Source organism: Amblyomma americanum, chromosome 2, assembly GCF_052857255.1.
Source record: "Amblyomma americanum isolate KBUSLIRL-KWMA chromosome 2, ASM5285725v1, whole genome shotgun sequence".
Taxonomy (NCBI): domain Eukaryota; kingdom Metazoa; phylum Arthropoda; class Arachnida; order Ixodida; family Ixodidae; genus Amblyomma; species Amblyomma americanum.
The window spans coordinates 131,955,513-132,061,127 of NC_135498.1; the positions used below are offsets into that span (position 1 = coordinate 131,955,513).

Below are 105,615 nucleotides of genomic sequence, written 5' to 3' on the forward strand. Positions count from 1 at the left end.
GCTCAAAATTTGGTGCTTAGCTGATTATTGCGACGCCTGTAGGGAGTAAATTAAACTGTGCACACGTACTAACTTCGAGATGATTTATAACCGCAGTGGTGTATGGCAAGAAAACCAGTGAAACAGATGGAGTAAAAAAAAAACGCACAAATGTAATGTCGGACAGGAAAATAAAAACAACATGTATCTGCGGTTTTGACGAAAAGCGTGATTGTTTTTGCAGCGTCAGGCGCCTCCCTCTATTAACCTGCTCCCAGTGGCCACACGGAATAACCAGAATCTGTAGTGGAATTCTTTAAGATGTATTATCAAAGACTTGTGGGCTGTATATCTGTTAAAGTTCGAGCTGAATGTCAAACCCTGCCCATGCACCTAAAGTGCGTGGCATTAGGTGAGGAATAGTTTATGGTTTAGTTTATGGGGGCTTAACGTCCCAAAGCGAGTCAGGCTATAAGGGACGCCGTAGTGAACGGCTCCTGAAATTTCGACCAGCTGGGGTTCTTTAACGTGCAACTGACCTCGCACGATACACGGGCCTCTAGAATTTCGCCTCCATCGAAATTCGGCCGCCGTGGCCGGGATCGAACCCACGTCTTTCGGGTCAGCAGCCGAGTGCCATAACCACTGAGCCACCACGGCGGCATATGGTGACGAATGTCGCAAACAAAAAAATAAAAAACTCGCTGTAGGCCAATGATTGCAGTTATGTTATTCCTGTCCTTTTGGTTTGTCGTTGATATATGTGTAGGTGCCTGCCAGCACACGGAGGTCTAGTCAAGGTCCCTGAACAATACAGTTTCTTCAACCTAGTGGCGCGACGAGTAGCTGTCGAAGGCCACCCGTTCTGGCGTGTCAACTCCATCGTCATGAGCCCAGCTGCGTCCACGGCAGAATACTGGCCTGTCCCAATAGCCTCTAAATAACCCTGCGCTCTGACAGCTGCGGCCATCTCCTCACCGCAGACTTCCTAATCGCATCAGCTCACTCGACTCCAGGCCACCGCCTGCTACTTTTGCTGCTGTTACTGCGTGCACTAGTTTCAGTTCTGGATGCCTGCGCCTGAACCCCTTATCTCTACTTAAGTGTGTTTCTGCATCGAGGGCCGTTTGAAGTCTCCGTTCATACGCCGCTGAAAACGGAGTGGCTCCTGGAGCCACTCTCTGAATGTTCGCGGTGCACTGTACATCCGCACCTGCAGCGACATCAGCGCCGTGGCGAAGATGGCGCCTAGGCGTCCCGACGCGTACGACACCGTGAGGCCCGTACTCCGCACGGAGATGGGGAATGCCTCAGCAGTGTACACGTAGTTTGCGCTGGTGGCCGCCGCCGTGACTGCGCGTGCCGCCACTTTGAACAGCAAGGTGGGCGCCCAGGCGCTGTCCTGCGGCACCACCATGAGCACGGCCGTAGCCTCGAAGAGCAGGGCCAGGAGGACAGTGAAGGTGCGCCGGTGCCCGAAGAACTGCATGTCTGCTCGGAGAAGAGAAGAAGCGACGGCTTTCGATTCAGTTTTGCTGCATGGGCATTGCTACTGGTGCATACAGTCGTGATAAAAAAAAATCAGGGGACACTTAAGACTGCTTACGGGCTGTGAAGGCGAAAGCGTCAGTGTTTCATCGTGAGCGTTCGACGCCGGTTGCGCACTAAGAAATGGAACGAAGATGCACCTCCGACCAGCGATACCACAAACGTTGAATCCACGAAGGTCCGAATGAAACACTCGGACACTCGATTTGAATACCTGTCATCAGCTAGCCTCCAACCTAAGGGACGTATGCTACATGCAATGATAACTAGTATGACACCACAGGGAACGGGGTACGGCGCATGGTGGCGCCACAACTTTGATAAAAAATTTTTTTTAGACTGTCTCGCATCTCGGTGGACACCACAACGGAGCTTAAGGAAAGAGGTAAAGAGTCTGCAGAGGCATACAATTAAAGGTGCATATGTCGTCGGTTCGAATCCCTTTCGCAAGCTAGCCTCGAAATTCACTAGCACATGTAAGCTGTACGCACCGGGAATTCGTATGACACCACACGGACTGCTGTACGACAAAGAATTGCGTCAAAATTTTGTACGAATGTTGTCGGCAAAACTGGCAGCACATTGATGTTGGCCAGTGGAGAGGATATATAGATGATGAAATCTTTATATTTGCATGAAATTGCTGTGTTTGGCCATCTGTGTACGGCCGTAGTTGATGCCATCCTATATTTCTCGCCTTCGCTGCGAATTTGTGCACTATTTGCTAGTACACACACTAACACAGGCCGTCGGCTTTTCTCGTGCGGGGACTAGTAATGCTTTCGCATTAAAACTAAAGTACACAATGAGCATGAGAAGTTACAAACAAAATAACAAAAGAGTACAACTGGAAAGGAATCGAAGTTTGAAGTACTTCCAGGCACCTGTGAAGGACCCACCAGCCGAAAACAAGTAAGCTCGCCTATCGTTTACACAGTTACCTAGTACTTGCATCCTATGCATGGGAGGGCCTTTTAGGCTTGGGTGCAAAAGGAGCGACTGGAGTGCGTGCCGGAGGCGAAGTACATGTAAACAGGAAGAATTGGCTCGCATATGGAAGAGCGATAGTGAGCGCTACAAATTGGAACTCGTGAAATTTGATTGTCTATTACGTTCCAGAGCTTTCTTTTGTTTCCCGAGAAGAGGTCGAATGACAGTCTTGTCATGAGCAAGATCTCTTTCTTTGAGTTCGGTATTGACTTCATTTGAATTTATTTCGCGTTTATCCTCGTCTTGTTACGTCTTCAAACTGAAGTACCAGTGCAGTCGTACCTGTGTGTCCAATTAAGTGCATGTTTTGGAATAATTCTTTGAAAAGATTTCAAGTATTTCAGTCTAGGTGAATGAAAGAAGGCGTGCCAGTAGCCTCCAGCATTACTTGTTGCAGCACCTGGGGTTTTAGTTTGTACGCTGGCCACGCGGACTACACTTAGTAGGCATTACTGTGGGCTCAGCGAAATAGTTTTGGCAAAAAAAAATGGTGAGTTTTCAGCTTCCCATTAGCTGATGCGCTTTTGAAAAATGATGAATCATAAGTCATCTTTGGATGCCATTTTTCAGCGTACATTACAATGTCTACTGTCCTGCCATCCATCTCACTGTCTTACCGGGCACATTCTGCTGTTGATCTTCGCTGGAGTTGCGCCAATCGCATAGTGTGAGGCGGTCAGTAACGGCACCAAATCGTTCTTTTCATTACACTTGCATACCGCCACAATTGGGGCTGAAGGCTATTTGGCACGCTCTTCTGTGCTTGCTTTCAATGTGATCGCGATAGAGAGCATGGAACTCGCATTGGCAGTTGAATTATATCCGTAGACTTGTCACGTGGCGATTAGTTGGGCAGTTAATGGTATTCAAAAAAGCTCTTTGCGTATCCTTGTGGCTCTACATAAGCAAAATCTTCATCAACTCTTAAGAGCAGAAAGCGTTAAGAAACATGAATAGGCAAGTTTTATCAACCCAAGCGAACAAAAACACGTGATGGACATAAAGGAATGCCACCCTGTATGCTTGTGCCACTAGTGCGGCTCCGGGTCTATGAGCCAGCCATCGGACCCTCACAGTTGTTATCTCTGCTGGCTCTTCATTTCCTTATATAGACCGGCTAATAAGATGCGTGTTGCCTTCGGAATAATAAGTAGAGTATAAAGTGTATGATAAAGATGGTCCAGAAGCCATTTTGAACACGTTTTTCGGCACAGGAATCCCACCCAGTGCTCACGCAATACCTTGTAAATATACTTGTTATTCCAGATGGCCCATTTACGGTGTTTCAACACGGTCCATGTCGGCGGAAAAGCAACTGTCAAAATAGGCCTCAAAGTTGTTGAAAATATCTACAACTTTGTCTCGAAGTTGCAACCTTGAGTTGAGGTCTCTAGCTGTTTACATATCCAAGTGTTCTGGCGTTATAAATAATATTCTGCACTAGGAGCTACAACACAGTTCCGGTTTTTATGAGAGTCGTAATTTTGCAAGTGTGACATTGCCGCCTGATTCTCGTGTCATCTCTGCACACTTTATGCTGGCTGCATCCATCTCTTTACTATTGCCCCTTTTCTTTCTTTGCTTTCCCCAACTGCAAGATGGTGAATCGGAATTCTGTCCTCCCTTACGAAAATTTCTTTAGACAGTCTATAGACTTTCCACATACTTTTGTCTACAAAGCCGATATATTTTCTGTAGAGAACTCCTATGGACTAGTCTGTAGGGGAATACATATCATATAGACAGTAAATAAACAACATACAGATTTATGGTGGCAAACTTCTAGAGGACGTTTTCTACAGAGTGCCTATCGACTATTAATAGCCAAAAGGTAATATTTATAGGAAGGCAATAGAGTCTATACGAAGTCTACAGGCAGTCTATAGGTCATTTTGTTAATGGCTGGCTGACCAACCTACCTGCTTTTCATGGCTCTCTCTTGCTCTTAATGGGGAAAAGAAATCAAGGCATTCAATTTTCTTGCGACTTTTTTCGCTTTCGAGGCTGAGTGATGTGAACGTTCCTGGGCGACTGCCCTATGCCTGTTGTACTGAAGCTACGGATGTCTCTGCGGCCGTGTGCGGTAATGTACACTAAGATTTGCACACACACATGTTCCAAGCTTTCTGGCAATATTTTCGCACTTGAATTTGTATATAAATGCATATTCGAGCCAGTGGCTTCATTGAAGGCAATGAATTGCCTTGTGCTTTTGAAACGGTCACGATTCCACGGCCGGAACGCTGTGCTGAGCTGTGCTGTGCTGAGAGTATGGCTGGTTTTTGACTACACTGCTTTACTGGATTGTAGACGTGTATACCTTAAAACGAACGATGTTTATGCTTAATTAACTGTTGGGCCGAATTCGTTTCACAAAAGTCGTTCACTATAAGCGTTTAAGCGAGACACTGACTAACAATTTATGCTGGAATTTGCATATCGACGGCGTCTATTAATTTGTCTGACGTAACGATTGATTCCCCAGGCATAAACTTACGGAACAAATACCGAGCAGGGCTACAAGGTATAAGCTTACATTTCAATAATTATTACGATGTTCCAGTATGCATATCTTCCACGGAGTCCGTATAATAAAATTAATATTGCCCACCTTTAGAGAATTCATTGGAATATGGCAAACATTATTTCGGTAAAAAAGAATAACAAAAAAATCATGATCGAAGTATGCAGGAAGAAACGTATTGTGCTGGACATCTACATCGAATTTCAAATGTTTATCTGTCAGTTATACTATCCTCATTTCAAAATTAAGCAGGTATTGCGTTCGTGGAATACCCCATGCGTTATATAATTCATACCTCAGCAACAGAACACAATGTCGAAATAAATGACATTAAATCTTCTTTGCAATCCGTCAATACCAGCGTGCTACAGGGAAGTATACATCTAATATTGCCGATTTATATTAATGGTACGGAACACTGTGCACATGACGTGCGGATGTTACACAATTCTGGTAACACCGAGCGTCGAATCGGATTAAAGAGAACGAGCTAATACGGCGCAGTCCTAGACTTGGACGTTTAGGTCAAAGGGAAGCGCTCAAAAAGAAACACAAGCAAAAGAAAAATTGCGCTGTACACGCCAAATGGAAGAAATTATCGGATGCCATGATTGCACTCTTCAGAACTGAAAAGCTGAAATTATTCTCTGTCAGTGTATACGGAATGGTCTCTTCAAGACTCCTTAAATACAACGACCGCCACATATATTCTCCGCATTCAAAAGTTGCGTCAGCCGTTTGTGCCATCGCCTGGAGAAGATATTTGCTGCCTCTAAAGATAAAACTTTTTATGTATAACATGCTTGTGCTGTCGCTTTAACTTTACCAAAACTTAGTCTCGTACACCGCAGGGGTAACCAACTTATCCAGATTACGCTTACTGAATAAAAGAGCATCACGGTAAGTTGCGGGCATATAATAATGCCATCCAACCAGACTGCTTTTTTAGGTATAATACGCTGCCTGTGTATTCATTAGATTACAAGATCATCGCAGCTTATCGTACCCTTCAGTCGGTAATAGAGAACTCCGTAAAAAGTAGTTATAGTATATTTGGAGAGTGTGGCGCACCTAGCAATGATTTCGTTGCTTCAGGTGGCTAACACGATGGTCTTTTATCCATGTAGCGAACGCGTTAGATAATATTTCGCAAAACAATGAGCGCCATTTTAATGGAGAGATATGTTGCATTACTAATAAAATGAAATTTTTTCGCAGTTTTAAGCATAAAGTGTGTCTTCAAAAACGAAAGTGATCCTTGATGTTTTTTCATGTATTTCCCTGACAATCCTGGCACCTACATGTTGGTATTTTTATCGCTTATGATGCTTTGTAGAAAGTATTTCACATTTCTCTAAATATTCACTCTTGGCCCCTTGGGCTGCAAAACTAACAAGTTGTCTTTATCGAGGGCTAAATATGCTATTAAGGTCAAAAAGTATTTGTTCTCTATGCAAAGAAAAACGGCGCCTGAAGGGGATATAAATATTTCCTCAAATATATTGACAGCCTTATCATAGGTCTTGAAAAATTACAAGAAAATATCTGAGGGCCGACGAACGCGACACAAAGAAAAATATCTTGTTTCAATGCCTTGCACTTATTCATACACTCAATCGTTATGGTACACTGTACCAAAGCTATTAATCGAGTTGCGTGTTGTTGGATTCGATCCAGTTAACCAATCTAATGATTTAATTGGTCTTTTTTGCCGTGAACCTCTGCTATGAATCAAGCATTGCTTTGTGTTTGCAGTGTTTTCATCTCGATGTATTCTTTAATTCATGATGATTTTTAGAGTTTCAATTTTGCTGTCTATGAGCTGTACTGTTTCTCATATTTTCATTCGCACAAATGTAATAGTGCAATAGTTTTCCAAGTATAGTGTTGTACACGTTACAAGATGATCTGCCTCGAACCTGTAGTTCTGCCAAATCTTATGAGAGGGCAAGGGCCTTGTCAAGCTAATTTTCACTACTTTTAGTCCTGGCGCACCATTTTGACGAAATTTAAGTTCAACTAGACTTGCCTATTGGAAATGCTCATCGAAGCTGATTCTCCAGTTACACTGGTGAAAGGTAATGAAAGTGAACCGAATGAAACAGGAAGAAAAGATAGCCTCGTATTTTTTTACAAGGAATGAAAAAGCAATTTACCCTGCTTCGTATATCACACACTGAACAGTTTCGCACCCATAAGGGTGCAAATCAGCCTGTCGCCTGACGAACACCCTTTATCACCTTGTGGGTGCTGCAAAAGAATGCAGAGACCAGCGCCCATAAGGAAGGGTGCACCGCATCAAAGTTTTGAGGGTGCACATCATTCAAGGCTTTTGCTTTATGGTAAATCAATGTGTAACACCCTTCCAACATGCATTCGTAGAGGTGTTTTGAAAAAAAAGTAGGGTGATACCATTACGCCCTCCAAAGTATCATGAAGTGCAGCCTTCCTTAAGAACAGCACCCTTCTTTACACACAATAGGTGGCAATGGGTGTTCGTCTGGGGATAAACTGATTCGCACCCTTATGGGTATATTATTGTTAGTGTGCAGTCACCATCTGTAACGTGGTTTACTCGGCACCGCCGTCCTAAGTAATAAAATATATTTGTCTTACTTTAAGGGGGGGGAGGCTTGTTTTTTATCTATTTTTTACCTTAAAAGAACGCAATATGCTCTAAAAATTATGAGCACAGCCTTGAGACGAGAGGACGTGGTGGCATAACCACACACCACGTCCCCTATGCAGCGCCACGACTCTACGAAAGCAGCTGCAGTATGTCTTAGCACCCCAGTACTTAAACGGCCAGCATAAAATATAACGCGCATAAATGAGTGGCTGGCATCCACGTAAGCCTTCGTGCTGACGGCTTACTAAGATGCCAGCGGCTAGCACGATGGTAGTGAAGCAGGGAGTGTTCGGACGTGCCTACGTATGTGCATGTGACGACGGGCACCAGCGCGAGCACGTAGACGATGTCTGCCCCGCTCAGCCGGACTCGGGCGCCCTCTCGCTCCTCGTCCGCCTACATGAGGCCGTAGTAGCAGAACATGACGGTGAACCACGCGAGGAACACGGACATGGCCCTCCAGCCGGATAGGAATTCCGCGGCCAGGCTATTGGGCACCGCGGTCTTCTTGGCCGCCAGGGCGGCGCCGGCCGCAGCGCTAGCTTCCACGAGGAAGGCATGTGCGTGCCGCCTCATCTCGGCCTTAAGCTTCCTGAAGAAGCGCACTGCCTTCTCGACCACGAGGCCGTTGCGCCGAGCGGCGACGAGGAGCACCTCTTCGGCACGCTTCAGCTTCCACGTGGCCAGGAGCCAGGACGGAGACTCCTGCGGAGTGTGTTAGCGCGCAGTTCGAGTATAGGAGAGCGAAAGTGCAGCCCTACTACTGTCGTCGACATTATCATCATTATCATGGGCTGGTTACTTGTATTGCTCGACAAATGCCTGTGCCATTCACTTATAATTATTCCTGCGCTTTGCTACGAAGCATGGCCATGTTGCCGGCAAAGGCACCCCAAAGAGAGCGGCCATGTGCTCGCGTGTTCACCTAACAGTACGTGCTGCAAAGCCGCCGTGCTCAGTGAATTTTGGGGTGGTTTTATTTGGTACAGGTAGTGGTGTCGTCTAGAGATAAGGGCATCATTTTTAAGGCGCGAATAAAGTATAACACACCTTTAGCATACCGTGTACCATTTACCATTACCGCTGCCGGAGTAGCAGGAGCCCGTGCGCCAGAAGTGGGCATGCGCAGACAGTAAGTAAGTGAGTATTTGAGAGGCCTAAATACCTTTTTAATAGAGAAGACGTTTGAGGGGGCCAGTTCGCGCCATGTACCCGGCAGCCGGACACCCGCTTGCCGCATTGGGACCAATCAGCGAGTGCGCACTGGCGGTAACGGTAACACGGTACGTAGACTGTTAGAGGTGTCTGTTAACAATAAGCGACTGGAAGTCAGAAAGAAAGCAAACAGACCTGACCGAGACACACAATGCAAAAAATAAGTAACTGAAAGCTTGGCAAGGTGGCACAAAGTATTGCCACCAAGGAATACTTAGCATGGGATGGAATAGTGTCAGATGGGCAGATCAGGTCAATATATTTGGCGGCAGCAGCTTGGTTTATTAAAACAGGCCATTTTAGAGTTCTGGGCGAAATTAAGACAGGAAGGGAATGAAAATCGTGCCGCTTATTGCATATGACGCGGAGAAATTTCTTCTAAAAACAAACAGCTTATGAATGTTGTTATTTGAAGTTGCCCCTTATAAAAGAGAGCAGTAACTAAGGTGACTTAGGGGAAGTGCATTATAAACGAGGAGTTTTACAGATTGAGATACCTACCTGAGCGAATGAACAACACCTAGCTCCTGTGGCTGGCCATTTTCGAGAGCCCGCTGATGTTAATTTAGGAAGCACTCTGTTAGCACGTAGGACCAAATCAACTGGGAATTGGATGAAAAAAGAAGTGTGGTGTCATCGGCATACATAATGTACGCGTTCGAGATCCATGGTAATAAGATCGTTGAAGAAAATGTTAAACAAAAGAGGGCTCAAAATGCTTCCTTGGTGAACACCTACATGAAAAGGAAGTACATTAGATGATAAGTCGTTTACATGCGCAAATTGCTTTCCCGTTTGCGTACCCACCCTATGAGCGCTAGACCCTGCACGAACGTGCGGCAGAGCTTTAGAATAGTTTCTGGCCGCATCATGAATTCGTTAGCCTCTCGTAACACCATTATCGCGAAAAACGTGAAACGCATTATAGGTCTCGCAAATTTAATTTCATTTACGCTGTCGTTAAGACAAAAAAAAACAACAAGAAAACGCGACGTACTGTGACATGGAATTGTATATATGTAAGGCTCGACATGCCTAAGCTGGGCGTGGGCTAGCGCAGACGCCGTAGGAGTGGCTCCGGAATAATTTCGGCCCTCCAGTGGTTCTTTAGCGCCCACTGATATAGCGCAGCATACGGGCGTGCTTACATTTCGTCACCATTTAAATGTGGCTATACCGGGGGCGGGATTTCTACCCATGTCGTTAAGTTCAGTAATGAAACTTAATAAACACTGAACCACCACGGCAGGTGCCACGTATCAAGGGAAATTCAATGATCGGTGAACCTTGCAGGCGCCGTAATCATTACCCTGTCGAACATTCCGCGCTATCAGTAAACTCTACAATTCCTACTAGCTAAGCCTCTAAGCTGCCCAAGTACAAAAGTATGCCTAAATCGGCGGCGCCTAATCGCAAGAACTTTTCTTGGCGAGAACTTAACATAAAGCGAAAGCTTAGTGGGCTTTTCGAGAAACGAGTACGAACATATGTAAGTACAAGTAAGTGATACTAATAAGCCGTGAAGGTGGCACGTTCATTAATAATCAAAAATCACAAGCTGTGGCTGTCGTGACGCTTTTTGAAATATTTGAAGGCGCAGAGTACATTAAGAACAGCAGTGGTGTCTGGCTAAGAGACTCGAATTCCAGTATTTCTAAATACTATACATTATGCCTGTATTTGGCGGGAAGAACCAAGATTCATCACCACGCAATCTCCATAACTGTGATGCAGACACAACGCCGTGGAGGCAGGAAAGCTAAGGTACTTCTTCCTTGGACCCAATTTCTCCACCATCAAGTGGACCTGTTCGTATCAAAGCAGGGAGAGGGAACATATATGTTGGATTGATAGCCGGCGTAAGTACTTCACTATTACTAGGTGCTTAATGCACTTGTAGAGAACACGTTTACGGACCTGGAACACACAGTATACAGACGAAGTGCTTAAGGTGTGTCAGAGGGCCGCATCTAACCGCAGGCTAGTGTTTTACCTTCAAAGTGACATTCAATAAATCAGCTACGAAAGGAAAAGTTGACAGGCAAAACATGAGGCTGTCGTGTCCAGTGTCATAGATTACTTGTTGGCGCACACTTTCAGTTGAAACGTACCATGTCTAACTAAGCAAGAGACCCGTGTGGAGTGCTATGCAGTTGAAATACTACAGGAGACGAGACGATACGATGGATTTCAAACTGGCTTGAACAGCCACTCTACATCGATTTTTTTTTTCTGGAGCGTCGCGCAATTTAAGACCAGCGAGTACAGATAAACGTGTTCCGTTCGTGCGCCTACCGCCACGTGCTGCATGGTGCCGAATATACAAAATCAATAAAGTCACTGCAACGGCAAAGTAGCGCGACCGCTGGCGAGGTGCGCCGGCTTGGCCGGCATATTTGGTCCAGCGCATTGAGAGCGGCAGCCGCTGAAGTAGTTGGATGCGGAATTTAAAAGAAATACCTCACGTTAAACGATTTTGGTGTTCTTTTAGGGCTGTAAATGAAGCACGCCGTTGTTCTGTACGTAACTAAATAACAGTGCGCAGTAGTTTACTTCATCGAGGTCACGAATTCGATCTCGGCAGCGTGTCGAGGGGTGTCTAACGCAGAACGTTTTTTTTCTCTACTTTGGAACGCGCATTTCTTACCACCAATCATACGTTTACTCTTCGTAACATACAGGCAGCATAAAAGAAAGAGACGTTGTATTTCGGCGATGCAAAGACAGGTGCCAGTTGGTTCTGCATCTCTGATTACTGCACGCTTAAGACACACGACACACCTGACAAAAAGACACTCGCACAAATAAAGCGTTTTGTGTGCGCAGTTTTTGTCTTGCCTTGTGTGTTGTAGGTGCCTGAGTTGCTCAGTAATAAGAGATGCAATTCTTCTTAACTGTAAACGAGTTATCACCCCTTTTATATGAATCGCAAACCAATAGCTCGCGAAAAATTCGTCCTACAAATCGTATGGCAAATGCCGACAATTAGGGGGAAAAAGTCACTGCTATGAGCAAGTCGTTCCAGGCTACAACTGAAGTAATGCAGTGACGACTCTGCGTTGTTGGTTCCTCTTTCTGAACAGAACGCAAAGTCGTTGCTAGAAACGACTTCTTTTGTAACCTTACGGCTGACCCGCGCAGTGCTTGGAGCTTCAAGGGACGCTTTGAAAGGACAGCATTGCTGACATGCCAGTAGAGTTCGTTTTCTTTCCGCCTTTGCGACTAGCCCCCCCCCCCCCCCCCCCCTTTTCTCCAGTAAGTGTCTTGAACCCAAGGATGAGCAGAACCGACGTCCTGGCTCTGCGATTCAGATCCTGTATTCAGCGAGCTTACGTAACGATGCAAATGAGAGTTTGTGCCTGGCCAAGCCTAGGGAATTTTTGCAGGCGTTCTAACTGCTTCTGAAAATTTCAACCAGACAATGTTTTCTTTTTCGTACCACTGTGCAAAAAACCTAAGGGATGAATATACTTTATACAACCCTGTCGCACTGCACTTAGGGTGGCGAATGAGCCTGCATAAAATATTCGTAAATTGCGACATCAGTCTAAGTTTAAGAGGTGTCTTAAGCGAAGTGAAAGATCTGTTGCACATAAGATTGCCTGTAAGAAAAGGAAGGCCAGCAATAACGGTCAACAGGGATGCGACCTGCTTAGGTAGGACGAAAAAGACATTTACTTGGCGTCATAGCCGCGTATTAACTCTATCGCGAATTTTATTTTCAAACTACGGGAAGGCAGTCAGAACTTTAGATGATTGATGAGTTTTGATGAGTTTTGACGATTTTGACAAGCGGAACTCTGGAAAAAAGGGCTCTCAATTTCAGCCAAGACCTTCACCTAAACGCTCTACCTCAAGCATCATTCGATAGTTTCTTAGACCTAGGGCGCCCACGAATTTTGCAACACGTCGTCCAAATGCAGAAAGTAAACATGAGTAGCGACGCGCGGTTAGAAGCAGCTTCAGCCAGCGCATGGGATGCCAGGCGCGTGCCAGCTTGGGCCATTTATATACCAGACTGACCACGTAACAAAGGACAACTAATGGACGTCGCTGCTTCGAAAAGAAGACGAACGCGGTACTTACCCTGTATAAGTGACCGAAAATCACCGAGGGAAAGCTGATAGTTTGGTACACCAGACTGATCTCCTAGAGGCCTGACAACAAGCAGGACCGAGCGCAGGCACCATTTTACAAGTCAATTTCTGCAGCGCACAGAAAGCGTAAGCCATGAGGGCCAACATGCTCGCGCAGCATCTCATCGCACGCACATTTAAAATCGAAAATACTTCCCTCTGAGTTACGTGATGGTCGCTATACTGGCCATCGACGGATGGCGTTAATTGCTGATGTCCGGTAGGATCTCTAGATCTATTGACTGTAACGTCCTGAAAAGCTGGGCTTGTCTGTGCTAGTTGTGAACCATGAACGAGCATCCACGTTTGTTTTCGCTCTTCTACACTGTGCATCGGCGGAGACGTGGTCGGACGTCTCACCTCGAGCAGGTAATGCGAGTAGACGAGCGACACCGTGGGCACCAGCAGGAGCAGCTGAGTGGCCGGCCAGCTTAGCTCGGCGGCGGCCACCAGCTGCAGCACCACCGGCATCAGCATGATGCCCGTGGCGGTGGCCAGCAGGGCGTAGACGGAGCGCATCTCCGGGATCGTCACCTCGTAGAGCAGGATGAAGCTCAGCACCTGGGAACGACTCTGTAGCTTCTGAGTTCGGAGGGATGATGCGTTACTCGATCCTGTCCCAGTAACTTTTATGTTCGTTACTGTCCTTCCGTAGCCAGAGAAACTCACTATCGGGGATAAATACGACCGACGGAGAAAATGAATAAGAGCCGCTAGTCTTGCATGAAACACATCAAGATTTGAACAAAAAACAAGGAATAGTACCGCTTATGGTCAGGTACTATGCAGTTTTTGAGCCAAACTGTGCTGAGAAAAGAGATATGAAATACGAGCGGATGATAGATGGGATCATTGTAAATCCCGGAAATAAGGTCAGTAAAATAGTGAAAGATTCACTCCTTTCTCGTATTTACATTTTGTTACGCACTATTCATCTCTTCGAGGTGAATGGCTTCGTCAGTACAATCCGGCATGCGCGGCAAACATTGATCGATGAAATCAGGGCAATACGATCACGAATAGAAATTCAGGGCATCAGCATCCTTCATTCAGTGACGACGAAGTCAGCGCGTGTTGCGCTGCAAACAGAATGGAGTAAAAAGGGAGCAAGCTATCCTCTAGCGCTCATAAAAGGGAGTGTGCTAAAAGATAGCTGACTCCCTTTTTACTTCCATATAGGCGTATTGGTGTTAGGAGTGCCGCTTAACCGCACCCAACTTTTTTTTTTGCCGTTTTACGGGATGAAGTCCGGGGCCAACAAACAACACTACGGTCGATTCGCTTGCTTCAAGTCGCTCTCTTCCGCAGGTCGAACCCGAACAAAAACTATAGCGCTGTGTTAGGCCGCATGCATTGTTTTGCTCCCAAAGTGCGCGAAGGAGGATACTTCTTTTTACTGGTTAGAGCCGAGTATAGAAGCTTTACATCCAGAGGAGAAGTCAGGGCACGGGGCATGGACTAGGAACGCCGGCCGCTACTCTGTGATAACAATAGACACCTTTAGCATACCGTCTACCCTAATTATTACTATTACCAGGCGTACCAGGAGCACGGCCCGCCCGTGCCCACGCGCTGATTCGTGCCGATGCAGCAGGTTTGCGCACACCTCCCTCACCTGCCGAGTACGTGGCGCCATCTGGCCCCCTCATGGAGGTCTGCGCATGCGCACTGAAGCGTGGGCCCTAGGTACTCCAATAACAGAGACGGCAACACGGTACACGGTCTGCTGAAGGTGTCTAATAAAATCAGGATGAAAGAGCGCGCTCAAGTCAAACAAGGCGAACCCCCCGCTCGTGTTGAAGGAACATGATGCTGAGAATACCTGCAGCGAAGCGTGTTCTCTTACTGAAAGGGGAACATTAGTTTAGGCGCAAATGTGCGGAGGCTGGTGGTAGCACACCGTGCGAGATCAACAGACGGAAAACTGCCTTTTTTTGTCCAAACACTCGCCACTTGTCATCACCTGTGACTTTAATCACAGCACAGAGTTAGTATTTTTTCATCACAGAGCTTGTACGACGTCAGTTCCCTCCGTGTAGTGGACTAACAACGAGGGCGCGGTATTGTATACACATGATTCTCATAATGGACGCAGGGGCGCCCGTGGTGTAGATTGCATTTATTGCTACAGATCGTCAGTAAACGCTACGCGCCGCTGAATAAGTAAATGAATGGCCGACGTATTCCGCACTGCAACAAAGAGTCACATTAGTCTTCCAGAATGCGCCTTACAATATGTTACGTCGGACGCATGCATAAATAGTAAGGAAACTTGGAAAAAAAGCAATATTTAACGCACTATAGCAGGCCTTTGCCAGTGCGGTCAGAGACAAAAGTGTCTGGACCAAGTACTTCACGCACGAAGCCCACAGCTCTATTATTAGCCGCCGGCTGGAGACCGCACTTGTGGATGTGAAACAACAGGATTTTGACTTTCGACTCCACAGGTGTGGCCTCCAACCGCATGCTAATTATAGAGCTATGGGATTAGTTAGCGGAACACGTGGTCCAGGGAATTTTGTCCCCGATTGCGCATGCATTGCTATCAGTAGGCGGAGGAATCGTTATTGTTTTATTTTACTTACTTTTTACAGCCGTTTGCTTTCTCGAGTTCAAAAATCTGGTAACAATAACCTTTGACTTTGAGAGCGCACTATGTTGTGCCTTTTAATTGCTCGTATGTCAGTTACGAAGGCAATGGGGAGACCTTAAGCTACCTGCGTCGCGCTGCTCATGGCCGACACGACCATCCTGGCGATGACGAAGACGACGAAGCTGCGTGTCACGCTGCACCCGACGGAGGCGAAGACGAGCGCCGTCACGCATCCAGTGATGACCGGCTTGCGGCCAGCGCGGTCCGACAGCAGGCCGGCGAAGGGCACGCCCAGCATGGCGCCCGCCACGTACATGGCGGAGGAGAGCTGCAGGCGGCGACTCTGGTGGCACACCATGTCCCACTCGCTTACGATGCTGCGGTTGCGGAACTTGGTGGCGTACTCCCACTCGGTGCAACTCACCACCCGCTGCGTGTCGTCGCCGCCCGATGCCTTCCCGAACAATGAGCAATGACAACTTTAGCCGTGGTCGTTGGGCGCCCATGAATGTTTCCAACCCGAATACTCTTAGTGTAGGTTCATCTTAATGGCATTGATTTCTATAAAAATGGATCGACACGGAACGATTTCCCAATTTCTTACGTTTCGAATTAAGCATGAATTACGGCGAACGCAGAGCGTTACTGCTCATGGCTGCAACAGAGCAGGAAGCGAGGCAAAATGAACAGTTAAGACAGCACGGGGCTATCTTATATCCATGGGCCAATAGTGAATTTTACGGTCAAAGCTAACTTGAAGTGAAACGCAGCATTGATTGAATAGTTTCGAGCGGAATAAATCGAATACTTAAACTATCACTTGCCAAGCAGACAAATAGATACTCCTTACGGAGTGCTCTGCAGCTGCACAACATGTCAAATTTTGAAGGTTGTTTTTAAAGAGAAAATAAGTACAGGTAACTTTAAATTAGGAATACATAGCGCATTTTGTTATTTCTCGCTTCTCTGTTCGTGCTTTTGCGCATGCTTTGTTGTTGGTCTTTCAGTCTTCGTGCCTTGACCATGCTTTCTGATGATGTGCTGTCAGAGCCTGAAATTCATTATTTACTCCATTCCTCTCTTGAAACAGCCCTCCAATGCGGAGCACAGTAACCATATTTTAAAATAATGTGTACTAGGAGTTGTTTAGTAAGATACCCTTGCTCGGCTTGAGCCCAGTAATTAACTGATAGACTTCCGTAATGCTTCATTCCTGAGAAATTTTGAAATATTCTTTTTCCCAGGACGAAAATTACTTCCACACCTCGCAGCCCCCCCCCCCCCCCCTTCTCTCCGACCCCCGTCCCCAAAACCAATGATGCACTTCGAGCCGTGACAAGCAACTGAGCCACTTTCAGCGACTGAAGCACTGAATTTCACAGAACGCATGCTCTCAGTATCTTGCAGTGAACTAACCGTCGACCCTGCTGTTCTCCTATATTTACTAGTATGCTCATCGGGACAGGCTAACAACAGAACTGCAAAATTGTTTTTTTCAGATTGTTCAGTAGGGACACGCAGACATTGCTTTTCAATGAACACGATGAGCAGTAACTAGACATAAATGTTGCAAGTGCTCGCCCGAAGAACAAACAAATCGCTTTGCCATACCGGCATGGGCGGGTCGTAGACGTCGCAGCGGCTGAGGCTGCCGTCCGGTTCGACGGGTATGGCCATGTTCTTCCAGGTCTGGACGGTCACGACCCGTTGCAGGTTCGGGGGCCGGGCGCACCAGTGGTCGACGGGGCTGGCAATGGCGCGGTAGGCGAGCGAGTGGCACAGAAGCACCACCATGGAGAGGAGGCTGCACGCCAAGATTCGGCGCTGGAAGGCTCCGTGGCCTAATATGGCATAGACGGCCTTCTCCACGGCAGCCCTAGTGTCCTCGAGACGGTGGACGTTGGGTAGGAGGGGCCCGGACTCGGTCAGCCCTTCTGGAATCACTAAGTTAAGAGCGCTGTCCCAGGACATCATGCCGGAGGCCGTCTTGATGCTTCTTCTTTTTTTTTTGTTACCGCGTGTACGGAAGAAGAGAATATTTCCTCGCAGCCTGGATGCGACGTGAGAGCGCCCAACAAAATGGAGAATGTAAGAATCGAATGGCGAATGTTAGAATGTAAGGTAAGAATCGTGCTATAATTTTATACCTTTTCTTGGCCACAATGCTTTCAAACGGCAATGCGGAGGAAAGCTATAAATACAAAGACAAAACTGGAAACTGAAACTCGGTCAATCGGCCGAAGGTGGTGCTTTCTGCCGCGCAGGATGTCCAGGTGAACAACAATCTATTTTTCCGATTCAGGGACGATCGCCAACGTTGCTGCATGATACCTGTAGTTAGGCCAACAGCAACAACAAGAGCGACGGAGTAGCAGACTTTACAGTAAGATCAGCGTGTGCTCGTTGAATTTTTCAAACACCAGCTGCAAGCAAGTGATTCCGTTTGGAAAATGATTAAACAGATTTAGGAGCAAAATAACATTTTGATTTGGACATGTAGGACTTAAAGAATGCCGTGGTTGTCCTCTCGCTTGGATGGCGTGTCGTGGAGAACGAAGGGAGAAGTTTTCATTCTTTTCGATGAACGATCATCAAAAGACCCGCTCGAGAGTTCTGCGCCTTCATCTTTCCGCAGAAAGAGCACTGCCTCCGAGTGTTGCAAAAGGACTAGCAAACTAAACATTAAATATGCAGAACTCTACTATATTGCACCTATCCATCCACCTCAAGCCTGTAATAAGTGGTGTCAAGGCGGGTGTACCCCCAGGCACAGCAGAAGCGGGAGCTGAGAGGAGGAGGAAACGGCTGAACACTTGATACTTTTCTTTAAAGGGCTTCACTCTACAGTGGAAAGCAGCGGGGCTGATTTATCCAAGGCATTGGAGTTTAAGGACAGTGAAGGGAAAGTAGATTTTAAGCGGGTAGAAGTAAGCAAGCGATGGTTATCTGATTGGTGGCTAAAATCAAGACAAGAGTAATATTTCACAAGTCATGGCTGGGTGGCTTGAACCACCGCCCGATTTAAAGGGTTCGGCCTTATCCATCCATCCATCCATCCATCCATCCATCCATCCATCCATCCATCCATCCATCCATCCATCCATCCATCCATCCATCCATCCATCCATCCATCCATCCATCCATCCATCCATCCATCCATCCATCCATCCATCCATCCATCCATCCATCCATCCATCCATCCATCCATCCATCCATCCATCCATCCATCCATCCATCCACCCGTCCGTCCGTCCGTCCGTCCGTCCATCCATCCATCCATCCATCCATCCATCCATCCATCCATCCATCCATCCATCCATCCATCCATCCATCCATCCATCCATCCATCCATCCATCCATCCATCCATCCATCCATCCATCCATCCATCCATCCATCCATCCATCCATCCATCCATCCATCCATCCACCCGTCCGTCCGTCCGTCCGTCCGTCCATCCATCCATCCATCCATCCATCCATCCATCCATCCATCCATCCATCCATCCATCCATCCATCCATCCATCCATCCATCCATCCATCCATCCATCCATCCATCCATCCAATGGCCGAAAGAAACGATGGGCAAGTCCACCGAAATTGATGGGGACCGACAGTGGACGGAGAGATGAGAACAAGCCATGAAAGGACCTCTGCTTACAGGGATAGGTTTCCATCAATTGATCTGACCCCCATTGCTCTGTGCGCGTGTGCAGCGATGATATAGCCACGGATACGCCGCTAGGCGAGTCGCCTGCTTCCCATGGCACCGCGACCGTAAGCGTGCGCTGCAAGTTCAAATAACGTGCTTGAACATTCGCGGTAAATTTGCTGGCGACGCTATACGGCTATGACGCAGTGCTGGTAACAGGCGAGGCTTGAAGCCATGCTTGCAACGCTATAAGGCTAAAGCGTTGCAAGCATCGCTGCAAGCTTCGCCTGCTAACAGCACTGCGTATAGCCATAGCAGGCTTCATGTCAATGGCACCTGAAAAAGAAATTTTTAAGCGACATTTTTCGGATTCAATGAAGCGAAGAAACATGCGGACAGGATATATACTATCTCGCTAGGCATGTGCGGACCTTAAACGGGACTGCGCCTCCATCAAGATTACTTCCCAACTGAGCACTCTTACTGTCCAAAGCTTCTTGTATCCGAATTATCACGACTTCATGTGATGATGATGACGATGATGTCCTCAGGTTTAATGGCACAACACACGGCGGGGAATTGGCCAGGGTGCATTGCTGACCGATCCCCCGTCGTGGGTATGCGCCATTAAAATTATTAATATTGTCACGGACTAGAAGACAACAAAGAGGGCAGTGGTGTGGCGCGGATTGCACGGTGGCCCACTGCCATTAAACTATACCATTGCCATCTATCAACACGTCAAGTTCTTCGAATTGCCGTCACGTAACAATATGTCTTATGACATCGTGCTTACATTATCGAGTCACTTTGTAAAGCACAGGCTCAAGTAAGGATACGGCTTGCAATTGACTGTGATGCAAGGATCGTGATGTATATGCCAAGATGAAGGTCGTGACTTGCGGAAAAATCGGCGTGACTTCCAACTGCTAGTCCGAGGTTCGTGGCACTGCTTTTATGATTAGCTTAGCGACGACTAAAGCAAACCGAGATTCCACATGAATCATCAGCTAACACATGAATGCATTTTCCGTTTCACCGGCATTGAAACGCGGCCGCTAAGAACTAAGGTTTGTGACATAGATGTCCGCACTGTTATAACAGCGCATAGGAAGGTCTGCAAAGAGTACCGATTATTTATTTTCCAACGGTTTTGCTTTGCAGCGCGCGGTGCGCGAGTGGAGCGGTGGAGTGCTTTCCCCTCGTGATGAAATGCCTATAAAAATAAATAATTGCGCCCACCGAGGCCTACAGAATCAGACAGGACCCTGCGTAAGCCTTCGACGCTGCTTTTTTGTATACAAATTTATCTTCACTTTCAGGCAGCGCTCAACATATTAGTGGTTTTGAGGAAACGAAATGGCGCAAAAACCGCCTCTCATCGCAATGGGCACCTCAAGCGCGCCGTAAGGGAAGTTACAAAAAGGAGGAAATAAAAGAAGAAAGGAAGAAAGATGTGCCGTAGTGGGGGCTCCGGAATAATTTCGACCACCTGGGGATCATTAACGCAAACTGATAGTGCACAGCACACGGGCGCCTTTTGCATTTCGCCGCCTTCGAAAAGCGGCCGCCACGGTCGGATTCGAACGCGACTACTCCGGCCCAGTAGCCGAGTATCTACATATTCAGTTAACAACACTCGGAAGCAGAGGGTTCCAACCTTCTCCCCCATCACTGTACAAGCGGAACGCTCAAGCACGTGACTAGAACTTGCAACGCACGCTAGCAACGCGAACGGCTTTGGGGCGGTGCGTCGTGGGAAGCAGACAACGCATGTAGCCGCGTCTCCGCCGCTATAGCAACGCTGCGCATGCACAGAGAGTGGGGGGGGGGGGGGGGGGGGGGTTGGCTGCGATCAAGTGATGAAAACCTCTCTCTTGCTTGCATGTCTTGTGGTCGCCATCTTGCCGGCAAGCTGCCAGACTAACCCTAAAGGCGTAGTGTCGTCCAAAACCTCCTCAGCCAGTGGTCTTCGGGAAAACACAATAAACACCTGGCCCCTGTTGAAGCGTCCTACTCTGTGTCGTGTCTTGATGGAGGACACAACCACGCCGGCGATGGAGCTGCATCTTGCGATTTGTCACATCTTGTTTCACGTACCTATGGAGGATAAAAAGATTAACGCTGACTGCTATCGGATTTCGCCGGTGACCAAGTCTTCCCGCTTTCCGACACATTTGGAGCACGAACGGCGAGAAATTTGCATGGATTGAAGTCGTTCGCTGTCAGAAGTAAGCTCTTGTTGAAATCTTTCTGTGTGATTATTTTCATCTCACATGCTTTTTTTCTTGCCTTAAAAGATAGGTAAAAGGCTGCTTTCTTGTAGCATATATGCTCTTTGGAGTGAAACAGTACGGTAAGCTAATAATTTCGTCTTTGTTTCCTTTGCCGCAGTTCCTTTACCATTGCGCTATGGCAGACGGAATTGCTACTTCACTCCCATTTTTAGTCATTGTTTACCTCACATCGCGGACATTGCCAAATTCAAAAAGCGAAACAACTGTATTCAATTTTACACCTGAAAAGAAACCTGTTAGGCTAATGACCGGCCGAAAGAACGCTTGCCGCCGAGGCGGCTCAGTAGTTATGGCACTCGGCTGCTGACCCGAAAGACGCGGGTTCGATCCCCGGTCGTGGTGGTCCAGTTTCGATGGAGGCGAAATTCTAGATGCCTGTGTACTGTGCGTTGTCAGTGTACGTCAAAGAGCCCCAGGTGGTCGAAATTTCCGGAGCCCTCCACTACGGTGTCCCTCATAGCCTCAGTCGCTTTGGGACGTTAAAACCCCAAATACCTACCCAAACCAAACCACGCTTCTTTTACAAACTTGCTAGCGGACGCCGGAGGTGGCCGGGGGTATCTTCTGCGCCGCCATCTGCTGGGCTGCGCGTTTTATTTCGTTCGCTTCTCGTTCGCTTCTCAGAGCTGTCTAGGCTGTCCAGTTTGAACGACTGTATAAGTGATCCACCGTATTAAAAACCAGCGCTAAAACACAGACAGAGGACTAGACTAGACACGCAGAAGGCGCTGAACTTGCAACTGAATATTATTCGATAGTAAGAAGTTAATTAACACGGTACACACACTCGCGTGAGGACGTCTTGTCAAACACAGATATTCTGCAATCACCCACATGCGATAAAACAAAAAAAAGAAGAACATGAATCATATTTCCAAGGCAGGCGCGCTATCGTCAACCCCGCTACTCAGAATGAAGCAAGCTCATTTCCGTGCTTGACAAGTTTTTTTTTCTTCTTGAAGCGATGTTTATTGCCTCACGGCACAAAAACTATGAAGTGAGAGATGAGTAAGATGCTTAAATAAATGAATAAAGTTGACTTGATCTGATGAAATCAAGAACTGAACGATGGTATAGACTCTGTGTCCATGCAATATACGAATCCGGGTTGTCCGGTGAGAGTCCCACTGACGCCAGGTGACGAATTCTCGTCGGCTTCAGCGCCGGGCAGTCCCACAACAGGTGGTGGATATCCGCCTCACAGTCTCTGTTCTTGCCGACTGGACACCCGGGGCGGGGATAAAAATCTTTGAAATGCGGCCGCTCGCGTGTCAAAGCTGGAGTTAGTGCAACCCCGTCCCGTATCCTCCGAAGCGCAACCTCCTCTGCACGGGTAAGAGCACGGAGGGAGGGTTACCACAGATGGAAAGATGAGAGCACGTGTGTGGCGCCGGAGGTGTTCCTTTTTGTTAAAAGGAGGGTGGTGTCATCGAGAGTGAGGACTCGAGGCAAAGACGATGTTGGTGTCATCCAGAGTGAGCACTCGAGGCAAAGACGATGTTGGGGTCGAAAGGCGGGCCGCAGAATCAGCGCGGCTTTGTGCGCTCAGGAGGTCAAGCGGGATCCACTAAATACGTATTTTCTGCTGGATGCATGCCGCTAGACGATGGATATTTTGGCAGATTTCTGGGGTGCGACTGACTCGTCGTAGTAAGCGTGTGACGAGAAGGGCGTCGGTGCGAATGAGAATGCGGGCCATACGCAGCATGGGAAGGGCGGCCACACAGCAACGTGCCTCTTGAACCACAAGCATCTCCGCACTGAAGGAGGAAGGAGGTTCTGAGAGGCGAAACCTTGACGTTTTGTTCAGGGCAGGCTTGCAAGGACAGTAAACTGCCGTTGTTTCGCAGGCCTGGATGCTTGCGTCAACGTACATAACGATGGAGCCATGCGGCAGATTGGCGTCTTCCTCTGTAATTCGGTCGCGAAACGACGATGCCGCGCGGGTAGATGATGGCCGACGTAGATCAGTTGGCTTGTTGTCGCTTAGCTGCACAAAACGCCAGGGAGGAAGAACTGGCGGGTGCGGCTGTATATTGGAGTGCGATGAAGCATACACGCTGAGTGCACAAGTTGTGTGTGTAAGGCTTGACTTTAGGCGGTGAGCATCGCGTCGTTGCTGCACCAGCTCATCAAGTGTATCCAGCTGCGCATGTTCTTGGAGCGCCACGATCGGGGTAATGCGGGGAAGGCAAGTGATGATCCTCATTGCCTCTCGATTAACAGCTTTTAGACGATCCCATTGAGCCCTCGTCAAATGCTGGAATTGGGCTTGGTAAACGAGGCGCAGTTGCACAACCGCCCGCACCAACTTTCGTGCAACATGAGAGCGGGCTCAGCCTGTTTTAAGCAATGTGTCTAATCAGACCCAACGCCTGAATTGCTTGCTTTTTAGCCCGAGAAAGCCAAGCAGTACCTGTTCCTGACTCGTGTATTGTCAAGCCCAAGATTTTTATGGTCGAACTTTTTTGAATAGGAGTTCCGGATAGATGGAGACGAATTGGTGTTGCAGCCAGTTTACGGCGCCCCCAGCGGTTGGCGACTTACACGAACGCGGTTTTGCTCACTGAAAGCTGCAGACCAACTAAAAAAGCAAAAGTCGACGTAATATCTATGGCTGATTGTAGGCCTGCTGCTTGAGTCATCAGGTCGTTGTGAGTGCTCCACACCGTTATGTCATCAGCATACGATAAGAACTTAATCTCAGAGACATCATTTAAGCGGCAAGGAAGGGAGATAAAATCAATATTAAATAATGTTGGCGATAACACCGATCCGTGGGGAACGCCTCGAAGAGGCACAAATGATCCGACGGCCTCACCACTCAGGCGTATGGCAAAGGGTCGGCCTTCAAGGAAGGATTTAACTAAATTGCGCACTCTAGCTGTGAAATGCAGCATTTCAAGCGATTCCAGGATGCAGCATGACGGATATTATCGAACGCCTTTTCAACGTCCATGATCAGTACATTTATAATAAACTGCAATCTCCAACCAAAAATTTTAACTTTAACGCAACGTTTCGAAGCCCACTCGGCTCCTTCATCAGGGGTGACTGAGGGCAGTAGCTAGCGTCTTTTAAGTATGGAGGGGCTTCGAAACGTTGGGTTAAAGTTAAAATTTTTGGTTGGAGATTGCAGTTTATTATAAGTCTTCAAACCCAACCAGACAGGCAAATCAGTCAAAATGTTTAGTTTTCAATGGTCAGTACAGTACGTACATTGTGGTTGCGATTTGAGGCCATAACTGCTGACGCCATGACATCCAGTCCATCTTCTGTACCTATGGACGTATGAAAGCCAATTTGGGCGGGATGGCAGAAACCATGGTGCTGAAGCCACCACGAAAGTCGTGTGGCGAGCACTTTTTCGGTAAGATTGCATAATGTTGGCGTAAGCGATATAGGCCGGAAATTTCCGGGGTCTGACGGCAGCTTCCCCGGCTTGGTATGGGAATCACAATAGCCGACTTCCTCGTTTCTGGTACAACGCCTTCTATCCATACCTTGTTAATGGTAGCGAGGAGTTGAGGCAGTACAGCGGAACTTAAGTTCTTGTAAACCTCGTAAGGAATAGAGTCCGGACCGGGCGCAGTTTTCCGACGGGCCTCGTCTACTGCTGCAGGCAACTCGTGCATTGAAAATAGGCTTGCAATTTCCTCGGCGTCGGCTGTAGGTGAGAGCTTATCGACATATCCTGTAATGACAGCCAAAGGGGCTCCTATGACCCTTGGAGGCAACACATCACACTTGGGGAAAAACTTCCGCGCTGCCTCTCTGGCGAAATCATCCGGAGCTAAGTTAGCTGCGAAGCATGCTGTGCGCTTGACAAGTTAATCGAGGTTTAGCTCTCGCATCCATCGCCCTTTCTGAGAGTGTGGAATGCCTCAGCGATATTTCTTGTGCGCCGGTCATCATGTACAAACAGCACTGCAGTGTCAACAAAAAACGAAGAACAATTACACGCAAGGCAGTGTTGTGCTACATTTATATTTTCTTTGCTGCTGACAGAATTGGCATGCTCTTCGAGGCGAACATCGATACAGCGCCCAGTCTGGCTGACGTATATACGCCAAGAAGACAAAGGGATAAGATACACCACGCCTTTCTTACAGATAACATATTTGTTCACATGCTTAATATTGCATTGTTTCTTACTAATCTTCCCCTCACGTTTCCTGTGTACTGCAGCCCCTACTTTTCCCAGTTTATTGGGAGCAGAAAAAACCAAGCGTAAACCGTATCAGGCTTCTACTCTTTTAAGCCGGTGATACAGGGCGTGAATGTACGGAAAATTCGCCAACTTCCTTTCTTTTGAAGCAGAGGTATCGTGTCCTTTGCGGAAAAAGTGTCTAAAACGCTGAAGACACCCGGGCTCCCCTCAGAACTCATCTCTTGTCCAAAAGAAAGGAAGTTGGCGGCAATGCCGTACATTCACGCCGTGCCTCATCGGCAAAGAAGAGTAGGGGCCCAATAGGGCGTAAGCGTGGTTTTTTTCTGCTCCCAATAAACTGGGAAAAGTAGCGGCTGCCGTACAGAGCAAGCGCGTGGGGGTGGGGGAGATTAGGGAGAAACAATGCAATATTAAGCATGGGAACAAATATGTTAAATGTAAGAAAGGCGTAGTGTATCTTGTCCCTTTGTCTCGTGGGCGTATATACATCTTCCAGACCGGGCGGTGTATTAGCGTTCCCCTCGCAGAGCATGCCAATTCCGTCAGCAGCAAAGAAAATAGAAATGTAGCACAACACTGCCTTGCGTGTAATTGTTCTCCGTTTTTTGTTGACACGACAGTGCTGTTTGTACATGATGACCAGCGCACAAGAGAGATCGCTGAGGCATTCCACATTCTCAGAAAGGGCAATGGATGCGTGAGGGAAATGAGCTCGCTTCATTGTGTGTAGCGGGGTTGTCGATAGCGCACGTGCCTTGGAAATATGTTTCATGTTCTTTTTTTGTTTTATCGCACGTGGGTGATCGCAGTACATCTGTGTTTGACAAGACGTCCTCACACGTGTGTGTGCACTGTATAAAATGGCTTCTTACTATCGAATGAAATTTAGTTGTAAATTCAGCGCCTTCTGTGCGTCTAGTGTCGTCCTCTGTGTTTCTAAGCTCGGTTGTTAATACGATGGATCACCGCCAACTCGCCCAACCCTCAGTTCTACTCTATAAGTGAGGACATGTAGCCCACGCGGCAGCATGTGGAACTGCAAGAGAAGCCTTCGTGATTTGGGGAAGCATCCAGCGCTAATAGCTCCTTTAGGGGGTATGTCGGGCTTCACAACACATATTTATTGCGGTGTTCTAAAAACGAATTGCCTTCGAAATGACTTTGTACACTTTGTCAGAGCCTTCTTCAAAGCAATCGCAACCTGCTAACGAACGGCTGCTTCCACGAGTGGGATGTAAAACAAACAAAAATGTTCCGAAAGTTCTATATTGTAGTTTTCATTCCCGCCTGGTATCCGCAGCCGAAGGTGGCAGAAGAGCTCGTGTCGCGTTGCTTTAAAAATACATCGCCCTTGAAAGATATTACAGACTTTCAGAATCTGTTCTTGAGTGTATTCGGCTTTCTTTAATGAAGAAAGGACATCATATAGGTGCACTGCGAATTCATAAAACTGCTCTGACTCGCCCTCGGGCTGCAAAAGTGGCCACGGGTGGCGCTGAGCGTAGCGCCGACGGTGGAGGCGCCTGGAGGGCGCGGGGCACCTATAGGCGCACGTTACTATGGGGGAGAGCAGTGCGTAAAAAAAACGGTTTTCATTTACTGCCGCAGTAAAGGAAAAAAAATGCTCTGTAATATCCATTATCGGGTAATATCAAAGACCACATTTTAAAACAAATAAACAGAAAAATGCACACTATGGCCCAAAACTCTAAAATTGTCAATCCCAAGGAATAATAGAGTTGCAGTGTCCACGCAGTACTTCACGATTCGGTCTAACCTCATCACTTCGGACTGTGATTGCACAGCGACCGTCACGATGGCCGATATCACTGGCTCGCCGCCCCGAACAGGTGAGCAGAGCGTGGTGCGTGATTTTCACCGCCAAGGACTGTAAGGATTGTGTTTCTGTGTAAGGCTGACTGCATGTGGGCGCGAAACTGTCTCACAGTGTGCAGAGTTAAGCAGCGATGTGGAGAGAGAGGGAGAGAAAATTTTATTACCGTGGGTTTTCACCTTCAAGTGCAGGTGTTTTCTTTGAAAAGCCCAGCTGCTGTCCTCCGCATACGGTGGGCCACTCCGTGGAAGGGGATGGACAGCCAGTGTTCCAACGAGGCTCTTGTATGGGGTGCCTGATGGGCGGTTCAGCGGTGTTCGCGCATTCGCTGGCCGCGTTGTTAGGGGTTTCTAAGCAAAAGCTGCTAGTTGGAGGTGTGCAGAAGGAGTGACTTGCATGTCGGGTTTGGGGCGAGGGGAAATGTGTGTGTTTGCAGCTGCCTCTACAGGACAGCTTCCTCTAGAGATAGCGTGCGATGAAGTGGAGATGACATGCGGCAGTGCTCATTGCGCATGCGTCAATGCTCTCCGTGGTATAAATGCACGCTCAGTACCTGCCCCGCATTCGGGGCAGAACTCTAACCGTCTCCGAGTGCCCTGACACCCAGCGGCTGAGAAAAATGCGGAAAATCGGTCCAGCTCTGTCTGCATGCCCTATGCAGTTGTCTTAAGGACAGGTTTTGCTCTGAAATTTCCGCTGGGCAATAGGACGACAAAAACACGGAAAAAGTCTGTAATGTTGAATCACTAAGAAAAAGAAAAGCGGAATTAAGTTGTTATAATTTGGTAGGAAAAAGTTCTTTACTGGGTTTTAGTTAAACCGGGAATTTCAACGAGAGCTAGTGAAAATATTGGTTGCTTAAATCTTTGCCCCTTCGCGCTCTTTGTGGTTCTTTCCTTCATGGTAAGGCCCAAATGTGAACCCGACGTTAGACTGTTACACCGAGCATTTCCTTATAAGGGCTAGAAACCCGCCGGAACATGATCACTGTTTTAGGTTTCTGTAGACTGAGGACACTCGGGCCTTGAGTTTTAAATGCGACAGCATTATAGCCCCCTCTTGCCAAAGTCGCGGTGGCTAGACTTGCGTGTAAACCACCCCAGCGCTCCTGTAGGGGTGAAACTGAACTAGTGCTCGTGCCAACGTTCCGCTATTTCTTTATTGTATAATATAAGAGGACCAGTAACTACCTTCCCGGTTGAAACTAAAACCACGCCGTGAGGGAAGAGATAAAGGAAGGGAGAAAGTGAGGTAGAGGCAGCGTAGTCAGGGGATCCGGAAGAGTATCGTCTAGCTAGGGTTATTCAACGTGCGTGACATCTCACTGTACAGGGGAGCCCTTTGTGTTTCACATCTATCGAAATGTACCCGCCGCGGTGGCTCTGTGGTTAAGACGCTGGGCTACTGAGCCGCAGTACTCGGGTGCGATCCCGGCAGCGGTAGTCGCGTTTCGATGGAGGTTTAACGCAAAATGCATCTGTGTGCTGTGAGATGTCATGCACGTTGAAGAACCCCAGGTGGGCGACACCGATCAGGAATCCTCCACAACGGCAACTTTTTCTCTCTTTCATCTTTCATTCACACTTTCGTCCTTGCTGTCACGACGCAGTTGAAATGTCGCATTATGATACATCGTTCTGGCGCACGAAAAACACGGACGAAGGAAGAACAGACACACAATGACTGAAGGAGACCCACCGGAGCGGTGGGAAGATGTTGGGAGGGGTGAGTGAACCGCTTTAGTTAGTTGAAACACAACATCGGCGTCATGCTAGCTCAGTGCTTCGTTCGACGTGCTGCGCTTAGTCATGTTCGAGCTTGCTTCTGCGATGGACTCTCCGAGTCCCTCTACATGCCAAGACGCTGCGACAGCCAGGCGTGCCGAACTGCGGAGGCTACGGCGACGGCAGAGAGAAGAGCAATACGCCAGGTCTCGGCAGTGCTAGCGGCCAAAGCGCAAGCGAAGCCGAGAAGACACGATGATGTAGCTTTGCGAGCAGCCGAATTAGAAGCAATGCATAAAAACGCGATGCGCAAACGGAGGCTGGTTGTTTGACACCCTACGGTCGCAGATTTGCCGCGTCACATTAGATTACCGCGAAACAATTTTTGAGATTTTCTCGCTAGCCGCAATGCTCCTTTGTTTCCCTTGAGAAAGAGTTCAAATATCATGACAACCATTGGTGGTTTATTTGTGTCTCCGGCGCATCTACCGACACGTCCAACTGAAGGCGGGGCTATTTAGGAAGGTATACTATAAAGTCACCAGACTGGCTGGCGCCTCGTCCTGGCGCCATCAATCAAACGACCTCAAAAAGGACGGTGGGGGTCAATGGGTCATTTTCCGGTTTACAATTGAACCTCTTAATGAGCCTACGGCAGCACTTGCTTCGTGGTTGGAGAGCGGTTGACTCCAATTTTAGTGCGAAAGCAGTACTTCACAAGCTCAAACACGTGCACCGAGTTTGCATGAAGCTTGACCTTGAGCCTTACCTTGGCCAAACAAGAAATAAATGAAAAAGAAATATATTGACGCGATTGGGATTCGATCCGGCGGCGGCGCGAACAGATCAGCTGCGCTGGCCTCTGTACGAGAGCGCTATGCTATACACTCCGTTTTTTTTAAACATGTTCTATGTACATGAACTATGTATAGACCATGAAGAAAACAATCGCAAATCAACGCAATGGTAATACTACAGATCCAAACAACCACAGCCGATCGCGGCTCGGGTTAAACTGGAACATATTCCCGCACTGTTCAATGCAAATCGTCGTCTTCATCAACTAAATTACAATAAAATAATATCGTCAAAGACGTGCCGACCCCTCAAGCAAAGCAAAACCATGAGCCAACCAGGCTAAATGCATGATTTCGCACGTCTACTATGGTTTGGCAACGATAACGCTGTAGCACATTTTCCAGTCCACTTTATAACTACCCTCCGTGATTGGTCCAGAAAGGGCAGTGTTTGATTGGTGAAGGAAAGTGTCACGAGAATGCTGCCCCAACGTTATTGAAGCGCGGAATCTGAGTCGTTTCGGCCGCCAGCAAGACAACGACCATCCTGCTGCTGTGAGTGACCTCTGGTCCGGGGATATTGCGTGGCATTATTACGACTACCTGTTTTGTTGTCATACTTTGTCTCGTGATCTAGCTTAAATAAGTCCTACAGTAATAAACCAAGGTATCCGAGGCTACAGACGCCTGCTGAACCCCTTCTTTGATCCAGCTGAGCCAGAAGTCAAACCGGAACATTCCCTTGGCCGCAGTATACGAGTGACTGTCAAATGTTATATGCATTTTCGTCTATTAAACGCGTGAGCGCAGTCTGGCGGACTCTTGGGCAATGCATTAGTGGGCAGTGGCCGTAGCGCGTGCTCTGCGTGTTCAACGCGCTGCACGCCTGCAGGCCTGTCAACTTCCATTTATGCGCAGCTATTGCGACTCTGCAATCACCACGGCTGCCTTGGTGCCCAAATCCTCAACTGTCCTATTAGCCAACGTCTTGCAAGTCACGAGGAAAGCCGCCTACAAAGAGATCCCCTTGCGATCAGCGCAGGAGAGGTCACTGCCCCTGTGGAATAAAATAAAGGCACTACGAGAGTGACTTCCCAGACAAGGCGGTCCCCCCCCCTCCAACCGAGTACGGAAGTCCGTCGACGCCTGATCTTCTACAGTTGTGGCTGCGCCTGAACACATGCCTTTGTTACGACACTCTTCGTGCTGGCGTTCTTGGAGGCTCAAGACTGCTCTAAGCACCGGCCTGTGTTCGCGAGGGATTGAAGCCAGATGCTCGCGCGGGACACTTTGCTCGCCCACTGGGCGTCTGTTGCTTGATGTAAATAAATATATAAAAAGGAAAAAGAAAGTCCCCCAGCAACAAGCCTTGGGATCAGTCGGATTCAGTGAGGCTACCCGAAGGCAGTGCTCGAAGAGCCCTGCTCACTGGCGGAAGGAGGCGGGAACTGGAATGCAAACTGTACTGTGTATTGGGCTAGTTGGTTAGTATACGTCTTGCTCATTTATCGCAACAAAAACTAAGAAGTTGAGCACTCATTATTGAAGACCTCCTGACTGCTTTGTCCGTCATACTTTCCTCACTGCCTTTGCTCCATGCTGTAAAAAAATTGGCGGTGGTTTAGCACTGTTAAACCTGGAATGGGCGCAATAGCCCCAGGTGGCCGATTGGAACTTGCCCAGTTGAATTTTTAAGTCAGTCTTTCGCCGCTAAGTTTCGCTGGGTGTTCCTTCTTCATCTTCGCCCCACTTCACACGGCGCATGCGCACAGCTGAGGCAGCTCGGTTTCGCCAGTGCGCCGGCAGCAGCAGCTTCTCCGCATCACGTGGCTGGTCATGTGGCCAACCCCGTGACAAACCACTTTATCAGTCACGGCACCGCGCCGCCAGCAGCTGCTCCGCACCACGCGACCAACCACGCGACAGCGTGGCAACGCAGCCAAAGGGTGGCGGCGGCGCCACCGCCACGGCGGCGCTTTCTGAAGGCTCGAAATGCTACCCTAATGTAGGTATCGCTACAAAAGTGTGAATGGATAGTTCTTGTTCATTTTGCCTACCCCTCTATGTCTCGTCGTCCTTACTCCTGCGTAGAAACCATTACAGACCCGTGCCACATCACAGCGTGGCAGAGGCGGTCCGTAGCGTTTCCCGGCGTCTTGCGACTTCGGGTATCATTAAGACAAAGGTCGCACGAGAGGTGTGGCTCAATAGTGGGTGGAGAGGGTGATGACGCAATCATAGGTGAGTGGACGCCCCACCCAGAGGTGAGAAAGGTATAGCGAGACACGTGCGGGTGTTGGACACATGATCGCAGAACGGGATTGCCTGCTTTCTCAGTGGTGAAAGATGTCCCTTCTGCAGCTGTCTATGCTATCAGTTTTTAAAAGTAGTAGCTTTCTTTCGATATCATTGTCCGGAGTGGTGAGGATCAGAGTACAGGTGACGTGTCAACTTGCAAGCTGGTGAACTAATATAGAGTAGACAACTTTTCCAACACTTACTGTCGGGCTCTTAATTTATTAATAGGTTTGTAGCCCACCGAAACTAATATCTATGTATTTTTCGATTTTTGAAATGCCATTCCTGACGCCGGTGCAGCGCCGAATTTGGGGCCGCGCGCGAGCAAAACCGAACCGCGAGAGGTCAAGAAAAGCTCTAGCCACGCCTACGAACGCCCGTTACTCTGCGGCGTGGGTGTCACGTGCTCTCTGCATAGCGTCTGGATGAGGTTGGCGAGCGGGCAGAACAAAGAACAGATTGGGGTGAACTGTCGATATTGTGCGGGAAACACGATGATTTGCTTCTGGCAAGTTTTCTGGGGTCCTTCCTTTAGAAACATGAAGTGTAAAAACAATGGACTAGAATTTAAGCAAATGTAGTTGCTGATTTCTTTTAGTTCAGTCAGAGCGTTTAGCCTGCAAGATACAGTAATGTACGCGCTGTAGTCTGCACCTTTATATGAAGTGGTTTATATGAAGATTAATTCCGTGTAGGTGATCGTTAGGTGGATTGGAATAAGTGTCAACCGCAGTTCGGTCCTCTGATTGAGCTGCTGACATAGATATCTATTCATTCAACGAAGTGGATATCGCAGAAACGCGCTGAAGAGATGAGATTGCGGAAGTTAAAAAACATTCATGCGTGGCGGCCTTGACGCCGTCAATGATGACTGCGACGAAGATAAAGAACCATATGGCAATGCAACAGCGCCGAAAGTTGAAAGCTATCCAAACATGTACTGTCACGTACAATTGCTTGTGTAGACGCAGTGTGACAAACTGCCAATAACATCCACTTTAAGAAGTAGGGTGTGGTATGAGGGGTTTAACGGCAGAAAGTGGCATGGGCTGTTAGGGACGCTGTTTTAGAGGGCTTCGGGGTAATTTCGAACATAATGCAAAAAAACAGCGCGAACAAACGGGGACTAGACGAAGAATACACAGGAACAAGCGCTGACTCTCAACTAAAGTTTAATCACAGGAAGCACACTTATAAAAGGAAACAGAAAACGAAAAAAACACAAATTCAGAACGCATGTGTTACTATGTGATGTCCAGATATGCAACCTCACAGTTTCTTTGTCATGTTATACGCCTCGATAATTTCCCTGGTCAACTGGTCGGGGTGTTTGTACAAAATGTCAGTAAAATGCAAGGACGGAAAACATGATTGACACTCTCGGCAATGATCAACTAGATTAGTGGAGCGATTAGATTCTAATGAATTGAGATGTTCTCCGAGTCGTGTGTTAATACAACGTCCCGTTTGCCCAATGTATATCTGACCACAGGATAGGGGGATTTTATAAACTACCCCTTTGGAGCACGGCACAAAACTTTTAGCGTGCTTAACACCACAGGACGCCACAGATTTCTTGGGGTTGCGGGACTTATTTTATACTGCTGAACAAATTTTACTGAGCTTATTCAGCAGTAGAAAATAAGTCCCGCAACCCCAAGAAATCTGTAGCGTCCTGTGGTGTTAAGCACGCTAAAAGTTTTGTGCCGTGCTCCAAAGGGGTAGTTTATAAAATCCCCCTATCCTGTGGTCAGATATACATTGGGCAAACGGGACGTTGTATTAACACACGACTCGGAGAACATCTCAATTCATTAGAATCTAATCGCTCCACTAATCTAGTTGATCATTGCCGAGAGTGTCAATCATGTTTTCCGTCCTTGCATTTTACTGACATTTTGTACAAACACCCCGACCAGTTGACCAGGGAAATTATCGAGGCGTATAACATGACAAAGAAACTGTGAGGTTGCATATCTGGACATCACATAGTAACACATGCGTTCTGAATTTGTGTTTTTTTCGTTTTCTGTTTCCTTTTATAAGTGTGCTTCCTGTGATTAAACTTTAGTTGAGAGTCAGCGCTTGTTCCTGTGTATTCTTCGTCTAGTCCCCGTTTGTTCGCGCTGTTTTTTTGCATTATGTATCACCAACTCGCCCGCTTATCTATCCTGTTTAATTTCGAACGCATGGGTTCTTTAACAGGTGCAGTGATATCTCACTGTACACGGATGCCTTACGTACCGAAACGCGGCTGCTACTGCCGGGAGAAAACTAGCGTCCCTAAACTTAGCATTCGACTGCCCTAACCACTGAGCCACGGCGGCGGGGGCAAGAAGTACTCTCACTTTACGGGTACTTTAAAGTCTGTAACTTGGTTTTTGTGGAAAGGAAATTGCGAAGTAACTGTCTCACATCTCGGTGGACACCCGAACCGCGCCATAAGGGAAGGAGGAAGGTGGGAGTGAAAAAGAAAGGGAGCAAAGAGGTACCGTAGTAGAGGGCTCCGGAATAATTTCGACCACCTTGGGATCTTAAACGTGCACTGACATCGTACAGCACACGGGCGCCTTTTGTGTTTCGCCTCCATCGATACGCGGCCGGGTTCGAACCCGGGTACTCCGACTCAGTAGCCGCGCGCCCTAACCACTGAGCCACCGCGGCGGGTTTTAAAATCCGTTCAAGAAACACATTTTGAGGATAACACCCTATATAAGGTGATGGTCTGCTCAGAGAGTTGTTCGCCGTAAGCTTCAAATGCAGATTCTTGGCTCCTCTCAAAGCAAATGCATCTAAAGAAATCCTGCTGTCCTGTCTCCCAAATGATGCTTCCCAAAATAAATAGCGCTTCCATTTCTACACACTCCGAATTTGCGCACAGAAAAGACAGCGCCCGCACTTGTACACTACCACGTACAGGAGAGCTACAATCTGTGCGGGATTGAAAACTCATATAATTCGATGTCAGAAGTGGGACACGTACACGTCAGTGCCTCACCAAGTACAAGAGCTGCTTTGAAAACTTCGTCCAAAAACTAAAATTTCATGGAATGTTTGTGGTGGTGCATTTCACACCAACAAAGTAGCACTCTTTTCATTTGGACTCATCGCATAGACTTTTAGCGGAAAGGCAGAAATGAGATTCGGTCGGCTGTCCAAACTATACTCTTCTTGAACACGCTAGTCTGTAGGCGCGAGCTTTTGGGGTAAATAGTCTTAATTTTGGAGTGAACCGGTTAAACGTACAAGGCGAGAATTCAGCATGAATCAAGACCAGAGAATTTCAACAAGGCAAGAATTCAGATATTTAACATTTCTGCTCCATGGCAAATGCATCTCCCCGACCATTCCGCCCTCCCTCTCTAATTTCTGGGACAACTCAGAGGTGACAGTAATGGAACCGACTGCACTGCTTCGGCAGCGAAGTGACGTCTTTGAGAACAGATGCTTCGATACGCTGCTGTCTTTCGCAAGAGGTCCTACGTCTGCAATCGAAACAGTCGAGTCAGGCACTCCTTTGAAGTACAGCGTCTTTTTTTGCAAGCAATTCCCGAGAAATGTGCTTCATTTTCATTGTCTGCATCACATGGGTCTGAAGATAGGCTGTTAAGGTAAAGAAAGAAAACGCCTGCAAAGATTAATGCTTATCATTAGCCCGTCCGATGAGACCTCAAAGCATTGGCGTAATTGTTATCTCTGTAAGCATGTGCGCCACTCGTTTTGCTGACGACATTGTGGAGTCATCGGCACCCATTGTTCATATGACCGTGCTATTGAACGCGCTATCGCCGCTCTTGGAGGGTTGATGGAGGAAAGGTTAAAATCTTGCGCATACAGCGAGGCCAGTAGTATCGTGTATAAAGGAGTGTAGCGGGAGTTCGTCAGGGCAAGGACGGTTAGAATTTTTGCACGTTGTGCTAGAGCCTGCTGTCAAGGCCGGTGGCACCAGGTAAGCAGAGTGCGGCTCCAAAGAGTTGTACTGGATGTCGTTGGCGAGGTCATTCTCGGCAACGAGCCTGCTATTTTTGATGAGAAAATGCACGAAAACCTGAGCATGCCACAGATGTATTCAAATACGTTACAAACGAAATAGAGATCGTTTGTTCACTCATGTTTACTGATGAAGGCCAATTTTCCTTAGAAGTCTTCCAGTCGATATGTTGATCGAAAAAGAGCCTTTTTGATCCCATGTACTCGCAAGCCTTTAAGTTGCGATATCATTTCGGCTCTTTTATGTGTTATTACTGTGACCTTTGATGTGTTTGATGCAATCTTGATGCACTGAAAAGAAATGTTTGGCGTGCACTCGTTTTCGCTTTTGCGGAGAGCAGGCAATAATGGTGAAGAGGAACTTCAAGCCTTCGTTTGCATTATGAACACTTTGAAGGCTACGCTGAGGCGCCGTTCAGCAGGGTGTCGAATGCGGGTGATGTGGGCGGGTCGAGAAAGATGATATGAATGCACTTTTATTGCTACTACAGATTGAAGTTATTGTAGCCGTAGCGGAGGTTCGTTTCGATTATGTTGCTTTCAGGAGAGATTTGTGTACTCATGCGGTTACTACAGGTGAGAGAAGACTAGTAGAAAAAAATTTAACAGTGAAGACAACCTTTACAATGAACACAAGAAGTGTGCATTCGTAGCTCGGGTTCACTGCTGCTAAATGTGGCTATTAATGAGCGTTTATTGCAAATAACGTAATTTTATTACTGCATGAAAGTAGTTTTCGCGTCGGGGGAGCGACGAGGTTGCGCGTTGATTTGACCACTAGAAATTGTCAGGCAAGGAAAAAATATGGCTACTTTTCTCAAGCTTGTCCCAGAACGTTTACCAGTGTTCGAAAATTAGAAATCATTAGAAACTATTGATTATGTGCAAAGTCAGAATGCTCGAACGGCCACTTCTGCTTTACATTACGGCAAACTATGTTATTGATGCGTTTTTTTTCAAGAATAAACGATACAAAACATGTAGTGCTTGCATTTTGTTTATTATCACGCCCCTTTTGTTTTCCTACTTTCATTAGAGCCTCAATATTTATTTTATGCACAAAAATTTTCACGAAGAAATGTGTTTAAATATATGAAGCTGTCCTCCGGAGAACATCCTGTAATGAACTCGTAAGTAATTCAAGAATGAGTCTATCGCAGGAAGCTTTGGGAAAGGTTCGACGAAAAGCATTTAGCCCAGTTCGAACCTTCGTTTGTCCTTCAGCGATTGCCACACGTTACCTATTGCCACCAAATGTGTGGTTGAATAGGCTAGACCAGAACGAAAAAATGGAGTACATCACGAATGTAGTCTATCTGTGCCCGTGAGAACATGGGTACTGCAACAAGTATCCCGCAAGTTTGCAGTATTACAGAGCTGCGCCAAGGCATAACTTCCGCGTATACTGATGCGTCACGCTATTACTAATTACCGGTCATGGTCAGATATTGGCACCGAAAGTTGGTATGTAGACAACTCCCGCTCAATGGCAATGACACATCCTTATAGTAAACAGACTGGATTCCAAGAAAAGGAAAGCGTAGAAGGCGGATGGCGGAAAGTTAGGTGAATGCATGAGATTAAGAATTTGCGGGGAGAGGCAGGCAGCAGGTGGCACAGGACAGGTTTAATTATAGAAACAGGGGCGATGCCTTTTCCCTGCAGTGGTCGTAGTCAGTTGAGGATGATGATAGATTGATTTGAGTTAATTGACAGTGCAAAACCGTTATTGGTGGTTTCAGCAGTGAAAGGAATAAAGATATGCATTGGAATATAAAGGAAAAAATGCAAAGCTTTTGAGTTGAAGCACGGAAGAGAATTGACAGGAACAAAATGCAAAACTGAGAAAATACGACATAAATACGACATAAAGAAAGGCAGAAAGTTAAAAATGAAATTTGCTGAAAGGAAGGATGTAACGTCTTATAAGATCCATAGTTGTGATTGGAGAGGTTTAGAATAGGCGAACATAACACTCGGAAATACAGAGGAAATTGCCGGCCGTTGCAGACGCGCGCACCAGTGACTTAAAAAAAAAAAACGGCTTTCGTCTACGCAGCGGCAAAAGGCTTGGATGGGGGAACGCATGTTAGGAGTGTCCGCTTTGAAGTGGGGTGCTGGGAGGGGCTATTATGTTGGCTATTTCCTTTTAGAATATGCTGCACATCTCCAACCAAAAAAACTTCTATTTTAACCCAACGTTTCGAATACGAATCCGCTTCTCCATCTGGCGTGACTGAGGGCAGTAGCTAGCGTCTTTATGTATGCAGGGGAGGAGGGGGTCAAAGGAGAGAAAGCTGTGATGCGAAAAGTGTACGGGAAGGGGGATGAAGGGGGGGGGGTAAGGCTGTTAGTCACGTTGTCGCACTGTGGGAAGGCGGTCAAAGGCGACTTTTTTTCCGTTGAGTTGAAGAGCGAAGTCCCTGGGCATATACTGGGGCAGGTTTCCTTTTGTGCGTTTCATGTTGTTCGGGGTGGCTTGGATGTGCCAGGATTCCAGAAGAAGCCTTTTGTGTTAATTTGTTTCGGTTCCGAGGATGCGGATTTCTTCGAAGTTGATTCTATGGTCGGAGTCCTCGGAATGTTTGGCTACAGGATTGCGCTCTCTTGCGAAGTTCTGGACGTCGTTTTTATGTTGCCGAATTCTTTTTTGGGGATTCTTGGTTTCGCCGATGTAGCTTGCGTCGCGCTCGGCGCAAAGAATTTTGTAGACAATTCCTTGGGCTCTTTCTCTCCGCGGCCGGTCTTTATGAACAGTTAGGCAGAGCGCAACAGTGTTTGTAGGCTTGTGCGCAACCTGGAGACCCACATTTTTAGGATTCGGGCGATGGTTTCGCTGGCACCCCCGACCTAAGGTAGAGTGACGTATTTTGGTGGTGGCGTAGGTCTTTGTGCGTTGATTTCTTGGCGCATGTTGTCGTGATTAGCGCCCCCTTAAAATATCTCATTTTAAAATATCTTTTTGAAATATCGAATTCACTATACTTGCACCCTCCTTTCAAACATGCAACTAGAACTAATCATACTAAAGTAGTTCGTCTATCAGTTGCCGTTTAAATATCCTCATGTACTCGCGGTTTTCTGCTGTCATTTTCTATTTACGGCGCGGTTCAGGTGTCCAACGATATATGAGACAGATACTGCGCCATTTCCTTTCCCCAAAAAACCAGTTATTATTATTAATTATTATTAATAAATTGCCTGAAAGTGCTGTAGAGTGTATGTCTGTTAATTCGTTTGTTAATTTTGTTCACAACGGTGACTAATGTTTAATTCTCTCTCTTCATTTGTGTGTGTCTGTGGATGAGAGAACATTCTTTTTTTGTGTGTATACAAGTTGTTTTTACCTCAGGAATGCTTTGTACACGATCCTGCATGGGCCCGAAAAGGGGCCTGCAATATGGTTAAGTAAAATAAATAAAAAATAGGAAGTCTGTCTATTCTCCACAAGTATTAGCCTCAGTCTGCAAATCTTCCTGGATATCAGTTTGTAGTACAATATCGTCCGCATACATTATACACGGTGCCTGTGGTCTAAGAATGTTACACCTAATTTCAACCTAGATTACTTTATATAACCTTAACCAAGATTACTTTCAACCATGTTTCCATATTTTTCTCAGAAATCATAAATAGTAACGGTGCTAACGGACAATCATGTCTTAGTCATTTCCGTATCTCGACTGTTGTCGCACTGCTTGTTCTTTCCATGCAATTTCAACTTCATTATCTCGGCACTTTTATTTTAGCACCTCTATTATCTCATCACCGCTACCTTCAACTCTCAGTATGCTCCACTAGAGCTCCCTATTTTTGTTGTCATACACATTACTTACCGGGAAAGGTAAATGCAGAGGCTTGATTTCTGACGTAGCTATTTCTATACACTTGGTAAGCACGAACAGGCTGTCATCTAAACACCTATCGCTTCTGAACCCGCTCTGAAGCTCTCTCAATATAATATTACTTCGTATACAGGTCTGCATTTTTAATTTCGCCGCTTGCATTGCCAGCCTGTATGCAACAGATGTCATTGTAATTCGTCTGAATCATTTTGAATTCGTCTGAAGCATTCAAGCCAGATGTTGGCTTCGTCCACTTTCCCTATTAGATCATATTGAATGTACTCCGTAACCAGTTTACCGGTGTTTGCTTATTTGGTATGAATGTTTTCAATGCTTTTAACGCACTTCCTTGCTGCTTAGGCTAAGTTGATTAGTTAGCTCGATCAGAATTTTTCCTTGTCTTTTTGCTGGAGAATTTAGCAATATTTGCTTGCGCCCTTTTCCAGTTAATATTGTGGTATTCTAAACGTCTTTCCGTTTTGCTATGCTTTTATTTCTATTTAGTGAGATTACCTTATCCTATTACTCGGATAAAACTTATTTAATCTATTTCATAGCATCGTTCCCGTCTAAACGCTCTTCCTCGACATCTTGAATAAGTTTCTGCATTCTTTAATTATCTTTGCTAGGGAACTTACGTGTACGGTTCTAAAATGTTCTTGGTCCACTTTTAGTTCCATCATCAACTTCACCTAACCAGTGATCAGTGGACTCCTTTATTTTTCTTTGGACGAGGACCTGTACTTCCAGTTACTTTTGGCGATAAGATTTTCATTTTTTATCTATTTCCACCCGAGAAGGAAGCGTCTTTTTTCTTTGCCCTCTCCGTTTTCTCGAAAGTAGTCATCGTTTTTCGATTGTCTCCATATTTCCCCCCTCCTTCCTTCTTCTCTACTTTCAAGTGGTTTGCCAGCTTTAGTTGTTTAATTTTCTTACAGTTGGCTTGGTATACTGATTATAATCCGAGTTTTCCGCAGGGCGCTTCTCTACTGCTTCCTCAACACCTGCTGCAGTTAGCGCTCATTGTTCGGCATTTAAATTCTTGTTCCTTTGTTTGTTTCCGGAATTTCCCCTTTCACCAGTTCTCCCATCTACTACGTTTATGAACACTTCTCAAACTAAACGTCCGCCTCCTCTCTATTTTCATTTTTGCTAGTTGCCATAAATAACCTGCGACCTTAGGCAGTAGCCAAATGCCTGTCCGCGTGTTCCGGAGTTCCCATGGGATTTGTTCTTCATGCTTCGGTTCTTTATAAGCAATAAATAGGTTGCGCAGCTCGCAGAGTTCTAGCATTACATTCCCGTTACTACAACTCTATCCGTACAATCTTCATGTGGCCATTCATATCCCCAATTAGAATTATAACGGCACAGTCTCCGAACTGTATAACAACGGTATTAAACATTTTACTTGATCCTTGTTCCCCTTCCTGAAATTACCTCCTGTCCATAAATAGGCCCCCACCAGCTATACCCCTTTGCCCGCGCAGTTGTTCCTGATAGCAATACATGAACTTTGAAGAATTTGTTATTTGCTAAATTCTTCCTTAGTATCAGCAAACCAACTCTCTTCCTTCTATATTGTTTTGTTGTTGTTTAATTGCACCCCTCACAGACAGTCGTCAATAAACGGTGCGTCTTCAAGATCCGTGTGGTGTGTCTCGCAGAGAATATATACGCCTATTTATTCTTCCTTTTACTGCTGCTTCATCTCTAACCATTTCGCTCACTTTATACACCCTTGCACGTTTACGTAACTGATCCTGGTGTTAAATTCATTATTAGTTTTCTTCCTGATTTTTTTAGCGGCCATTTTTGGTGCTCAGCCTTCATTTTTACGCTCTATTCTTCGCTGCTACTTACTCTTACGACCAGAGTTCCCATGAACCCCTTAAAAGAGCACCGCCCGCCTGGCGGTAGCCGATATCTGCTCCCACCGCTCCTCTAAAATGGATGCCATCTCACGCAAAACTGCCGCTGCCTGTTCCTCGCGCTTCCCTGTTTAATTCGTCTACTTCGAAGACCTTCTCTCAGCGTAACTTCCTAAACCCTCGATTAACAGCCACCAAGTTCCTCTCGACCACATTGTGCCGTCCTAGCACTTACGGTACAGTGCACACTACGATCTGTACCTGTGGTGTTACCGTCCGCATTTCCCCAACTCCCTGCCTTTACCGTTCCACTACTTGTGCTGCTTTACCGTTGAACACATCAGTTAGCCTCGTCGTTGCCGTTACCAATTTATGTTGTGGAACATTCTCCGACAATTTGCTATTTGTCTTTTGTAGCATCGCGTTTACTGTACCCGGGAAAATCCCGACTGCTACTCGCCAGCAATGGAAAGGAAAATGATAGGTTAGAAGTTAAGGGACAGGAAGAGGGCAGAGTGGGTAAGAGAACAAACGCGGGTTCATGACATCCTGGTCGAGATCAAGAAGATGAAATGAGCTTGGGCAAGACATGTAGAGTGAATGCAAGGTAACCGATGGTCGTTAGGGGTAGCGGACTGGATTCCAAAGAGAAGGCAAGCATGGCAGGGTGCAGCAGTAAGTTAGGTGGGCCTATGAGATTGAGAAGTTGCGGCATGGGAGAAGGTAGCCTCGGATTGCGCAGGGTAGGATTAGAATGAGAAATATGGGAGAGGCCTTTGTCCTGCAGCGGACACTGTCAACCTGATGACGATGATGATTCGACTATTTTCCTTTACCATTCCATAATAGTTCCAGAGCGCCTTCTCATGTTGGGGCCGCCTGCGATAAGCACCTGTGTAATCTATCCCTCTCTCCCAACTTCCCCTTTCTGCTTGCTGTTATCACTATGACGCTTTTGTCCTGACCCTGCTGGCTCTGACAGTGACCTCCTTTTGTGGGTTTACATTGTTCCCTTCCTCACTATATCTTCCATACTTCTTAAGGACCGCCTGTCATTAGCTGTTCTATGTTCAAGCATTCCTGACCTACTTCTTCCTCACGGCTTGCCACGCCCGTTCCAGTCTGATCTGCGTGACCTGCGCGAGGTTGTCCACGTTTGTCGTTTCCCTTACCGGTGTAGATGATTTTTCTTCTTTTTGATGAACGGTTAGCCCATATTTTTTGTTTTCGGCTGTTCAAACTGTATACAGCCGTTTCATGAGGGGTGTAAATGCGCGAAAGGGTCCGGACAACATGAAAGAACACGCACTACACTTAGAAGCGCAGCTTCTAATTGTTGTGCGTATTCCTTCATCTTGTCCTACTCCTCATACGCGTTGCCGGATAACATACGCAACTCTGAGCCCACACATTTCAGTGATAGCTTTAATTAGGAGAATGGTGGTGAGGTTGGCCGTCGGTGACGTGACCTTGGTCTGCCACTACAGACGACAATTGGCTGCGTTTATACTATGCTTCGAAACGCGGAAAACTCAACGGCAGCTGTGTTTCCTGTCCGCACTGATTCAGCATGTTTTGAGAAGCATCTAAAGCAGCGTAACCTGCACGGATAGGCGAGGCAACCATATCTGTATTTCGCATGTTTCGCAGCGTAGCGTAAACGATGTCGATATTTTTGTGCTCTGCTTTGATTCACCCAGTCGGAAATGGTGCGGACGGGCAGAGAAAGACTACACCAGTCACAGCATGAAGTGTGCCGTCACCAGGGGCGCACGGATGCGAAGGTTCACGGCCGAGGCAATGCGAATTTTTATTAGCACTTTCTTTCTTGAATAAGGCAGGGGTGCACGGTGCAATCGTCACGTCGTTCTAGTAACTCAGCTGTACAGTTAGGGAACTTGTGCGTACGTGGAAGCATCTCGTGATCGGCCCACGCGCATTTCCGCGCCAGTCATGGCACCGCAATGTACGACAGGTAAACGGCAGGACATTCTCGGACCGTTCTAACTTGGAACCAGCGTTTAAAGCCCTGTTCATGGTTTGGTTACTTCAATTCTAGGAATTCTAGGGTACAGAACGCAGCCCATTTTTAGCGATTAGAGTGTGCAGAACAGTGAACAATTCGAACTTTTTAAATAAATTTATTTCTAGCATCAGCTCAAATATTTTTCAATTCATTTTGCAGGCATAATTTCAGGCAAGGATGATATCATGTAAAGTGTGCTTAGGAGCGAAGGCAAAAGCTTGAGGGAGACACTTAAGCTCCACCTTAACGGTATGATCCGAAAGCTTTAATGGGCCTCTTCAGCGGCCTGGTGTCCTCTTTACGTATCACTTCTTAGACAAGGTCATTCTATGCTTAACAGTTATTTACATCGCAGCAGTCCTCACACCAATCCTGGTGCTGTGGCGCAGCGGTTAAGCAATGCGCCACTCGCCGAGGAGGTGGCTGTTTCTAACACAGCCACCGGTGAGGCTTGAAAGACCCAGCTTGCTCTAGTAGGCCAACCTCTCGCGAGCAATCATTAATTTGACTGCCGCCTGTCCCGGTAGACAGATGTGATGACGTCACAAAGTCACGTGACCTAGGAGGCAGGTGGGCCATATGCTTATTCGCTCACAGCGCCGACAACGATGACACCGAATGTTCTGCAGATCCGGAGCCTTAACGCTCATGCGTTAACAGAAGGCGAAAGGGCATGCTTCTGCCGAGCGCTTCCGCAGTGTTTTTTCCCAAATATCACACTGTGTGAGAATACTGCTGGCGCGAAAGAATTTATTCTGCGCAAAATTTACTTTTTTTCGAAGTGCCAGCATACTGTCGAATAACACGAGCGCGAAGCTGTTTGTTGCCAGCGTTAGTGTAATTCATCTGATCGTTACGGATTTTAGCTAGGACGCCAACTAATGGGATATATGTGCGGATTGTGAGCTCAGTGTTCACACCTTAAATTCAATAGGTTAAGCTGCGCTCAACCGGCTATTACACTCTGCGCTGTCTGTGCAGCACAGGACTAGATTTTTTCTTATTGGATTCCTGCAAGAAATAACTAATATGTGTCAGAGGGAAATGTTGGGAAATGGTCTATTTGCAATGTGCTACTTCATGCTTTGGATGTGCTGTAAAGCGTCGTATACAGTAAGAATGTTTTATTTGTCTTCGAAAAGTTGGTGTAAACAAGTGAAAGGCATATTTTTTACCAGCGCGGTCTGGGATGAAACTGCAATGAGTGTAGGGACTTATTTTTTTGCTAGAAACACATTTATATGCAATGTGAACATGATTCACTTATTGTACGCGCTTGGCGGTCCTGCGTCCATAAGTAATTTTTCCCTTCTTCGGGGATGCTGTGGTTCCATGGCTCGCCATTTCCAAAACTAGCTTGTATAAGTGTCATGGCGGTTTGAAGGCTCAGGGTGAGAAAACAATGGACCAATGACATGTTGCCAGGAAGTATTTTTCGGAGGTTTCGGTTTTTTGGTTGAGTGACACTTGTTAATCTTCTGAATAAATTTATAAATTAACATTTTTGATTCATCAATGCCCGTGGAGTTGCTGTAGAGCTAAGCACAAAAATACAAACAATCGTTTACACACACACACACACACACACACACACACACACACACACACACACACACACACACACACACACACACACACACACACACACACACACACACACACACACACACACACACACACACACACACACACACACACACACACACACACACACACACACACACACACACACACACACACACACACACACACACACACACACACACACACACACACACACACACACACACACACACACACACACACACACACACACACACACACACACACACACACACACACACACACACACACACACACACACACACACACACACACACACACACACACACACACACACACACACACACACACACACACACACACACACACACACACACACACACACACACACACACACACACACACACACACACACACACACACACACACGCGCACACACACACACACACACACACACACACACACACACACACACACACACACACACACACACACACACACACGCACACACACACACACACACACACACACACACACACACACACACACACACACGGACACGAGCAAGAAGTTTATTGAGGCTAAAAAAATGGTAATGCGTTACGTTGGTCGGTTACCCCGGTCGGAATCTTTCAATAAAATATCAGTTGTTAGCGCAGCGTAGTCCTTTGTACAGAAAGGGTATAAACTGCGCGAACAAGACAGGACGAGAGGCACACAAATCGACAGACAAAGTGCCTCTCGTCCCGTCTTGTTCGCGCATTTTATACCTTTTCTGTTCATCATGAACCAACTAGCCCGCCAGAACGTCCTTCTCCTTTGTACCTCAAACGTCTTGTGTTCCCATTTTTGTTGCTGGTTTCATTACGCCAGAAGAATACCAACTAGACCCCATGGTTACCTTGTGGCAATCGATTTGAATTGCGTGGAAGGAAACACGCTACGTAAAGTACAGGAGTATTCAAAAAACCACCTTTTCAAGCTATTAATACTAATAGAAAATGCAAATATATCAGGAAGAAAAAGTAATCTACTTTGTCTTCTCTATTTCGTTGGACGATGAAGTGAACAAGAAAGTGGCAAGTGTCCTCCAGTGCCATGAATTACGTGAACATAGATAACATCATCACGAAAACGCCGTATTATCGGCGCACGTACCTCATGTAACTCAGAAATGTCCCCAGACAATTACTATTGGCTAAGGGATAAATCCAATTGTTTTATTTTTCCGCGTACGAAGGCGCTGCCGTCAGCGACGCAGTTTCCCGAACAGGACAATGTTTCCCGATGAAGACATTTCTATAGACGCATGCCGCAAAATTTTTCAAGTGAGGGTTGGAAGGCTATTCCTAAGCGTCCAACCTACTGGACATTTAATTTGTTTCCTCAATAAAGTTCCTTCATACTACTACTAATTGTAAACAAAAATTAAGGTTAATTTCAGTGCGTTCATGTTTTAATGTCTAAAGTAGTGTACGAAATAAATTGCACATTTTTTGTTTAAGTTAATTTCTCTAATCATTTTCGATGAACACTACAATTTGCAGAATATTCTGGTTTTCTCAGTAGTACCATTTCTACACGTCGTATAAAAAACTAATGAAATACATCTGACACCTATAAGCGTACATCGGCGCTACGATACATGTGCTGTGACGAAATCAGTCCACCTGAAACTAATAGGGCTGTCAAAGGCTGTGGGAACAAACTCAGACATGCTCTTGAGGCGGCAAGCGCATAGCTATTCCGGTAATTAATTCGCATGCATATATACACATTTGCCAACGCTTAATTACATGCGGCATACCTTTTATAATATGAACTATGCGGCAAAGTAGGAAGAAAACTGGGCACTGACCGTTTCAGTATCTCTCGTGCCAACGGAATCAATTCTGCACATTACGAGCGCAAACAGACGACGACTGAGAAAGAAAGACCAGATACAAACAACTTTCACAACTTAAATCCTTATTGCAGGAACCCATGAATCTACACGCCAAATATGAAAGAAGGCATAAGAAAACCAGACAAGTTTTTTCGGCGCATAAATTTATTTTTTTTTCTGCAATACAGCTTTCACTTGTCAGTAGTAATGCGTGTGTCGTCTTTCTTCCTCGGTCTTCGTCTGCGCGCGCTTGAAGATGCAGAACCAATGCCAACTTGTTCAACTTTTAGTTTCATGAGATCACTTCTCTGTACGCGAGAGTCATCGTTCAAGATATAAGGAGGGTAAGGAGAAATTTCCCCCGCATACATTAGTATCTTTGATGTTGCAGGTGCAGGGAAGACACTTCTTTAGGCGGAACAACAGAAGCCCCCTGGACGTGTCTCCCAGTCGAGAGGCACAGCAGAAGAAATTGTGTAGATTTTCTGCGGAACAGAAATTTTCTAGAACAGAAGTTTTTTTTAGATTTTTGACAGAAAACTTATAGAAAGAGGAGAAATTTTTGTAGTAACAACAGAATTTTGCGTAGTTATAGTGCAGAAAAGTACTACACCACTACAGGGTACAAAAATTCACTACAGATAAAAACTACGGTACTACAGAAAAATACTACAAAACAACAGAAAATACGTTTTACCACAAAACAACACAATATTTTGCCGTATTTTGACGCAATTCTGTCGTTCTTTTCGACAGGGCTGGGAACTTTCGAACAATGATCACATGTAGTGATCAGCCGTAGGGTATCCACGAAAACCTCGCAGAGCGGCCATCACTGAACGAAGCAGTATTGAATGAAAACTCTTCGCATGGTTGAACATGGTCTCCTCTGGTTGAGTGCATGCGCATTATTGCACATGGCTGTCGCTCATGATGTGACTGCATTCGGACCACTCAGCACGCGTGTTTTAGTGAAGTCATGCGTGACGCCACTGTATTCTGACCGATGAAAGCGTCGTGTTGCGCCAACGGCGCACAATCAAGAAATGTGTCCTTAACAGCTATCACTGAAAAAAAAAAACAGAAAATAGAGACTTTAAATGCTCCCTTCTTTTCTCGGAGAGGTGTTGGCATTGATAAGGCACGTGCAGAAAGGGGGGGGGGATACAGATATTAAAGTGAGCTGGTGTGGTTAGGATGATTTAGCGTCAAGAAGTTCGCAAGGAAAGGGTCGCTGCAGGGATATTGATGATATTGCTTTTCTGTTACGCAGGATCAGCGATGGCCATGAGCAGGCAGGAGCCTTTTGGCATCCGCGCTATAATATCCGTGGTCGTTTTCCTACTGACGGCCGGCGGCACGTCTTCGTGGACCAACCCTGAGGGATGCGGCAGGACGCCCATAGCGCCCGTGCTGGAGAAGAGGGAAGACCGCATTGTGGGCGGTCAGGAGGCTGTGCCGGGAAGCTGGCCGTGGCACGCGGGCCTCCACATGAGCCCCTTCTGGGATAGCACGTATTTCTGCGGCGGCGCACTGATCTCGGACCGCCATGTGCTCACTGCTGCCCACTGCGTCGAGTGAGCCACGGGATTTCTGTTGTGTTTGTTTACTAAGTAATACTGCAACCCGAAGAGTTTGGGATTAGTGCAGTATGGGGAACGAAAACGAAGTGTGAAACATGACAACAGTAGAAGTTTAAGTTGAACCAATAATGTCATTAATGAAATACAGTGAGAACTATTATGCTGTCTTCCGTGAATTGAAGCGAAAATGTTTATGGTAGTGCAACAGTGCAAAAGTGAAACTCATGATGATTATGAATTTTTATGGCGCAAGGGCATCTACGGCCAAAGACCGCCATGGCACAAGGCATTTTCGACTTCTCAAGGTGGGGCCAATGGCCCATTTCCTATGCATTTCACCGTAAATAAGTCGAGCACCAAACCTTGCATGTTAAGTCAGCTGTCAGAATGATTCTTTTGAGACCTCGGCTACGTAGCGAAATTGGCGACAGATGGGAATATTATGTCGCTAAGAGGGAAAACATTCAAGCTCAAATGAAAAAAAAAGGCAAGAGAGGTTTGCTTTGCAAGCTAGGCCCTGAGTTGGCAGCCTTAAGCCTGGACCTCCGAGAGCTGTAGAATATAAAACTCCTGAATATTATAGAACCTGAGAATTACCCGCCGCGGTGGCTCAGTGGTTAGGCCGCTCGACTACTGATCTGGAGTTCCCGGGTTCGAACCCGACCGCGGCGGCTGCGTTTTTATGGAGGAAAAACGCTAAGGCGCCCGTGTGCTGTGCGATGTCAGTGCACGTTAAAGATCCCCAGGTGGTCGAAATTATTCCGGAGCCCTCCACTACGGCACCTCCTCTTCCTTTCTTCTTTCGCTTCTTATTCTTTCACTTCTTTCACTCCAACGATACATGAGACAGATATTGTGCCATTTCCTTTCCCCCAAAAGCAATTAATATTATTATTATTAGAACCTGAGGAGTTCGGAAGAGTTCCTGTTGAAAGAGCAGGAAGTCGTCGATCTGCTGGATATATTTCGTGGTAACAGATAACTGCTCGAAGAATTTGTTGTCGCCAAGAGTGATTCCAATAGCATGGAATCAGGACAACTATCGTCGATAAATGCGATATAGTGGGCAAGGAATTCTACTGAGTCTCATTTTGCAGCGCACAGGGAACCTAGAGTAAAATCATTGCAAAGAATCATTGCAACTACAAACTTCAGAGAACCCTGCAAATAAGAGGACATTCCTATCATCAGTAAATTTTTGTCGAAATTTGAGAAATTGAACAAGGTTTTCTATGTAAACATTTTCAGCGTTTAATGGCTTGGAAACATCACCATTTTAGAGGCCATGTACAACCACTTCATTTATGATGGTTGAGAAAGCGGCTTCAATCTAGAAATATATATTTATGGATATCTTGCCTAATTCAAATTGAATATTCAATGCGAATCTTTAATAACAGGCGGGATTAATACAAATACGGAAAAGAGCTCAAATATAGATTTAAAGCGCGCATGCTTACTGAGCTCTCGTCAGCAAGAAACATCAGGGCGTCTTTATTGGAAGGAGGCGACTTCTAATATTTCTGCAGCCGCCCATATTCTGATGTCCCGTTTATTTAATTGTCACGGATGTTACCTGCAGCTAATGTTAGGTGGCGTAAGTAGGTAAAGCTCTGCGCTTTGTTGAAAATCGATTATGAAAACATATAGAATATTAAGATTACGTTAACAAGTGTAGAGAAAGAGCAACTGCAATAAATGTTCAGCTATTATCAAAAATGACAATCTAGCTCATGTATCTAGGGGGGAAAATGACCGCTGATTTAGGTCATAATGTTAGACAGTGCATTTGGAAGTATTTTAAAGTGGCATAGAATAGGTCATCTGTACGCCTCGGAAGAAAAATATATGATTATTGTACGTTACAGAATATTTCTGAGGCGACAACAAGAACTTTAGGGAAGGCGACAATATAAATAGAGTCAGCGATAAATCAGAGCCCGCAGCCTAATATGAGGCTGCAGTACGAGATAATTTAATAAAATGAAACTGAAAGTATGGGCGTTATTAGGCAAAAAATAGACGTTTCTACTCTCCTACTCGGAAGCGATGGCACTGTATAGTCAACTTTGAAGTGTGTAGAACATTTAACCGTTGATCCATTGATGTGACAGAAAAAGCACCGTTGAGAGAAATGAGGTGTTTTGAACGAGAGCCAGCTTGAACGATGTAGTTTGAAAAATATCAGCTACACTGGCGGTAAACAGAACAATTGGATGTGTTAGAGTTTTTGCACTACCCTTAAATATTTTCGGACATTTTTTGCAAGGTATGCCGAAATGCACATTTGTGCAGTCGTCAAAGAAAGGTGTTTGTTTTTGTACTGTCTTCTCATATGACGTTTGAGCATTCTCTTCGCACGCGGTAGGTGCGGGGTTCGATCCCAAGTGCGGCAGTGTACCCATCAATAATAAAATGGGGAGAAGCGTTCTTCTAGCCGGGCGCTTGGCGTCTGAGGGGTGAAATTCTTGGATAATGGGTCTGTAAACACATTGTTTAGAAAAGATACCTTGTGCTATAACGCTCTTTGGCCAAAGTTGCCCGTGCGCCATAAAAATATTTTTTCATTATCCGATCCTCTGACGCAAGCGGGAGTGTAAGTCAGAAGTGTCCCTGTTGATATGTGGAACAACCCTTGTATTCTATAATCTGAGTCGTTAGCATCTTTTCATATCTGGCCGATACGGCGGACCGATTCATCATACGAGTCACGTGGAAGCGTAGCGACACCCGCTCTAGTAGTTGACGCACATTTCTCTCATGGGCCCACGTGATGTTTGGGTTGATTAGGATGGCTACGTCGTGTACGCATTCCATTGAGGGCCCAGCTGCGCACGGTTCAACCAATCAAAGGAGTTTAAGTGTTCACATAATTTGTCTTTTGTAGTCATACGTACCGTATTGCTTTTCGTGAAGCCGTCCATATGCTTTGTGACTTGTAGTTTGGCTCTGAAGTCCTTCCATTCGTATGAATAGAGAATAGGCCCTTAAAATTAGGACCACTGGGAAAAACTTGGTAGCTATGATATTTTCCAGCTGGAGTTTGGAGGCTATATGTCGTCATCCTTAGCGATCTCGAAAAATAGAGGTGAAATAAAGAGCTTCTCAACTACTCAGATTGAGGTGGGTGTGCGGGTAACCCCAGACTGTCCTAAACAGTCCAGAGATTTCCACTATGCGATGTGGCACTTAGGTCGAGTGCATAGAAGCTCGTAAAAGGCCTGTTATTTTTTCATCTTACCACAGCTTCTACCTAGCAATGTGTCAAAAGATCTCGTGTATAACTCTGCAAAGCCAACGTTACCCAAGGAAATCATTTCAGTAGTGTTATCCCGCATCTTTCGGGTGCGTACTTCCGTCGAGGGGCGCTCAGCGGATCTACTCTGCACGCAGGCTCTACAAGCCCGATGGGACCTATGTGCATGTGGGTTCGCACAGCCGTGTGAGCCGTGACAACGCGGAGCAATATGTGCACGCCGAACATCTCTGTATGAACAAGGACGACACGGTGAGACTAAGTAACAAAAATTGGACCGCAGGTTGCCAGTAGGTCACCAATGAATACAGTACTTGCCAATGTGGTTTACTCATTCATTTTAGGCGTGTGCAGTCACAAGGCTGTGGTGCAAGAAACTTGTCAAGACCTTGTTGCCCTTGGCATACAATAGAATTTAGTATATTAGAAGAGATAAGCGAGAAGGAACTATAAAAAGTCGGATGACAATAAAGAAGACTTGTCGATCTGACATGGAACAGCGTACAACGAGAAAGGACACAGACAGTAAAAAGTCACGGCGAGGGCTCTGTCCCGACACGTTGTACGCCATATTTCATGACGGCCTAGGAAGAAGCCCTGCGTTCCATGCTACTAGATTGTCGTGTTGGGTAGATAGTTGCCCAGGACAGCACAATCTTATGTTGGTACCTGTGTGCGCGACCTTTGTGGTCGTAAGCTAGAACAACTCATTGAAAAATTTCATGGACAGGCATAGCTGAGGTTTTGAATTTTTGACAAAACAGTTGTTCCCAGGCAGTAATACAAAATCGTGCAATACATTTATATGCCGAAATGTATTAACAGTAGTCTCAGTGGTCATGCATTCTAGCAGTGCTGCGAATTTCGGTTCATAAATCGCATCGTATTTAGGTGTCGTTAAAGAACGCACTGTTTGTGGACAGTGAGCAAAACGTTAACTTCTTCAGAAGACACTAAAGTTGCGCTGACGGTGCGAATAAAGTGCACCGGGCTATATATTTCGCAGAGTAATTCGTGCTATATTTGCGGATCGTGCACACCGCTATTTCTTTTACTGGTCTCTCCGTGGCTCTGGCGAGTAGCCTAATTGGTATATTCTCGGTTAAGATAACTGCATCCTCTCTTATTTTGGTCGTAGTATACTAATGAGATAGTGTGACCAAGTGAATATCTACTATAAAAACTAATGGAGAAGTGAAGCTCTACTTTAACGCGACAGCACTGATGTGCTAATACCATGTATGCAGAATTGATCATTATTCACTTTACATTCATAGATCGCTGGGTGTCCTCATGCCACTGTTGACGCCGTGGTGCAGCGGTTAAGCAGCCCACTGCCCCGGCCGGTGGCTGCTTCAAATACAGGCACCAGTGTGGCTTGTGAGACTCAGGTTACTCCTTCCGAGCAATCTCTCGCGACCAATCATTAAAGTACCACCTGCCACGGTGGGCAGCTTGCTTGCAATCCGGTGGACAGTCTGTGATGATGCCACAAGGTCAGGCGACCTGGGCGGCCCACTAGGTTTTCATTCTCAGGGTATTTTTCGACAACGCCGCCGACGACTGCATTGGTATTTCCGTTCAACAGGACGATTAAGTTCTACTAACCACCTTCTTGACGAAAGTTTTTTCTACCCCAGTTGTTGTCAGGCAGCGTCCCCCTAATGCTCGGCAGAAAACGTTTTTTTTTAAATACTTGTTAAAAGCAGAGTTACATCCATCGCAACTAAGTTATTTCGCCATGCTCCTCTTCCGTTGCGTCTTTGAGATTTTTCCCTCTCTTCACTCGTCGACTAGCCTCCGCAAGCGAACTCCGCCCTCCTCCTCCGATGTTAGCGGCAGGCGTGGAGTGTGGTGGAGTACATCCCATGTCTTCGTCGCGACCCCGCCTCAGAAAGCACTCTCTTCTTGCTTTTGAGGGGTACCGGTGGAGGCTCCTGGCGGTGTTTTGCAGCGACTTTTTTCTTTGCCCTTCCTCTTCCCAGTTTATATTATTTCATGTTTGTTTCCACCTCGTCCACTTCCTTTGCTGACCTTCCTGGGGAATTTTCATCGCACACTAAACAATCTAAAGACGAGATGAACTCCACTACCTCAACATTTTAGCGAGCGCTCCCGTTCATATAAGGTGTGTTGCTGTCAGTCTCATCCTTAGTTAACAAGTGTCATTTTCAGTCATATGCGTTTTTTTCCGTGACACCTTTTCAGTTTTTTGCTGACCAGGGGAGCGAGAGTTCCTTTTGCTCGAAACGCACGCCGAAGCGCGGACTCTGGAACTGTCTGGCATTTTTTAGGAACCAAGCCTGTCCACTTGTGCCTCTCTCTGTGTGTGTTTGTATGTTCTCGGCTTCTGAGTGAGTGGCTTCCAACGGTGCTGAGAAAAACCAGGATAGCGGAGTGTACACTTGCTAAACGAGCGAGATGTGTGTGTGTGCGGAGTGGGAAGGCTGTTTGGCACGGCATAGCACACTGGACGCGCTAAAGCATACATGAACAGGGGCAAGAAAGTAGAAACCTAGTTTTTGTGGGCTTGTGTGCGTGTGCGGAAAAGAAACTCGCGGTAGAAAAAGCGTGCAAAGCAAGCAGACATTACGACGCGTCGGCTACACCCGGCCATCAGCCATCATTTAGAACGACGGACCAATGTAACGCATTTCGCGATGATGACACCATCTTCAACGACTAGGCGACAACTCGTGAGAGCGAGGATGTTGGCTTTCCGAAAAGGAGAGCGAAAGACCTTTGATTTGAATTCTTAGTACTTTTTTGGGACACGCAAGGCTCTAGTATTTTGCAAAGGCTATCTTCCATGCCTCATCTGAGCACTGAGATCGTTTTTGTTTAAATTGGTCAGACCCTGGTCATTGGCCCTACAACGCATGTTAAGATAAGAAGTCGGTCCGTTTGTGGAGGGAGTGTGTGAGCATGAAATGTATTCAGGGAATGCGGGCCCCTGGAACGCGCCTTAGTCTTCCTTATCTTCGAGCGAGGCACTGCGCATGATTTACTTGCCTGGTTCGCGGCTGGAGGTGCTTCCTTCATCAGTCGCTTTTCGCTCTGTTGCATTTATCAGTTTTGTTGCGTTACGCACTACGGGGTTCAGACGCTCCTTTCTTGACCTGGGAGGTGCGCTCAGCGCCACTCTGCGCTTACCCTACTTGACACGCTGTAGCACTCGACCGCTCTTCAGCCACCTTAGTGTCCTGTTCATTTGTCCTGGTCCCTTTCGCACCTTCGTACGTGGCTACATAAAGCTGCCGTTGCCGATGCAGTCGAGTCCTTCTATCTCTTGACGTAATTCGCTTCATTCGCTAATCGCGCGTAGCATTTAAAACGCAGAAATAATGGTTGAAAGTTGCCGCAGATAGCGATTTGGAACATGTAGCGCGAGAACATATCAATTATAACAAGTTTCATCACAAATTGCGGCGATTTACGTGTGATATAGGGCATCGAAAAGCGATGCTATCGTATTAACGCGGTAGCAATAAGAATCCCGCTAAGCCGAAAATCCGGTGTCCTCGTGTGAGTTGTGGGCGAAAAAAAGGCCGCCACCGTCTGGAAGACGTTGAAGTAACGAGGGTTAGCTGTTTGGTTTACTAGATGAAGAAAGGGAAGAACACGCTGCTCGGCTGGAGAAACGGAATGTAGTAAATACCATTTGAAACGGGGTGGATTGCCACCATGCTCGGATACGCGTTCACGCACGCCGCCTAGCGGAACGATCGCCGCGGGGCGCCATCTATTAGAGAAATTACGATGCACGTCAACCCATTGTCGAGTTGCACTCCCTAAAGATACGTCCCAAACGGAATTTGCTTTGGTTGGGGGTCAAGGTGGGTCTATATTTCGGCTTGCGGTGCGATATGGTAACGCTTCAATTAATCATTGCATGTATACAATTTTTACCTATTACTTATCTGTGGTTCTATTTCTATACCACAACCCATAGGGTTTTATTTGCCTACCAAATTAGGTATACAACTGTCCCCGGATGGGTGCCTGTCGTTGTTGGAGTATATATAGCGGAACAAATGTGTACATGTATAGCGGTCCCGTAAAGGGACCATTTTCCTACCAGTTTTATAATATTTTTTTGCAAGGGAGAGGGGAAAGGATGAGAGGGCACAACCAATTTTAATGGCCGCCTTTTTGGATTGGAGAAACCGAAAGTATGCCGCCATTTCGTCCTCTAACGTCATACTCACTTAGTTCCACCTCTGTCGACCATAATGGACCCTGACGTCATCGTTGGCACGTGGCATTTGCTTCTACAATGCTATTGTAGATGGCACTACAAGTCTCATGGTGTATTGCGCTGTTTTCTAGTTGCAGCCACATATGGCTCTTTCATCTCAGGGTGATCTCAGAATTGTTGCACATAATTTATCGAAGGAGGATAGGCCGGTTATTCGAATTGCTTCACTTGATCAAAGAGAGTGCGAAAGGGCAGAGAAGAAGGTTCCTAGTGGTACGCCAACAGGACGTTATGGTATTCGGATTCTGTTAAGAAAGCTAGGACCAAAATTCAAGCAAACATCAATACAGGTAGTGAATAAAATGATAGTGGATGGCAAAGTACCCGATGAATGGCGATTAAGTAGAATGAACATGATATATAAGGGAAAGGAGGACAAAGCTGACGTAAGTAACTACCGTCCCATAATAGTGACATCTGTGGTTTACAGAGTGGCGATGCAGATTATAAAGGACAGATTGCAGGCTTGGGTGGAGAACGAGGGGGTGCTAGGGGGGCTACAAAATGGGTTCCGTAAACATGGGAGGTTGGAGGACAATCTGTTTTCATTGACGCAGTGTATAGAGATTGCTGAAAAAGAACACAGGTCCCTATATCTAGCATTTCTGGATATTAAGGGAGCCTACGACAACGTTATTCAAGAGTATCTGTAGGACTTACTGGGCACATTGGATGTGGAAGATGGAGTGATTAATCTTTTAAAAGGCATATACAACAGTAACAGAGTGCTTATAAAATGAGAAAATATGTATCGGGGCCTGTAGATATACAGCGGGGGCTTACGCAAGGATTTCCCCTGTCTTCTTTGTTGCTCATGTTTTACCTGCAAGGGTTCGAGACCAAGCTAGGGAGGAGCGGACTAGGCTTCAACCTTTCTTTTTTCAAGCAAGATGAATGGATAAGACATTCATTACCGGGACTACTATACGCGGATGATACAGTGCTGATGGCTGCCAACAAGGAAGATTTGCAGTTGATAGACATATGTGGTACAAAGGGAGATACATTAGCTTTCAAGTTTAGTAAGGAAAAATCTGCAGTCATGATGTTTAATTGATGAAGGCGGCGAGCGTAGAATACAGGAGTTCATGCTAGAAGTAGTGGATGAGTACAAGAAGCTTGGGGTGTGGATAAATAACGGTGCTGAGTATCTGACAGAGCATGAGAAATATGTATTGAATAAAGCTAGTAGGAAGGCAGCTTTCATGAAAAATAGAGCACTGTGGAATTACAATACGTATTAGGTGAAAAAAGGGATCTGGAAATGGGTGATGGTTCCTAGCCTGACCTTCGGTAATGCAGTCCTGTGCATGAGACCAGATGTTCAAGCATGGTTAGAAATCAAACAACGCGGTGCAGGGAGGCTAGCTTTGGGAACACATGGCAATACACCAAATCAGGGGGCACAGGGTGATATGGGATGGGCGTCGTTCGAGAGCAGAGGTGCTAGGAGTAAGGTAGCCTTTGAGGAGCGATTGAGAACAATGGGGGAAAAAGCATTGGGCTAGGAAAGTTTTCAGGTACCGGTACATCAGGAATGTTGACACGAAATAGAGAAAGCGAACTAGAAAACTGACACGCAAATATCTATGCAGCAGTAGGGGGTCGATTCAGCAATTATCGGTTAAGAAAAAGTTTAAATAAATAGAGAGAGCCCTGTGGAAAACAGGGATGCTGACGAAATCGGCACTGGGAACATACAGAATCTTTAAGCCGGAAATTGCCATAGAAAATATCTATGATACTTTTAGGGGAAGCTCTGTTGTTTGAGTCCAGGACGGGAGTTTTGAGGACTAAGATATATAGAGTCAGCTCCCACGAGATAGACACGTCGTGCGTTGCGTGTGGAGAGGAGGACGAAAGGGCTGAACACTGGATACTTTTCTGTAAAGGGCTTCACAATACAGTGGAAAGCAGCGGGGCTGAGTTATCCAATACATTGGGGTTTAAGGACAGTGAAGGAAAGGTAGATTGTAAGCGACTAGAAGTAACCAAACAAAGGTTATCTGATTGGTGGCTAAAATCAAAACAAGAGTAAAATTTCATAAGTCATGGCTAGGTGGCATGAGCACCGTCCGATTTAAAGGGTTCCGCCTTACCCATCCATCCATCCATCCATCCATCCATCCATCCATCCATCCATCCATCCATCCATCCATCCATCCATCCATCCATCCATCCATCCATCCATCCATCCATCCATCCATCCATCCATCCGTCCGTCCGTCCGTCCGTCCGTCCGTCCGTCCGTCCGTCCGTCCGTCCATCCATCCATCCATCCATCCATCCATCCATCCATCCATCCATCCATCCATCCATCCATCCATCCATCCATCCATCCATCCATCGGTAGGAGACCTTACGAAATCTCGAAACGTGATGAGTATTTGCTGCCACAGGTGGCGCTGTGATCAAGGGCGTAGCAGACCACACGAAATCTCGAAACGTGAAGAGTAAGAGCTAATGCTCTTAAAGTTTGCTTAGTCACGGTGGCCCAGGTGGCCCTCCTATTAACCCAGGGTGGCCGCCCTATGACCAACCTGGGGCACACGGTTCTGCTTGGCCTTGCGCAACCCGCCGTTGTCGTAAAAAGGGCCGGTCACTTGACCATGTCACGTGATCTTAGAACACGTTAACTTGGAGCGTAATCACAATCTACCCCCCGGATTGTGAGCAAACTGCTCACTGCGGCAAGTAGCAGTTAAGTTATTGATTGGTCGCGAGAGGTTGCTCGTGGAGAGCGACTTCGGTCTCACAAGCTCCACCGATGGCAGCCTCTGCAATAGCACGGCAGTGGCGCGTCGCTTAACCACGGCACCACTCTGCGAGTACTCCTAGGGATGTTATGTAGAGTAGAGAGTAAGCAATTCAACATATACGAGCATTAACCCATTAACGCTATCGTGTCATACCTTTAACGCGGAGCTTTAGTGTGTCCTCTAATTTATTTTACTTGCACTGATTGGAATCTGTATGGAGGCATTGGTATACCTAAATTTAATGTAGCGGGAGCTACACTACGCATTCGCCGAGAGGATTTCGCTGTGAGCTTGGGATGCCATTAGTGCGCATGCGTGAAAACAGAAAGGAGCAGCAGGTGCGCGGCGCATGACGTCACAGTTCCCCTCCGCCGCCGCCGCGCGAGGAGCGCGCGGGATTGACTACGCCCGCCGGTGCCTCCCGTGAATACGCATGCGCTGCAACCGGAGAAGGGCAGCAGGTGCGCGGCGCATGGCGTCAGAGCTCGGCCGCCGGCGCGGCCGCGTGTGGGGTCGTGTGGATAAACTGCGTATGTGCGGCTGTGTGTATAAAAGCTGAGGTGATGCGACTCAGTGCATCGCAATCGCTAAGTATGGATGACGAAAAGGAGACTCCAGCCGCCGCTATGCAGCACTACCGTCAGGAGAAGATCAATTCCTCGGACCCAGAAGTCGTCGCCTGGAACTTAGCCGCTCTGCAGAGAAAGAGGGAACATCGGAAGGCCAAACGAGCGGCGGAGACGCCTGACCAAAGAGAACAACGTCTTGCCAAGCGGAGACGCCATGAGGCGGCGCGTAACAAGCGGCGCATAGCAGCTCGCAGGGTTCTTTCGCAAGAAAATCAAGATGAAGCAATGGCGATAACAGCGCCGTCAACAACAAATGACTCAGAGAAAGATGTAAAGGCTCGTCGTATAACTGACCACGTGATTAGACCAGGGGGGAACTGCAGCTCTCGCTAGGTATAACCTGGCATTGTGAGCTAAGCCACTGCCAATTTTTTTACTGTGTGACGTTCGGATGGAGAATTTTGCAATGTTTATGAAAGATTTGTCTTGATATTCTGCACCATATTTTTGGAAAATTCTCGTCAGGGTTGGTCAAAGTTGTAAGCCCGAAACAGGAATTATAGCAACGCTTTATAAATGATTCATTGAACCAAGTGTGGAACGTTATAGTCAAGTACAATGATTTTGTTTAGCTACTTTGTTTCTCAAGTTTTTCTACAATTTCATGGAAGTAGTATAAATGTTTCGAGGTAGGATAAATCGAGGTAGCATAAATGTTTCCGTCTCTGCAACAAAGACGACTGCAGCCGAGTAACAACGAAAAATCAAATGACTTTGTGAGGCATAGGTAAAGGAGGCAAAGACAGCTAGATGAAAAGGTTGATTTATAGGAAAATATGTCTAGAGAGTACAAGGGAGGTTTATACATTCAAATAGAATAGAAAAACAACCAAGATAGTAACACGAATGGGGGATAAATGTATAAAATCTTCCTGAGTCTAGTGAGTAACCAGCCCAAGTTTCGGATGAGCGATGATCGGCCGGAGTATTTAGAAGTGGCTGTGCAACTGTGCCTCCTTGTAAACTTGCAGAAAGACATTGCAATCGTCAAGCTCTCCAGCAGCGTCAACTTCACGGACAGAATTCAACCGGTGTGCCTGCCTGAACCTTATTCCGAGCTGCCTGACAATACGACGCTCTACGTCACCGGCTGGGGACAAACGGATGGTGAGTAAGCTGTTGTAATTAGATGTATAGAGCCGCAGTGATGATCTGCGAGGTAACAAGGGAATATTGCAAGTTAGTGCTATTGACACATTGATGGGAACTGTCTAACCTTCCGATGAAAATGTGCTTTTCGACTATAAATTATCCTGCTGGTCCCGAGTAGTTAAGACTGCCGTACAAAACCAACGGCGTGAGTGTTTGAAAGAAGTGGGGCCACTGTAGAATGTAGTAAAATATTGATGAATGGTCTAACGTTCCGATGTGTAGCCAAATCTGGCTGTGAAAGTTTGTCCCGTGTTTGCGCCGTGTTGTTAAGACTGCCACGAAAAACCAATGGGGTGCGATTTTTAAAATAAATAGCAGAGAATTACAAGCGTCCCGAGGACGAATCCACAGATAAGTTGATTGACCTGGTGACATCGTTTGATTTGCGAAAAAATTTCGTTCATAAGCAACTTTTCGTTAAAAAAATTCGCTTGACCAGAATTTCTGAGTATGCACTAGTATTACTTGTGAATCCCATGTTAGACTAATCCTATGCTATATATGCTGTTTGGCGTATCTTTTTGCAGCATGCGCAAAAACTGGGGCACTTTCCCTGAAGTTTGCATGCGGGGCACCGACGGCGAAAAGCACCCTGCAATGCCTTTCGAGTATCATAAAGGAACTCGCTCAGTTATTGCATTATGCCATCATAAACATAACGTGTAAATATTGCTCTCGCACACGCAGCAGAGAAGTCCGAATCATGCTCAGAAGTTCGCTTGCACTTTCCTTCGAGGTTTCTAAAACTCCCGCCGACAGTGTGTAACACGTCTACATGCGTCAGTTTTGAGTGGCTATTCTTCAGATAACTTGATGCGGCACAAAAACATCACGCAGAAACTAGCGCGAAAAAGAATTTAACTGGTGTATGCCAGAAATACTGGAAACTAAAAATTGCAACATTTTCATATAAAATAGTTTATTCTCTTCAGAATTCCGGTAAACATTTTCTTGATGTGCGCATTTCCCTCAATACCGACTTTGAGCCGTCTTAAAAAGGAAGAGAAAAGGCAGATGCGCTACTTATTGAATGTAATAAAACTCAAAATATTAGACATCTATTCTAATGTCGCATTTCTTACAATGCGCGATGCTTTTCTCGTGCCAATGCTCAAATATTGTTTGCTTTTCTTGCGGAATCACAATAGTCTTTCCACTCGAATCTGCTTACTGGTTCCAGCGAAGACTGACGGTTCTTTCTGAACGCGCACAACGTACAAAACTGAACATACATATTGCGACGCTTGCGCCGGAAAAGTTTAGAGCTAATGAGACCTACGCTAGAGGGCGCCAGCTTTTATACAGCAGACTTTAACAGTTTCTGAAGAAAAGAACAGTGCCCTGAACGCTTCCCATCCGAACGCCCTTCACACATCCGTACCTCCTCCCTTTCAAAGGGATTCCCTTCTCGGAGTGAAGGCCCTATTTAAACTTCGCTAAAGGTGAACACTTTGCGCAGAAGAAGTCACGTCCTCTTGCAGAAACGTTAGCCAAGCACCCTGAGGTTCCCGCCTCTCTTGTTCGCTTTGTGTTGTTAAGAAGCGCATCCACGTGCCATCTTTGTCATGTTGGACACTGGGCGTATGTTGTTAAATTAACGGGAAGACGAAGCGCGTACGCACAGAGTCGGCACGAGCTATAACTCTCCATCTAGGCAAATATGAAAGTGAAAAAAAAAACGATGACAAGGCTCGAACAAGGCGAAGAGCAAATTTCTTTTCGCCCAAAATTTGCTTAAACAATGCACAACGGAAAAATTTTTACTGGAGGAGGCGTGTGAAACATAACTACTAAAACCGCAGCAGACACAGGACAGAGGCAGTCGACAACACAGGGCGTGTTATCGCGTGTTGTCGCCTGTCCTCTGTCTGCTGCGGTCTTAGTAGTTATATCTCACCAATAGGCCCACAACTTCGCTCTCCTCAGCGAGGTATATGAAGCATTGCCCCTGAAAACTGAAATCATAGCGCACCATTGTTTAAAAAGCGCTTCAATGCACGTTGAGGTGGAAATTTGCACCCTCACTTGCGAACAATTTATTTTAGCTCTAAGATGCGATAGATTCCCTGTGGGAGATTTTTTTATTTCTTCAATATTTTTCATTGTATTCAATTTAGTTGTCGATTCTATCGCATCTACGTGAGCAGCATGTTTGCACAGTCGGATGAAAACATGCGAGGATGCATAAACGAGCTGGGTTTTGAATACAGCGAACTGCGGTTAGAGCGCTCATGATTGATTTATTAAAAACTGCTGTAGGTGTGAGGTACTAAAACACGCAACGATTTCATCGCCTTATATGTGCAATTCTAAACGACAGCAGATATTGGAAGGCAGAATGGGTGAGTTGGTGCTGGTGCTCCATGACAAGAATTATTTTCAACAGTGCGAGACGACAGAACAGAGATTGAAAGAGGCAAACACGGCGCTGAACTTACAACTGGTTTATTAGAAGATAGGAAGTCAATTTATACATACAGACATGGACTCACATGCGCACTGTCATACATTGATGCTAAGATTGGGCGCAAACATGGGCGCATGCTCGTCCAGGTCAGTATGTATAAATTGACTTCCTATCTTTTAATAAACCCGTTGTAAGTTCAGCGCCGTGTGTATCTCTTTCAATATCTGGTCCTGTTGTCCAGCATAATTTTTGCCAAGCAGATATTAATATCAACCTCGCTGTGATGCTTGCGTTATGCTGGTACGGGTGCAGAGTTGGATCCCGCGTCGCGACCTGAGCGCCTTCAGCAGCTGATGACGAGGAGTATTTCCAACGAGCGCTGTGCGAAGGAGTTCCACCCTGTGGCCGACTACCATATGTGCGGGTCTTATGAAGACGGCACACCATGCCAGGTGACGTATATGTTACGCCACGTTTCAGATTCTTCGCAGCTGTGTGCTTCCTCTGTGAGGCAACGGTTGGTGCCCGATTATGAAATGCGGAATTCACAAGCAGCGTGGATGAAGAACCGAGCTTGAAAGTGTGTCACAAGACGCGCGGACATTGCAAGCTAACCAAAACCTCCTTGAAGGCGTCGGCAAGTTACAGTCGACGGCCTATCTTCTACCAGTTCAAATGCAGCCTGCCTATATTATACTGTGCAGATATGAGGCGTATCAATGGAAACATTGCTGTTCTACAAAATGCACGATTACCGCGTTTAGGCACGTGTTAGTGAACACGGCAGCCTATACATAGGCCTTCTGACTTCGGGGATCGGAAAATAAATTTTAAATGTTGTGTCAGCCGGGCAATCTATGTTCCAAGTCGCAAAATAGGAGTAATGCGATTGGTGCAGCGTATCACCCCCCGAAAATGACGCGGTGCCAAGAGAAACTAGTCTTCGTACATCACGCGCTAGCGCGCATAGCGCGATACGCTTTGGTTTCCAAGGCGGCGCGAGGGTTGGCGCTGCAGTCGAAAATGCTTTGATTCCTCTCAACTTCCGCAGTGTCACCCATGTCTTAGGTTAATTAATAACAGTAATTCTTCAAGGCTGCGCGGAAAGCGTGGCGGTTGGAGCGCCTAACAAGATTATCCTTCTGCTTTCGCCGCTATCTTACGCATTATTAGCGGACATTGCGTGGAGAGTGACGGCTGGCTTTAATGCAGCCCAGAACAGTCACCGACTTTCTAGAAGCGTGACTCGCCGTGCGGTTGAGCCCGCTGGGCGTCGGTCGGAGTTTCTGTATCGACGAGGCTGCTGATAAACATAGCCTCAAGTTCGGTTCAGGCAGGCTTAAGGTACAGAAGTCAGAGTAAATACCGACCGTAACGTGCGATTTGGTTGCCGTGAGGCTCGGTCGTTATCGCGGTGTCGGCCTTACCTCAGACTACTTTGAGTGACTTGCTTGGCAACGATGCTCGTGAAGTCTGTGAACGTGCGGTATTGAGTGCTATTCTTTTCGGAAAATTGCAGGCGGCCAAAAGGCAATGCTTTCCGGAGTACGACCCTTTTGCGTTTTTCTCTCCCTTCCTTTTCTGCGTGCGCAGCCGGTTGATTTCTAGCTTTGGCAGTGATTTGCAAATTCTTCAATCTTGAAGTTTATGCGGCTTGTGCTTCGAAACAGTGAATGCGGCATGTTGTTAACTCCGCATTAAAAGGACACTGAAAACGAAGTCAAATTGGTTTGTATTGATAGACAGCAGCAGTCAGAGCACATCGAGACTATTGTCATCGAAAACAGCTCCTATAGGTCATAAAAGAAACAAAAAACAAATAAAAATAGAACACAGTTGCCGCCTAAACCGTTGACTTTCTCAAGTAAAAAGCGAGAGTCAAGGCCCAACTTTAACAGCGAATCCCGGAGGCCACGCTACATCTCCATTCACTTCAAAACAGTGGCAACCAATGGTTCTCGGCGTGGACGTCACGAATTTAAATAGCGTGCCGGCAGAATTTTCGAACTGAGTTTCGTCAGCCATGAATAAGTTCTTCAGCGCCGGACAAACGTGAATAAACTGAAACGGAACCAGGAAATCAACTTTACTGAGAACAATAATCGAATAATGTTTTCTTTAGTTTACCCTTCTAGTAGAAAATACGTTGTGTGTAGGGTTGGGCTTTTTCCTTTTCAGCCGAATACGAAAATGAAACGATAAAGCTGTTTGAATTTTTACGCTTTCTATTTGCGCTATAGTGTTGTTGTTATTGTTTATTACTGTACTTCAATCTGATGCCTATATTTTTTCCTCTCTTTTCTGTTTCGAGTAAAGTGTTGTCAAAGTGCTTCGTGTGTCCTCCCTATGTAATACCCTCCCCGGAGGGCCTTTAGGGTATTGGAATAAATAAATAAAAATTTAAATAAATAAATAAACGTGTTCAGAATTAAGTTTTATTAATTCGGTTTTAACCGAAACTAGTCAGTATCCACATGCACGCCGCAGCTAGGTCGCTGTTGAGTAGAAGTTACATTCTGTAAAGGAACAAGAACTTACAAGAAGGAGGAGGAGGAATAGACTTTATTAGGTCTTTTTTTGTCGCCGTTAGGTCACTTTCTCCCCAGGTGGCCTCCATGAAGGGGCGACCTCGAGGATCCAGTCTGCGATGTTCGCTTTTACTTCTTTGTTGGCATCTGGGAAAAGATTATACGCAGCAAGAACTAAGAAAGAGCGGTAGCTGGAGGACGGGTTGGACGGCGTACGGTTAGATTAGGCAGAGCAGTTGTGCGTTAGAAGGGTTTTGTCCGCCGGCTTATACGCCTCTGCTGACGGTGCTGCTCCAATTCGGCGCCAAAAGTCGTCTGCTAACTTAGAGCTATATTCGTTGTCATCACCCGCTTACAGCAATTACTTGGCGAAGAAAGTTTCTCGACTTCGCGTGGAGACACTCGAAACTACCTATAAGCGCCAGGAAAAAGTCTGATGTTCTTTTTACCGCGAGGGCTAAGAAATAGTTGTGCTGGTGTCGTCCATACGATGTACCCCCTCTGTCTAAAGTAACCGGGCAGTGGTGTTTCGCTTCTTAGCCCTGTAATGAAGGTAGTACGGTGTCCCTACAAACCGGAATGTGTGGACATGTGAGGACAAACGGTCCTCTTACCCCACCCAGATTTACAGCTTAAGAGCTGCCCTAAGTGCGGCGCGACATGGCTATGAAGCAACACCCCGTTGCTCGGTTAGTTTTGACAAAGGACGTACCTCCTTCTGGCTAGACCTAGTGGCACAATCAAGCGACAACATGGCAACCCACATTTTGGAAATAATTTCACTGCGATTTTTCGTCGAGCGGCTCCGTAAATTAGCAACCATTACTTTGTTTATTGACAACAGCATTTCTGCAAGCACAGATATATGCGCTTTGCGATTAATTAACGACCATTTCTGCGCTAATGATATGAAAATCCTTTGTTCAGGCTGAAAAAAAAAGTGCAGATAAACTCGATGTGAATTTTGACCGCACAAGAATACCACATTATATTATCGAAAAAAAACGCCAATTTAGCCACAGGGGATAGATTTGCCGAGAAGACACCACAACTCATTACTGGAATAAATATCAAAAATGTCCTCTGAATTTCCAGAAATAAAAACCTACATGCCGAAATTCTGCGTATGGGCATTACTCGTCCAAATTGCAATGATTTAGGAAAAATAAATTATATTTCTCACGCATAGTTATATTCATTCGTTGACAGCAAATTATATGTTGCCTTTAATTTTGCATTTACCTGTAGAAAATGGCACCTAACCTATCTGGCACAACAGCGCTGCTTTAAATGAAAATTTTAAAGCAGTTCTTCCACTTCCTCCACTTTTGTAAGGATATTCTCCGTGAGCAATTTCCATGTATAAGCGGTCTTTAACACGTGAGTCTTTTTTAGGGAGCGTTTTGAAGGCAGTTGTCAACGGGCAGCTGGGCTTAAATTCAACTGCTGAGGCTATTCAGTTTGCGAAGACACCGGCAGGGCAAAGTTCCTTACGTGCTGATATATTCGGCCTCGATTGTACTGTGCCTATTTAAGCATCTCCGGCCGCCACAGTATGCAATCTGTTGTTTTTTAAGCATTTTTCTTGGCTTACAGTAGTGTAATGCACTCGGAAAGGCGTAATGTAGTTTTCCCCTAAAACTCGAAAGCTGCCTCAAGGCGTCGATAACCCCAGAAATGACTACAAACACATTAATCCTGGACTCAAGGGAGCAAAATTAAAAGGCATAGCAGTGCCGTAGAACCAGAATATGGACGCTGTATTGTTAAGGCTTCGGTTCTGTAGGAAATCCGGCACCGTCGTCGTCGGCGTCCGCGTTGTGAGCGAAAAATCCCCAGAGAATCAACCTAGGTGGGCCACCTAGGTCACGTGACCTTGTGGCGCCATCAAAGCCTGCCTCCAGGAATGTGAGCAGAATGACCACCGTGGCAGTTGGCAGTTAAATGAATGATTCGTTACTAGATGTTGCTCGGGAACAGCAACCTGCGTCGCACAAGCCCCCAACGGTGGTAGCACCTGCCATCACAGGGCAGTGGTGCATCGCTTAACCGCTGGACCACTGCGCCAGCAGTTGTGTGAGGACTCCCAGGGATCTAGGAATGTTAAGTAGAGAATGCCGGCTTCTGCATATATGGGCATTAACCCATGAGCTATTGTGTGATGCCCTTAAGGCGGAGCTTAAGTATCTTCTCCAATTTTTTATCCATGCGCTTAATGCTGTCTTTGAACCGTCAGCAGAAAATTTCGTATTATCAATGTTACTCCGCACCGTCCATTTTGCCATTGTGGTATGCGCGTCTCTATCTGTTTTCGTGGTGAATGCTTGTTAGTGATTTGAATTAATTGTGTCGTATTAAATCTACTACACTCCACTACTGACAGCACTTACCGCACATTGGCGAGAGGGCCATGCTTGAGCGCTTCGTCGCCGCAATGGTTCACGCTGTTCGCCGACGGCAGCAAACAATCCTGCGTAATAAAAGAAACCTACATGGCGGCGCTGTCAAGAGTGATGCCGTTTAGACGAAGGTTTTGATTGCAATTTCTTCTTACAGCTCAGTTAGTGGATAATAAAATAGCGCCAAGTGCATGAAATGAACGCATGCTGCAAATGGAGTGGCAGTTGCTGAGAAGGATGATGAACCCGAAATTAAGCACTACTCCGCTGAGAAATATCTCTCCACTGGCCAAGCCAAACATGGGCTGAACTCCATTCATCAACCATGAATTGTTGGCTGTTTGCAGGCCGATAGCGGCGGCCCTCTGGTGCGCAAGGACGACAGTGGCTCCTGGTTCCTCGAAGGGATCGTGCACAAGGGCGGAAAGTTCTGCAAATTATTGAGGTTCGTCAGGGCAATGCGTTACATGAAGGTCTCGCACTTCGTCGACTGGGTGGACGAGTACATGCGCGCCGATGCCGAAGGACGCGCCGAAAGCTTTTGTGATATGGCGCCGAACTTCAACAGGAAGGAAGCGTGACCAGCCGGCTACGGACTGGAGGACTGGAGCTGCGGACGAGCCCACACTGTCCGTACACGAGGAAGAACGAGCAGATAGCAGCATCCCACGCGCAAGAGTGGCTACAAGCGAAATCAGCCAACGCTCACCGTATAGCATTGCTCCATGTGGCTCTGTCCTCACAAGTGATACTAAAATGCCTTTATTCGATGATGTACTTTATCACTTTGGAACGACTGTTCGCATGCCAGAATCCCACAGCGAAAGACAAATTAGTATTTTTTGCACAGATGACATAAAGTCAATGTGGATTGGAGATCTTTCGGTGCCTTGTTAATGGCAGGGATAGCGCAAGCACTTTAAAACAAGTTAAGCGGGAACGTGCGCCTTCCTGCATGTGATTATTTTTTACGAGATGACGCAAGCTAAAGGTAAGTTTCTTTTATATGCCTACTGAAATCACCAGCTGTTGTGTGCGACCTTGCGACATGACACGAACCCGCATGGTTCTTTCGTGCTCTAGGGCAAAGCCACGAGCAGTGCTCAATGTTTTCCTGGAAATGATAAATAAGCTGAATTCGAACTTTCTCAACAGATGTACTATGGTTGGTTCACATCAAGGTCACAGTGCCGATTACACAAGGATTGAAAAGACCTATTTACTTTTCTGTGAGCTGAAATTTGAGTATGAATGGGTAAAAAATAATTTGCTGCTTGCTTACTGTATTCAGGTTTGTACTTTTCTGCAGGCGGGGTATATTTTTGACTTGTTTCTTTCCTGTTAGCGTAAGCGTTGTGTTCAGCCTAGTTTTGTTTGTGCATAGTAGAGCAAGCTCGCTTTTAAAGAAAAGCTTTTGGCCCGCAGCGATGCCTACACAGTACCAGTTGCTGGTAGATATATGAGGAAGTAGGGCACTACGTGGGTGCGCCTTGGGAATGTATATCTTCCTTACCACGCCTTTAGGGCATATGGTTTCTGATACTCTTGCACAAAAGAAGAATCTGAACTCGTCTTTTTACCGCGGGAACTCTATTTACACGTTCCGGACATTCTCAAAAACTTAGAATTATGGTCCTGTGCGGCCGATAGCCATAATTAAATCAGATTAAATGTCCGGGCTCTCGCCCGCGGTAGGTAGGAGTCAACAAACGCGTCAGCCAGTCCCGTGGTGGCTTGCCGCTCTGCTATCCGCGGAGTGATATGTAAATCATAGAGTCCACGTGTATTTTTATTTACGTGGGCCTAATTTGCTGCTAAATTGTCTGTGACTGAGACTGTTTGTTCAGAGAAACCTAAAAAACAAAAAAGCGAAAGCGAAGCCGCCACTGGAATGGCTGAAAGGCACTCCAGGCGTTGGTTGACTCCGCCTACCTACCGCGTTGGGTTCAAAAAAAGTCGGGAGCCGGAACGTTTGATTCGATTTATTTAGGGCAATCAGCCGCACAGGACAATTATTAGATGTTTTCCAGAATGCCCGGAACGTGTAGATAGAGTTCCTTGTTAAATAGACAAGTTCAGATTCCTTTTTAGTGCACCTTTAATCACATACCTAATGTTCAAGTGATCCCAAAATACTTTTATTTGGAGCGTCAGTGCACCTGATATTAATTGGGCCCCTTTCTTTGTGAGTTGGCTGTGGTGTTGCTGCATTAGAGTAAGAACTTTTGAGGAATTCGGTAAACTGCAATGAAATGTTTTAAGAAGAAGAATTGGAGCCCTGTTGGCCTCGAACTTGTTACTTTCGGTAACCTGCGAGCGTCCCGTTGCAGTAACGGGAGTCAGTAAACTTCACTGAGAGCCCTTCTCATGCGCTGAATTAATTGGCGACGTGCACATAGTATATGTACGTGAGGGTTTATAGACGCATTGACCACGGAGAGCCTGCTTATCACGTTGTCTTAGAAAAAAATGCAATGCCATGAAAATTCGTGAAGAAACCACGACACACAATTAGGAAGACAGCAGAAGTGCCACTAACAACTGCCTCATGAGAGGTTTTCACCTCCAAATAGAGGAAAAGGCGGCACTTGCTCTAAATATGCTCTCACGAGAGCGGGGCGTGTTATGCGAAGTACGTGAAATGTGTAGTGTACGTAATTCCACCAATATGTGTAAAGGCCTAAATAAGGCAGACACAACGCTGCATAAACATTCGCGCATGAAGTTCGTTAAGATATGATTAAAAAAAACTGAATTTGAAAGAAGTTACAGAAAATGCGAGTGTCGGCCGCGATTAAATGAGAGAAAAATTCGCGGCAAGGGCAGCAACGCCGTAGGAAAGGAAATTATGGAAGTATACAAAATACACGATGCCCACAACTCCTCAAGAGGCACAGCAACGGCTTTATACAGAAGATTATTAGCCTTTTTTTGCAATTTTGCATTCTAAAGTATGGCATGCGTAAACATATATAATATGCATTCACGGGCAACAACTTTTAAAGAATAGATCTGTTAATGCTGCGAGAAAAAAGGTAGTGACAGTGGTGTTTTGTACGCTCACCAACGCTATACACTGCAGCATGAAAATTTACGTTTTCGACAGTATCTGCCTCTATTTCGACAGGTGTATACCTGAATCAGTGAAAAGCTGAGTTCCTTTTCTATTTTAACCATTCGAAAAACAAAAACGCTATTTTAGCCGTTCATTGCTCCGGTCACCCGAATGTCACCCGAATTATGTCATCCAAAGAGGTTCCTAATTTTTCCTATTATTGCTTTTGAGCGGCCCAGTCCAAGGTCGCGGATCGAATCCCAGCGCAGCGACCTCATGCCAATGAAGGCGAAGTGGAAACGCGCTTGTACTGTGCTATGTTAGTGTACGTTAAAGAAGACCAGGCGGCTGAAAATTAATTTGGATCTCTAGCTACGGCATCTCTGAAAGTCCATAAACAGCTTCGAGAATTGAAACCACCCGTACCATGCTACGCCTTCTTGGAACCTGAGTTCGGGTGGGGCACTAAAAGTGCACTGCCATTTGCGAGTAAGGCAAGTTACCTCAGATATATATGCTGTAGAAAAGTCCGCCGCTTGTCATCAAGAATAATTACTGCACAAAGCGCGACTTTTTTCATTAAAGGGTCGTTGGCATCTGGCTAGCCTTTGCCACGAACTCCTTATAACTGGAAACAGAGTATCTATTTTGAACAATTGGCAAGTTCCCGTTGCTGTAGATTTGCAGGATTTCTGCTGGTGCTTGAGTGTGGGGAATGCATTGACGCACATGCGGCACCCACCAGAACACAAAAAGCACGAATAACCAAGCATTTTCGTTCTCACGGATTGGCAGAAAGCTCAAAGGACCAGCAAAAAGTGACTTGGTTTGAAGTGGTTTCTTCCTTCAAAACATTTTGCGTCGCTTGCGCCTAAAGAGACACTGAGGACCGCTGCGTCGGTGTGCATAGTTGACGGGATGGTTCTGCTGCGTAGCTCCAGAACGTAGGCGAATGGCCGCACCAGCATCTCCATCAAATTGTAGCAGGATTTTCCGGGAAAACAGACTAATACCCCTGTCACACGGCCAGTTTCAATGGCCATCGAGTCAAGGGACATCAAAATTCTCATTCACAAACGAACTCGAAGGAGTTGTGTCGCTGCTACACGGCAAATCTCAATGGCCATTGAAATGGTTCTCGTGTCTTACGCAAAGCTTGTGTGGCGCCACAATCGCTACTTTGTATTTTGAAAAAATAACAATAATATTTGATAAATTTACACGAAATGCTGAAATACAGGCATGCCGTTTAAAACCCTTTTAATTGCCCGTACACGACGGACAGATGCAGACACTGCTGAAGCCACTCTAATACAAGACGAGCCAAAACCAAGCCAGTCCAACTACGTCGGAGCGCTGCTTCGTCAGACTTAACACCAGAAAATCGCCTTGATGTCTGAAAAACAAAAGCTATTTGTCTCTTGAAACTTCATGCGAGGGTAAAATGGGCAAGTCGAAGGCGAATGCAACAGTTTGGAACACGATATTGCTTTGAGAGATTAGCGACGAAGCTGTTATCGCCGTGAAGTGGGCGGGCAGGGCGCCGCCATATTGTCAAAGGTAAGTACGCAACCAACGCAAAATTAATGCGCTGAATACCAGACTGATACAATTTTAAAATTATTGTAGACTACTTGCATAAAACTTTAGGCGAATAATATTTGTTCATGCTTTTGTACCATGAATGTATCTTGTACGAAAGTGCGCTTGGCGCCGCTCGAAGCCGAGCTAGCAACATTGGGCTGCGCTGGAAGGCCCTCGAAATCTCGATGGAGTTCCGCGCTGCTCCGTTGACTCGACAGACTACTGACTCGATGGCCATTGAAACTGCGCGTATAGCAACGCTCGATCGCCTTTGAGTCGATAGGCTATCGGTTCGAGGGCCTTTCAAATGCCCGTGTGAGAGGGTAAAGTGCAGCCAGCGAAAGTGGCTGCCCGAGCTCCGCTCATCAACACAACGATCACGCACCGTGGGCTGGCGGTGCGGCTGCCACCGCTGCCCGTTTTGCTCTTTACAACAGTTAAAATAAACGAAACAGTTGCGGAGAGACCACTTGCACCAAATGAAAAAGATGGACTCGCAATATCGTTTAGATATTGCAAAAAAGTCTTGCAAATTTGCCCACCACATTTACTTCGGCAGAAAGCACCAGGGTTGGAGTCCTTTGTGTCCTTTTGAATGCAGTGTTTCGCTCCTACGTCTCTTTGGAAATGGCGTTCATTTAAGCTACTTGTAGTCGGCTGCTGAGCGCTAAAAACAGCGCCCGCAACACCAAAGAACTTGACTACGCTTCCATGCCACCCACCAATCAAGCCTTAAGTGCTCGGATACGCTGCTGCGGGTCTGTGACGCCCTCCGCGTTAATGACCGCAGACAAGTATTACGGTTCTTTGTAGTTGGCTGCTTTCACTTGCGGCTGCCGTAACAATGCTCCGTTTGGCCCTTCTGTTTAAATTTGCGTCATTTCATAATCGCAGAAGTTAAAACCAAAATCTGGCGCCTTTTCCATTTTATGAGACTGCGATAAGAATAAAGCAAGTGTAGCTAACAGAGCTCTAGATTAGAGGTCGCGGTCCATGGCCTCTAGCGCAGACTCTTCCAGTAGCTGGGGACAACCGGGGAGGAGACCATAGCTGAACGGCAGCAGTCGCATAGAGACACCTCGAAAGTTTTGCTTTTTGTATCTTTGCTTCAGGATTTGTAACCCAGTTCGGGCCCCATATTCTCAACCCTTTGGGATGTACTGAGTGATCACCACGGTTAATAACAGCACTTTTCGGTGTACTACGCGGAATATTTCAGCAAAGAAGTTTTGCGACAGCATAGCAAGACTTGTGATATGAGAAGATACTTTCACTTTTTTAAAGCCGGATTTCTTTGCATTTCCGTGATTTGAAACCCACGGTCATACTTAAATGGACACTGAGGGTAATTGAAAGTTGGTCTGTATTCACAAACCGCCGCGTTATACCGACAGAGGTGTTAGTTTGACTAAAAAAGTGTTTTTTAGGCGAGAAAAATAAAAAATTAAACACATTTTTCACAATTACCGGCCTATTTTGCGGTACGTCGAGACAGTTTCTTGTACGCGCATCCTAGAGGCTGCTCTGCTCACTAAACACATATACGCTTATATGGGAGTAAAAAGGATGAATCTGTCATCTAGCACATTCCATTTTTAAGCGGAAGTGCGCGAGAAGATACTCTACTTCATTTTACTCTGTTCTGGTTAGAGTGTACTAAGCAAGTCGCATAAAAACTGTGATCACACAGTACGTTTCTACATAAACGTCATCAATTTAAAGTGGAGCTGGCGAAAAACTTCATGTTTAAGTTTCTGGAACCTAACTGCCTTTTTTGCTGTCGGATAAAAAAAAGCATACCAAAATTTCATTAGAATCGACTTTTACCACAAGAAAAAAATATTACGGACTTCAGCTCGCAACGGTCCTCAGTGTCTCTTTAGGAGCAAACGACGCGAAATGTATTGAAGGAAGAAACCGCATGAAACCAAGTCACTTTATACTTGTCTTTTTAAGCTTTCTGCAAATCTCTGAGAGCGGAAATGCTTGGTTATTCATATGTTTTTGTGTTTGGGTGTGTGCCGCATGTGCGTCAATGCATTCCCCACACTCAAGCACCAGCAGAAATCCTGCAAATCTACTGCAATGGAAACTTGCCCATTGTTCATGAAAGCCTCGGCCACGATGCACGAGCGACATTACGACAATGGAAGCCCTGGGCACCTTATCTGGGCTATTTAAGCTTGATATGATGGGAGTGGCCCCATTATAGATAAGAGGATAACCGAGCCATTTAGACCGGCATTCAGGGTGCCGCTGCTGGTCCCTTGTCGGGATGTCTGAACGGCGATAAGAAGAAGGCGTAAAATACACACGATGAAAATCATAAGGCTACGCGTCAGTAATGAATTACAAGTGATATTGACTGAAAACAGAGAACAAAAAGCTAAGTGAAAATGTTTTAAAATTTTCAGAATGCTAGACAAGCCGGCGCCCCTGTGTAAGTAAGAGAGCTAGGAGGAGTACCTACGATTTGCAGAGAAGATGAAAATAGTGCGACATATGCCCTGGTGGAAAAAGGCGCATTGTTCCCGACAGCCGCGGAAAACCCAGACTTCAGTCATATCGGTTCTGTGTGAAGTAGATACGAGGCCTTATCATCACGTGGGTCCCTGGTCGAAGGAAAATAATGCACCCAACACCTGCATGAGGGCTGAATTTTGAGCAGAGTGCAGGAGGAGATAAATGAAGCGTCAAACACCGGGACATCGTTAGCCATTGATTTTTATCCACGCATGCTGAGTGAGCACTAGCAAGGCGTGAATGTCCGAGGTGATCAATTGCAGCATACTGATAACGCTTTTCATCAGCTTCAGGAGCCTCGGGCAGAGGGGCCTGATTCTGTGGTTGAGGGTATGTAACGACATTCCATACGGCGCAGGTTCATTGTAACTAGAGCGAGGTGAACGCTGCTCTAAGAACACCATCCCTTTGACTCTTCCCGCGCTTCGCACTCCGTAGGCACGCATCGTAAAGGCTATTGTTCACAAGGCAGCTGAAGGGCTCTGTAGAGGTTTTCTGCGGACATGTGTAGGCAGAACCACGCCGACGTCGCTATGTGGCGAATTTCCTTTCTCGTTGCCTCCGTGTTTACCATCGCTATTGCGGTGCCAACGCCCACGCCACCCGTGCGACTGTGTGGACGTCCGGTCATCGACCCTGCGCATATAGCCGAAGACAGAATCCTGGGCGGATCTGAGGCGGCCCCTGGGAGCTGGCCATGGCTCGTCGGTTTCCAGTTGCACCATGATCTCCCCATCGACCACCACTTCTGCGCTGGAGCACTTATCGACAACCGGCACGTGCTAACCGCCTCGCACTGCCTCAGGTAAGTGATTAACTTACGAATTTACGAGTGACAAGACATCTGTTACGCTTATGAGCTTGCAGGATTCTATCTAATTCTTTGAAGCGCTGGATAAACGATTGAATGACCATGTTTTTCGTCGATGAGTATTTGTCTACAGTCTGCTATGAAGACAACTTCACTGACTTAGCGGTTGAATCGGGGACAATGATCATTTTATGAGGGCGCTGTATATGTAGTTTATTTCAATGGCTTTTCACGACTACATATAAATATGTTGTGTAATTAGGAATCTTAGGTTTGGTTTCGAGATTTCAAAAAACTCCATCCTTTTGTGACTGACCATATGGAGGAGGTTGACCCGTTTTGGCGCTTATTCAGTCCACTTTTTTTGGCCTCTTCAGTGCTGAAGCCTTATGTTGCTTATTTGGAGGTGACCTTAAACGGCCCAGCGCCTGTAGCCTTAGCGCTTTGACCGCCGGTTTTGCTTTTTACCCAGAATAAATTTCATGTCTGCTAATCTACGTCACGAAATTACAGGCTATTTAAAATTCACCACTGTAATGTCCCCGGGAACCGAGGCCGGGCATGCTTTGATCAGGGTATGCATGCAAGGTGATCGGGTATAGGAAATGAGAGATGGTAGAATTGTTGGTTGTGGCCAGTGGCCACTAGATGCACTCCGATATTTTGTGGTCAGTCGGGATGCTTGGTGGTAAATCCTAAGGACATGCTCCAAGATGGTGAAGTTTCCTTTCAGCCTACTTGCGTGTCTTACAAGTGTTCATGTGGTTTTCTCTGCTCTTTTTCCATTCATGGTGGTTGTAGCTTCCATACGTTTCCTGTGTTCGGTCAATGAGCCTTTCTGTTGTTACCAAACTTTGACAACCCAGCCTCAGTGTCCCTCGAATGTGCTCACCGGGATCAACCAGCATCCCGGGTCTGGCTGCTTAATTCCATCGAAACTCGGCTTCTTTTACGGAGAAAAATTACGGCAGCATCGGGATTAAAACCCGGTGCCACCAGCGCACAATGGTAGATGCTGTACCTCTATAGCCGCTGCCCCATCTGTCTGCCCCATTGATGGTTCGCAGTAACAGTGAGCAAGAAGAGCCAAAGCAGCGCAACGAGTAGCGACGAGATAAAGAGAAGCTACACATGTGCTGACTCTCGCCCTCGTTTGTTGCGCTACTTTTCCTCTTCTTAATAAAAGAAGCAACTAGCCCACATTACCATTCTACATCAGTAATAGTGAGATTCTGGGAAACAATGATCAACCGTCAATTGAGCGATGAATGGCCTGAGTTTTGTGAGAGGGTCGGCTTCATTTTGTTTATTTTTTTTGTACCTCGTACTTAGCCAGTTACCGATGCTGGTAGCGCGCACATTATTGATTAGTCCGTATGCAAATCTTCTATTTATGGAAAAAGCAATGAGTATTTTTTTTTTCCAATCTGATTAACTATATATCTTGGGTGGAAGCTTCATTTCTTGTGGATCGAGTGACAGCGTCGCCCCTCTAGAAGAAAAAAACACACAGCCGTAGTGTAAGTGCTGGAACAAGTCATGAACTTCACCATTTCGAACTACTCAATTTTTCGTCGATCAGTTTGCAACAGCGCAAATTATTAAATGGACTGCAACCGTCAGAACGCGTCCTACCACTGCCAAGGAGAAAACAATTGGGAACATCATTTACGGACTGTCGTCACAAAAGCTCACCTCGCTGCCCGTCTTCACCTTTTATTATATTAATTAGTGTAGTAACGTATCTTTATGTCTGCATCTGAATGGCAGGTACATCCCTCACATTGTCCTTCCTCTGGTACGAGCGCACTTGGGCTCACATCAGAGAGAGAGCACGGACACAACGGAGCTTGATGTTGGTGTGGAGCATGTGTGCGAGCACCGGGCTTCCTACAAGACATACGTGAGTGCGCCCTTGTTAAGAACACAGGGAGAGACTTTGGTTCCTGCTTTGCGGACTTCACGTCCGGATGAATTTGTTTTTCTTTTGCCCGATAAAAGGCTCACGAGAAAATGAACGCTGCCAGGAATGACGACATTGGCGCAGGCTGGCAGTGAGAGGAAAGCCTACGTAGGCGCCAAATAGAAGTCCACTACAGAAAGACCTTAGCGCGATCTATACGTCCCGACCACATCGCAGCGCCATTGTGGTTATTAGCTAGCGGTAATCCGTATTGCATTAATACCTCTGCGTCCAGGGCATGTGCAGAACACGAAAAGAGGTGGAGGAGCGGAGTTAGCTAACTTGGGCATGATGTAAGCATTTGGCAAAGAAAGGGATAAGAACTGAAAACTAGTCCTCATGGAGCACACTGTTGCAGCATTAAAAATGGAGTGCTTGGCATTGAATAACCATAGATTACGCTCAAAATTATATTGTAAATGAAGATATAGATATTTGTGAAAATTGCTTACCTGCTTTATGATATATTAACTTTCCTTGCAGTACAGTCTTTCAGCTGCTAGGATAAATAAAAGTAGCTAGCACAACATGTTCTTCGGAAAAAAACGCGTTTTTTTACATTTCCGTTGTCGTCTTTTACCTATATGACCTCGGCGGCGAAGTAAAACTTTTGTCTGAGAATACAAAAGTCACTGAATCCTAAACATGGGCTCAACATGTAAAAGTGTTGCGGGACCTAAAGGTAGCGTCAGGAAATTATAAACTGAATTGGGAAAGATTCTCTAAAGTAAGAGCCTTTCATGACCGATTTCAGATTGGCTGCCTCCTGTTGCCTCAGATGTCTTGTGAGCTGCGGGCTTTAACTGGTTGTGTACGCCGAATCAAAACTGCGATCTACAAGAATGCCGTAGCCGAAGGCTCCCGGCTAAGTTGAAGAATTAGGTTTGTGTAACGACACTTCATTTTTTTGCATGTTTTAGTGATAGGAATAATCGTTGATCTTTGGACGCACGGCTGGGTGGCGACTGGCCGTCTCCCACCTTTATTTAGTTAAGAGCTCGGGGATTTTTACAGTGCGACATTTTTTATCAGCTACTATGTTGTTATTGTATCAAGGAATAATCAACTGGCTAACTTGATGTTGTGATGTAAAATGTAATGATACTTTCACATTCTTTTTTTTTCAGTGCTTGGGTTGACGTGATCAACTTAACTTATTTTTGTACCGCTTCGACGAGGTGCGGGGCTTATTCCGAGCGAATTTGTAGTTGACGAACGCCTATAGCCGTAATCTTGGAATAAAAGTGGTGAAGTTTTTAAATGCTGCAATCAGAATAGTATCGTTCTACAATCCTCTGACTCGCACTACATTAAGAAAGGCAATGCAATAAGACTTTCACAAATGTAGTTGGCAAGCAGAAGCTTATGCAATGCACCGGTGGAAAGTTTGCGGAGTTTATTAGTGAGTAAAGCTAATCCGTGGTTTCTAAGTTTTTTCCAGGAAAGTCAATTAGAAATAAAATCATGTGACATCAATAAATGCTAAGGATAACAGCTTGTAGATTATATCAGAGCCAGAATAAATATTAAAAAAAAACAAAAGAAAGAAAACTCATTTCAGGGCACTCGGCTGTTACTTATGTGGAACATGTTTGACGCGACGACCTGGCAGTACATAGCACAAACCACTCCAGGAAGTTTTTGCACATTAAGTTTTAATGCGTGCATTGTGTCCCTCTTGACTAGTTTGTATGGCGCTCCAGCAGTGACATCCTGTTGAGAAACTCGCCAGATGGGCGTAGGATCCGGATGTGCCCTGCTTGTGGCAAGATCCTATTGCCGAAGCCAGCGAACGACCTGGAGGATTAGAATAATTTGCATGCAAAGCGCTTATATTCTGCCGCCAAACACATCTGCGCAGAATGATATCGCCATCATCAAACTTGATGAGGACGTTCCCCTGAGCGACTTCATCCAGCCGATCTGCTTGCCGGAATACTCCATTACCGATACCCTTCCTGCAGACACGGAGTTGTATACGGCTGGCTGGGGCAGGATTGACCGTGAGTAACTGAAGATAAACATTTCGCCTTTGTGTTTGATTACGACAGCAACAACATAAAACCCGGAAATGAATCGGTTGCTTCATCAAAATATTCGCGGGTGTTTTTTCCAGTATTCGAAGGCTCTTGTAATGGCGGGCAGATCATCAGTGGCCGCCGTGCCGCTTTTCATTTCGACGAAAGAGTGCGCTACACTCGACTTGTCTATAATATACGCATTGCGTAACTTTTCTTATAACAAGTGATGTGAACAAAAATTATGATCTCATTAATACTGACCTTCGTTGTTTCACTTCATGTTAACTAAAATTGCCAACTATTGCATAAGGCGTATTTCATACGTCTGGAGTTTCATGCCATGTCTTCGGCTTCAAAATACATTAGGAGCCAAAGTTATGGGTCATGTTCAACAGTGCATGCTATCAAGGCTTCCGGACTGGCTACTTTATTGTCTATAAACTTTTTATCGCTGGCTTCTTCAGAGCGCTTGGAAAAGAAATTGCTTTCAAAAGAGCCTGCGACTCCACATTAGTCGCCACGATGACCACTCTGTATCTGCTCATACTGCACGGCATATTAGGTATTTCCAACTGCCCAGCGTACAGTGATGAGGGGAGATATGTTACGAGTTTAAAACAAAGGCGACTACTTCAGGCCGCTGAAAGCATTAATAAAAGTTAGGTTCCTGCTTCTACCCTCCGCATCAGCGTCAGGAATTGGAATTCAAAAATGTCAGGCATTGGTCTTTTAGAAAAACTTCAAATTCGTTCTGTGTCACCGCTTAAAATGTCTTTGCTCCGATTCAAGGACCACAATTTGTTATTTACCTATGCGTTAGCATTAGAATGGTCTCTGTAAGCGTAAACAGCGACCGCCATCACGTGTGGCCACCTCGGATGCAACTAACTTTAGACCCAGGTTGCTGTACCCTGCAACCTCTAGTGATCATTGATTACCGTAACTGCAACCTGCCATCGTGGCAGGTGCCAGCATGCCCATCGGATTGTGAACTAGCAGGCAGGTGGTAGTTAAACTAATGATTTGTCGCGAGAGGCTGCTCGGGAATAGCAACCTGCGTGGCTGTGTTTGAAAAACCATCTACCGGTACAATGGCGCGTCGCTTAACCGCTGCATCACTGCGCCAGGAGGGGTACGAGGACTCCCCGCGATCTTTTAATGTGCAGTGGGGATTGACCTATTCCTCATATGTGGGCATTAGCTACAACAGAATCAGCAGCAACAAGAAATGCTGACGCATTTCAATGACGCAACGAGAATCACTTAAGAGACTTGATTTTTTCCTCTCCTTTTCCTATCCTTACTAAGTGTGGTATGAGTTTTCACTGGACAGGTCTTAAGGTGGCTTGTTTTTATTACTGCCCTACATGGTAGATTTGGATTCTTTGTAATCATTTAAAGCGAAAATTTCGTGCATTAAAACCCTCATGTTGGCGACGAAAGATCCTCTTAACATGTTTGTACTTAGGCATCGAAGGGTGTGCGGTGCAGGAAAACTCGCCATTGTTATTAACATTAACGATCTTCCGTGAGTATCATCAAACACCAGCCCTTTCGTAGATGGTTGCGTTGTGTATTGGCAAATAAACGATATCGAGGATATCAGTATCCTGCGAAATATATCAACCCAGTTTTCACCGGGAGCAATGATTGGCTGACGGAGCACAACACTAACAAGTGCGAGAATATACGGGTTTACAGCAGTGCTTTCTCTCCTGCTCCTTATCATCTTACCACTGTTAAAATGCTTGCTAAGTATATTTATCACTCCCCATTCTCCACGGCTAGAATCGTACCGCCAGCATAATCTCGGTTAAAAACTGATTTCAGTTGCCCCAACTTTCATTCAAATCAGCCATCTCGGTTTATTTAATAAGGTCTTTTTCTATAATCATTACCTGCGAGATGATCGGATTCAAATTCCTCATTACCGTCCGCGTCGGAATGACATGTCACACAAAAAAGCGCAGTGCCTTGTCGCACAAAATCTTCTTTTAGAGCTTCAAAACACGTACATCGAAAGATTGGAACTATCTTATCGATCCACTGTTGCCATCGAAGGTTGTCAGCATTTGCATGAGGCTCGATTGAACATTGTTTAATGAAGGAGCCTTTCGGCTGTCGTTGTTTCCTTGTCTTTCCATTATATTCTGTAGTTTATATTTTCGGCGCTTGCTTATACCGTTGTACTCATATTAACGCTTGCCTCTGCAATGCGATTTTGACCTAACTGTCTCAATAAGTGAATGAGCAAATAAATTTACCGACTAATTCAGATATATATCTGCGTTTGTGAATATGAGATTTTGTAAACGAGAACGGTGCAAGGACGCATGTGCATTATGAAATATGTAGGCTGTTCACTTTTGGTAATAGACTCAGAATTTGCTCTGCGTATAGCTGTGGTAAAAATCAGCAGTTATATTTTATGCTAATTTTTGCTGTAACGCGGACATCACAATCCATATTGTGAGATTGAGCGGTATGCACTGCGTAAAACTCTGAAAAAACTTCTGACTTCTACATGCGTGCTTTATTCGGGGCATGCATAACAAGCTAGTATGTATGATCTATCCTGTGCCCCTACCTGCTGTCGCCATGCATCGCATACTCAAGGGTCATTAGGAGAACGAGCGAGTTTTCAATAAAAACCACAGAACGCCGAACCTTCTCCTGGTCTCCTGCACGTCTATGGGTGTGCAAAAAACGCAGCTGGGCCGGCATGAATCAACTGCACCAATTAAACAAACAAACGGTCGGACGTAGAGGATAGCCAAAAACCCACAGACTGGGTGCGCTACTCAATTTTGTGTGCAACTGCAGTACAGCTGTCGAGGCATGCTCGTGTTCGCTCCGCGCTCCTGGACCAAGAGGCGCTGAAACAGTAAGGAGGTTGATCTTCCTTTCACTAAACAATATATGCCGCCTGCCACCAGACAATGGCAGCAGCAATGAAACATGTTACACATGTGCCGTGGTCTCACGAGGGAACACGGGAACCAATATTTTCAAAATTCTTCACTGGTTCGCGGAAAGCTCTTACCGGAGATAGCTTTTAATGGAATACGGACCATATTTTATTAGATTCCCTTTCATTGTCCACTCATTTGGCCCTCTGCCATAGGTCATTGCTCCTAGTAGCGCAGGCTATCAGAGGAGACAACGCTAGTCGTGACGAAAACACACCCACAATGGCACTTACTCGCACAGACGCGCCCGGCGCCCATGTCGCACTGGCGGACCGGCATCGAGGCTGACGATTTACGGAGCACGAGGAGGCGTTCGAAACGAGTGACGAGCTTTAGCGGCACTAATGCAGTCTAGGCAGAGAAACTGGGCTTCGGTTGCGCAGCGGAATGCCACTGCATGTTCCGTCTGATTCATCCGGACTGGATGCAGTGGCAGGAGGGTGGCTAGCGACGCGCTGTGATCCGACCACCCGTGTCTGTGATTGGCCGCTTGCACTCCTACCTGCCGTTGCTATCGTCCCATTGACGTCACAGCCAAATGAGCAGGGAAATAAAAATTGATTATTAGAAAATGCTGCCTCCAGCGTTCGCAACTGGTACTGTTCAGGAAGCATGGGCAGGGAGCTGGGCCCTTGCGTAGAGTGTACAAACTCGTGTGTGGTGCGCTCGCAGGAGACGACGAGGGCGTGCTGGCCGAAGTGCTGAAGCAGCTCGAGACCAAGACCATAAGCGCTGAGGAGTGCCAGAAGAGGATATCCGTCAAGCTGCTGGATACCTTCATCTGCACGGAGCACATATCGGGCTCCACTTGTCACGTAAGAACCACAATGAATGTCCGCCAGGCGACTTGCTCTGGCCCCATCTCAATTCAAACTAACATGTACAGTCGGACGCAAGCTTCTCCGGAACAAAGTTTCAGCACTTTGTGGCTACTTCAGAAACCCGAACTTGAAATGTTTTGTAACAATGCGTGAGTTATCCTCGTTATTCGTGGTTTATTAGACTCTCTGTGTTTACTATATAGAGCCCGCTTTTATTTAATGTGCCGCGTGCTAGCTGTATCATGTAAAAAGTGCGATAGACCAACAGCGCCACCTCGACTAAGGGTCCCACCGACTATTATGGCGTTGCCCGTCGTCTTGACTATCATTTGCATTTTAGTTTTGCGCGTTTGCATTTGGCATCCTAAAACAAGGTGGCGGTCTTTGTTGGGCCAACTCGCTTAAGAGGGCTAAGTTTGCCGAGAGTGAGAGCTGTGTAATAACACCTTTCGTGTTTTGAACAAGAGGAGTCTGTTAGAGATTGTTAAGGAGCGTGCCAAGGGCAGGCGCATGTAGAATTCGTCTGCGATAGAAATGATATAACGGCGGGTGAAGAGAGGACAGGACACAGAGCCCGCAACACAGGCGCTGAGCTGGAAGAAAATTGCCTAAACCGCAGCCTAATTACAATAGGCATTTATACTGCATTGCTAGTGCGCTAGCACTCAGGCCCCCGCTCACTAATTTCACCACTGTCTCGGTAATTTCGGCAATGTCTGTATGACTGTAGAACATTGAAGTTGAACATCAGATCAGATCAATGTCAGACCGAATCATCAAAATAGTCTTTATGTGCGACTTCAAACGTGAAGTGTTTTTGACCACTCCTATTCCCTTGGGTTTGTTTTGACTTAGTGCAGATTTCACTATTATTCTTAGCGTCATTATCGCATTGGACTGCGCGTTTGGAAGTGGTTCACCAAAAAAAATGCAGATAAATTTAGTTAAACACCGCCAGTTTATTACAGAAAATGGCGGGGCTATACCTTCATTGTACTGCTTCGGGCCGGCACTTCAGAAAATGTAACGAGCTACTAAGTTGAAATAGCAAACACTTCTATTATGGCGTATTACGGATACATGACTTTGGACATGACAAGCTCGATCCAAGCTGATTGCAAGATCGCGTTGGGAGGCACAAAAAAAGATTCCGAGTTCGCTAGATAGTTCTCTTTGCCCCACGTTTTAGTAAAAAAAAAAAATAAATATACGGCAATTACCTGCCACCTTTTACCAATAATGTGGCCACTGATTTCCTCGGCCAGTAGGCACAGCACATAGTTCAGAAGATATCGTAGGAAACGAGGCCTGCTGCTGCCAAGAAAAGAAAAACAATGCAGGAAGACTGGTGCGCTGGCAAGGGTTCGACCCTAAAACGATGTGCTTTGTACCATGCAACAAGAGCAAGCTCCAAACATCACGAATAACTGATCGGGTAGAGGGACCTTCAGTATTAAGAATTTATAGCGCATGTCCAATCGTTAGTAATATGGCAGCGAAATTCCTAACGTGGTAGGTTCGATGATATCCTACGTATATTTGTGATTCTTGTAAAAATTTAGGAGCGATCAATTAGATTGATGCGGAGTAAATGCGATATCATTCTTCTTTCAGCCACCAATATATGCCAGTTCTGATTCTATTCCCATTCGGAATCAATTGTCTTTCAGTCCCCAACCTATTCCAGTTCTGATTCTATTCTGATTCTGATGTCGCAACTAAGCAAAATGTGTGAATAAATTCATGTTTGAGAAGAGGAAATCGCGTAGCAATTGCCTCCCATCTCGGTGGACACCTGAACCGCGCCGTAAGAGAAGGGACGATGGTGAGAGTGAAACAAAAGGAGACAAAAAGAGGTGCCGTAGTGGAGAGCTTCGGAAAAATTTCGACCACTTGGCGATCGTTAAAGTGCACTGACAATGCACAGCACATTGTTAGATCGCGGCGAGCCCTCATACCACTACCGGTGCAGAGGCGCAGCGGTTAAGCGATGCGCCACTGCGCTGGTAGGTGGCTGTTTCCAACGCAGCCGCCGGTGGGCCTTGTACGACCCTGGTTGCCCTTCTCTATCAGTGCGAGAAGGAAGAGCTTCCGCAAGCCTCATGTATGCCCAGATAATTATACTGGAGTCTATATTTTGCATGCATAGGGTGCAGTTCTCTGAGTCCATCTAGTCTCAGGAATTTTAATTTTTTCTGACTAATTCTTCCTCAGATGGAAAAAAAGGAGAGGGGCAGGAGAAGCTGGCGACGGTTGAAAGGTCCCAGGTAGAGGGAGGTAAATCCCTCTAAACCCCATCTACCAGATTGAGGCTTGACACAGACGCTGGCGTCGCTGGACAGATTTCGCCACCGTGATCGTCCTATTGCGATCGCCTTAAAAGAAACGAATTGCGCAAAGAACCCGTGCTATGCCACTTTTCTTCTTCCCTTCCACAACTGCAGATCCCTTATATGCGAGAGAAAAGCCCCGACTTGCATCCTGCGCGCACAGCCTCTACCTACACTGTGAAGCTACTCAGTTTTTAATGATATATAGGAGGTTGGTCGCACCAATCAGTAGGAGGCCAGTGCGATGAAGGTAGTTGTTGATTTACTGGCTCAAGTGTTAGAGCATATCATGTCTTGACCCAGCGGGAATTAACCGAAGTTCGCGTGACGCCGGCATGAGGAGGGAGCCCAATGCGGCTGCACTTGGGCGTCATCATTTTCGGCGGCTGGTGCCACACGTGCTGCGTAAGGCCGCTGTTGCTGCTACAGGTTCTTCTAATCGGGGAATATTTTCATAACCAGCATGACGCAATGCTCTGTAGCCTGAAGAGGTGGAACGGGTCACTGTGCAGCGACGATCACCTCCTATCTTGAGAAGTCCAACGAAATGAGAAGGCGCACATTAGCAAAGCGTCTCTCGAAGTTACGTGGCAATGTTAATCTTTAATAGTAAAAAAAATTCATTAATAATTGATTTCTTTTGTGCGCACAAACGCATTTAAATGAGAGTACAAATTTGTGTTTAAAAGGACAGTGACATTACACCGGAGTTTATAGGGAAAAGTAATATATTCTGAAATCATTTTTTATTTCCTGCGGAGAAGAAGTACGATGGTCATAGCTCCTACAAGAACGTAAGATTCAATAGAGAATATTCAGAATCCGCAACTGTGCTTTTCGACACAACTATGTTGCCAAAGACTAGATGGCCGACTTCTCTCTATATAAAAAAATAAACTACGTGGGCTGTCAGGACAGGCGATAACGCTATGGATAGAATGTACAAACGTATTTTGGAAGAATAAAACAAAAACCTACTCCTTCTTGCTTTGTTTCGTTTGGAATTGCATGGTCAGCCATATTGTCTTGTGCAACAATGTTATGCGGGAAAGCGCACTTGCGGAATTTTTGAATATCCCTTATCGGACGCCGAAAATATTCCGCGCTGAGAGTGCCTTTTGTCATGCTGAAAAGACGCTCTGCCAACCTAAATGAGGGAACACCAGTGTTCTACTAGACAAAATTGTTTTTCAGCCTTGTGTACGGGTAAAAAATGGTAAAATCTCTGAATCGGCCTTCACCCAGCGATGAAGTTCATCGTTCGACGCGCCTTATTGATTTTCAAGAATACGTCGTCCACGTTTCTTCTTTGTGTTTGAGCAGGTCGTTGTTCACTCACCGTCCCAGGAATCGGCTTGCCGTCAGGAATGATCAAGCTGCCACTTCCTTTACTTTCTTTTAATGAGCTTGGTCGTCCAGGAGCAGGGCAAAAATAAAACGTGGGTGCCTTTTTGCCGGTTAATAAACGAAATATGAAAGTAATTAACAACTTTGGTTTAATTTTACTGCTTCGAAGTATGATTTATGACATTATTAAGTTGCTCAGTCATAGAAGAACTTACTACATTACAAATTACAAAAAAGGTAGGTGAATTACTGCAATTTCAATACAGTAATTTAATACAACCAAGTCTGGTCTGGAAGTTTTCGGAAGATGCTGGCCTTTGGAAACAGTAGAAAGACACGCATTTTCTTGTTTTTATAAAACACACGTGAGGCATTTATCCACACAAGAATTGTGAGGGTACTTCATTTTGCACTTAAACCGCCCAGTCACCGTTAACAGGAGCAAGCAGAGTTGGCAGTGAGGTTTGCTTTTCGTTTTCTCCGCATTATGCGGCAGTATAGTCCCACACGCGTACTTTTACAACGCAGGGCGACAGCGGTGGGCCCGTTGTACGCCGCAGCGACGACGGCACCTGGTTCCTGGAGGGCGTGATCTCGGGTGGGCCGCGCAAGTGCGGCGACACCGTGACGCCCATGCGATCCACGAGGGTCTCTCGCTTCGTGCGCTGGGTGGACGAGTACCGGCGCCGCGACGCCAATGGCACTCTGGATGACTTCTGCAAGCCGGTCAACGCCAAGACGTCGGACAGGGAGCCAGAGGAATCGGAGAACTAGCTCCTTGTACACATCGAGGTTCAAAACTGCCGTTATGCAACAATGGCCATGGTTTCCTCTGTGCTTGCGTACCATGTGCAGCAGTCAGGTTGCGAGGGTGAAAGCTCATATTGGAAGAAATTTTACCGGCAATTATCGAATGGTGCAAAGGGAGCCATGGCTAGACATTCTCTGACGTCACTGTTATAATTTTCGAGCAGCACCTCTGTTCGTAAAGTTAAACTGACCCCACATTTTGTTACGGTGTTACGTTGAGGACAGTTTATAAATAAATAAATAAATAAATAAATAAATAAATAAATAAATAAATAAATAAATAAATAAATAAGTAAATAAATAAATAAATAAATAAATAATCAGAGCTCCAGAACAGCTGTGTCTTTTTGGGGTTCAGTCCTGTGCTGATTATGAACAAGAACGCAGCTGCTGTCGAATTAAAAATCTATTTTACCAACTGTCAGTAACCTTATCGTCGTTCCTTCTCGTCTGACCTTACATATAATAGTGTTGGCAGAGAAAAAGAAAGAAAAACAATGTTGCCCAGCCCCGCCTGACCTTACAGCCAGATATAACCCAAAAAGAAAGCGGCAAACATCCTTCAAAGCAGTCCTTCCAGGCAAAGGCGGCGACCGATTGTCACGACGTGGCTGTTGATCCAATTTCACGGAGGCACCTGCCAGCCACCTGAATTTAACGGTGGGCGATTAACCGCACCGATAAGACAGACAGTACTTTTGTGTTTACTGTTTAACCCTATAATTGCATGGCATTAAGAATTATTTTTATTTACGGCTTTATTTTTCAGTCAAGATATCGTTAAAGGTCGTCACAATTGAGGACGTACAAGAGAGAGGCAACGCAGCAAAATGAAATACAGTTAACCAAAAAATACAATCAAGGCCACAAAGCTGCAATGATACTAGAAGATAATCATTATTAGAATCATCAGCTTGAATAAGGAAATAATACTCAAGTGAAATGAGTAATATAAATACTGGCAGGCTAAAATTCGTCAATGGAGTGCGTAAATTAACTAAGAAAACAAAAGACACGAACAAAGCGGCATTGTTACAAAGAAACTGTCAAAAATTGCGATTACAATTGTAACATTGTCACACACGGAATATAAATATGCACTAGCTTTTGTCTCAAAACTCTTTTATTTCATAACACACTAGACTAATTTCTGAGTAGGAGAACAAAATGACAATGTGGGGGGAGGGGGGGCTGTATATGCTGTTCGAAAGGACCTAGAAACAAATCCTCAGCACACGTTCCTTATGTGGTGCGCAAGGAATCAGTACGAAGTGTTAATGCTTCTCAAAGCTATTCCTGGAATTAATAGATATATGCGTAACCACAGAATGGCGTGAAATGTGATGGGAACACTGTGTACATGCACAAAGAATCTTAAATCGTGACAGTTATGCGTCGGAGCTTGTGCGTATTTTCCTTAACTTCTTTTCGATATTTACTCGATGTGCTTCACTGAAACCAATAAAAGAATAACGGTACGCCAACTATATTAACCCTCTAACCATAAAGGATGGGACGGCTAGAACTTCCGGGTTTCAAAGTATGCTTCCGCGCTGCGTATTGAGTTCGGCTCTCTTAAAAAAAGGAAAAATTTCCAGTTAGCCCGCCGACAACGGGCTGTGTGTTTGTCCAAAAGGATTCAATTAAAATTGGAAAATGAGTGCCAAGGTAAGTGGACACAGAAAACCCCAAGTAAGGGGATTTAAGTTTATATTACTCACACCGTTCTGTGCCTTCAGTTCAATGTTCACAGGGCGGTGTGAACCATATCGCAGTTTAAGCAAAATCCTTTTGCTAAATATGGCAGGTATTCAATTATTGGAAATGAAATATAAATGAACTTCTGATACATTATGGATGAAGTGAAACACCGTTCAACTAAGCCTCCTGCCTACAATTTATTACACTCCACAGGCACCCTAACTCTAGGCTTAGGCTCATTAGTGGACAAATAATAAAATCGATATGTGTTGTGTCGTGTCCGGTTTAGTGGCGCATAAGCATATAAGGCTATCATGCGCCATGCTCAGTAAGCTATAGGCCTATCTGACACAAAGGTTGAAGGGGTCAAATAAACTGAGCTATAAGCCCAACACCAAGTACAAAAAAGGGGGGAAGTGGGATTTGATCACTTACATACGCTTGCTATGGGAGTACATGCGAGCCCTTGCAGGCAGTGGTTTACAGAGATAGGAAATAATCTCGGCCCATCGGTGTTAACACCTTTTGCATGTACTGAAATGGGGCCTTTATGGCAGAATTTTAACCCTACACTGAGCACTAAGCAGAAGTAGTAATTGCTGTCGCTAGCTTTTGTAGATTAAGTCATAGTAAAGTAGACAGTTTTGTGCTCTTTGTCTTGCATCGCGGCGCATCACACATATTTCACTGCCATTCCTATAGAACTCGCACCGTGTGTATGCTGATTTTATGGCAATAAAACAGAGATTAATTTCATATTGGAAGATACCTTACGTTTTCAATACAAAAAAGCTGAACAGCAAATCAAAAATTGTGTCAGGTTCTAAACAATGTCCTGTTCCAAAATAGGTAACAATCTGAACATTTCTTTTGCACTAAGTGGTACCGACCGTTCGAAGTGCACCAGGGGTTTTTCTTCGCATGTCAAGGTCTCATGTGCTCATTAAACTTTTTTGCAAGGAAAACAATGAGCGGCACGTGAAATCCGTCTCCAGAACCTCACTGCTAAAAATAACATGGTATATCACAGAATACACGCGAGAGCAGATAATGACAACACTGACTGCCTCGAATTTATGCTTACGAAAAAGTAAGCAATGCGTTATGAAACAGGTACTGCGAAGATTGACTGAGTGTGTATTTGGCTTCATTCTAAATGCAGTCATTGCGATGACAAAGGCAGCTACCACCTTGACTTATCAATATAATAACGAGGATTTGCAGCAGCTTGTTGTGAACCAATTAGAGGGCAACATGTAGAGAGGTGATATTACGTACCAATGTCAGCATGGATAAGTTTGGAAACAACAGGTGCATATATCTTTAGCTATAATTACATAATCTCAATATTCGTTCCTTGCTTCGTAATCAAAGTAGCCAGACCTTTCTATTTGGAGTCGAAAAAAGTGCTTGACAAGGTTAAACACAACGTCCTAGAAGAAACGTTAAAGCACTATGATATAAAAACTTTTGAATTGCTTTCTTTTCAAGCTACCTACTGAATAAAAAACAATGCGTCCACAGAAATACCTCAATTTATCACAGTAAGGGGTTCGTAGTGCGGATGCCCAAGAACCGGTTTTAGGTCCTGCCTCGATTAGAGCCACAATTGAGCTTTCCACGAGATAAGGATTATGTTGCCGCTCCTGAGAAAGAAGACTTTTCATGTATCGCTTTCAATATAATTTCGTATTTTCGTCATTGATGATAGTTACAGCCAAGGCGGTGTAATGTATTTGACCTTTGTAAGGGCTCCAGATGACGTGCCAACGTCCTAAGAAGTCTTTGCAGCTCGAACAACCTCGTTCTTAATAAGAAACGCTTGTCATAGAAGAAATTTTGTCTCTTGCAGTCATTATGACTCGAACTGATCGGAAATCGGTCTTGTTCAGCGGCTCGAGAATGGCAAAGAGGGTTTCTTTCTTGACAGAGAGTTGTACCTCTCTGGTTCTTATTTGTTCCCGTTGTCGGCCCGCTGGAAATCATCCGTACCTTTTTTGCTCCGCTATAGGAGGGGTCGTAGCGATGACAAGCGTTCCGCATCATACATGCGCCTCAATAACAGAGCGCGTTTATATTTCTAGTAGGAATAGTAGGTTACATCTCTTTTGAACTTGATCGTGAAATAAATTAAACTGCCTAATGCGTTCGTGCCGGAAAGGAAACAAAAGCAGTCACGGGTCCTAAGTACGAGGTATGTGAGGAAAAAAAAGGCTTTTTAGATATTAAGTGGTTAGAATTAAATCCGTTTGGCGCCTATAAAAAACAATATTTTATATTTATACTTTCAGATCTAGAACAAAACTAGTGTAATTCCAGTTTGTATGGAATGGACCAGCGAAATGTACATTCGTGAATCAGATGAAAAGTAATCTCCTTGCACATTAGAAAGGGTGCGCATGTACGCGTTATCGTACATATATCTTTAAAAGTCTATCCTGTGCCCTAGTGCTTCTTATATTCTTGTTTCGGTTAAAATGTGATACTCTCTTTGCCAGGCGCATGGATCATCAGGGGCGAATTGCTTCTGAGATCAGGCCTTAAACTCTACCTTGTACACACTAAGCAGGTTAATCATGTCGCACGTTGGACAAGATGCTTTCTGGCCAATCAAAAATCAAATAAAGAACGTCCAAATATGATACTGTGGTGAAACTTCTCGAGGAAAGGAGATTCTTTTGAAATTTAGACGAACTTAGATGCCACTTAAAATCAGGTGTAGGGCAGAACTTCCCTCTCAGAAGTACTGTTGTGCGAAAATCATGAAGCGCTGCTTTGCATTTTCTGTGGCTAGATGTTGGTCAGTGGAGCCCAGTAAGAAGAATATGCAATTAGAAAAAACGGCCGCACGTTTTACTGTCTTCCGGGCACGGAAGGTGTTAGTTTAACTCTAGGACAGCACTGCCTCATTCCTGTTAATGTTTCTTTCGTTAGATACATTCTTTACCCTGCAAGAGAACGGCAGATATTTTGTTGAGGTATAACGCGCTGAACGCGACGCAGGCATAGAACGCCGGAAGGTTGGATACACCGTTTGACCTGCTGTGCATTGCGTTGCTAGCTTTACTGCATGCTCCTCTGAAGCGGACAATTTCCGTACGTGGCTTTGCGAGAGCTTGGCGCTTTACGGATTAACCTTTCTTCAGACGTTCATGACCATTATGCATTTTGCTAAGCTACACAAAAGATAATTGGCATTGAGCTTGAATTAGGGAGTAATGAAATGTTAAACTGGAACAGTACCTTGCAGTAATTAACCTGAAGCGGAAATGCGTATTGAGAATTGGTGCGTGGCACCTTTTCAAAGCTAAGCACAAACCTTCAGCCTTGCCATTGAAAACAGCAGGAAGGGACACCGCACAACGATGACACTGTGTCAACAAATCCATTCCATTGTGTCCTCATCACTCAAAAGAATTAGCCCGCTTTTCAATGGCGTGCCCGGCACTCTAAGGTCAATTGTCGTCAGAGTTTCCGGTAATAAAGCGTGGAGTGAGTTATATGGGCAACAAAACAAACTTGAACCAAACCAGCAAAAACAAAGCCAGACTATCGCACTCGTCTCTCTAAAGACAAAAAAACAACATCAACGTGTCAATGTCGTCAGCTCCTAAGGTCACTGCCCTGCCACGACTCAAATATCCCGGCTCCCAGCCTCTCTGAAGCCGCCGAGCTTTGCTGCTATCCTGGGAGGGGTTGACTGGCACTCCGATGCCACCACGGAAGTCGCTGGACCACTCATGCGTTCGGTTGACATACGCACGATGCAGCCGTTTGGGACTCTCTAATTAATGGCTCGGATACGCGCTGCTGCGGCTGACCGTGGTCGCAGGGTGATCTGCACGGCACGTATTTGGGTCACTGCTCGAGCGCTACACTGTGTATACGCTCTCTTTGCGGCGCGATCGGTGCCGCCTGGCCGGGATGCTGTCGATGGCAGCGCATTTGCCTAAACGGCAACCGTGTAGCTGACACGAGTACTTCGGTGGCGCTGACGAGGTTGAACACTCTGAAGGTCCTCGAGACAAGGTGGGTGAGTGGCTTGCGCTACCTTGAAAACATAACGGCCGGCAGAAGGCGGGTAGAGACTGTAACGCCTCGTGCGCCTGTGATCTTTTCACACATGTACTTTTCGCTGTGGCCGCCCTATGGGAAATCTTCTGTAGAGTAGTTAGCCCAGACATACATAGCATGTTGTAGCCGAAAAATACAGCGGTGTCCCTCTGACCCCAAGGGGTTCATAATGTCTGGCCTGAGCTAGAAAGGATACCTCGGCTGTCATTTTCTGTTATGGGCTTCAATTGAGCGAGCACTGTGCAACCGAGGTAGAATTATGACAGTTGATTTTTAGTTCGGAGTGAGGACAAACTACGGTGGAGCAGAAAAACCGTGGCATCACTTACTCTGGTTCTGTCCAACGTAAATTGCTGCGGACGAATTGCCCGCGAGAAATACAAGCTTCGTTTCAATGCGATTAGAGGAATATGCTTTGGCTTCTGTAAAAATTGCGACATATGAACATTTGCGTTACGCCACAGAGAAATGCTGGACGTATTTGTTTGAAAGATTAAAAAAAAACAGCGAAACACTCATCCTCGCCTATCTTCTTCGGTGAGCCTAATTTTCACGTCTGGAGTGAAGTGATGAAAGCACTCCTCACAGTGTGATGATAGCGACAACGATGGTTTTTTATAAAAAAAAGGCCAGCGCGGCCTAAGAGCGCATGGCACAAAGTATTTCACCCTACTCAGGGTGGGGTGAGTTATCCCTTTTCAAGTATTACCACTGCAGATATCCTGAGTACAAGGCTAGGGGAAAACTTGTACACACTATACCCTCGGTGGGTACCCGGTGGCACTCGCGGCCGAACCCCGCACCTGCCTCATGCTAGGCGGATGCTCAGACCACTAGGCCACCCTTGTGGTATGTGGGTCATGCACTCCAATCCACTAAATTGCGCGGCTTCGATCCAGCGAAGACTACATGCAATGAGCGAGTTTACGTTAACCTCGGTTTCTCAAGTTCAGCCTGACGGCATCGGGGCTGAGCTACTGTATATCGATAGGAACTGTAAACTAATGTTTCTTTCCATTTGTGGAGATAACTGCTGTGGTTCAGTGATCGCCGCGTCTCTAGAATGGGCATGTTTCACAGGCAAAAGTGGAAATAATTTTCACCTATTCAGCCAAAGCTGAGGTGTCTCCCGGTGCGATATATCTCCTGCACCTAATAGCGTTGCATGACAACTGCAGCGGATCGTTGCTCACGAGTCACGGTCGTTGGGGGCCAAACGGGAAGAAAAAGAAGTGTATTTTACGCGTGTCGGCTATTAGGCCGAAGAGCGAGGGTAATATAAACTGAGCAGTGTTGAGAAAAGTATCCGAAATATTCTCCTTTGATGCGTTCTAGACAAAGCGGCCACTGGCTTCGCCTCTACGTGATAGGACGGTTTATTCACCGTGATGCATTTAACTCCAGTGGCTTATTTCGGCAGTGCTTTCATTAACTCTTTTTGTCGTCAGAATTAATGCAAACATTCAGCAAATCAATAAAATGAAATCAAACAGACGACGTGAAACAAGTAAAGTCCTCCGAAACTGATCACAAAGCTGAAGGCAAGGGATATTTGTATGTGCTCTGAGCATTGCACGATAAGCGGTCTTCCAGGTTGTGTGGAAAAAATTCGTCAAGGCATCGCATTATTTAGAGTAGACAATTGCTTGTGTTTTCAACTTATAGTGCTGGAAGTAAAATGGGTGCAACTTTGAAGGCACAGAGACTGTAGCGTACGTAAAAGGGGAACGCGAGTCAATAAAACATGGTCGATCTCGTCGTCGAGAGTACATGTATAGGGCGACCGAAAAGTACTTTAATGCGCTTTGAATTGAATTGAGTTTAATTTTGTACGCAATTTTCAGTATTGATATTTATGAACTCGTATTCCTTGTGCCTTTTTCTATACACAACTGTTATTTTTAATGCTATAAGTGCGATATCACTGGGAAAAAAAATGATCTCTGAAGAACTACTCTACATCATCGTCAGGCGCCACAGGAAGGGAATGCCGATTCCGGAAATACTTCATTTACTGAAAGTGCAATTCCATTGTGTTTTAAATGCACTTCGGCCGCACCACTGCCTTCTTCTTCGACTTCCTAGTCAGTGACGATATCCGACTGTAGAATGCGATAAATACCGTTTTTATTTGATCAAAAATACCGCGCGACTAAAGGCTGTTTTGGCTCTTAAGACGGTTGTAGTGAAAAATAACGATGTAAGTTAAGGTCTCTTTTTAAAAAGGGTGCAAATGGATGAGACTGTCTACATGTGGTAAAATTTGGTCGGCACGCGACAGACGCCAAAGTTGTAGCCAAAGTCGAGGCAACAGAAGAGTAAGACTTCGAGATAGCCACCGTAGAACAGCTCGCTCGTGGCGACGTGAGGTGGATCTCTATTTTGGTTGGGGAAAAACAAACTGTTTTCACCAGTCAATATACGAAGTGTTCGAGATCAAGATTTTCATTTCACAGAGTATTCTTGACAAATACAGTCCGAGTATTTGTCAAGATTATTTCTTAGAGGTTCCTGAAACAGAAGCATTTATTGAGGAGGTGCCTCCTTTGCGTAAAATGTTTCATGTAGAACATCGCTTCAAGAAGGGACGGAATTATTTACACATACTCTATGCGCTAGATATCCGGAGACCATACATCCTCGGTTACAGGCGATGCAGAGAATATTGCACTAAATGGGGCAACTGAATCGCTTCACATTCGCCGCCCACCTGCGTAAAAACGCAGACGGAGCGTTGGAGCACTTGGTAGGTTGCGTTTTTCGCTTATCAGACTACGCCCCTCCCATCTCGCCGAGGGAGAAGACCATTAAATAGCATGGGATCCGGGTACACAACTCGAGAACATGTCTACGTCAAAGATGTACGAGCTAAGTATTTTCGCTGTCGATCCATATTTCAAACTTTCAAAGGCTCTCTATGGCGTCAGGTTGGGTGGGGACTGCGCTACCCATTGCAGCAGATGGTGCGCAGCAGGTGTTACATGCATTCAGCTTGCGTGAATCCCCACCCACGTTGTGAAACGCGGAAGGCGCGAATGGCGCTCGGAACCTATGCGCAAGCGCTGCAGTGACGTTGTAAATCTACCCCTCGCTCATTTTGTACAAGTAACGCCGAACGCTGAGTAAGTAGAGGTACAAAACCAACCAAGCAACAACTGAAGCCGAGGCGCGCATGCACTTATGAATCGAGCAGGTTTTTTTTCTATAACAGCAAGAAACAAAGCTTGCCGAGAAATATTTTATTCACTAGACAGGAAAGGCTAGTATAAGGAGGAGGAGGGAAAGGAAACGAACGGAGGTTAACCGGAAGAAGAAGCCGGTTTGCTACCCTGCACGGGGGGAAAGGGATGAGGGCATATAAAGATGAAGGTGAAAAGGTAGTAGCAGGAAAAGGAAGTCAGTATGGAAAGTCAGCAAGCGTTCGGTAGAATCACAGCATATCGTGCAGGCTTGAAGTTCTCAAGAAGAGGAACACTGCTTGGGAGGCCTTCACCGCCGGCGATCGCCAGACGCAGTGGAAGAGAATGTTCGTTTCCGCCAGTGGGCGTGGATATAGACTCTCCAGTGCACGGCGGAGAGACTGTTTTCCGGCACTGAAGGCAGGGCATTCACAAAGAATGTGGGCTATAGCCTCGTCACACCCGCAGATGACACATGCGGGGCCCTAGTATAAACTATAAAGGGTAATTGAGGGCGGCCCCATCTAATTTTTTTCTCTCGAAGACCAACTGTAAAAAGTTTTATTTTGGTTATATTGCATCTTATTTTGTTGGGTATGTCATAAAAGTAATCGTGACAAATTTGCACCCTTGTTGGAGACCCAGTGCTGTTGTTGCAAGTGCTTATAGAGCTCTGTAGCAGACGACGCATACACCTGGCGGCGTGCAGCCAAAGTAGGGAACTCACCGGACATGACGTAGTTACTGGTCACCGAGAGGCTTGTTCAAGCCGAAATTTACTGGGAATGAGAAGATTACGGACAGCGTGGATTGAAACGCTTAAAATGCAGCCTTGGGTCCTATTGCTCTGCTCTTGTAAAGTGCTTTGAAATTTGGGGCGTGGCTGCCGCACCCAAATGCTCTGTAAGCATAGATGGCACGAACACGCAAGCCGCACACAAACGAGTACGCCGCATGCATTCTCGCTCTCTGCTGTTTCTGCGAGAAGGAATGAGCATCCGAAACGCCACAACTAGGGTGCCGAGCGTTTCTGAGTGTTCATTTCTAACGCAATTTCAAGCACTCTTAGACGGCAGCCCATTTTTCGAGTTTTGGTTGTAAAAACGCAGGTTTCTGCTGGGGACTCCTAGCACACTCATTTCTATTACGGATGCTGCCTTTTGTATTTATCCCTCTCTTTTGCCGTAGAGCTAGCAAACATCTCTTAACGGGCTAAAATCTTTGTTGCAGTTAGATATTATATGGAGCTCAATTAAGCGTTTTTTGTGGTGTGGTTGCGTTCGTTCGGCAGCAAAATAATTAGAGCCGAGCCCACTTGTAACGGCCGCAGCTATTACGAAAGCTTGTACTAGGCCAATGGCAATACATCTCAGCCACCACAAACAACTTTGACTTCACCACTCGGTTATAGCGGAGGAGGAGGCACTGTAAATTTTCCCTAGTAGTCGTAAAACCCGCACTTCGAGCAAGCGCACAGAACAAACAGTGCGTCACAGCGCCCATGACAGCACTCCGGGAAGAACATGACGAACCGAAAAAGCCGGGAAAATGAAAAAGGCAGCATTGAAACCACAGGTTACCGCCGGTCTAGCTCGCGGCGATGGCTTACATGGTCGCTCATTCAATGCACGTGCGCCGACTGGGCAAACGTCAGCAAAGCGACATGAAAGTAACGCCGTAGAAAGCGAATCTACTACGCACTGGCGGGGAGCAGCCAAAGCTCACAATTTGAGAAGTTCGAATGCCTTACTGGCCCCGCTGGTCGAGTGGTATGCGTTGCGTTCTAACTGCAGCTCTCCAAATTGTATGCTGCTGCTGTGTGCAGACAACGAGCAAACTGCAGAATGTGTCGCTGATAAATTCTGTGCGCACGTGCTTTGGGCTGCCTTAGTCGCTGCATGGGCCCACAGGTGAGAGACGGACGCTGTGGAAAGCACATGTGGTCAGGCGCTCGCTCATTCGCGGCAGCACGTCGCTGGGATGTTTCCTGGGATTACTTCGTCGGTACAGACGTCTAATTTGCAGAGAAATCTTTAACGGAGCTAGCGTACGCAAAGTATGAGCAATCACGGACTGCTAGGAATCTCATTAAGAATGCCGACTTGCCACCAGCTGGCGTTAACGATTCAACTCTGGTTGGTTCGCAGCAAATCTCTCGGCGCGAGAATCTAATCGCGTTCGTGAGTTTGGAAAGCACCGCGATAAGGTTTGCTTTTAAGAAACTAGACCCACATAACTCATTTTCTCGCAAGAAATAAACGCCACTTTTGTTGAAGTTTGTATATTTTGCAGTAATAGAGGAAGTTTATTTACTATAAACTTTGAGTACAGCTAACGCCGTTCGCTTAACCTTCAGGTCCGTTATAATTGGGCTTGACTGTATTTAAGATTGAGACGTTTGCATTTAAAGATAGAGTTTATTTTTCTGTGGTTCCAGCCAAACTACTGACACTGATAATTACGTTAAGATTATGGCCTTCTTAATGATCACTGACTTAAATTCGATGCCGCCGTTATCAGGTTATGCCGATCTCCGTAGAATTGAATTCGCATTCTCGCAGTCTGCTTGCAGTGCGTACAGCCTCTCATAACGTTTCATATCGATCAGCTTATGTAGTGCCAACATCCGCTCTCCACGGCGCTTCCTGCTGCCCTTGACCGGAAGCACTGCCTTTTTATATTCTCGGGACGAGTCTGTCTGCGACGGCGTTGCACAGCTGCGGTCTTCGTGTGTCGTCAACCAATCGCGAAACAAGAAGGTTAGACTGCTACAGGCCTATAAACAGTGTAGCAGCCCGATAATGAAAGGTCTTGAACATTGAAGGCGAGCCGAGGGATGGGTACGAGGTGATACAAAACGAGCAGTGACTACCGGCGGAAGGCGGCAATCGGAACCGGAAAAGACATGCGGGGATGCGGAAAAAAGGCATCGGCGTCTTGAAAGATTCGCGGTAGGTACTCAGAAGAAGAAGCATCAGCGACCATAGAGCGACTTTATCAAGGGACTGCCAGTGGTGCCAATACCTGCATTTATATTTTTAAAATTTTCTAGCACAGAAAAACAATGTCTAGAGCAAAAATAGCATATTCGCTGTTTGAACACAGCAATGGACCGATACTGCCAACCTAACTGTCCACAGAGGCCCTCTGCATGCTGGTCAGCCGTATACGCCACAAACACGCAGTCAACTTAGCGCTACAATGCGGAGCCTAAGCTCCAGCAGCAAACGGAGATGACCATCTGCGCACAGGCAAGGGCACATTAAGTATGCTAATCAACGTACGATCATTGCATACGTGACATCATTTGAACAGTTTGTCTCGTCAATTAGGCAAGCAGCGCCAGGAATATTCGACGCGAAATAAATCTGCCAGAAGTTATCTGCATCCTCCTAGGGTAATAAATAAAACCGATCGCGTAACTGCCACTCCTGAACACTTCGTCGCGAAAGCATTGTATGGCTCACAGGCAAAGAAAGCTGGCGTCGGCGTTCAGCAGCAGCAATGATCCCAGAAATCCCAGACGACGTGACTGTGCCACCAAAGAAAATGAAAAGTCCTTCCGAGGGTATGGGAACTGACTACGTGGCGAGCACGCAGTCTGGAAATCCTCCAAACTTTTTTCTTCTTAATGCGAAGGCATTTCTAGGCTATGTCGACGGAGGTCGTGTCCACAAAGCGTGTCATCAAAATGTGTCCGCTGCAGTTGTGACGTTCTCAGAAGAGGTAGCGCCAAACGAGAGGCTGTAGTAGGAATAGGATGCTGTGAGGATGCTGCGCAAAAGAAAAAAAACATGTCAGTACGATGATTATTTAATTAATTAGAGCCAGAAAATGCAAAAAAGACGTCGAAATAGTGCGGACGTCAATATTTTAAGTGGTCGGTAAAATGGGAATGCACGGTAAAAAGTACGAAATTGTGCAAAAAGCGAGATAAAAATTCGAATGATTTCAAAATTGTTTAGTAGATGAAAAGAAATCGATTAAAAAAGTGATTGATGTGCAGCAATTACGTAAATAATTATAAGCGAAATTCAATGGACGTTTCAATAGGCTGGACGGGTATATAGTAAGTCGGAGGGAGCGGAACGTGGTGCCAAATTTGAAAACGAATCGTGGCGCCAAATTTGAAAAATGGGTGATTGACATGAAGAGAGAATATAATAAGAGTAAAACTAAATAAGAGTAAAAGTAACCATGGCGCCAGATTTGAAAGGCGACGAGTGTCGTGGAAGCGTCAACGCTTTCGCATTCCTCCAATGCGGGTAGCCGCGGTGATCTCTAATTTTTTCGAGTTCAGGTCAAGAAAAAAAAATTAAAGAATGATTCGTGGTTGCGAAATGAAATGAAGATCGTTAGCTAAGTTGTTTCTACCTATGCTTTCGACAAATTCGAATACCAACGTGTACATCACGAAACGACGATTCGTTTGGTACCACCCGAATCTCTCTGCGACCACTGGTTCGCCCGCCACGGCCCTCCGAAGGTCGCCCCCCCCCCCCCCCCCCCCTATTACGGTTTCGAGGACAAAAGATGGTCGGTAAGAATCCCTCGCACATAACAACTTTGTGCGCCGACTCGTGCCGATCCGTTTGCATTCACTGCCAACCCGCTGCGCCAAACGGGTGGGCCAGAATTTTGTCACCAAGTGGCACCAGTCTCACACCCGCTCAGGCGGTACATATAGAGCGGAACGCCAGCACGGGGGGTAAACCAGCCGCCGTGCCGGCCCGACCGCTGCGCGTGCGCGGTCAAGTGATGGGGGGTCACATTTTGCTGGCCTGGGATTTCCGGCCGCCATCTTTAAATCTCGGACGGACCAGAAACGTTCGAAGGCCAGTAGTAAGAGCTAACGCTCTTCAAAAATATTATATGAGCAGCAGAGTAAAATACAATAACATTACAACAATATTACGAGTATCAGCCGCAATGGAGGATACTGCTTGTTATAACAACGTTTTAAGTCTGCCAGGTGACTGAACACTGGCATGTATTGAGCTTGTTCGCTCAGAGCGTTGTAAAGTTTTTTGTCACAGGCCACACTTTCGATGAAATAGTTCTATGCCGAGTGAGTGTCCACATCCGCGTGTCGCAGAACCATTCTGGTTTTCTATGCACTGCAGAGGCAGGGCAACAAGAATAAGTCGTATGGCACACCCCTTCATTACAGACATGTAGAAATACTATACCATAAGGCGTGACAGGCAGGTAGTTTTTAAAGTCCGTTGCAAGATGTCCCAGAGGAAGACTGCGTCCCAGCAGTCATCGAAAATGTGATCTATGGTTTCCTGTTCACGGTATATTAGGCAGTCAACCTACCGTGGTAAGAACTAGCCTTTTTTTCTCAACCATGGTTTAACAGGCAATATACTGCTATCTAGAACGAAGAATCAGCGTTGCGGACGATCAGACTGGCATACTTTTATCTTTTTTAAAGACGTCCTTATCTTCTCCACCCCAGTACAAGGAACTATAACCATGAACCGCTAACATGAAATCAAGAACGTCTTTCCCGAGTTGTTTTCGGTTCACAGAACATAGGTATTCTAGTGAGAATACAACCTTGAATACATTAAACGTCTTAGTAATGCGGCGAGCTGAGCGAGTCGGTAGATACTTGATGAACAAAAATAGCGCAGCAACAGGGACAAGAAAGAAGATGGCTGAACCCTCCATCCCGCGCGAAGAAGACGAAGTGTCCCTGCTAAGGTGGCTGCTCATCGTTCCACTAAAAAGTCTCGCAATCCGCATAAATACGTTCCTTTTATGAAGAGAACTGACTTCGCACAATCTGAGGAAGCTCCCGCGGCTCATGCGCCGTCTGACTGGGTGGCAGCAAGCAAGTGTCCTTCAGTCATCCCGGCAGCTGGACTGGGCTCCGAGGCTTGGCCTAGAGCCACCGTTGACGCGCTGGCAGAAGTGGCTTCGCCGGCGTCGGTCCCTGCTCCCGGTCCATCAGCGGCAGCGCACATCCCGCCTTCTTCAAATGCACCTAAGCCCGTGAGCGATCTGCCCTCTGGGCGGAACTCGGCAATGGCTGCCCAGCCTCCACTGCTGCATGGGGCTTCAACCGTGCAGCGTGAGGAGAGCTCTCCAATGGATTTGTCTTCAGCACCGCCATCCATGCCACCGGCTTCCCGCAGCTCTCAAAAGCGCCCATCAGGGGACACTGCACAGGATTCGTCTTCTGCCAACTGCAGCTCACAAGGCAAGCGTTCCTGCCCAGCGTATGCCAACCAGGTGGCTGTGCCGACATCGGGATCGGTATCGTATAAACTGGCCATTAAAGCTCTGGCAGCCAAAAGCATGACAGACATTCCGAACAGGATTCTTCAGGCGAACCTGGGCGCGTGTCTTGGGACCAAAGGTTTTCGTGGCTTCACGTCTAGAACGAAATCTAATACCATCACTATGTGGCTCCCGACTTTGGCTGCTGTCGAGCGTCTGCAAACGCTCAAGTGCATATCGATTACAAGCGAGATCTCGGTGCCGGTCCAGGTGTACCTAGTAGAAGGTTCGGACCTACAACGCTGTGTTGTTTAAAACGTCGACGCTGCCGAAGACCAGACGACCCTCCAGCGTGAGCTGTACTGTCCAACCCACCGCGTCATCTAAGCGCGGTATATGGGAAAGGGGCGCTCGTGCATCGTGACACTACAATGCCCACCAACACTCCCTGAACGACTTTACTACTATGGCTGTATTGTGTGGCCTCGCTTTTACAAACCAAGTGCTGTCTATTGCTATAGCTGTTTCAGACCTGGTCACATGCGCTGATCATGCCCTTTTGCAACACATGACAAGGCACACCGTCTTACAGGTGCGGACCTTGCAACACTGCCGACCACGAGATCACCTCTCCAACTTGCCCAACAAAACAATTAGCAACTGAGAAGGTTCGGCGTGGGATCCGTAAGCAAGTGCCTCCGAATGAAAACAGAACCCCGATACCGACATCCAACAGGTTTGCGCTCTTCAGTGGGATGAAGACGACTGGCCGGAGCTTTCTGAGCCCAACCCACCTGCAGCCCCTGCCCAACAGTCGTACAGTGATAATGTGCGCAAGGATCGCCGTCGCCTTCAAGCTACACAAAAGCGCAGCATACTGGAACCTCTGCGTGAGGACATGGCAGCAGTTGACGACCAAATTTCACGTCTTTAAGCCGAGGTCTCTAAGCTACGACAACGCCGTGAACTGCTTGCTCGCCGTAGACAACCAGTGGAATCCCACTCCACGCCAATCAATGCTGTAGCACCTTCGACTACGTCCAACCCTCATGCGTTTTTCGCAGACTCTACCAGGTCTTCTGCAGCACTGCAGGATAACTCAACAACATCCCTCCTCTGATTTATGGTAAACCAGTTATCTAACCTGACATCAGATCTATTACAACGCTTGGAAGCCTAATCGAAAATGGCGAGTACACGTTGTCGTGGTGTACTGCAATGGAACTGCAGAGGCCTCTCCACAAAGCTGGGAGAGCTTAAATCTCGACTTCGCATGAACGAGCTCCTGGTGCGGGTCCTGATATTTCAGGAAACCAATGCCTTGCCATCTATTCCGGGTTTTAATGGTTACATGTCTCCTTCAATGAACGACCGTCATGTGCACACTGTTTCCCCTCGGGGAAAGGCGGCGGTGTACGTTGATGCACGTTTTCTTCAAGTTCGCTTTTCTCTAGAAAACTGGTGCACCTCATATCAAGGGGTAATCGCTGTGGCTGCTAAAGCTTTCCAAGGCAACTGTTGTGGACGTGTCATGCTATGTAACACCCGTCTGTGGAGCTCCCTCCCGCATTAATGTGGGGTGGTTATTAACTCTACGACGACAGCACCCAGGTTGGCCTGTTTTCATCGGTGGTGACTTTAAGGCGCCTTATCTGGACTGGGG

The 105,615-nt window shown here is 46.2% G+C and overlaps 2 protein-coding genes across 2 annotated transcripts; one reads left to right on the top strand and one right to left on the bottom strand.

Moving 5' to 3' along the window:
* Positions 1-8,066: 8,066 nt before the first annotated feature.
* Positions 8,067-17,588, bottom strand: LOC144120073 (organic anion transporter 3-like). The gene is made up of 4 exons (XM_077652539.1): positions 17,226-17,588; positions 15,739-16,068; positions 13,382-13,582; positions 8,067-8,375 (listed from the first exon to the last, which is right to left on the bottom strand). The coding sequence occupies exons 1-4, from the start codon at positions 17,586-17,588 to the stop codon at positions 8,067-8,069; spliced, it is 1,203 nt and encodes a 400-aa protein (XP_077508665.1).
* Positions 17,589-36,174: 18,586 nt separating this feature from the next.
* LOC144120074 (transmembrane protease serine 9-like) lies at positions 36,175-89,875 on the top strand. Its single transcript, XM_077652540.1, has 11 exons — positions 36,175-36,334; positions 48,839-49,142; positions 52,542-52,656; positions 61,022-61,157; positions 63,922-64,061; positions 68,884-69,113; positions 76,189-76,503; positions 78,280-78,412; positions 80,334-80,475; positions 84,135-84,277; positions 88,489-89,875. Exons 2-11 carry the CDS (start codon positions 48,847-48,849, stop codon positions 88,732-88,734), a joined length of 1,896 nt encoding a protein of 631 aa, XP_077508666.1. The 5' UTR covers positions 36,175-36,334; positions 48,839-48,846; the 3' UTR covers positions 88,735-89,875.
* The last annotated feature ends 15,740 nt before the right edge of the window (positions 89,876-105,615 follow it).

Coding starts and splice junctions, on each gene's coding strand:
- LOC144120074 (XM_077652540.1), top strand. CDS start 48,847: ATGGCCATGAGCAGGCAGGAGCCTTTTGGCATCCGCGCTATAATATCC. Junction 49,143..52,541: donor ACTGCTGCCCACTGCGTCGA/GTGAGCCACGGG, acceptor CTCTGCACGCAG/GCTCTACAAGCCCGATGGGA. Junction 80,476..84,134: donor TGGCTGGGGCAGGATTGACC/GTGAGTAACTGA, acceptor GTGCGCTCGCAG/GAGACGACGAGGGCGTGCTG.
- LOC144120073 (XM_077652539.1), bottom strand. CDS start 17,588: ATGATGTCCTGGGACAGCGCTCTTAACTTAGTGATTCCAGAAGGGCTG. Junction 16,069..17,225: donor TCTACGACCCGCCCATGCCG/GTATGGCAAAGC, acceptor TTGTTCGGGAAG/GCATCGGGCGGCGACGACAC. Junction 8,376..13,381: donor ACTCGCATTACCTGCTCGAG/GTGAGACGTCCG, acceptor CACACTCCGCAG/GAGTCTCCGTCCTGGCTCCT.